The sequence below is a fragment of the Sarcophilus harrisii genome, chromosome 5 (genome assembly GCF_902635505.1).
Source record: "Sarcophilus harrisii chromosome 5, mSarHar1.11, whole genome shotgun sequence".
Taxonomy (NCBI): domain Eukaryota; kingdom Metazoa; phylum Chordata; class Mammalia; order Dasyuromorphia; family Dasyuridae; genus Sarcophilus; species Sarcophilus harrisii.
In genome coordinates, this window is record NC_045430.1 from 130,142,157 (window position 1) to 130,264,052 (window position 121,896).

Sequence of the window (121,896 nt, forward strand, 5' to 3'; positions counted from 1 at the left end):
TATTATTTTATAAATCAATCATTGCTCTTGTTCACAGTAGAGTTGAGAAGGCAAATGACTGAGAATGAAGCCATCTTCACAAGTAGGAAAAAAATCCAAACCACTGTTCTATTAGTCATCTTTTTTTCCTGCTCCATCTTCATTATACAATTACACAATAATTACAATTGTTCCTGTTGATTTCATTGATGAAGGGAGCTCCCTTGTAGGAAAACTTCCTTGGTAATTTGGCATCTTCTCTGCAACTTATGGACATAATAATTTGCCATCCAACTCAAAAGTTAAGTGGTTACTTAGAGTCAGGGTATGTTTCAGACGGGGATTTAAACACAGGTTCAAAAGAACAATTAAATAGTAATACCATTTCTAACATCAGATTACATGAATATTTTCATCTTTACTTCTTAGGGCAGGTGGTCCAGTGAATAGAATATCAGACCCAGAATCAAGAAAACCTGAATTCAAAACTGGCTTCAGACCTTTCTTAGCTGTGTGACTCTGGGCAAGTCACTCCACCTTAATCTCAGTTTCCTCATCTGTAAAATGAGTTGGAAAAGGAAATACAGTATCTTTGTCTTTCCCCTTCCCCCCAAAAAAAACTCTAAAAGGAGTGAGGAAGAGTCAGAAATGACTGAACAACAATCATACTTCTTCAGCTCTCTGATGTTCTCAATAGAAGCACATCAGGGCAGATATAGAGTGACTTGTCCATCCTTCCTGGGTATTTCTTTTCATAAAATCTTTTCATAAAACCTTTCATAAAATCTCCAGAAAGGATCCACCCAATACACTGGAGGTCTTCCCTGAGGCATGTCATTGCAGCACCCAAACTGTCCATTTGCTATGCTTTGTTTTTGCCACATGACCACTCCTCCTCCTTTCCCAATCACACATTTCCTGAATAATATCCTTTAATGTCACTTCTTGAGCACGCATCTTTCCAAGAACAAGAGGTAAGAGGTGTGGCAGGGAACTAATGGCCAGGATGATAATAGAATCTAAAAAATGACCTCACCTAGCCACACAGAGCTTCATAATGTGCTCATCTGCCTGTGTTTACCACTGGATTGTGTTTGGAAATGGAAAATTCTTTCTGGTGAGAGATGGGTGGGCTTCTGGGAAAGAATGTGAAAGAAAAACTTAATATTCAGAGTTGGGCTCTCTAGCTTGTCTAGGAAAAGGTTTTGTTTTAAGAAAGAGAAATTAAGTTATTTTCCAGTGTGGAATAGAGGAACATGCTGAGAAACAAACAGTTTTGGATTTGGAACTAAGAGGCCTGGATTGAATCCCTACTCCCCTACTTAATACCTATGTATCCTTAGATAAGTTACAATTTCTCTGGGACTCAGTTTCTTCATCAGTAAAAAAAAGAAGTTTCCTGAATGTGGTACAAAGGGAAAATACTGGCTTTAGAGTCAGAGGTTGTTATTGTAAAGTCATGTCCAACTCTTTGTGATACAATTTGGAATTTTCTTGGTAAAGACACTAGAGAAGTTTACAATTTCCATCTCCTGCTCTATTTATAGGGGAAGAACTGAGGCAAACAGGATTAAAATAATTTGTCCAGGTTCACACAGTTAGAAAGTGTGTGAGGCTGGGATTTGAACTCATAATGATGAGTTTTTCTAATTCCAAGTCCACTTCATTTTCTATTGTACTACTTAGCTGCTCTCAGAGACAGGGGACTTGGATTCAAATTGATGCTTACTGCTGGTGAACTTGGGTAAATCACTTGTTTCTTTTTTTTTTTTAATTTGAATTTTTAAATAATAATAGCTTTTTGTTTTTCAAAATACATGCAAAGATACTTTTCAACATTCACCTTTGCAAGACTTTGTGTTTCATATTTTTCTTCCTCTCTCCCTTCCTTTCCTCTCCCTTATATAGCAAGTAATCCAATATAGGTTAAACATGTACATTCTATACATATTTCCACATTTATCATGTTGCACAAAAAAAAAAAAATCAGATCAAGCCCATGGGTTGGAGAATAGCTGAATAAATTATGGTATATGAATGCTATGGAATATTATTGTTCTATAAGATGTGATCAGCAGGATGATTTCAGAGAGACCTGGAGATGCTAAGTGAAATGAGTAGAACCAAGAGAACATTGTACACAGCAACAACAAGATTATACAATGATCAATTCTGATGAATGTGACTCTTTTCAGTAATGAGGTGATTCAGGCCAGTTCCAATGGTCTTGTGATAGAGAGTTATCTGCACCTAGAGAGAGAATTGTAGATCACAACATAGTATTTTCATTTTTTGTTGTTGCTGTTTGTTTGCATTTTGTTTTCTTTCTCATTTTTTTTCTATTTTGATCTGATTTTTCTTGTTCAGCATAATAATTGTGGAAACATGTATAGAAGAATTGCAGATGTTTAACTTATATTAGATTACTTGTCATCTACAGAATGGGATTGGGGGAAAGGAGGGAGAAAAAAAATTGAAACGATTTTGCAAGGGTGAATGTTGAACACTATTCATATGCTTTGAAAAAAAAAACTTTTAAAAAAAGAAAAAAAAGAATTTTTTCTGAAAATGTTTTTAAAAATTGTTTACATGTAACGGAAAAAAAAGTAAACAACATAAAAAAAGAAGAAAAAATCAGATCAAAAAGGGAAAAAATGATAAAGAAAAAAAAAAACAAGCAACCAAACAACAACAAAAAAGGTGAAAATACTATGTTGTGATCCACATTCAGTCCCCATAATCCTCTTGGCCTGAATCGCCTCATTGTTGAAAAGAGCCAACTCCACCACAGTTGATCATCACATAATCCTCTTGTTGCTGAATCATTTAGTTTCTTTAGGTCTCACTAAAATAAAAGGGTATCCTCAGTGTAGTACCCAGGGAGAATACTAGTCTAACATCAAAAGTCCTCCATTCACCTTAGGGATATAACTTCCCTGGGACTCTATTTATTCTTTGGTAAAAGAAGAACTAGACTAAACTCTGGGGTCTGTTTTGGCTCTCAGGCTACAATCTTATGCCTAGGTAATCTCTCATCTTTTTTACCTCCAAAAACCTATGATCATTGGACTTTGGAAATAGAATTCTTGGGTTATAAACCAACTTCAGCTACCCTGTGATCTTAAGCAAATTATTTAATCTTGCATCTTCAAAATGAAGCTAATAATGCCGGCTTTACCTGCTTCACAGGGTGGTTTGAGGAAAGTGTTTTATAAACTATAATTATTAATTTCAAGTACTCCCGTTTAAAATAGTTATAAATTCATATAGAAAGCTGTTCCCCATCCCTACATGAGAGGATGATACTTGTAATTTATTAGAACTTTTTCATTTTTATGGCAGTTAGGAATATATATAAATAGGACACAAGTATGAGTTGAATATGAAGGAATAATATCTTTTTTTTTATGACGAAGTTAAGGGGTGAAAGAGGAATGTTCTGGGAGAAAGAGAAAGGGAGAAATGGAATGGTACAATTATCTGCCATAAAAAAAGAGGCAAATAAAACTTCTTACAATGAAGGGGCAGAGGGGGAAGAGAGGAAAAGTGAATGAACTTTACTTATCAGAATTGAATCAAAGAGGAAATAACATACATACCCAGTATGGGTATAGAAATTTATTTTATGCTGCAGGAAAACAGGAGGGATGAGGGAAGGGAGGGAGAGTGATAAAAAAGAGGGCATTTTGGGGGACAGAGTGGTCAGTAGCAAAATACTTTTTAGTGTCAAGGTGAAAGGAGAAAGAGAATAAATGGGAGGAAAAAACAGTAATAGTAATCGTAAAAAGAATTTTGAAGCAAGTTTCTCTAAGGTTTCATTTCCCAAATGTGGAAGGAACTGAGTCAAATTAAAAAAAAAAAAAAAAAAAAAGAGCCATGCCCCAATTGATAAATGATCAAAAGATATGATCGGTGCCCAAAGGGCTATAAATTCATGCATAACTTTTGACCTAACAACACCACTATTAGTCATGAATACTAAAAGAGATTTAAAAAAAAAAAAAGGAAAATAACTTATATGTACCAAAAATATTCATTGCAATTCTCTTCTCAGGGAATGGTTCAATAAAATGTGATATGTGTTTTTGATCAATATTATTGTTCTATGGGAAATGATAAGTAGGATGCTCTCAGAAAACAACAACAACAACAACTAGAAAGTCCTCCATGAACTCAAGCAAAATGAAATGTACTATATATAAAATAATAGCAATGTTCTGGGATGACTAGCTGTAAATGGCTTTGCTATTCTCAACAGTACAATGATCCATGACTACTCTGAAGAACTTATGATGAAAAATACTATTCATATCTGAAGAAGAAACTGATTGTGTCTGAATACAGATTGAAGCATTATCTATTTTTCTATCTCTCTCTTTTTTTAAACTTTATTTTTCTTTTAAGGGTTTTTATTTTCATTAGAGATGAACCTATGAGATCTATGGGTTTTTTTTTTTTTCACAACATGACTTTTATGGAAATGTTTAGCATAACTTCATATGTGGTTTCTTAATTGTGGATAGGAATAAGAGAGAGAACCTAGAATCAAAAAATTTAAAAACAAATGTAAAAAAATTGTTTTAAATGTAATGAGCAAATATTAAATAAATAATAAGTAAATGGAAAGAAACAAAGGGGAAAAGAGGAAGGAAGGAAGGAAGGAAGGAAGGAAGGAAGGAAGGAAGGAAGGAAGGAAGGAAGTGAGGAAGAAAAGGAGAGAGGAAGGAGGAAGGGAGGGGGGAAGGAAGGAGAAAGGGAGAGAAGAAAGGAGGGAGGGAAGGAGAAAGGGAGGGAAGAAAGAATAGAGGGCGGGAAAGAGGAAGGGGGAGGGAAAGAGGAAGGAGAAAGGGAGAGAGAGAAGGAGGAAGAGAAAGAAGGAAAGAGAAAGGGAGGAAAAGAGGAAGAAAAGAAGGGAGGGAAAGGAGGAAGGGAGGGAAGGAAAGAAGAAAGGAAGAAAGGAGAAAGGGAAGAAATGAGAGAAGGGAGGGAGGAAAAGAGGGAAAAAGGAAGGGAGGAAAGGAGGGAGGGAGGAAGCTGTTTCCAGCTCTTTTTCTCTCTTCTACCCAAATAAGAAGACTGCAATAAGGAGGAGAGGGGAAAGGTAGGAAATATTGGGGTAAACTTTTCTCTTGCCCCATTTCCTTCCCACCTCCAACTCCAGCCCTGATCTCAAAATATAATTAAATGCCAGTTTGCTTGGCCTTTTATTTTCTCCCAGGGATGTTTTGGTCTACTTTCTTTATTGAGATTAAAAGAAAAAAACACCTCTCATTATTGCAATTTCTTTACTATTTTGATTCAATTGCTTTATTAGATTAAAAAAAAATACCTTTCATTGCAATAGATTTGCTTTCACCAATGTGGCTACAATCCATTCTTAAAAGCAAGATTTCTTTTCTAGTCATGGAGTCACAGACACTTAGAGAACACATTTAATCTATTCCTCTTTCTTCAGGCAAAAATATACTTAGAAAACCATGTTAGGAAGATAAAAATCAATCCTAATTTTAGAGCTCTTTGAAGAAAACAACTTCCCATCCTCCCTCAGAGGCACATTCCAGATATTCACTTTCCTGGCTAAAGGCCATTTGAGTGAACATTGCCTAGAATACTAGTTGGCTTCGAGATCCATTTGGCTAAGTCACTTCATGTAATCAGGATAGCCATCTATGATTCTGAGTACACCCAGGTATCCTGAGAGTCAAGTGAAACCCAACCCTTTTCCTTAACTGTAAACTGAGGGGGCTAGACTAAGATGATCACTAACATTCCTGCCAACTCTAAATCCTATAATCTTACACTAAGGACATTAACATAGTCTCTGCAGGCATTTCTCAATTAAATAGAACCATGTCACAGACAGAGGAGTAGAGGCAGCCAGGTGGCCAAGTAGAGCTGTGTGGCCCTCAGAGTTTAGAAAGACTTGACTTTCAATACTCCCTTGGAAACTTCCTAACTGTGTGACCTTGGGTAAGTCCTTTAAATGCTCTCAGCCTCAGTTTCCTTATTTGTAAAATGGAGATAACACCTACCTCCCATGATTGTTGTAAGGATCAAATAAAGCAACATAAGTAACGTGCTTGTAGACATTAAAGCACCATTTAAACGCTAGCTATTATTATATAATACAAAAGCAGGTAGCTTGCTGTTTGACTTTGAAACAGTTTATGAATCTTTTTAAAATGAGACTTCTTATTAATTAGGGGAATTTGAAAGGAGAGGTATCAAGAAATGTTTATATCTTAAGTAAGCACCAATTGACAACAAAGAAATTGAGCCCAGAAGTGGGCTGGCTGAAGTAAAAATAGAATACAAAATTATCCACAGATGATCCATACAGCTATGGATTAGTGACATGTGGGCCATCAAGAGTGTAAAGATACAAATATGAGATATGACTATAAATTAAATTAATTCTGCTAGCTACACAGGCTTTATTTAATTTAACATTTAATATTAATTAAATTAATTATTATGGAGCTTTTTTTCCGTTGAAACTTCTTAGGTTTGTTTATGAGCATGGAAATCTCTGTAAAATAAATGAGAGGAGAAGAAAAGGATTGAAGCCCAAGGAGAAATAAATTTTTGAGGAGAAAAGAGAAAAAGAATGCAGGAAAAAAGGATTTTCTTTGGCAATTTTGTTGATTTTATTGATTTGCTTTATATAACTTGCCATTATGGAAGTAGATTGGATAATGGACATATGTTTTTATTAGCTTATTCTTTTTCCCTCTACAAATAAAAAATTAGATGATTACAACTCTCTAAGTCTATAAGCATTTAAGTGCCTATTATGTGGAAGGCACTAGTCTATTACTCATTGAAATGGTACAAAGGATTAAGAGTTGATCTCTGGTTCAGAAAGTCCTCTTGCCTTGATCATGTGATCCTAGGAAAATCATTAAACTTCTAGGCAATTGAGGCTATGAGTTTTAGAGTAGGCACTATCCTTCATTACAAGAGAAGATTCCCTCACTATGAATTCTCTATATTGATGAAATCAAAGATCAGATTAAAAAAAAAAAATCAGTTGCCTATTTAATCTCTTAAGAAATCACCACTAGAAAACTCCATCCACATCCAGAGAAAAAGCTATGGAGACTGAATGCAAGATTGAAGCATACTATTTTCACCTTTTTTGGTTTTTTGTTTGCTTTTTTCTTTCTTGTAGTTTTCCCCTCCTGATCTGATTTTTCTTTAACAACATGACTAACATGGATATATGCTTAAAATGATTGTACATGTTACTTGCTGTTCTGGGGAGGTGGGGAGAGAGGAGATGGGGGGGAGGGGCGCAAAACAAATTTGGAATTCAAAATCTTATAAAAATCAATTGAAAACTATTCTTACTTGTAATTAGAAAAATAAAATACTATAGAAATTTTAAAAGCTACTATTGAATATTTTTTAAATAAAATTTTAAAAAGGGAATCACCATTCACACATACCATTTCTTAATGCCATAAAAAGAATTGTTTCTAAATGCAGGTATTGTAATGGGCTGAAACTGAGCAGATGCACTGAGGTCCAAGCACTTAAGGCTAATTACCAATTGAACAATACTCTATTAGCATTTGCTTGGAAAATGGCTCGCCCCACCATTCCGTGCTGACTCAATCTGTTGGCTTGTAGAGAGATTTGGAGTGAAAAAGCCAGAGTGACTCCTGGCCAGATTCGCATAGCCATCTCACTTACTTCCTATTGCCATTCCGTCCACAAAGAATAAAGATCAAGGACTTTTGCTGATCCTGACTCTGTCTGATTCTAAACAATCCAGCGTGCTAACACGGCTTCACATTTGGCGCCCAATGTGGGGCTGCGGTTGGGGAAGCATCTTTTCCTAATATCTGCCCCATTTCAGCTAGAAAAGTTACTAGTTTAGCCCTTAACAAAGTAAGTTCCTTGTTTGTCTGTTAAAATACTCACCCTATTTCCTGGTCACCGGAGACTTCTTCAGTGAAAATAGGGTCCTTGTTCCCATGTTCAGGTGCCAAATGTGAAGACTGTGTTAACACCCTGGATACTTTAGAATCCTCAGGAATCATTGGATTCTCTGAGACATGATAAGACTGTTGTAGGACTTGAAAACCCTCAGGAATCACTGGATTCTCTGAGACATGATAACAATGTTGTAGGACTTGAAAACCCTCAGGAATCATTGGATTTTCTGAGAAATGATAAGATTATTGCAGGACTTCAAAATCTGCTGGAATCATTGTATTCCCTGTCACATGAAGCAATGGACAATAGATTGGTTTTGGACTATCTCTTGGCTGCTGAAGAAGGCATACTCCGGTGTGACTGTTGTTTACATACCCTCCTTCTAGGACTTCTGGAAATCTTTTACAATACCATGTTGATTTATATTGTTTGTTATATCACTACTTGCATGTACAATTCCTGTTTGTTACACCACATCGAGCCTGCACTGACTGTAGGGAGAGTCATCACTAATAGCCTCTGCGTTTTTGCTATGTGCTTATGTAATACCTCCCATGCCGATGGGTTTGTGCATACCTGTTTCTAATAAGACCCTTCAGCCCAGAAACCCGCTAGCAATCCCCACTTCTCTTTGGTGCTTTTCTTCTCCCTTCCTGAGATGTCGGGGGGGGGGGGGGGGGGGGGGGGGGGGGGGGGGGGGGGGGGGGGGGGGGGGGGGTAATGATCACCTCCTCTTGGAGGCTCTTACCTCCCTGAGAGGTTAGGGATGGTGTGATCACCTGTGTTCTAAAACAAAAGAAAGCATGGGATGTAATGGGCTGAAACTGAGCAGATACACTGAAGTCCAAGCATTAAGGCCAATTACCAATTGGATAGTACTCTATTAGCATTTGCTTGGAAAATGACCTGCCCCACCATTTGGTGCTGGCTCAATCTGTTGGCCTATAGAGAGATTTGGAGGAGGAAAAAAGGGTGGAGTGAAAAAGCCAGAGTGACTCCTGGCCGGATTTGTGTCGCCATCTCATTCACTTCATATTGCCATTCCATTCACGTCCACAAAGAATAAAGATCAAGGACTTTTGCTGATCCTGATTCCGTCTGATTCTAAAGTATCCAGGATGTTAACACGTTCTTCATAAGTTATGGTCAAAGTATGACAGTTATGTACAAATTCAGTTTTATATAAACCAAACCTTTTTTTTTTCTTTGAGGTAATTGGGGTTAAGTATCTTGCCCAGGGTCATATAACTAATGTATCTGAGGCCAAATTTGAACACTTCCTGATTTCAGGCTTGGTGCTCTATCCATTGATACCTCAGAAACCAAATTTTAGTTTTCATTGGACTCAAATGAGACTTTCTGGTGATTTTTTTTATTATGTTTGTTTGTAAACAATTATTTAGCAATGACACTTAGGCAATGAAATACTTTAGTTTCAAGATTTTCTAGATACCCACACCCACACACCTACTTCTCTTGCTTCAGTCAAGTAATTAGTGATTTGCAATCTAAAAAACAAGCATTGGAGGCTTCACATATTTAACATCAGACTGTTAGGAAGTCTTGTGCAAGTCACTTAGGACTGCCAAATGGGCCACAGGCATTAGTGATGTCATTGGATCACTATGAGCCCTTTGTAAATCTCACAGTGTCATAGAAATATGGTTATGATGGGGAGGATGATGTGGTAGTTAGAGAGCTAGCCTCAAAGTCAGGAACAGTCAAATCCATATTGTCATTTTGTGACCATGACAGGTCATGAAAGAAAGAAAAAGATTTCACAATGAATCCTTTTGTAAAATAAACAAACCTTTTGGAATATTAATGATTACCTGTATTCTATCAATTTTATAAATAGATTTTATAAATTGTATATAAGGTAAATGTGCCTTCACAGGAGGAAAAAAAGAATGTCTGTGGCTTTTTCTTTTTCTTTTTGTCTGTGGTTTTTTCAATGTTTTATTAGAAACCTTTTGTCTGACTCTGTCTTTATGTTATTAGGGAATTCCTGAGTCATCTCAAATGGGTAGGGTGCCTAATTTTCTTTATGACTTGAATGAATGCTGACACGCAAAAACCTAGATATACATCCTCTCTTTACTACTTAAAACTGGTGTCATCTTAGATAAGTCATTTCCCTACTGTGTCCTCATCTATAAAATGAACAGGTTAAACTAGATAATTTTCTATAATCCCTGATAGCTCTAAATTGTTGTGATTCTGGTTATGCTCTCAGTTTTATCTTGTCTCTGATATCATTTCTCAGTTCTTGGTTTCAGTCTAAGCAGCTGCCTTTCTTTTATATCTCCATATTTTGTCCTTCTAGGGATTTAAGTATAATAAGTGAAGGGACTTGAAGCTGTATAAGATCTTAGAGATCATTCTGGATGAATAAATCAATAAGCATTTATTTAGATCCTATGTTCTAGGTATTAGAGATTAGATAGATAGATAGATAGTTAGATGGATAGATGGATGGGTAAATAGATGGATGGATAGATGATAAACAATATACAAGGAGTTGGAGATACAATAATCAAAATAAGGCCCTTAATAATCTACATCACCCTCGCACACAAAACCAGTAACTTCCCATTACTATGTAAGAACACAGTCAAACTTGCTTTCTTTACTAGCCTCCTTCCATTAACCCTATTTATTCATTCAGAAGCTTAGTCTCCTCGGGCAAAGCATATACATAGTACTAGACTATGAAGATGTAAAGATTGATTAATATAGTCCCTGTCCTCAATGAGTTTATGTTCTATATTTGAGTCACTTGGTTTTATAGATTAGGAAACTTGTGCCTCTGAAAGGTAAGAGAGAGAGGGAGGGAAAAAAATAACCCTGATCATACAAGTTACAAGTAGCAGAGTTAAGAATGGTTGCTCTGATTATAAATTTCAAACTGTTTTCACTATGTGTTCACTAGGTATTTGGAACTTGGCAGAAGTGAAAAATTTAACTCTATCATGGCAAAATAGAGGTAAAAATGAGATATTCAATTTTGTGTGTATTCCAAGCCAAGTCCTAAGCTTAGCTACTGAGGGAAAGTTCAGGGATATATGTTGTGTATCTATACCTTCTATACTTTATGGTCTGCTGCTCTGAAGGTCGCACATGTTTAGCTAAATTATTAGCATCTGCACCCATTATCGCAGGGGGATTCATATGTTAACTCAATCACTAGCTAGATGGCCCAGACATTTCTGCAGTGATGTGCTGTCACTTCTTTACTCTCAGTCTTCACCTTCTGTAGGTAATCTGGTATTTCTCAAGCCCACCAACTTTCAGCCCCAACTGAGACTATTGAAAGCCCAACTGACTGGTACTGTCCCAAGCTTCTAAGTGGCTCTGTGCTTGGCCTTTGTTCTGCTGGGGATACTAGAGTAGAGCAAGAGAAGGAATGGCTTTTGGAAGCATCCCTTCTTCCCTTATCAGAAAGGAGTCCCCATTATTTTAGGCATCCTTTCCCAAAGCCCAAAGTAAAACTAAAAGCTCACTTCCTCTAAACCCAGTTTTGACCCAGATTCTCATACCATCAGTTATTCATCTATAACTGGTAAATTGAACCTAATTCCTTGACTTTCCTGGATTCTCCCATTCCCCAGCATTTAACTCTGAGCAACAATTGGTTCTGAAATATTGCCTTGTAAGGCTCTGGCTGTTCTCTGAACCTACTGTACAATTACTTCATTTTTTCTTTTCTTGTTATGAAGTGTCTCTCACTTGATGTATTATCTTGATGTAGTTAGGAGGTGCAGTGAAGAGAATGCTATAGTAGGAAGCAGGAAAACCTCAATTCAAATCCTTCTTCTGACACTTAGTAGTTCTATAACCTTGGGCCTTTCTCATCCTCATTTTCCTCATCTGGGATAAGAGCATCCACCCTACAGAGTTATTTGAAGATTAGCTCCAGAGGTTTGCTGCTGATTTTTTTTAAGTTTATTGTTATCTTTTATCTTTCCATCACAGTAATTTCTTTCTTCCTTTATTCCTTCCTTTCTTTTTCTTCCTTCCTTCCTTTCTTCCTTTCTGCAGTTGGGGTTAAATGACTTGCCTAAGGTCACACATCTAGTAAGTGTCCATTTTTGTAGTCACATTTGATCTCCGGTCCTCCAGAACCACAGGCCAGTACTCTACCCACTGCATCATCTAGCTTCCCCTCATCACAGAGATTTTTTTATTCTCATCACCTCCAGACTGAAGCACTCTCCAAGCTTAAAGCACTATGTAAATTCTAGCTATTTTTTATGTTATCTTTTTTCAGATTTTGGTTTCAGATTTTTAAGATTTGGTCATAGAAGCATTAGACAATTACTTCTACCTCTCCCATGACCCGAGTTAAGGCTGTGGCTGGCCAATAGAGCTCCATCAACTGGTATCTCAGATAAGTGATGCCTTATAATTTACTTTTAATGACCTCATTGTTATTATTACAATCATTATATATATATCTTCTCTTGGTCCTACTTATTTTGCTCTGTAGCATTTTATACAAATTTTCCTCCTTTCTGAACTTCCCATATTTTATTTTTCTACCTGCAGAAGGTGAGCCCCTATATTTTCCCCAGAGTCTTCAAATCCCAGCTCAATGGGCCTATTTGGCCATCATCCCAACTTGCTGGTATAAAGAATAAAGCCCAAGTAATTTTTCTGATGCTATTATCAACATACAGTAGAAAGACCACAATCCATATTCAGCAGGGAACACAGTTTTCCTTGAGACACCGTTCTAGATTTCTTGATTGCTACAAAAGTGAAATTACCTTCTTGAGAAGCTTTTCTCAAAATTTTTACCGCTATCAGAACTGCTCTTGGTGGGAAACAGTATGCCAAAAACTAGTCCCTCCCATTACATTGTGACTACTATCAAAGCTTTCTGGTCCTTGGTTAGACAAACATATGCAGAGCAAGGGAAGTGGTCTGTGGCAACAAGGATGTTCTTTTTATTTCCTTTCAGAGATAAAACTCCTATCTACACTAGCTTCAGAGACTTTCTGCCATTTTTTAAATAAAAAAGATTAATGATGCTTTTTGTCTATACCAGTCATTACCTACCCTATTCTGTCCAGATTGAAGTCTCCCTTGTGATAAAGAAAAACAAAGTAATAAAAGAATCTGATGAACTATTTTGACAATGAATACAATAGTTTGTCCTTGAGTAGTCTTCTTTCCTCTATGAGGACAGAGATATTCTTCATTATCTTTATTATCACTCATTATAATGATATGCTTCATTATCTGTTCTCTGGAACCTTCATTGGGCTTTGTTTGTTTGATTGGGTTTTTTTCCATTCCTCAAAGTACAACTTACTTTTAATGACTTTCATTTTTATTGTAATAATCTTTATGTATATTTTCCCAAGCATTTTTTACAGGTCTTCCATATTTCTGATGTCCTAATATTTGATTTTTCTTACTGTATGATGACCTTCCATTTTATTTATGTATTATATATAATATAGGGAATATTATATATTCCACAATGGATAGATACTCATTTTATTTCTATTTCTTTGCTTTGATTTCCTGGGAGTATATTCCCAGGAAAGGATGAGAGGATATGGATATTTCAGTCAATTTTTTTTTTTTTTACTTAATTCTTATTGAAATCCAGAACAATTGAATGATTTTGCAGGTCTACCAACATTGCATCAGTGTGACTGTTTTCCCACAGCCTACATTAATTCTTCCTATCTTTTGTCATCTTCACCAATTTGCAACTCAGAATTTTTCTAGCTTACATATCTCTTGCATCTAGTTTGCATCTGTATCTTGCCCCGGGACCCAGATAGCTCTGGAAGGGAAAATGAGGCAGGTGACCTTACACAGCCCTCCCTCAGTCAAATCCTATTCACCTATATGTCATGGTATCATCTCTCTGATGTCATGATTCTCTTCCAAAAGAAAGGACAAACAATAGCCATTAGTGATTTAGAGCATGTTATCATATGATCATTTTTAGTTTGCAATTCTTCTTTTGAAATGTTTATATCTTTTGGCCCTTGAGATGTTAGGGACTTTTGATATCACAAGGATTCATTTCAATTTCTTTGTGTTTTGGATATGAAGCTTTTTTGTGTAAAAATTGTTTTCTCTAGTGATTCTATTTTAGTTCTATCTTCATTGATTTTATTCTTGCAAAAAGTTTCTTTCTTTTTAATATTCTGTGGTCATAATTAAGAATTCTCCTTCTAGCCATAGCTTTGAAAGTTAAAAGAGCTAATTTCTTCTCATTTTTATAGTATTAATTTTAATATTAAGGTCATATAGCAATTTATTATCTTATCTTTTTACCTTCAGGTTCCCGCTCTCCTTCCCCATTGCCCCTGTGACACTAAAAATAAGAATGCTTGAGAAGCTTGCAGTTACTTCGAATGGTTTAAAACTAGCATAGTAAATTGCAATCTCCTTAGGATCAGAAGGAATAATCCAAGTCAAAGAGATGGAACTGCAGCCTTTATGAAGCTCTTCATGAAACATGCAAGTAAAACAAGAAAAAATTTTGTTTTTATTAAAGTAGCACCAGCCCTTCACATAACGTATATTTACTGAGGACATACTATGTGCAAGACATTTTTGTGAGGTGTTCTAGAGGAAAACAAAGAGGAACACAACACTTCCTGTCCTTTAGAAATATATAATATCTCAGTTAAGTCTTTGAATTATTTATTTTAAATCACCAATGTGTGTGTGCATGGGAGGAGAATTTTGCTTCTATCTTCCTCTACACATTTCCTCATATGTATAACACATGATGTCCAAAAATCTTACTCACAGTTTTAAGATTTGATAGATTAAGCTTTAATAGATTAAAAGTGCACTAAGACTTTTTCAAACTCTGTGTGTGTGTGTGTATGTGTGTGTGTGTGTGTGTGTGTGTGTAGGTGTTGAAGGAGTACTAGTATCTTTGGTGTGAAGGCATGGTGAGCCTACTTTAGGGCTGTTCATCCATTTTGGTATCCACCTGATTTATCCAATTTTCACCTGTGGCTCCAAGAAGCTATGCAGGGGTCCTCAAACTACAGCCTGCAGGCCAGATGCGGCATCTGAGATCGATTATCCCCCTCATTAAAGGCCCACAAAACAAAGTTTTGTTTTTACTATATCCGGTCCTCCAACAGTCTGAGGGACAGTGAACTGGCCCCCTATTTAAAAAGTCTGAGGACCCCTGAATAGCATGCACAATGGCCACACCCAGGTAAACCTTCTTGGCAGCTGGACCAGACAACATTGAAACAAATTTACAGGTCTCAAACTTTCAGTGACAGTGGGATGTCCACCCTAGGTAAGTGAAGACTTTCCCAACTGGAATGGGTGCATGAGTTCCAATGCCCATGAAGCTAGTTCTTCATGAACTGGCCCATGAAAGCCCATGAACAAGTCCATGAAACAGATGCCATTAACTACTTAGAGCTTGATCAGACATTGAAGAACCCAAGATCATCCACTGCATCCTAGGCTATCACAAATTGTGTTAACTTTTATCTTGATGCTGGACGTTGATGATTCTGGAAGAGAGAATGAGGCTGATAGCTTTGTGCAACTCTGCCTCATGTAATCTGATTTTCACATAAGTCAAGATATCACCCATGATGTTACTAGTGTTCTTCAAAAAGCAAAGACAAATGACATAGATATATACATAAATATACACAGACACATATGGGTATGTATATGTATATATTTATATTAGCCCAGACAGTTTCATCTTTAATAATGTTCCCACCAATCTTGTGTTTGTTTTGTCTTGTCTGAAAATTGCTTTTAATGAGAGGGTAGTGGCCCTATGCACATTAAGTTTATTTGTTTGCTTTTTAAAATGATCCTTTGATTTCAAAGCCAGACCATGTTGATGTTGCTTTTGGCATTCTCCCATGAGATTTTATGGCAGATAAGTGAACTTGGTCGGTCTATTGTATTTATCACTTTCTCAATTTGGCCACACTATCTCAGATTGGGTTTCTCTAAAGTTTAGATGCCTGAGTAAAAGATCATAGGGTTGAATGCTGGAAGGAAGCATAGAGATAATCTAATCCAACCTCCTCATTTTACAGATGAGCAAACAGAGGCCCAGAGAAATTAAGTGACTTGCCAACAATCACTTCAATTATAAACAGCAGAGCCAGCATTTGAATCCAGGTCTTCTAACTCCAAATCTTCCATTCTTATTAAAAACCAGAGATGATATGTGGAATTTCCTTCTGCAAAATAAATAAATAAATGTGATATACCTAGAACCAATGCTCTAAACAGACTTCAAGGAAGACAAATGAAAACTCTAAGGAAAAACTCTAATCTTAAAAAACTTGCATTCATCTTAGACTTCTTCCTCTCACACTTTTCCCATCCTCTTATATTTGTGGAAATATTTGTTGTTATTATTCAGTCATGTCTGACTCTCCATGATCCCATTTGGGTTTTTTGTTTTGTTTTGGCAAAGATACTGGAATAGTTTGCCATTTCCTTCTCCAGCTCATTTTACAGATGAGAAACTGAGGCAAACAGGAAGGCAGATTTGAATTCTGGTCTTCCTGATTCCCTGTGGGGTGCTTTATCCATCACACCACCTAGCTGCTCATTTGTGGGAACACAGCTTTCTTGCTCCTAGCCATCCTCTTGGTACTTGGTAAACTTTTGATTAAGTGCTCCTCCCACCACACATATTGCCCCTTCCTTGCCCCCTCATAACACACACTCTCACACACACACACACACCTTGGCTTTCCTTACACTGCACTGAGCCAGGAAGAGAAATACTTAGACTTCTGATTTTTCTAACATTTCTGCTGCCATCACTCAAAAACCTCTTTTCTGAAGTTCATTCCATCCTCTATCAACTTACCTAGATCTTTCTTGCAATCATCTGATAATTTCTATTCATTTTAATTTTTTAATTAAATTTTGTTTTCCTTAATTAAGAAGCATTTATTTTTTTCTTCTTTCCATCTATTCCTTCCTCCTTTCTCTCACTTCTGAGTAAAAGATGTGTGTTGGTGGTAAGGAATGGAAGAAAAAACAAAACTCTTGCAGTCAATATGCATAATCAAGAAAAATAAATTGTGACATTGGTCATGTTCAAAAATGTGTCTCATTTTGCATATTTATTTCAACCTTTTTGAAAAGGAGTCAGGATCCGGCTTTCAGTTTTCCTTTCATTCCTAATCCCTGCCCACACATTTGGAAACTTGAGGATACACATTAATGTTCCCAATAACATAGTCATCTTTCACCAAATCTTCAGTCATGATAACAAAAGCAGTGAGAACCCAGTGCAAGGAGGGGCCCAGCCAAAGATCTGAAACTGGGTCACAGGATCTAAGATTCAACTGCTAACTTGGATCTAATGTTTGGATCCAATCAAATATATGGTATCCCCTTTGCTTCTAACTGTCTATATATCCACAGAGCTTCCTTCTGAGGTCATGTTGTATCTTTTTAAATTATTTTCTCAGTAGATGTTAAAATAAAACCACTTCTATATCTCTGCCAAGAAAATCCCAAATAGGGACATGACTGACATAACTCAACAATATCTTTCAAACTACTTGGGTATGTGGGTTGTGAGAGTATGTAAGACCAGAACACCAACCAACCAATCAACAGAGTTTTTCACAGAATTCTATCAAAGGGAAGGGGCAGCAAGGTGATATAATGGATAGAACAACTGGACTTGAAATCAGGAAGATCGGACAATTACTAGTTGTGTGATGCTGAGCAAGTCATTTAACCTCTCTTAAAGAGGACTCGCTGGAGCAGGAAATGGCAAACTACTCCAGTATTTTTGCCAAGAAAACCCCATGTTTGGAAGTCCATGAGGTCATATAGCAGTCCACTACTGAACAACAATAAACAATGGGAAAGGTGGGAGAGGAAAGGGTGATAAATTTCATCTGCCTTTGGTGAATGAAGACAAAACTAACAGTAGAGTAGAAACAACAATAGACTGAAGTCAGGGGGCTGACTTCTAGTGCCATCGGCCTAAGCTATGTGAATTTGGACAAGTAACTTTATGACTTTGGGTCTCTGTTTCCTTATCTGTAAAATAAGATTAGGCCAAATGATTTCTAAAGTTTCTCCCATCTCTAAAATTATTTTATTCTATGTAGTAGAAAGGTGGACTTCTTCCCACAAAAGGAAAAGGATGATCTTTATTGCAACTGCAAAAGTTTGTGTTGTAGTGAGAACGAACAGCTGCATCTATTCCAGCATCGGAAAAGAATACCTACATTCAAGTCCTTCCTCTAAAATCTACTGATTGTGTGATCCTTGGCATATCACCCAATCTCTCAATGACCCAGGCATTACTCTAAGATCTTAAGTTATTGAAGAAGAACTGATTTGGAGAAAGTTTCCCATAGGGAAATCGCTTTACCAATGAAATCACAGATCCTGTCTTCCTCCCTTCTCCCAAAAAAGAAAAAGCAGAGAAATGAATATGGCACCAATATAATGTGGTCCTCAATTTGCTAATCCCAAAAGTTCAAGGGAAGCAATGAAAGGGGCTCCTGATGAGCCTTAAATATATTTAAAATTTATCTTTGGTAACTGAGGATCTCATGCCGAGGGTCTAAATAGGAAATTAGATAAATAATTTACCACATTGATTTAAAATGAAACATTCTGATAACTAGAGGTTTTCTTAAGAAAAGTGGTACAAAGAACAGACAAAGCTTTAACCCATAGCAACATCTTAGGCCTAATGGCTCCTCATTTTATTTTTTTTAGGGCAATGGCCCAGATAACTCAGTGGCCAAAAAAAGGTAATAAGACAGGCAGAAAGTTGAAACTTTGATTTAAGCAGTGAAGTTGCAAATGCAATTATATAGCTAAAGACAGGAAACCCAAAAGGAAAGCTAATACCTAGTTCATTACTGAGTTTGAATGCAAAACTACAGGCTAGCATTTTGGCTGTATGCCTCAAGGGAACCTTTGATCCTATAATCTGAAGAAGACTCATACCTCTTATTCAGCTATCATTTGAAGAGAGTTTATTAATGCTTTCCTCATGTCCTCCTTTTTTCTCATTAGAGAGGCAAAGAAGAAATTCAGCTAGGTTAAGTGAACACTTTTATTTGAACTCCTGAAAACCTGCGGGCTCAGTTCTCATTTTAAAAACAGCATAAAATTACTATCTGGAGTGTCAAACTCAAGGGAGAAGGAAAACAGCTTTTTTGACAGACAAGCTGTTCCAAAAACAGATTAGGTACAAGAGCCCATTGGGCCAAATTGTCTTGGGATCAAAACAAAAAACAAAACAAATGTATTACATGGACTAGGTGGAAGGACAAAGGTAAAAGCATTTAGGCAGGCTCTTTTCAATTTCACAAAAACACAGACAATACCATAATTACCCATCCCAATCCCAAATGCTGTCCCATTACTTCCTGGCAAGTGGAGGCTGAAGAAATGGAAGCAGTATCAGATTTTATATCCTTAGGCTCAAAGATTACTGCAGACATTGACTGCAGCCATGAAATTAAAAGATGCTTCTCCTTAAAAGAAAAGCTATGGCAAATCTGGACAGTGTACTAAAAATCAGACCTCACCTTGCTGACAAAGGTCAATGTCATGGTTTTTCCAGCAGTATGGTTGTGAGAGCTGAACTAGAAGGAAAGCTGAGTGTCACAGAACCAATACTTTTGAATTGTGGTACTAGAGAAGACGTTTTGAGAATCTCTTGTATAATCTACTGGTCATCCTGCCATCTGGGGGTGGGGGGGTAAGAGGTGAAAAATTGGAACAAGAGGTTTGGCAATTGTTAATGCTGTAAAGTTACCCATGCATATAACCTGTAAATAAAAGGCTATTAAATAAAAAAAAATTATATATATAAAAAAAGAGAATCTCTTGTATAACAAAGATAAAATCAATCAATATTTAAAGAAATTAGTTCTAACTCTTCATTGGGAAGACAAATATTGAAGATGAAACTTAAGTACCTTGACTATATCAGAGAGGATTCCCTGGAAAATATTCTGATGTGGGAAAATTTGAAGGCAAAAGGAGAAGGGGATGGCAGAGGATGAGATGGATAAATTGTGTGAGGAAATAGTGGAGGACAGAAGAGCCTAGCATGCAGTGGTCCACAGGGACATAAAGAGTCAGACACAGTTGAACGATTCAACAACAATAATACTGTGCTCTGTAAGGGATGTCAAAAAATGGCACAAAGTATCATATTTTTCATACAAATAATTCTACATAAACGAAAACATTGTGTGAATGATCAACTATGATAACCTTAGCTCTTCTTAGCAATACAATGATCCAAGACAATTCCAAAATATTCATGATGGAAAATACATCCACATCCATAGAAAGAACTATGGAGTTTGAATGCAGATCAAAGCATGCTATTTTCTCTTTTATTGTTGTTGTTTTTGTTTTTTATTATTTTTCTCTTTTGTTCTGACTTTTCTTTTACAACATCACTAATGTAGAAATAATAACTTAAAAAAAACAAATAATGCTACATACATGAGGATTTAATCCTTCTACATAAAATGAGAACTAGTAGTTATTTTGCTGCCATGGAATCAGGAAAGATGTTGTGAAAAGTGGAAGAGATACATATATACTTATCATTTTACCAGCAAATTCTTCTACGCGACATATTTACCAAAACAATGGTTGGAGAAGTGGAGGAACACTTCACTTATACAATGTCATGAGCTGAAATTTCATCAGTCTAAATATAGATGATTCTTCCATGTGTTTCATATTCTCCAGTTACAATATTTTTAATCTCTATATCCCAGCCAAGTTAATCCTCTGTTTGATGCTTAAACACATTGGGAAGCCGGGAACACTGTGTTTGTTGCAAGAGGTTTCATGGAAGTGGCTGGAGCTGAAGTTGAACCTCATTCTACTGGGAGAGGCTGATTTGTAAGGCTGCTATAGCCCCCAGTGTTAAGAATCCACCCTTTGGCAAAAGTTGTGTTTTTGTATAAGATACTTGGATTCCATTTTTTTATTTTATTTTATTTTACACCAGTTTTCTAGAGATTAACTTGTATTCTCGGCTGCTCAGACCCAAGATTCTTAAAGTCAGCAAATATAGTTCCTTCATTGTTGTTGTTTTTGGTGGTGGTGGTGGTGGTGGTTGTAGTGTTCAGGCTAGCTTTCTGGAGGACCTCAGGACCAGCCTTGGTGTTAATGCAGGAGGCAGGAGAGCCACCAGGAGGATGGTCAAAAATGGAATGTCCCTCTTCCAGTCTTTCTTAGCCCTTATATACCTTATTGTAATTCCATCATTACAGCATACTGATTATGTGTGAACTAGAGAGCCATTACATCACCATTCTAAGTACTAAGTATATATGTGAATTAAATAACCATTGTCTCATCAATTCTAAGTTAAACACCTTGTTTCAAGTATCCTTCTCCAGAGTTCCAGCCTTCTACAGGTGGTGATGGTGATGGTGATGTTCAATCATTTTTGAGTTGTATCCAATTCTTTGTGATCACATTTGGGGCTTTGTTGGTAAAGAAAGATACTGAAGTGGTTTGCCTTTTCCTTCTCCAGCTCATTTTACAGATGAGGAAACTGAGGTAAACAGGGTTAAGTGACTTGCTCAGAGTGACATAGCTAGTAAGTGTCTGAAGCTAGATTTGAATTCAGGTCTTTCTGATTCCAGACCTTGTTCTCTATCATTGGATAGAGAATATGGAAGCAGGAAGTCTAGTCTCCTTTTATAGAGGGCAGGCTCCCCAGAGTCTCATCTAAATCTCAAGCCTGGATATGGAACAAGGTACAGCATCCCGAGCAGTATGGGTCCAGCAGCAATTCCTCAAAGTTTATATATATACATATCATATATGCATGCAAATTTTTTATTTATCTAAAACACATTGCTTTATGAATCATGTTGGGAGAGAAAAAATCAGAACAAGAGGAAAAAACTATGGGAGAGGGAAAAAAAAACAGAAAAAAAGAAATGAACATAGTATGTGTTGATTTACATTCAATCCCCATAGTTCTTTTTTGGGATGCAGATGATGTTTTCTATTTTTTTTAATTTAAATATTTATTGCTGAGACAGTTGGGGTTAAGTGACTTGCCCAGGGTCACATAGTAGGAAGTGTTAAGTATCTGAGGTCAAATTTGAACTCAGGTCCTCCTGATTTCAAGGCTGGTACATCACCTAATTGCCCCCAGAGGGTGCTTTCTATCCAAAGTTTACTGGGATTGCCTTGTAATATGCATGCAAATTTAAGTATATGTCATATGTACATTAGAGAGGCAGTGTAGAATAGTGAGTAGAGAGCTGGTCCTGAAGCCATTAACAAGTTTGGATTCTGACTGTCACAAACTGGTCGTGGTCCATGTTTAAACTATATTAAATTACTTACTGTCTAGGATAGGGAAAGGAGGGGGAAGAAAGGGAGAAAAATTTGGAATACAAGGTTTTGCAAGGGTGATTGTTGAAAACTATCTTTGCATGTATTTTGAAGAAAAAAAAGGTACTATTATTTTTCTAAAAGCTGGTTGTCCTGTAGTCAACTCTCCGAAACTATAAATTGAAGAGAAGGCAACAATCTACATTGATAGGAGTTTCCTCGTTGGGATTTGCCCATAGTAATATACAATGTAAGTCTAGTCATTATCCTTATATTACATATATATATATATATACATATATGTATATATATATACACACACATACATATGTCAATGCATGCTGTATATGTGTGTATGTTGTATGTATATGTGTGTGTTTGTAATGTGTGGGCCAGGGAATGACCAGCATGAAAGGGAGAGAGGATTTGGATGGCCTTCAGTCTCTTGATGAGGAAATCTGAGGTACTAGGGGGTGCTATTCCTGACCTCTGCCTGATCCAGAGTTTAAGCCCTTTATTAAATTACTATAGATGATGTGTGGGTCTTTTGCTACTCCTGTGCCCAGATTCCTGCGAAAGCTGAGCATGTGGAGATACTCTATGTTCTATCGTTGTATTTGTTCCCCCATCCCAGTCCCACCTAATTTCTGTGATTTCAAAGCAGCATGAAGTGAACATAAAGAGTTTTTTTTTAATTGAAAAAAATATGTATTTTTGCAATAGGGGTCATATTGTGATAGATCTGTTGTTTCTGTGCCTTCCTGTTCCCATCCCAAACCCTCCCTAATTTGTACAGGAGAATAGAAAGGGTTTTGGATTTGAGAGGCTAAGGGACCTCAGTTGGAGGAAGTTTGTTGAGATAGCACCCACTAGGGTAAAAATTGCCTAGATATACTCAAGATCAAACCAGGAAGTTTAATTTGAAAAACAAATATGCCAAAGGGTACTAAGAGTGTTTTTGCTCTTTGCTCGAAATAACTTGAGTCTGGGACAGAGGAGTTCTGGTTAGAGATGAAAGTTCTCATTAGAGTCCATGCCCTCTGGGACTGAGCCTGGTATGAATTAAATGTCTGGGTTCAGAACAGAGGAGCCCTGTAGGAGAGAGAGAAGGTGAATGTTTCAACCTCTTGTGCTCCAGCAGATGTTCTCAATGTTAAACAATGAATTTGGTGTTGTTCAGTCATGGCCAACATTGAGGGTTTTCTTGGCAAAGATACTGGAGTGGTTTGGGGTTTTGGGGTTTTTTGTTTTGTTTGGGGCAATTCAGCTTAAGTGACTTGTCCAGAATCACCCAGATAATAAGTGTCTGATGCAGGTCCTCCTGACTTCAAGGCTGGTGCTATCTACTACATCACCTAGCTCCTCCTAAAGTGTTCTGTCATTTCCTTCTCCAGCTCATTTTACAGATGAGGAAACTGAGGCAAATAGGGTTAAGTGATTTACCCAGGGTGATACAGCTAGTGTCTAAAGACAGATTTGAATGCACAACAATAATTCTTCCTGAGTCCAGCACTACCATTCTTATCTACTGTGTTATTTAACTGTCCTAATCATCTAGCTTTTATTATATGCTCATTATTAGTCATTTTGTTAGGCACTGAGAATATAAATACAAAAAAAACTTGCTTTTCCAGAAACAATGATAGTGTTGATTTTATTACTCTTTCCAGAATAAATGGTGCAATGCAATGGGGTTTAGGGTGGGGATAACTTCAATGGCAGGGCAGAGGGCAAGAATTTTGGAGGGGAAGCATTGGCTGAGTCTGGTGCCATCTGGACATAATACAACTGTCATTAATCAGGACAGCACAGACCCATGGTGGAAGTTACAAAATCAAGAGTCATGGTCTCTAAATTCCTAGCTCTGAGGATTTAGCCATTTAAGTGAATGGCAGGATGGCCAGGGTGGTATATAAAATAAAAGGCATTTAAAAAAAAAAAAAACTGAATAAACTTTGCTTCTTTCCCCAGCTTAAAGCACAACACAGCAATAGGAACTCAAATGCTTGTAATTTGTGACGTTGATTTCCCCCTTTTCTCCCCACCAACAACTGTCCTTTTCTTTCCAAATTTTCCTCCAAAGAGTTTCTCCTCTATGTTTCTTTTTTTTTTTTAATAGCTTTTTATTTATAAAACATATGCATGGGTGATTTTTCAACACTGACCCTTGCAAAACCTATTCCAACTTTTCCCCTCTTTCCCCCTGCCCCATCCCCTCCCCTAAATGGCATGTCCCATAAATGTTAAATACAATATATGCATACATATTTATACAGTTATCTTGCTGCATAAGAAAAATCGGATCTAGAAAGAAAGTAAAAAAACCTGAGAAGGAAAACAAAAATGAAAGCAAAGAGTGGAAATGCTATGTTGTGGTCCACACTCATTTCCCATAGTTTTCTCTCTGGGTATAGCTTATTCTCTTATCACTGAACAATTGGAATTGGTTTGAATTATCTCATTGTTGAAAAGAATCATGTCTATCAGAATTGATCATTGTATGTTATTGTTGTTGAAGTATATAATGATCTTCTGATCCTGCTCTTTTCACTCAGCATCAGTTCGTGTAAGTCTCTCCAGATCTTCCTGAAATCATCCTGCTGGTCATTTCTTACAGAACAATAACATTCCATAATATTCATATACCATAATTTATTCAGCTATTCTCCAATTGATGTGCACCTATTCAGTTTCCAGTTTCTGGCCACTACAAAGAGGGCTGCCACAAACATTTTGGCACATACAGGTCCCTTTCCCTTCTTTAGTATCTCCTTGGGGTATAAGCCCAGTAGTAACACTGCTGGATCAAAGGATATGCACATTTGATAATTTTTTGAGTACAGTTCCAAATTGCTCTCCAGAATGGCTGAATGTATTCACAACTCCACCAACACTGCATCAGTGTCCTATTTTCCCACATCCCCTCCAACATTCATCATTATCTTTTCCTGTCATCTTAGCCAACCTGACAGATGCATATTGGTATCTCAGAGTGGTCTTAATTTGCATTTCTCTGATCAATAGTGATTTGGAGCACCTTTTCATATGACTAGAAATAGTTTTAGTTTCTTCATCTGAAAATTGTTCATATTCTTGACCATTTATCAATTGGAGCATGGCTTGATTTCTTATAAATTAGAGTCAATTCTCTATATATTTTGGAAATGAGGACTTTATCAGAACCTTTGACTGTAAAAAATGTTTTTCCAGTTTATTGCTTCCCTCCTAATCTTGTCTGCATTAGTTTTGTTTGTACAAAAACTTTTTAACTTAATATAATCAAAATTTTCTATTTTGTGATCAATAATGATCTCTAATTCTTACTTTGGTCACAAATTTCTCCCTCCCCCACAGGTCTGAGAGATAAACTATCTTATGTTCTTCTAATATGTTTATAATATCATTCTTTATGTCTAAATCATGAACCCATTTTGACCTTATCTTGGTGTATGGTGTTAAGTGGGATTCAATGCCTAATTTCTGCCATATTAATTTCCAATTTTCCCAGCAGCTTTTGTCAAATAGTAAATTCTTATCTCAAAAGCTGGGATCTTTGGGTTTGTCAAATACTATATTACTATAGGTATTTGCTTCTCTGTTTCAAAATGCAATTGGACCAACCACATTTTCTCACTCCCTCCAAAAAATCCTTCCACAGCTAGACGTTGTTTCTCACCTCTGTAATCCATTGCTAATAATGTTTTCTGGTTCTGAGAACTTTACAGCTGTTAAAAAAAAAAAAAAAAAGGAATCTTCCAAAAGCCTTGATGCTGATTGTTACAATTGGTCCACATTTTCTCATTTATCTTTCAGAAAATCTCATTTCTATGAGATAAAGATATTCCAGTGTGGGGCCTTTTAGGGAGAACTGTACAGATCCAATTCTGAGGATCCTAAGAAATCTGAGAATATAAATTTAGCTACAAGTATGGCCTCTTTTCTCTCTTTTTGTTGTTGGTTTTGTTTTGTTTTGTTTTGTTTTGTTTTGTTTTGTTTTAAGGATTCGAATTTGTTACTATCGAGCAATTTAACCTGGTTGAAGCTTTGTTTGCTAATGATGATGATCTAGTGTCCTTAGAAGTCCCTAGGCTTTCACAACCTCAGGTAGAGCTTGCCAGTCATCTCTGTCTTTACTCCCTTCCTAGAGTTAAGGAATGCAGACATCAAAAACTGGCCACAGTCCTAAAGACAGCTCCTCTGAGCTGGAGCAGCTCATGAGAAATCTATTTTAGATTTCATCACCCTTTACACAGAGTGAACAAAAAGGGCTTTAGCTTTAGCACAAGGTATATACTGAATTATTAATGGCCATTTTCTTGCACATACTGTAGGCATTCATGGAATAAAGGCCCTTTAAGGTGTTTGCACTCTGAAGAATAACACATGTTCTTTCAGACCCTTCTCAATTATCTGCTTGGGCCAACAATCCTGGGATAACACTGCTGCGATGACTATAAAGGTCACTACTCCCAACACTTTTTTTTCCTTTGGTATAGTTTGATTACTTGTCTTTTTGTTTTGTTTTGTTTTGCTTTCACTACTAAAATTATGTCTAATTCTGATAAATACACTACCACCCAATGGCCACGACTGCTACAGTATGCTTGATTCTGACTTTCATTTCCTATGATTTTCAAGCTTGATGGGAAAAACTGAGAGTGCATCTTCCTCAACAGCAGCATTACATCCTAATTCCTATAAAACAGTTAATCTCAAAGCAAGCTGATCACATGGGCCCTTAGATCAGCCCCAGCATCAAATGTTCCATCCTCTTTTGTGTTGATTTCTCTCCAAATGAAGCGGAAGATCCTTTTCTGTCTTTAAATAGTATATCTATTTATCTACTAGGAATGTCTTAAATGGAGTCCTCATGCTCCTTGAGGGCACAGACTTCTTTACAATTTTCTTTATATTTTTCTACCAAACCTAGAAAAGTACTTGCATATAATAGATACATTATAAAGAAAAGAGAAGTCCTTTCATTGCAAAGTGGGAGACTGTGAACAGGGAACGTGTTCTAAACTGTACACGAATGTCAGGATACCCTAGTTAGTTTTGATAAATTGCTTTTTATTCCTCTTTCTTTTTAAAACTAAGGGATGCAAAGAAATCTTAAAGGAGAGAAAAGGACCCACATGTGCAAAAATATTTGTGGCAGCCCTTTTTTGTAGTGGCAAGAAACTAGAAAGTGAATGGATGCCCATCAGTTGGAGAATGATTGAATAAATTGTGGTATATGAAAGTTATAGAATATTATTGTTCCGTAAGAAATGACCAGCAGGATGAATACAGAGAGGCTTGGAGAGACTTACATGAACTGATGCTAAGTGAAATGAGCAGAACCAGGAGATTATACATGGCAACAAGACCATACGATGATCAATTCTGATGGACGTGGCCCTCTTCAACAATGAGATGATTCAAACTAATTCCAATTGTTCAGTGATGAAGAGAGCCATCCACACCCAAAGAGAGGACTTCAAGAGCTGAGTGTGGACCACAACACAGCACTCTCTCTATTGTTGTTTGCTTGCATTTTGTTTTCTTTCCCATTTTCCCCCCTTTCTTGATCCATTTTTTCTTGTGCAGCAAGATAACTATATAAATATGTATACATATATTGGATTTAACACATATTTTAACATATTTAACATGTATGGGACTACCTGCCATCTAAGGGAAGAGGTGGGGAGAAAGGAAGGGATAATTTGGAAGAGAAGACTTTGCAAGGGTCAATGTTGAAAAATTACCCATGCATATGTTTTGTAAATAAAACACTTAAAAAAAAAACCCTAAGGGATGATCTTCTGCATAGAAAAAAATACACAGAGGTGTATTTGGAAATGAATCTTCCTGAATTCAAATCTAGCCTCAGACAGTTACTAGTTGTATAATTCTGAGCAAGTCACTTAACTCTTTTTTCCTCAGTTTCCTCATGTATAAAATGAGTTAGAGAAAAAAATGGCAAACCACTGCAGTATCTTTGCCTAGAAAACTCCCAAAGGGGTCATGAAGAAGAGTTGGACATGATTGAAAATGAGTGAATAACAACAGTAATATAAAAATTAAAAAAATTCATAAAAGATTTTTAAAGAATTGTCAATAAATAAATAAATAAGGAAGGGAAGAGGAGAAGGAGGAACTATCTCTAGTTCAGTTTCAGCCCTTTGCACAGCAATCTCTGCACCAAGTAGTTTCCAAGAAGTGGCCATAATGGATGTTAGTGGTGGTTGTTTTAGATTACTTTCATCTTTTTTTTTTTTTTTTTTTTTTTTGCTTTCAATGTCTTATGATTCATATATTTTGAAAATAAACAGGCAGCTACTGGTTCAGTAGAGTTAGAAGATCTGAGTTCAAATGCTATTTGAAATTAACTTTCCTGGAGGCCATTTTCTTCATTTAAATAATGAAGAGGTTGCACTACATGCCTCTGAGATTCCGTCTAGCCTCAAATCTGCAATCTCCTTCTAGCATGAGTTTACTGCTTTGTGTCTCAGATATTCTTATATCTGACTGATAGCAAATATTCCCAGGAGTTCTCTTACAGCTAGCCATACAATCCTAGCATCTTTTCTTATTCTAGGTGGCAGAATCCTCCCACTGACTCAGAATTCAGGGCTCTCACCAGTGTCTTTAATTTCTCTATCAATCGACACCTTTATTTCTTTCTTCAACTATTCACAAGTCTCTCCTCTCTTGGGGGGTAAAAAAACCTTTACTGCCCACTCTAGCAATTGTTCTATTTCTTCCCTCCCTTGCAATGCCTTCTCTAAGGATGTGCTCTCTGGCCTCTGTTTCCATTTTCTTATCACTTAATCTTTTTTTTTTTTTTTAACACTCTGTGTTGAGGCTTTGACTTCCTAAATTTTATTGAGACTGCTCTCTCAAAGGTCTCCAGAGACCTTCTAATCTGGCAGCCTCTTCTCCTTGATCTTTGTAGTATTTGACACAATTATTATCTTTGCTTTCTACCTTTGACCTTTCTTGTAACTCTCTTTTCCCTTGGCTTTTTTTAAATTTGGTGTGATGGAAAGAGAAGTAGGGGTTGTGAAATTATGATTTATTATCAGTATACCTATTATTATCAATATACCTATTTTGTATATCTATATACCTGGGATCACATAAAAATTGCTCTTGGGCGAAAAGGGGTAGCGAGTGGAAAAAATTTAAGAAGCACTATTCTATAAGGTTCGGTCATTGAGCCCCTGATCCTTTTTCTCTGTTTTTTCCTTCAGCAACAGAATATCATCAACTATGCTAATTACTCCCAAGTCTTTATCTCTTAACCCCAACTTCAGTCCCCAAAACTCCAGTTGTATTCCAAACCTTTATTTTCTCTGACTCTGTGTGTGTCTGTCTTAATCTCTGTCTTTGTGTCTGAATTTGAATTTCTTTCTGGAGCCCTGTCTCTGTGTCTCTCTGTGTCTCCTTCCCTCCCTCCTTCTCTTCCTCCCTTTCTCCTTCGCTTCCTCTTGCTTTCCCTCCCTTTTTCCCTCTCTTCCTCATCCCTCCTTCCCTCCCTCTCTCTCCCTTCTGCCCTCTTGCCTTCTCCCCTTTCCTTCTCTCTTTTTTCTCCCCCCTATCCTCCCACTTCTCTCTCTGTCTGTCTCTCTGTCTCTGTCTCTGTCTCTCTCTCTCTCTCTCTCTCTCTCTCTCTCTCTCTCTCTCTCTCTCTCTCTCTCTCTCTTCTCTCTCTCTCTCCCTCTCTCCTTTCTCTCTCTCTCTCCTCTCTCTCTCTCTGTCTCTCTCTTTGTCTCTCTCTCTCTCTCTCTCTCTCTCTCTCTCTCTGTCTCTCTCTCTCTCTCTCTCTCTCTCTCTCTCTCTCTCTCTCTCTCTCTCTCTTCTCTCTGTCTCTCTCTCTCTGTTTCTCTCTCCTCTATGTCTGTCTGTCTGTCTGTCTCTGTATGTGTTCTCTCTCTCTCTCTCTCTCTCTCTCTCTCTCTCTCTCTCTCTCTCTCTCTCTCTTCTCTCTTTCACCACACACACACACACACACACACACACACACACACACTCCTTATCTCACTCAGACTGGAAGTCCAGGGGACACTCATTAACCCAATTTCACTACTGATCAGCACAAAAGTTTTGACCTGCCCTTTACCTGATCTACTCATTGTGTCCCTCTTTAGATACTTTGGTGAGGTACCCCCCACTTTAATCCTCAGGGGTCACCATTTTGGTGCTGCACTTAGTACAGACACCAAGTTAGCTTTAATTGTATCCAGTTTACAAGATGTTAAGAAAACAGTATATAGTTTAAAACTCCTGGGCTCAAGCCACCAGCCTTAGGCTCAGTAGGAGAGATTATAAGTAGCCCAGCAGGAACAATCCTTATGTCTTAAAAGCCTTCATGTCCAGATACAATTTGCTCTTTTCTGCCTCTCTCACTATCTAGATCTGACACTATTTCCAAAGTTCATTTCAACTTGTCTCCTCTGGGAAACTTTCTTACCTCCCTACCTCAATTTGAATCATTTGAATGGCTCACTTTCTCTCAGTTACTATAATGTATCTTGTTTTTAACTCTCACATATTCCCTACATATGTCCCTTACTCTCAATATACTTGCAAACTTTAAAGCACTATAATGCTACATATGCAGCTCAATAGATAAAGCACCGGGCCTGGAGTGAGGAATATCTGAGTCCAAATCAGACCCCAGACGCTTACTAGCTGTGTGATCATGGTTATGTCACCCAACTTCTGACTGCCTCTATTTCCTAAGTGTAAAATTCTGATAATAATAGCATCTACATCCCAGGGTTATTATGAGGATAAAATGAAATAATAATTGTAAATTATTTGCAAAGCCCTTAGCACTGTATCTGACACACATCAAGTATTATATAAATGTTAGCTCTTATTATAACCATTTGGCAGAGATACAGAAGATGAATTGAATCAGGAAGAAGGAACATTGGAGAATACTAGAGGGAAGCTAGTTGAAGTAATCCAGGTCAGATTCAGAAGGTCTTTAGCATTATATTCATGATAGAAATACTACAGTAAGGACTGTGTCTCCAACAAGTGATACCTGCATAATGGCCACACTCTGGTAAAACCATCAAAAAAACCTTGGCATATGGGGTAGACCAGGTTGAGGATAACGGATGGGCCTCAAACCCATTGGTCAGTTAAGGGGATGCCCCATCCCAAGGACACAAAGACTTTCTCACTGCAGAAAAGGCAGATGAGAAGCCCCAGTGGCCATGAGGGCTGCTGAAATAGACACTGTGGAACATTTAAAGTTTGGTTAGATATCTGCATCCCAGGCCATCACCAGTAATCTTGACTTTTGTCTTGCCACTGGAGTTCAATGCCTTGAGAAGAGGGGAGTCTGACAATTTTGTGCAATTTCACCACATTTAAATCCAATTCATACATGAGTAAAAATATCACACCATGATGTCATTGGTCCCCTTCAAAAAATGAAGGATAAACAATAGCAACAGCAATGAAAATATAGAGACAAGGGTTAAACCCACAAGATAGTCTGAATCCATCTTCAATTCAACTCAGGAAGCAAGAGATTTTGCTAGTTACCTAAAATTTAAGGTATCTGACACAGCAGACAGGCCTCATGTAACCACAATGTTCCTTAATATAGTCTGAACAATATTAAAATGAAATTGGGAAATTTATCAAAATTCATAAAAAATAAAATAAAACATAGGAAATAATACTTACAATTCAACTCTCAGGGATCCTTATATATAAATTATTGTCTTCCCCTTTCCATTTGACCCCATTTCTAGAGATAACTTAACTTTCTTCCTCCCTCCCCAAAAAATTGCCTTGTATTTATTTTGTATATAGTGGTGCCTGTTGTAATTGTATCTTTGTATCTTCAGTCCCTTGCACAGATCATAGATCTAAAACTAGGAGAGATCTCAGAAATCCTCTCTATCTCCTTCATTTTATCGATGGAACTCCCCAAGGTTACCCAGCTAGCAAGTGATACTGACTGCAGAATTATCCAATCTTTCCACTGATACCCCAGGTAGAAAAGAGAATAGTAAACAGAATTCTTTCTATTCAACAATGATGATTGTGTCACTGATAATGGAAAAAAGGTGAAAAGAGGAGCTAATTGTGTATAGGGAATAGGGGATGGAAGGTAAAGCAGAATTACCAGTTTGATTTTAGATATATCTGATGACAATAGACCATCCAAGTTAAGATGGACTGAAGGCAACTGAAAATATGGGATTAGCATGCAAGTAAAAAGTCAGGGTTCTTTGTTTTAAATTTCTAAGTGAATGTTTGTACTATGAAGCTAAAATATTTTCTTCCAAAAAAAATGTGTTTGGCAACATGACAAATAAGAAATATGTTTAAAAGGATTGGATATATATTCAATCTACATCAAATTACATGCTGTCTTGGGGAGGGGAAAAGTAAGGGGGAGGAGAAAAATTTGGAACACAAGGTCTTCTTTTTATTATTTTTAAAGCTTTTTATTTTCAAAACATATGCAGATAATTTTCAACATTTATCCTTGCAAAACCTTGTATTTCAAATTGTTTTTCTTTCTCCCTCCCTTCTTCTTCCCTTGCATAGACAGCAAGTAATCCAATATAGATTAAATGTGCAATTCTTCTATATATATTTCCACAATTATCATACTGCACAAGAAAAATCAGATCAAAAAAGAAAAAAAATGACAAAGAAAACAAAATGCAAGCAAATAATAACAAAAAAGGTGAAAATACTATGTTGTGATCCACACTCAGTCCCCACAGACTTCTCTCTGAGTGTAGATGGCTCTCTTCATCATAAAATCATTGGAACTGGCCTGAATTGTTCCATTGTTGAGAAAAATCACGTCCATCAGAATTGATCATCAAATAATCTTCTTGTTGCTATGTACAATGTTCTCTTGGTTCTACTCACTTCACTTAGTATCAATTCATGTAAGTCTCTCCAGAACTTTCTGAAATGATCCTGTTGATCGTTTCTTATAGAACAATAATATTCCATTATATTAATATACCATAATTTATTGAGCCATTACCCAACTGATGGGCATCCACTCAGTTTTCAGTTACTTGCTTCTACAAAAAGTTGCCACAAACATTTTTGCATATATGTGTCCTTTTCCCTATTTTATGATCTCTTTGGGATCTAGACCCAGTAGAGACACTACTGGATCAAAGGATAAACATGTTTGATAGCTCTTTGGACACAGGAAACAAAGTCTTACAAAAATGAATATTGATGTATTGGACTGCTCTAGGGGAGGTGTTGGGGGGAAAAGAGGGAATAATTTGGAACAGAAGTTTGCAAGAGTCAGTGTTGAAAAATTACCCATGCATATATTGTGTAAATAAAAAGCTTTAATAAAATAAAAATTAAAAATAAATAAATAAAAAGAAACAACTATCCATTAAAGGGGACAATAAAATTAAATACACTATTTCTGTTCCTCTAAAAAAAATTGAATGTTGAAAACTACCTTTACATGTATTGGAAAAATAAAATCCTTTTGAGGACAAAAACAAATAGAATGCAATAAATATTGACTGATCAAAAAAGAACTGAATAAAAATTTGTCAGATGAATTAAAAAATGTTTTTGAAGTAGGTCACATAGTACTCAGAATTATTATGAAGTTGAATAAGTTAGGAATAGGATTGACTACTTAGAGATGTTTTTATTATTTCATTAGAAAACACAAGAATCCATCTGAAACTAATAATTTTTAAAGGGACATAACTAGGCAGTGCAATGACTAGAACACTGGGCTTAGAATCAAGAAGACATCTTCATGAATTAAAATCTGGCTTCAGACAGTTACTAGCCATGTTATTCTGGGCAAGTCACTTACCTCGTTTGCTTCGGTTTCCTCATCTATAAAATGAACAGGAGAAGGAAATGGCAAACCATTGCAATATCTTTACTAAGAAAACCTCATATGAGGTCACAAAGAATCAGACATGATTGGAAATGACTCAACAACAACCTCAAAAGCTGTTCCCTATATCTGGAGTTTTCTCTCTCTTCATCTCTGCCTTCTTTCTTCCCTGGTTTTCTTCAGATCTCCACTAAAATCCAGTCTTCTACAAGAAGCTTTTTTGATCCTCTTACCACTAATCTATTCCCTCTGCTTATTTTCTTCAATTTATTCTCTATATAATTGCTTATACATAATTGTTTGTATGTCTTCTCCCCAATTAGACCAGGACCTTGACAACTGTTTGCTTTTTTTTTTTTTTATGCCTAGACAATATTTGTAAAGTGTATAGCACAGTGCCTGGAACACTGATTACCTAAAGGATGAGGTTGTCCAGTAGTGAAGTTCTAAAACCTCCTAATTTTTCAGAGATGGAAATCTTGGGGCAACTGGATGGTGCAGTGGATAGGGCACCAACCCTGAAATCAGGAGTTCAATTTTAAGTTCAGACCCCTAATACTTCCTAGCTATGTGACACTGGGTAAGTCACTTAACCCCTACTGCCTCTGCAAAGAATGATAATAATAAAAAAATAAAGACACAAATCTTTAAAAGTCAGACAAATAATTGAAAAACAAAGCAATCCTAGCTGCCTTACCTCAAGTATTTTACTCCATCATCCTTCCTTCCTAAGGCCTTATCCTTAACTTCCTATCACAGAACTAAAATTGTAGAATTGATTCATTAAATCAAAGCAAGCAAAAGTGAAAAGAAATGAATGTGGGAGTGGAAAATCCCATAATATCCTACAAGTATATATCATCTTATTATTTTAATAGGAAGGAGAGTTCTCTGAACAACGTGCAAAAGCATTGTAATCTCTGTAGTAACTCAAGCATTAAGTTTATTTTATAGTCATCTTATTTTCTTACAGCCTTTCCAATGTTTGTTATTGGATTTTTTTTTGGGGGGGGGGGTGTCAACATGATGTTTGAGAGATAGAACTTCAGAATTACTTTAATATTTATTTCTCTAATTATTCGTAATTTGGAATATTTTTCCACATGCCTATTGATAGCTTATATTTCTTCCTTTGAAACCTGTTTTTGATGGAGATATTATGACTCACAAGAGCACTACAGTGGCCAGCAGATACTCAGCAGTGTAGTAACTATGTCTAGGCAGGGGAGACATATATTTGGGGTAAGCAGGTAGGACATCTGAGCAACTTAGTTGAGAAATGAAACTGGCATCCCACTGAGGTGCAATTGCTTCACAGTGCCTCCTTTGTCCTAGAACCTAATGACAAGACTATTGAGTGAGGGGTACCCTGTAAAAAAGTCAGAAGCTTTGAATCTATTCCAGTAGTGTCCTGATAAAGACACTTCCCAACAGAGTCACCATCTACAAAAAGGTCTGAAGTATCAGCTGGAGATGACTAGATGGGATTAGCACTATACATGAACCCCATGCCCAAATGAAAACAATTTTTCATAGAATAAGGGGAATGGAAGACCACAAATGTTGATTTGCTAAGAGACATGGAGGAGATAGTATTTCAGCTATTTATTTCGCCTTCAAAGATGCACTGGAACAGTTGTGCTCAAAGTGTGATTCCCTTGATGGACTCTTTCAATATATCCACAAGATCAAAATTGTTTTCTAGTAATATGAAGACATTTTTTGCCGATTAAAATACTTTTCCCTTTTCCAGCTACAAGTTGTGTGAAGCCAAATTTGTTTATACACTGCAACAAAACAATATATCACAAGAGATTGGATGCAGAAGTAGATATGAGAATCTAGCTATCTCCTTTTAAGCCAGATATTAAAGAGATTTGCAAAAACATGTAAAACACTATCATTGTTCTCAATATTTTATATTTTTTTTAAAAATGTGGCTATTTTGTAAAACATGTTATTTATGTTAACATGCAATACATTTATTAATATTTAAATGAATAAATCATATTAAAATCAATCAGTCATCATTTGTAATGTATTGTAAATATTGTAAATATTTATAGCTTATAAACCACATAAGCAAAACTCTTTGGAATTCTTGGTAATTTTTTTTAAATTTAAAGGGATCTCATAGCCAAAAAATTTGAGAAATGCAGCACTAAAAATATACACGTTTGAACAGAAAGATAAAAAGGAAGATTCAAAGCAAAGTAAAAGAAAGATCCTGAGAAGCAGGGGGAACAATGAAAATGATGAAAAAACGAAAAAAGAAGAACAGAATGATAAAGAGTTTGCTCATTGAGCTGCACAGAGAGAATGGCAGTTCAGAAATTGGATGCTTAGGGTTCAACTCCATTGACTCCATTATATAATTTGACAGAGAATTCTTTCTTCCATTTCCTACTTCTGAGAGTGTCCATATACAAGAACCTAAGAAAACTGCTCAAAATAATCCTTAAATCAGAGTTTTCTCTGAAAAAGAGCTTTTAGATCATATTTTGCTTAATCTATGTAGAAATTATGACCTTTTATCAAGGGTTATGAACTGCCATCTAATCTGCTTTTATGTGGAAGATATATATACTTCATTTTCTATCTTATGACCCAAGCTTCACATTGCCTATTATTTGGGGGCCATAGAAGCCATTGAAAGATGGAGAAGTTTGAACATCAATAGCCTGTGAAACTTCAGATGTAGCTCATTAAGAGAATGATTGAGGTATTCTGAATTCCTATCCTAATTTATCCCTATTTTCTGGGGTATTCTCCAGAAGGCTTAGGATAAAGAATGAGATTGTTGTAAATTCAGCACAGTTCTTATTTTCCCTGTTGAATTTGGGGCTTGGTCCCTATTTACTACCCCTGCTTATCAGTTTGGATCTGTTTTGAAGCTTGCATTTGCTTTATCATTAGTGGACTGCTAGGTCTCAAAATTCTATTCCCTTTCCCTTAACTGCTGTCTGTGAAAAACCAGGCTTTCTAGTATCCATAGTCTTTTCATTTTTTTCTTTGTAAAACTCACAGGCATCTCATACTTTTGGCACTTGACTTTTTTATTTAACAAATGACACATTCCAAAACTCATTTCTTCCAGGCACCACGTGGTCACTCTCTTGAGACTGCCCTTTACTAATGTGATCTTCGATCCTGACTAACTTTAGAAATGTAACATTTTCTGTCAAACTCATATTTCTTACTTTCATCTCTGAAAGACAACTTGACAGGATACTTTTAAGTGAAATATAATTGATGCTCAGGAGTTTAATTCTAGTAAAGCACTTTCCCCCTTTTGACTACTTCTAAGGTGACTTTGATTGGAACCTTCATCTTTTGTCAGTGATTAAAAAGGTGGTGGTGAATTTTAAAAAAGATTCAAGAGACAGAATTTCTGGGTAATTTAATAATTTTATTAATAAGGCCAGCAGGTTATTAATAAAAGGATCATCATTTGGCCATCTCTTTTAGACCAAAGACAATCATAGCAGCAGGTTCAGGGCTTATATGTTTTTTTTAGAACCGGGAGTGGCAATCAACCCTGATTAACACAATGGGAGGTGGGCTAACATTAAAATGAGAGGCTGGAAGTGACATCATGTCACCTTTGGACCCAGAAACTTATCTCTATACTCAAGACTACCTCAGCTTTGAAAAATCTAATCAAAGAATTAATGCCCACCCAAACCTAAGTAGAACACAATGGATTTCCCTACTTTAGATTAAATTCTTTGTAAGATTGTGTGGAATCTGACAAAGACTAAGGAGAATTGATTCTATCTTTTTATCAGTAATGTCCTTCCAGAGACTGAATTTTTAACTTTTTAAAAGCAGGACTTAGAAAAAGAAGAGAACTCTGAATCTCCTCAAATTATTGGTTATTAATAATCATCTTCTAGTCTCCACTTCCATTTTTTCCTAAGTACTTAGTCTCAGTTAAGTAGTAATTTCTGAAGACATTTGTCCCCATGGGGAATGTTTCGTGTTTTTAGCTAGAAATGAGCTCCAGCAATGACCACGTTCAGTGCTTTTGCCTAAAGAGCTACCTTGAGAATTGGGAATAAAGGTTCTATATATCTGTCCCATCAACTTTCTTCTCTAGTCAGATGCTTTCAATTTCCTCATGGGCTGTAAAATACTTATGGTAACTCCTCTCCAACACCTACTGTATTAGGGGACAAAATATAGTTTAGTATAATTTACTTGTTAATGGATTATAGGAACAACTTTGGTAATCATTTTACTTAGGGAGGAAAAAAATGATTTGTCTAAATAACTTTGTTAAAAATTGTTTTTAGACAAAGAAAGAAAACAAAATTACATGTTCATATACTATTTGACTATTTATTAGTTGGAGAATTGTTTGTTTAGGCTTCAATAGTTTTGTAATGGTTTTGGTTTTTCACAAACATCATAACAGGAAGGGAGCTTTATGATCTTTATGACATAGATCCAACACTGAGGTGTTTTGCCAGAAACACTGTCTCTGGCTGAGGATTTGGAGCTTGAAAAGATGAAGAGAATTACAAATCCTTTGATACTAATTTCTGAAGGGGGAGGGAGGGATATTTATACTGGGAAATTCTTTGGAACAACTCAGTTGGCAATGGATCACTATCCTATTTCTCCACTGCTGCATCATGATAAATCTATGGCAGTTCAAGAACCCTATGCTATCAGTCTAGTCTATTGAACCATCCATTTGCAAACACTGGCAATCCACCTCTGCAGAAACAACAGAAAAGCTTTATATTATATCCCCCTGTGTCCATGAAGGTTAGGAACTGATAGATAAAGGAATCGCTGAACTATCTATTTCTCTGTAAGCAGTGATCAATATGGAACAGATGGGCTCAGCATCTTAATACTCTAAGCTCAGGTGAAGTGTGTGACTACAGCTAACTACTTGAGAGTTTCTAGAGTTAAGCATAATTTGAATTTGGTCTATAATTCTGGTAATCTCAAAATGTTTTATGAAACATTAACTCTCTCCCTTTCTATTGTTTGGCAGGCAACCAAAATAAATTTTTCCTTAAAGAGATGTGAAATGTGAGATGTGAGATGTGTGGCTCAAAAAGACAGAGAAGTGGATGGTCAAAAAACTTACTGACAAAGTTGGAAACAGAAGCCGAGCTTCTTAAGAATCGAGAAGGTAGTGCAGTGTATGGAGCTCTGGGCCTGGAATCAGGAAGACTGAAATGCATATCTGGCTTCAGACACAGACAGGCTGGGCAAGTCAATTAACTTTTGTTTGCCTCAATTTTTTCATCTGTAAAAGGGGATAAGGATAGTATCTACTTCAGAAGGTTGTTGTGAGGAGCAAATGAAATAAATTTGTAAAGCACTTAGCATGGTACCTGGCACATAGTAGGCACTATATAAATGTTTATTCCCTTCTTCTCAACTCTTTTCATATCAATTTGACCATAGGATAAAGTTTTAAAATAGGATTGATTCAGCCTTTTAAATAAGTACTCCAAATTTACTTACATTTTGCTATCTGTCAAATTCTCCAAATATTTATCCAGGCAAAATGATTCTGCCTAAGACACTTAATAACTGCATAGGTCTAGACAAGACATTTAACTTCCCTGAATCTTGTTTCTTCTTCTAGATGAAGGGAGAAAGATTTGACTTCATAACTTCAAAGTTCACTTAAAAATCTAATTCTATGATCCTACAATCTTGTGACTCTCCAGTTTGGTTAATTTTACTTTCATCTTCTTTACTTTTTATTTTAAGAGATGGTTCTCTGGCAATGGAGATAGAGCTCTATTGGGAAATGTGGATTTGGGCAGAAAAAAAAAAAAACTATTCCAAGATTTAATATGTGATCCATAACCAAGATTTGGGTTTGGAACACTAGATCAACATTATACCAACAGTGAGAGGCTGATGGAAAGGGACCTCTTGTCAAGCCATACTACTTCAAAGTCTCCAACCCCAAAGAGATCAAAGAAAGAGGAAAAGGAAAAAGAAAAAAAAAAAAAAAAACACTTATGGTGTCTCTTTTTATAGTGTCAAAGAGCTATGGAAAAGAGAGTGCTCACCAATTGAGCCAAACAAATTATGGTAGATGAATGTAAGAAAATCCAGTTTTACCATAACATATGATAAAAGGTGATTTTAGTGGAATCTATTGAAGACTTATATGAACTAATACTCGATGAAGTGAACAGAACCAGAACAATATACACAGTAGCATCATAAAGAGATAACTTTGGAAAACAACAATTTGAATCGATTCAATGATCAACCATGATTCCAGAGCACCAGCTATGGAGTATGCTACCCACCTCCTGACACAGAGGTGAAGGACTCAAAAGTAGAATGAGACATACATTTTTGGACATGGTCAATGTAAGAATTTGCTTTGTTATACTACACATATTTTAACAAGGGTTTTGTTTTTCCTTTCTTAAATTTTTTTTTTATTTTTTCAAATACAAGCAAAAATAGTTTTCAACATTCACCTTGGCCAAACCAAATTTTTCTCCCTCTTCTCCTCTTTCTCCCCTTTCAAAGACAGCAAGGAAACCAACATAGGGTAAATGTGTATTTTTACTAAACATATTTCTATATTTATCATGCTGTGAAAAAAAAAATCCGATCAAAAGGGGAAAAAAAATAACCATAAGAAATTTCCTTTCTTATTTTAAGCTAAAGTACAAGATTATCAATTAACCAACAAGCATTTACTATGTAGCAAGCACTGTCCTAGGCACTGGGGATACAAAGAAAAAGCAAAACATTCTCCTAGCTTCTTCTATATGCTAATTTCTTACATGAGAAAAAAAAAGTTTCTTATTTATGCCCAGGGACCAGAAAGAAAAGTTTAAAGGAGAGTAGGAAAACTATATAGAAATGAAACTGAGTTTCCTTTACTCTCCTGGCTTGTGATGCCATTGCTAATCCTATTTCTAAATAAGAATTCCAGTATTTGACATGGGGCCCAAAGCAGCAAAATCAGGAAAACAGCTTTTTGGGTCCCAAGATGGAGACCATTGGCCCAGGACTGCCCTGATGAATAGGTGGTTCTCTGTGTGGTGTGATTTCAAGGGCTCCCTCTTTTTCCCCCCCCTCTTCTTTTCCTCTCTGTTTACCAAAGTCAAAAAAATTCCTTCATTTTGCTTTCATTTCTTCATATGAAATTCAAAAGGGGCTTTGTCCTCTATTAAAATGTAAATTTCCCTGGGAATTTGTTTGAGCAACACTTTAAATCATTGATTATTTCTACCTTAGTGTAAATGAGTTTCAAATCCTTTCCTTGAAAGCAGATTTTAATGAAAGCAGGGCAAAGATGAGACAAGTCTGAGAACAAGGGGCACATTGGGGAGGAGAATATTCTTTGGGATGTAAAAAAGGCACAGAAATGCTGGGCAATGTGAAGGAATTAATGCTGGATTGAGAGCAAATGCCTTGCACCTAAATCCTAGGTCTGCCACAGTGCACGTATGACTTAGAACAAGGGCTAGGTAATCTCTAAGGTCCTTTCTATCTCCAAATTTATCATCCTGAGAGATAGTCAAGGTCAGCAATGCCCTGGATCATGGAAATGCCCTCCGCAAGCTTCATTTGCCATCCAAATAGTTTCTTCCTCAGAGCCATTAATGCCACATCAAAAATTCACAGTGCCTGAGATTTCAAGGGAGAAGATGATTTATAATATAATTCAACAGGATTATATTAATCTACATGTCTAGTTGCCTCTTTTCAGTCTCTGTTCCCAGATTTTTATCTACAGCTCACCGAAACTGATCCCTCTTCTCCTCTCTTCCACTCAAAAAAGCTTGACTGTATTCAAAATTTATGAATATTGAACAGAAATATAATTATGATTAATAACTCACAATAAGCCACATTTCTATAGTATCCTTAGGTAGAAGTTTAATTATCCCCATTTTACAGATTTACTAGACCTACAGAGATAAAGATTATATAGCTACTGTCAGAGACAAACTCCACTGACTCCAGCACTCTCTCCTCTACAATTTTGTGATTGTTTAGTCGTGTCTGACTCTTCGGGATCCCATTTGAGATTTTCTTGGCAAAGATACCCAGATGGTTTGCCATTTCCTTCTCCAGCCAGCTAAGGAAACTGAGGCAAACGAGATTAAGTGACTTGCCCAGGTTCACACATTAGGAAGTGTCGGAAGCCAGATTAGAATTGGGGAAGATGAATCTTCATGACTCCAGACCTGATTCTCTGTGCATTATGGCAGCAGCTAGTGGCCCTAAGGCAGATGCTTAAGTGGGGAGCTACACTCAAATTTAGAATTCTTTGCATTCTAGGTTATATATATGTATATGATTTTTTTGTGTGTATAATCCATGGTGGTTCCTAAAGGTTCTTTGTTTCTTGTACAATTGTTTGGTTTGCATAACATGCCCTATGAGAATGAGCTGAGGACCAGTTGAGGTGGCTTAATAATCTGTGGAGAGCTAAAAATGTGATCTTTTAAGGAACTACATTATAGTTTCTTCCACAGTAGCTTTGTAAGGAAAACTAGACTGAGTTTGGGACTTAGCCCTTATTTTGACAAGGGGCTAATGGCTTCGCCAGAATGTCAAGGAGGGTCTAGGACCCCCAGAAAAGATGAAGAACTCTTGAGATCTAAAGGATAAGGCTCTGCCCATCTTGGAAATAGACACCACCAACCTGCTTCCTGGGACTCTCTGTGCCGGAGTATGAGTGGCTTCAGTGTAAAGCTGGGGTGACAAGAAGCCAGTTCCTTTCTGATAACATCCAGAGGTAGTGTAGATAACTGAGCTGAAACATTCCCAGCCAGACCAATACAGTTGAGTGCTCAGCATCAGAAAAAAGATCAGACCTGGGAGTAAAAAGATTGAGGCAGCTGGCTTCGGCTATCAGTCTCCTTGCAGAGCCCCCTTTAAGTAGAGGGGTATTTTTCATGTATTAGGGAAGGTAGACATTTGAGGGAAATAAAATAAGCTCTGGCATAAGGTTTACCTAAGTAACTTAAAAATACATTTACAATAATAGCAATTTCAGAATAAAATGAGCAGTATGCACTCAGAATAAAATCAGCAGTTGCTGAACAAAAATGAGAGAGCCTTCTAATTCTATACATTCAGAAAAAGAACTGATCGATCCAAGTATGAATAGAATAAATTTACATATGTACTTATTTGTATCTAATGGTAGCAATCTCTGGGGGAAGGAGAAAGGGAAGAAAAATGAAAAAGGAAATGTGTGCAATGAGTTTATTATATATTTGAAAGGAATAGCAAGTTGTACATAATAGATTTGCAATCATCTTTTTTAATATACTGCATTACAGAAATACTTGTTTTAGTCCATGAATTAAAAGTAAAATAATTTTTAAAAAAATTTAAAGACTGTGATACAGAAGGGTTGTTGATATGCCATGGCAGAGGTTATTTCCTTACCCAGAATTCTCAAAATCACTGGTCTAAAATAAAAATTTAAAAAAACAAACCAAACATAATGAGGTAAGGTTTCTCTCCTTGATTTGTCCACTCAACAACAATAAAAGGATTTGAATTTATCATTGAATTTCATTACTTAAAGGATTTCATTACAGAAAAGGACATAGTGACCACAAAGGGTCAGAATGGCATTATCCAAAATAGGTCTCTTTCTTTGACATAGTTTTTGACTGTGAATGCTGTAGATAGATTTAGATTGTAACTAAGCATTTAATAAAAGTCTCTTGTATTATCCTTTTTGGACAAGATGGATAAACAAGGGTTAGAATATAGTAATGTTGGGAGGATGCAGAATTGGTTAAATGATTCTTGATGATTCAGGGGTTCAAAAAAGAATAAATAAGGGCTAGAATATAGTATTTGTTGGGAGATGAAGAATTGGTTAAATGATTCTTGATGATTCAAGGGTTCATTTTGAAGTTCTCTGGTGATCCCAGGGATCGATTTATGCTTGATCCTCTGTTGCTTAACAGTTTTGTCAATGTCTTAGAAAAAAAGGCAAAGTAAGTGGTGATGGTGGTGGTAGTGGTGGTATGGAGAGGATTGGGGGGAGTTATGGGGGGGGGAGTTGTGGGTGTGTTTCAAATCTGCACATAAAGCCATGCTAGGATACAGAATTAACACAGAAGAGAGAAAGGACTCAAAATGAACAGATCTCAGACTGGGAGGAAATCTAGAGATCAGGCCCAACCTCCTCAGTTAAAAGATGACAAAACTGAATCACAAAGAAATTAATTGACTTTTCCAAGGTGAAAAAAGGTATTTTGTGGCAGAATAAATCAGGATTCAAATCCAGATTCTTTAACTCCAAGTTGAGCCAAGCCCTCTTTCCACTTTATTTCTGCCTTGTTAGAATCTTGAGCCAAATCTAATGAGGTATAAATAAATCTGATCACTAGAGCTTTATAAAAGGGTATCCTTTACCTTTTAAAATTTCAAAATAAATAGATCTCCATTGGAGAGGTTGACTTTCCTACAATCCTCTTTCATTCTATCTGACCCTCTTAACACACATTTCTGCTATACGCCCCTGGTCCCATTTGATCTTTAAATGTAAAAAATGTAGGCATGGCCAGGAACATATTTATGGGGCCCAGGGCCATCTCCATTCCCTGGTTATATGTCTTGTCTGCCATCCCCTCCCTTCCCCCCACTTTGACTTTTAAGAGAACTGGGTCATCTCTTTGTTATCTTGAAATTGCAGCCAATCAGGTTTCTTAGCCTGAGAATATGCTGCTTCAAGGAGGTAAGCTCAAATGGTCGGCCTGTGAGATAGCAAACAATGCCTCCTTGGGATAGTGATCAGAACTTCGAAGGACTGGACAGCCCACAAGCTAGTGCTGAAATGTCATCCTGGCACATGCTGATGCTCCTGTTTCAGTTACGAGATACTTTTTCATTTATTTAAAGATCACAAGGCAATGCCATCATCCAACACTTCTTTGCTGGGTAAGAACAGAGAATCAAGTTCATCTTTATTTACATACCCAGGTATAATACACATGTTTAGGACTTCAGACCCAAACTGTCTTCAAAGTTGTTTCCATCAGTTATTGCCATTTTGCCAAATATCATATTGCACCTCATTAGTTCCTTACATTACTTTTACCATCTGTGTCTAGAAGCAGTGTAGCAGATAAAAGGGCAGTCTCAGAGGGAGCGAGACCCGAGCGCACATCCTGTCTCTTACACATACTAGCTGTGTGATCATAGGCAAGCTGTTCGCATCACTGTGCCAGGAAACTCAGGATTGTAAATTGCAGAGCAGTTTATGGGATCCTAGATTTAGAAGTAGGAGCAGCTCAGTGCTCATCTTCCTGGCTTCTAATTTAACCTCAGACAAGGTGTGTGATCCTGGGCAAGTCACTTAACCCTGTTTACCTCAGTTTTCTCATCTGGAAAATGAAAGAGCAAACTATTCCAATATTTTTAGCCCCCCCCCCAAAAAAAAAAAATCAACAACCAAAAAACAAAAAACAAACATGGTCCAAGAGATACAAATGAAACAACATCAGCAAAAATAAAGATTTAAAACTAGAAAGAGCCATGGAGGCCATCTAGTCCAATCCCTTGATTTTACAGGTGAAAAAAACTGAGGCCCATAGACTGAATGACTGAATGGAGAAACTGAGACTGAATGACTTCTCCAAAGTCACAACTAGTAAATGACATTAGTGAGATTTGAATTCGAGTTCTTTGAGTTCAAATCCAGTATTATTTTCTCAGTACCATCTCCTTTTCTAATCTTTATCAGTAAAGTTTCTACATTAGTAGTTTGTTACTCATGAAATCTTAGCTCTACTCCCCCAAAAGCAATTAATAGGTAATTATTTTAGGTATTAATTAATAGGCATTCTTTTCATAGAAATCCTACATTAGTGACAAAGTGTTTGGTGAATTTGAGGAATCTTTCATTCACTTTCACTAAATTATGAAAATTTTAAATCAGGGTTCTAAACTAGGGTTCTTACCTTCCTTATCTGGTAAAATTGAAAGCAAAGTGGAGTAAGAGAGGGATTCATATTAAGTAAAATAAAGTCTAAAGTTGTACAAAAATAATTATAGTAGCAAAGAATGGAAATCTGAGGAGGTACCCATAAATTGGGGAACCAATATACAAGTCATGCATAGAAATATGATAGAATATTATTGTGCTGAACTCTTGGTAACATGATGATCAAACACGCATTTGGTGATTTTGAGAAATCTTTCATCCACCTATCACTTAATGAAGAAAATTTTAGACTAGGTAGGAACTAGGGGTCTCACCTTCCTTACCTGGTAAAATTGAATGAACCTTCCTTTTCTTTTAAATGATGTAGCATCCCACTCCCTGGCATTGTTATGAGGCAATGGAGGACCAAGGGATCACTCAGAATTTTTTACATCATATTAAATTAATAAGTCCTTTCAGCACGGGACCCCATATGCTGGAAGCAGCCAGGAAGATCATCACTCTCAGAAGGCTGAAGCTCCAAGTCACTGAAGTGTTGGAGCCCTGGGAAGTTTCCAAGGGAGTCTTGAGCATATGCTCCCTGGGATGAGCCCTTTAGCTCAATTCAACCTCCACTACATATATATTTCACAACTTTAGCACACTTTTTACAAAGACAGCCTGTTCTGTTGAGCACAGCATCAGTCTAGGAATGAGAAAAACTTGTGTTCAGTTGCCAAGTTTGTTTCTGGCTTGCTTAGCCTCGGGTGAGTCAGTTAGTGAAATATTTCTTTAGCTCCAGAGTATTTCACTTCAGTTCAGGTACGACTAAGTGCTTGGAAATAAAACTCAATGGAAATACACAAGAATGATTATGTCTATAGATAGTGAATCATGCAACAGAGATGCCTCTTATGGTTAGTTTTCATTTAGGGCTTAATCTTTCCTAGTATCACAGATGGTGGTTAATATACATCAGATTCCCTCATGGAATCATTATGGTTTATGCTCAATTGATTTATGAAAGAACTGAATATTTTAACAAATGCCTAACAATGCTTGCATTGTGTCAAGTAGGTTTTATGAAGCACTTAAGAAAAATGGCTGTATGATTTTCATCTGAAATCAGAATGGCTTTTTATATTGTTCCCAACACTTAGCTTTGGAAATGAAGCTTGTATTTTGTATTATCCCCTGTTTAACATCTCTTCAGTTCAATATACACAGATGAATAATTGGTAGCACCAGTTCTAGACTGAACAAGAATTAGGAGACTTTCATATTTCTAATATTTGTTCTATAATTTTCTAGCTCTCATCAGGATTGCATTTCTTCCCTCCCCATACTTATTCTATAATGTTATAATTTTTAATAATTTGAGAAGGAATTATTTTTGTTGTCTTTATAGAAATATTCATTCATGAAGTTCATTCTACTATGCCATATATGTAATTATGAGTGGGAAACAGTCCAGGAAATGGGCTGTATAAGGTCCACGAAATCATTTGCTAAGATAACCGCAGGTGATGATGAGCTGAAAGCTAGGTACAACAACTTCCCACTGCTTGAGTTCTATAAGTTAGTAATTTTGTTTGGCTCATGAATAATGGGTATTCAAATGACCCTTAGCAGAAAAAAGGTTCCTCACCCTTAATATATGTGTGTATTTATATATATATATATGCATATATGTGTGTATGTGTGTGTATGTATATATATATATATATGCATATATGTGTGTATGTGTGTGTATATATATATATATATATATGTATGTATATATATCATAATTATGGGCATTTAGTGTCATAGTGGTTCAAGCCCTAACCCTGTAATCAGGATGAGTTTTCAAATCCAGCCTTACATACTTCCTAGCATCTGTTTGTCTCAGTTTCCTCATCTATAAAATGAGGTAGAGAAGGAAATGGCAAACCACTCCAGGATATTTGCCAAGAAGACCCCAAAATGGGGTCATAAAAAATTGGGCACAACTAATTGGTTAAGCAACAACCACAAAGCAGGAATTGCAATGGGCTGGTTATCAAGAAATCTGGTTCTTGTGCAGAATCTCTGGGCTAATTGTGTGACCTCAAACAAATCATCTCTCAGTTCCCTATTCGTTATGTAGAGAGTACAGAAACTGGGGTACTTGCAGGATTATGATATCAAAAAAACTCTAGACTAGTTCCCTCCAGTCTTGCTAAATGATTTGGATCCCAAGTTGTATTACACAGCCAAGTGGCACAGTGAATAGAACAGGGGCTGGAGTTAGGGAGCCTCAGATGCTGATCCTGAGCAAGTCACTTACTTAACTTTTGTTTGCCTCCATTTTCTCATCTGTAAAATGGGACTAATAATGGCCTGTATCTCCCATGGTTAATGAGATAATATTTGTAAAGTACCAGGCACATAGTAGAAACTTTAGAACTGTTAGCTAATATTAGCCTGGATTTTCATAGACCCAAGTAATGACTGGACCACAACTATAATTTTAAGGATGGAGAGAAAGACAGCTGAAATAACTCCAGCAGCTATGGCTAAAAATGCTGATCTAGGTTGCATAATGCATTCATCAGAAGATCAGCAGATGGCAGTACAGAGCAGCAGAGGATCCAAAAAGAACAGCCCAGCAAGACATCAGTCAATGAAAGGACCACAAAGCACCAGTAAGCAGCAGCACAGCCAATTGATTAGCTCAATAGTACACAAAGCCACCTTGTAGCACAAGCACCCACAGCTTGATAGCATTACCAAACAAACTGGTAACTTCAGTGGCTCTGTGGGAAGGCAGCCTTGGAGAGGCGTTACAAACGAGGATGCAGATCTAGAAAAATGAATACACTGTTTTGCAAAGATGAATGTTGAAAACTCTGCAAGTATTTGGAAAAATAAAATACTGTAAGAAAAAAAGAAAAAGAAAAATGAGTAATGAATTCCTCTCTTGAACATGTTTGTTCGCCATTCTTGTTGCCTACATATATTCCCTTTTCCACCAGTGGAAATAATACCTGCAATAGTGATTCCCTATGTGTCTATGGTGAGAATGGGATGCTCCTTATTTGCCTGGGCAAGTCTGTCTGCTTCAGTTGCCTCATTTATAATAGCATCTATCAGTTGAGATGATTGTTATGAGGATAAAATGAGTTAATGTTTATAAAATGCTTTGCAAACTTAAAGCCCTATGTACATTCTAGCTATTGTTAAGATTTTTAATAAATTAGTGGAAAGCCTGTAAGTTGCATTTTTGAGTGGATGCTGACCCAAACCTTACTTTAAATCTATGGTTACTTTCAAGTAGCTCACAATGAAGTGGGAGAGTGGTCCTGAGATAGGTATAAAATGAATAGATTGAATTAAATGTCTTATATCCCTTCTGCCTCTCAAATCATTGCTTTCATGTTATAATAACAAATACAAACTTAGTTTAGATACTTAAAAGTGGAATAGGAGAGGAAAAGGAGTCAAAGTCTGTCAAAAGGCCTAAAACAAGAAGAAGGTGAGCTTTATGAGAGACAATGGACCCAAAATAGGATAACCTAAGAATGAAGATTTTTGGATAGAATGTATAGTCTTTCTTTTAGTTTTAATATATAGAGTTGACCATATGAACATATTAATATATTCAGTCATGACATTCATATATAACATATGTTGATACTTTATTATGAAGATTAAAGTAATTTTTGCAGTCCAATAAATCAGGGAAGAAAATAAGGGCTTTTAAAAAAAATCAAACTGAGTTACCAATGCAGAAATAAGATATTAAATTACCAGTGGTCACAGTTTTAAAATAGTTTATTTCTATTTGCTAAAACATAGTCATTAGTAATTCTGTTAGAAGTCTTTTAATTATGGAGCCCAATGCTCCTCATTTACAACAATAATACCCAGCCTTCTTGTGAGGGAATCTAATTTTTAGAATATCCTGCCTGGGGATCAAATTAGAAAGAGAAGAGTCATATGTAATTTGAGATAACAGAAAACTTGTTACCAAACATTTCTCCAAATCCACTAGTTAGAATGGCTTCCAAACATATATCTTTTTATAGAAATTTTCTGAATTCTGGAGGCTAAAAACCAAGGCAGAAGATTCTAGCTTCAGAAGCCATGCTGACAACAAGACCTATCACTGAATCACTGATTAACTGAGAGATCTCTGACTTTCAAAATACATCTACTAAGAATTGAAAAATATAATAGAATATAAATTACAAATGTTCTTTGGTTTACTGTATTCTTATGGGAACCATTTTTCTCTTAAGTAAGTTAGAGAGACCAATCCCTAAAAGTTTCTTAATTCCTTTTTAATTTTTTAAATTCAAAATTTTTTTTAAATTTAAAAAATTTAATCTGGCAAATGACATAGGAAATTAATTTCTTAGATTGATGCCTAGATTCCTAGACCCAGGGGGAGAAAAGGGGATACATTTGAGTATTATTAAAAATCCAAAGCCTGAATATAGGCATTCTGGTGCTATTCATAGTAAAGTATCTTGATAGCAATACAACTTAGTTGCTTGAAGAGCAAAATGGCATATCTTAATCCATAGAACAGATAATGAAACTCACTTCCCATCTCTTAGTAGAGAGGCAGAGGATTTGAATAAGCTAAATTACAAGTTGTCAGAGGGAGTAGTGTCCAACTTTCTAGGAGACCTGGGCCTTTACTTTGTTACGATTTTGAGGAACCTAAGCCTTTTATTTCTCTTTTCTTGGACATAGTTTCCCATCTGAAAATGAGCAGATTGTGCTAAGTGATTCCTTAGGTCCTCTCCAATCCTAAAATTTTATCAGTCGAGATTCTGGTCAAGAAAAGTGATAGAAAGATCCTATTGACTGACTGGCATTATCTCACTATTTGTTTTCTTCCTCCCTCTAGTGGCCACCAGCATTTATTCCAACCAGTTCTCCAAGGCAATTCTCTTCAAACAAAATACATATTTAGCTTGAAAAATTTAAGCACTTTGAGAAGTTTCATTCTTTATAGTTGTATACCTAGTACATAGAAGATGCTTAATAAAGGCTTATTGATGGATTGATTGAAAATTTACCTTACCTCATATAAATTCATGAGTGGAATTTCTAAGAAACATTTTATTGGGGAGGAGGGGGGTTGGAACATTTATAAATAACGCTTTTCAATACAGGACAACCACAAGTGGTACTAAAAAAAGTAACTATGAAGGAAGCAGTGTGCAAATCTGAAAAATTTAAAGTCAATAATTATATGATGTTTAATCAAGATACTTCTGGTTTTTTTTTTTTCTCTCCCAAGGCTACATATAGTGTTTTCAAGGAGAAAGGGTATCTCAATTTGTTATTTGTCTTTCGTTCTTGAAGAGGACGATGACATCAGGGAGATGATGCCCATGATATGGAAGTGAATTGGATTTAAGTGAGGGAGGGCTATGCAAGGTTACTTGCCTCACTTTCCCCTCCAGAGTCACCTGGGTCCAGTGGCAAGACATAGATTAAGAGGACTGGAGATGGCCCTGGATGAAATGGCCTTTTTAAGCTAAGGTCTGAGGTGGCATCCATTCAGTGATTAAGCCTAGGTAGCAACTGAGGCACAGAATCTCCTTTTTCACCTGGTCTAAAAAAAATAATAATAAATAAATGAATAAATGAATCTGGGAGGGGAAGACCCTCAGGGTTTCTGGCCAAAGCAGAAATGACACAATTTATATTCAATCTAAATCAATCAGGACCCAAACTATGACCAACTGGGGCTTGGTCCAGGACTTAGTGGGCAAATAGAGTCAGATCAGTTTGGGTTTTAGGCCTGGTCTTTAAGAAAGAAATCTAGCCAGTAAACCCTTTCCTCAATTAAACCTTCACTTTCTGGCTGTTTCTCAAGAAGCCCACTTCTCTTATCCTTTTGTAGGCTATTTTCTTCTATTTTGCCCACATTTCTCCTCCATCTTCCAACTATTCTTCAGCAGAAGGAAAGAACCACCTTGGAGAAGAGGAATACAATGTCCTTGTATTCCAGTAGGGTTAGGATCTCATTGATTTGAGTATGATTAATTTCAGCAATTCAGATGAGACTTGCCCATGCCTACCCATCATGTCCTCTCACAGGTTTACAATAAGGAATTCATTGTCTACCCAAAGTTCAGAGGGGGTGTTAGAGAGGAAAGGATGGCAGGGCCTTTCTAGCCAAAATAATAATAATTAAAACAAAAACAATTTGAAGAGTTTTTCTCAAAGCACTTTTTACCATTAAATCCATGTGTTTTTTCCTTCAGATTGAACTCCTTTAGGAGTTATTCTTTATTAAAGAATATAGGTTGTACATACTGCCATACTGTATGTGTTGAATAAATATTAAATAACATTAACCCATTACAATGTCAAATTTCTTGTAACAACATAATATGGGTCACTACTAAAGGAAGAAGAAAAAAAATTGTTGAGAAACTTAGGCCCTAAAGCTCAATGACATCATTTCAAATCCCACCTTCCACAGGAGGCCTTTGTCACTTCTTGTGCTATTGCTGCCCTCACTCCAACTCCACTTCTTATTGCCTTCCCTCTGAGATTATCTTTCATCTGTTTTGTACATACCTAGTATTTTTTTCTTTTTTTGCATCACAATGTGAGCTCCTTGAGTTCACAAATCTATTTTTGCCTTTCTTTCTATTTCTGGTTCTTCAAAAAAGCCTAGCATTCAGTAAGTGCTTGATAAATGTTTGTCCGCTGACTGATTTATCTTGGCTCTCTAATAGGATAATTTTCTCTGAGAATTGAGTCAAGTGACCAACCTCTTTGACAAGTTGTAAACTTGCCTAGTTTATTAGCATATTGAGCAGATTAAAGTATTTTGTAAACATTAATTAAAGATGCAGAGTTAGGTGAAGGCTATGTGTTATTAAATATCAGACAAAGAAGAGTAGTTTTCTTCCCTCTAATCAAGCATTTACTTCTTCCCTTGAGAGAGTTGAAAAATTAGTAAGGTTAAGACCAGAGCGCTGTGAATGACTAGACCTCTGGGAAACCAAGTACTTCCCCTTTGCCCATCTGTAAAATATGGATAAGAAAAACCTTATCATCTCACTCATAGACTACAATTCTGGGATAGAAGATTGTTCATAATAACCAGTATACGCTCAAGAATTTAATAAGAACCGATTATTAAAATGATGCTTTTCCATCCCACTAATCATCCTTTCTTTCTACTCTCCCAGCATATGAAAGTCGTTGTCATTCTCGGTCTAGCTGATCTGAGTCCAAGAATTGCTATACAACTTCTTGAGAAATTTTCATTCTTTCCATAAAATGGAAGAGCTGAAGTCACGGGGAATTTTCGTTTGTCAACCGGTGTTGTGTAAACACAGTAACACCTTTTAGATTTACATTTACATGACGTTTTACTTGAATGATCTCTAGAGCCTCAAAAAGTTTGCTGAAGTAGGACCGCTTTGTCACCGATCGATAAACTGAGTCTCAGAGAGATTTGACTGCCCGTTATCATACACTACTTACTGGTCCTGTCAGAGGTGAGATTTGAGATACTTTTTCCCTGACTCTATATCCCGCATTCTAACTTTGGGTTTCTCTCCTTGGCTCCTCATTATTCATTCCGCCTCTCCCTTTCTTTTCCTCAAGACAGAGAGTTGGATAAAAATTTTTTTAAAAGACCGTCTCCAGGTCCGTTTCAGCCTGGGACATATGCATGAGTTTCAGAGTCTGATGTGCCCAGCTTGCTTGTTTCTCAGTTACCACGTTCGCACTCCAAATGCGTGCAACCCTTGGGCCAGGGCTGTTCGCCTCCAACTATCCGGTGCCCTCCGAAAGCACTAAACTTCCCGACTTGAGAGACCCGCAAACCTCTAAGCCGGACTGGGGAGAGAGGAGGCTCGGGGCGAGGAGCTTCGGGAACTGCCCCTTTAAAATCCCTGGCTCCCAGGCCGGGCAGGTGGGAGGTGGTGGCTAAGCCGGGCGGCCAGCCCGCCCGCTTCACACTGTCATGCAATGCGCATGGGTGAGTGCTGGGCTGCTCTGCGGCAGCTGCGGCTCGGGGACAGCCAGCTAGAGAGGAGGGAGAGCTTGGCCAGCGCAGCGTCTCCGAGTGTGCCCCAGGCTAGCTCCCCGCCCAGCACCTGCTGCCCCTCTGACAGCGGGGCTTCCCCCCGGGCACCGGGCAACAGCTGGGTGAGTGAGGGCAGAGCTGACCTCCTGTCGGGGGGTGGGGGACTGGGCTGGACTAGGAGGCTGGAGTTGTCGATGGTTAGGCTCGTGTGTGTTGGGAGGTGGGAGGAGAAGGTTGTGGTTGCCCCATAAAGCTTTTCTATAAGAAACTGAATTTAGGAGTTGCATTGGGGGAACATGATCGGACCCAAAGGCTATTCTGCTCTTCCCTCCCTCCCCCTTTTCCACTTTTCCCCTTCATTGCCATTTCTCCTCGCGATCTCCCCCCTTTCGGCTGTTTCTTCTCTTGTCTACCTCTTTTCCTCCCTTTCCTCCCCCCAGAAATTCTGAGTGTGACTATCTCTTCCTCTTTTCCCCCTCCCCAATCGGGAAAGTCTGTTTGCTGAACTGTGTGAAGGGGACTGAGGTGGCATTTTCCACTCCAAACAAGGAAACTTGTTTGTCCTTTGGGATTTCTGGGGTTCGTGGCAACTAGTTGGGGACGCAGGAGGTGGGGGAGAAGGGGAGGAGAGCCTGTAACTAGGAGGTGTCTCTTACTAATCACTCCTCATCCCTGAATTAACCTACCTGTACTTGACGTAGTTGCTTCTCACCCATTATTTGCCCTCAGCACCTTAGCAATTTGCCTTACGTGCCCACCCTACAAGGGAATTCTAGATACGTCTTCCCTCCTTCCTAGTCTTCAGAACCTATCTCGGACCTCTGTTTTACCGTCAACACTTCGTGAGGGCATTGTCGATTCCCAGTTTACTTGGAAGGTAGGGCACAAGCGTTTATCACCTGTTAAACTTAACTCCAGAACTAAATGATCAGTAGTAGCTTTCCTTCTCCTCCCCCCAGCTGGTAATTGAATCATACCCAAATGTTTCGGATCTGCTATTGAGCCAGTGTGGGAAGGATTAAAAAGGGGGAAAATGTGGCTATTGTGGGATAGCTTAACAAAAGGCAATAAAATAAACTGCAGTTTTTCAGCTCACTGGTTTTTCAAACTTTCCCAGTATTGTTTGAGCCCGAATTTTTGTCTTGTTTTCCCCTCCTCTCCAAGAACCACCCTCAGAAACTTTTAACTGTTTGCCAAGAGTAGTATACAGAAACAGAAAACTAACATGAACAGAAGAAAACTTTTATCGGTGGTTGGGATTCATGTTCTACTATGGGTTCAAGTTGGTTTTAGTGACTGCCTTTCTTTCTTTATCTTATACCCTGAACTACGCCTACCCATATCTTTAATGTAGCAGGAAAGAAGGTTAGGGTAGCAGTCACACCAATACCAGAACAAAGTGTATGTATGGGGGAAACTTTTCTTAACAGGGTTGTTTTTCCCCTACTTTTTTTTTTTTTTTTTTGGCTGAAGCAATTGGGGTTAAGTGACATGCCCAGGGTCACACATCTAGGAAGTGTTAAGTGTCTAAGGTCACATTTGAACTCGAGTCTTCCTGACTTCAGGGCTGGTGCCCTTTTTCTCACTTTTAAAAGAATATAGTCACTGTATTTTGTGCCACAAATTAATAAGCAAGTTTCTCCCCTGGAAATCTGTTTACTTCTTAAATATAACTCTGTTCTCCAAGAGGAAGGGGGTCTTTTTAATTTGTGAAGTCAATGTACAAATACAAACCATTTCCCTTCTTATTTGAGATAGGGTGGAATGAATCAAAAAGATCTTCACGCCCCATGCCGGAATGGAGAGTATGATCGTTTACTACTTAAGCTAAGGCTACAATATATTAATTCCTTGATATTAAATGAGTACCTGTTAACAGCTCCACAGATGGACTTTCTTTAAAGGTTCATTAGTGGGTGTATGTTTGTTGCCCCCATTACACACATTCTATGGCCAAAATGAGTAAAGAGGTAAGAAAAAAGTAGGGAGAAGAAAACAATTTAGAGAAAACTTTGGGTATATAGGAAGAGGTGGGAGAAGTATATTAACTTTCTTATCGACAGGAATGTCTGAAATGCTGAATGCAAGAATCACATTGTCAAGGAGTACTTACTACATGTGTCTGGCCCTCTTCCATGTGAGTGTCTCTAGACAATCAGTTTGTATGCGTCAAACTCATGGAGCTTTTATCAGGTGCTGGAGGCATCTGGCACTGGCTCCTGACTCCTCACAGGCACCTATACAGTCTGAAGTTGGTACCTGATATTTTCTCTAAAGGTAGCTGATCATCTCTAAAAAAGATTAAGATGAACAGAAATGGGCAGCAATAGGAGGAAGAGAAGTCAAGGGAAAGTATTCTTGAACTGAAGGTGCAAAAGCATAATTACTAGTGAATACTTGAACTCTTACTATGTGGACAATATTGTATTATTCATTTCACAAATATCATTGTAATATCTCATTACCAAGTCCTTCAGTTACTTTAAAGGTGAAACCCTTACCTTAGGTACCCTTTCATTATTTCAAAGAGGAATATTGCTATGTTGAGATCTCTGCTAACGGCTTGAACCAGGTTTTTGAGATCCTAAGGGACTAAGTTTCATTTTTTTTTTTAAACATCAATGGAAGTTGTGGTAGTAGCTACCTTAAGTGATTGCTGCCTCCTGGAAGTGATGCAGCAGATGTACCCCATTTCCATGGCTTTTCTTCTTGGAGTCCGGGGAGCATTTCTTTGCTGCTACAGAAAATCTTCCATTATCCATAAGTATTAGATCAGACACTGGGAAGAGCAAGACCAAAGGAAGACAATCTTCGTACCTTATGTATTCTAGCCAAGAGATGGAGTTTCAAGGAAAACTGTATGTAACTGTAGTTATTAATGATGCTCTTTTAATTTTCTAGATTTACTGTTTTCATTCTAAAGATACTGTGATTCACTATGTTTCAGGAAAGTGTTGGGATTTGTAAACTGTGTGATCAAAGTTGATTCTGAGGAGCAAAATAAAAAAAAAAGAGAGAGAACAGTCTGCCATTTAGTCTTTATAAAATATCTCTAGGTTCTGTGAAAAATTGATTTTCCATTTGCACTGAATTTATTTGAAGGAGTTTTTTAAAATGCATTTTGTTTTTTACACTCTAGTCATTTCTCAATACATTCCTCTACTCACTATACCTCCTTCCATCCCACATAGAACCTTTCCCTGTAAAAGAGAAAAAATTCATCAAAACCATCATACTTGGTTTGATAACATAGACACCAGCATCCATAACCTCCCACCATGTTACTGAAAAGAGAGAAACTCATCATCATTCTTCTCTGAGGGCAGGAATTGTTAGATTTTTGTCTTCTATCACTGGCCCTAAAATGCTTATTGAATGAGTGGAAGATTAGTCATTGTATTTAATCTAAATCCAGTTACCAAATAGTAGGATTTTTTTTATTTTAGCAAAATAATTTTGTACGTTGTTCTCCTAGGAGTGTGTGTGTGTGTGTGTGTGTGTGTGTGTGTGTATTTTACTCTGTTTATATACATACTTCCTTGCACTGGATTTATATCAGCAGCTACCAAAACTTTTTTGTAAATGGAGTAAAAGTGGTTATTACTAAAAAGTGCTTTTTTTTTTATTTATGTGTTATAGTGTTACCTTTCAAATCACAACTTTAAAAATGATTATGAACTAGAAAATCATCAACAGCATAAACATTTACAGATACAAAGAAGTCCAGAAAGAAGGAGGATTATTGAATATGAAATTAGACTCAATTACAGAGAGCTTGGGTATTGGGGGTTTTTTTGTATGTGTTAATTTTAATGTATTAGAATCAATATTTACTAACTTATCTATGTCTCATTCTAAACTTCCTTCTCCTGTGTATTTTTAAAAGTTTTGCTGACACTTTTTTTTCTTTTTTTGTGTCACTATCACAAACTTCCTTTGTTTAAAAAAAAATAAGTATAGTCAATCAAAAAAAATGTATTTCTCATTCTTCACCAACAGCCAGATCATGATCACTTTACCACCAAGAGGGGAAGGCATCATCAGCATATTGATCAGTGTATTGATTATTTTTGAATCTTTCAGTGTTTTCATTTACAAGTTTGTTGGTCAGCCCACTTTTTCTCTGTCACCGACTCTTTTTACCCTCTTTCCTAGGATTTTCCCCACACATATGCACACACATATACAAAACTATTTCCCTCAGTTAAGCTATCACTTTTTAATGTGACTGTATTGTCACTTGCCTCTTCAACATCAAGGAAGGACACATATTTTATGTATTAAATGTTATGGCATTTTGACTTTTGTTGTCTAAAAGTGTTTTCTGACATAGTTGTTAGTTACTGTCTATATTATTCCTTTGCTTAATGCCTTCTTTACTTTCTATTACCATACAAGTCTTTCCGTATTCTAAATTCTTCAAATACTACCATGTGTTCAGTCATTTCCTCCCCATTGAGCACATATTTAATTTCTACATTTTTGTTATCCCAAATCTTGCTACTCTAAATGTTTTTGTACATTTATGTCTCTTCTTGTTGTCAGTTGTCAGCTTACCATAGAGTCCCAGTAATGGGATCACTGAATGAGAGTCAGCAAGCCTTTATTAAGTACCTATTATGTGCCAGGCCTAGCTCAATGTTGGGCAAGGAAAGGGGTGGGGGGAGTCTCTGTTCTCAAGGAGTTAACAGTCTAATGAGGGAGACTACATGCAAATAACTATGAGCAAACAAGATATGGTGGAGATTATCTCATAGGGAAGGCACTCAGATTAAAGAGGAATGAAAAAGGTTTTCTGCAGAAGGTGGAATTTAGGAGAAAGACTTGCAGGAAGCCAGGAGGCACAGATGAGGAGAGAGAAGATACTAAACCTGGGAGACAGCCACTGAAAATGCCTAAGGTCAGGAGATAGAGTACCTCCTGTGAGGAAGAGCAGGATGGCCAGTGTCGAAGTATCGGAGTCAATGGAAACAAGTAAAGTCTAAGAACACTGGAAAATTAGGAAAGTTTATGAAAAATTTTATATTTGATTCTACAGATATAAGGAGTCATTGAAGTTATTGTGTAGGTGAGATGATCAGGTCTGTGCTTTAGAAAGATCAGTCTGATAGCTGAGCAGAGAATAGATTGGAGTACAATGAAATCTGGGGTGGGGAGAACATCAGGCTACTCCAGTAGTCCAGATATGACCTGCATTAGATGATAGCAGTCTGAGAAGAGATATTACAAAGATCAATACACAGGATTGATGAATGATTGGATATGGGAGAGGGGAAAGAAAGAATGAAGAGTCAAGGATGATATCTAGGTTTTAAGTCTGAGTGACTAAAAGGATGGTGTTGCCCTCTATAACAATAGAGAATTTAGGAAGAAGGGAGGATTTAGAGGGAAAGATGATGAACAATTTAGCAACTTTTCTTGCATAATCCAAATTGCTTAATAGAGCAATTGGACTGAATCACAACCCCTCTAACATTACTTGTTCCTAACTTTTCCAATCTTTGAAAATTTGATGAGTGTGATGCCTCAGTTATTTTAATTTGCATTTATCTTTTTATTAGTGGTTTTTTGAAGAATTATTCAAATAGTTGTTGATAGTTCTCATTTCTTCTTTTGAAAACTTAATATCCTTTGACCACTTTATCTTAAGATTAATTCTTAGCCTTTATCCCTTTCAATATCAGACATTTATCAGGGAGACAATACAAATATGTATATTTTTTCTGACTTAAGCTACAGTGATCTTATTTCTGTATAAATCTTTATTTTATAGAATCAATTGGTCTATTTTTTCTCCTATAATTTCTTTTATTCTTGACCTGGTTGTAATTTCTTGCCCTATCAAAAGTTGTGCACTATATCACCTACCACTGTCTTCCAATTTTTGTTATGGTAACAGCTTACTTTTAGATAATGCTTTCCCAATTCTCATTTCCTGTACACTATACAGACACAAGTATTATCTCTATTTTACATTATGATATAAGACATCTAAAAGGTGTGGCTTGCCCAAGGTCATATACATAGAAACTGCTGGAACTTGTATCTGTAGGTTCTTTTTATAACACCCTATTTACTGATCTATCAAATCAAGATTTGGAGAGCTTTAAAAATTTACACTATAGAATGGGGTGGAGGTCTGGAAACTAAGGGAAAATGTACCTTTTGTCTCTTCCATAATGAATTGAGGAGAAAGTCTAGAGATCTTCAAGTAGTGTAAATATTTTTGGTGAGGTGTGAGCCAAAGGAAGGCTTCAATACAAACATTAGAAGAAAACTCCTGAGCATTTATTCAAAAGGATCACTGGTAACTGGATACAGAACTTCATTCAGACCTCTTGCTTCCTTTTCCAGGTTCATTGCTCTGTACCTCAATTTTTTGATAACCAAAGTAGGCATAATAGCATTACCTACCAACACAATAGGTCTTCAACAAATATTAGATGATGGACCTAATTTTCTATAGTACAGGCTGACCTCACTGACTAGGTAATTATAAATGGGTGCTGAATCATAATTATTTTTGTTGTTGTTGCTATTTGTTTTTACTTTCATTACATTTTTTAGTAATAGTTTCATGAAAAAGAATGGGAAAGATCTAATTTTTTTTTTAAGTTTGACGTCCACTTCAGGTGGAAAAAAAGTCTGCTTTTTGCTTTTATCATGAAACATTTAATTCTTCCGTAAAGTACTGCAAGTTTAGTCACAGGGACAATTTAATCTAATCTTAGAGACTCATTTAAAATCCTGCATTATAAGCTCCTTGAGGGTAGAGATTGGGATTTTGCTTTTCTTTGTATCTCCCAGTTAAGGGGGTTAAGGACAGAGTTTTACGATATCTACAGTTAGCCTAGGGCCCAGCATAAAGTAAGTGCTTAATAAATGCTTGTGCATGGACTGTTTTAATGCTGCATTCTGGTTTTCTTGAGTTTTTAAAAACCATATTATATGTTTGTAGTTTTAGGGCTCTTCGTATTTTGCAGATGAGGAAACTGAGGCAAAGAGAGGTTAAGTTGCCTTAAGTAGTACAATTTCAGACCTGAAAGAGCAAATCTAACTCAACAAGTACTTACTGATCATCTTTATTATATACTAAAATTATATTTAATACTATATTTTGTTTACTATATATCTTATAACATTAATGTATTGATAATATAATTGTTAATATGTCATTTTGATGCAATGTGGGAATAAGAGGGAGAGATCCCCTCTGCTTGAAGATGCAGGTCCAAATGTGAAAGAATTAGTGAGCCCCGAAATCAATAGCAAAAAGGAAGTTTTATTTTTCACTAATGAGGATGTTTGCAAAGAATGTATTAACAGAAACCTATTTTATGAGCAAATCTTGGGGGCTGGGGGCAGTTTGAGCTGATTACAGACCAAGATCTCCCAATTGAATGAAATCAATTGAACACTTTTTTTCCAAAACCTGGAAAAAAAGATCCCTGAAAGGGGATCTGGCCACCCCAAAAGATCAATGGGGGGTGATTTGCCCAAGATCTCCAATTGAATGAGGCTGTTTAGCTTAGAAAAGGCCTATCTGGAAAGTATGTCCCCTTCCAGACTATCAGGAGAGACTCCGAATCTCCCTTCTTTTACAGATCAAAGGGGACACAGTTTCAGAGTTCATCTCTGTCAATTTTATTTACTCTATTCATACTATATATTTTTTAAAGTAAATTGTAGTAAGAGAGACTCATGGTTAATCTTTTTTTCTATTCTGTTTTGTATATGGACATGTTAATTTTGGGAGGTGATAAAGTTCATTTTTTTTTTTTTTTTTTTTTGCCAAGGCAATTGGGGTTAAGTGACTTGCCAAGGGGCACACAGCCAGGAAGTGTTAAGTGTCTGAAGGCAGATTTGAACTCAGGTCCTCCTGACTTCTGGGCTGGTGCTCTATCCACTGCACCACCAAGCTGCCCCATTAAGTTGAAAATTTCAACATAGTAAAAGGGTTATTGTCCTTTTAAGTGCATTTAGTTACCGTTTAACATTTTTAAAAAAATTATCTCTGTGCAAGAAATTACTCAAGAAATCTCTCCTTTTAGGATAGCACTTTATATTTCTCTTCTACTTTCAAATTCTACCTTTAATCATGTTATTTGCCTGTTCTATCTCATCTATTCTCTACTTTATAAAGAGAGAGGGTTTGCTTTATGGGTTTTTTTTTTTTTTTTTTTTGGTCATCTCCTAGAACTCATTTCATTAAAGATGTCTTAGGAGATATCGACCTTCTTGCTCTTCTTGGAACAAATTACTCCATTCTCCCATTACTGAGTATTTTCACTGGCTGATTCCTCAAGACTAGAAGTCTCTCTTTCCTCATTCTACCTCCTTACTTCCTTCAAATTCCAGCTAAAAATGTCCTTTTGGTTCTTATTTTTGTTAACTATTTACAATTTATCTTGTCCATATCTTGTCTGTCCATGGTTGTTTGCATGTTGTCTCGCCTCTTTGAAAGCAGGGACTGTCTTTTGCCTTTCTTTGTATCTCTAACCCTTAGCACTGTACCCATCACATAGTAGGTGTCTAATGTGCTTGTTGATTTGTAAATAAATCCAGAGAAATTCTTAAGCAATGGCAATTGTTGAATTCTGCTTGGACATAGGTTTCTGTGTTGGCCAAAGGTTGAGACATACAGCTTATATACTAATGCCACTAACTTTATTAAATCTGTAAATGTCATTGCTAAGTGAGTTATGGTCTGCCTAGTTGTAGTTTTTACTGTCTCAGAGAAAAGGACTATAAAATCAAGATGGAAAATAGCTTTTTGAAGAGTCCCTTGTGTTTCTCCCAAGTAAATTTTAGTAAATGGCAAAATGAATAAGACTGAAAAGTGAATAAAATCTAAATTGCTGTGAAGAAAACACAACACAACAAAACAAAATGGTATGATTATTCCTCATCAGAATAGCTATTTTTATCTCCCTCTTGTTAATATTACTGTGGTATGAGAACAGTGTTCTTATTTTTATACTTTTTCTAAGACCAAAAAAGTCCCAAAATTTATACTGACAGATTTACCTTCCCATAAATAAGCTGCTTTGGTGTTCTAACTAGTCTATGGATTGTGTTAAATGTGTTAAATTGATAAACAATTTAAATATGTTAAAATGTGTTAAATGATAAGTTTGTTAAATGTGTTAAAATGATAAACAATGCTAAGTTGAGATGCAGACTTTGCAAAGTTTTCATGAAATTGAAATCAGAGTTCAGCACGGTTTCTATTGGTGCCCTTCACTTTGCTTTCTATTAGGTCGTGCTTTCTTATTCTTACAGGCTAATCTGAAATCCAATCTACCAATTTGGGGGATGAGGTTTAACCTCAGGAACAATAGTGTGTCTACCTCATTCTCTAAGCTGACAGTATGATCTTATAAAAAGATTTCTCCCCTATGGGTCTGTTAATAGCCCAGGCTACTTAGTTAAAGTCTTTGTACTGATCTGTTTGCATTAGGCAAATCAATTACTTTTATGTGGTGTGGTCCAAAGTAAATTACTGGCCCCACATTAACAGCTGGAGCTTTTCACAAAAGAGGGCCAGTCTAAAAGCAAACTCGTTTCTCTACATTGTTTAGAGATCTCTTTTCAGTAAACCTCTTTTTCCTCCTAAATGAAAGCTTGGTATTGTTCAGAGCCAATACATTTGCCAGTCTTTTAAAAAAACGTTTGTTCAGTACTCTGAACGAGGTTCTTACACTTCAAAGAACATTAGTTTTTACTGAAGATATTCCAAGGGGAAAATGTAAAGTCTTATGAATTTATATTGGTTCTACCAAGATTAAAAACAAACAAAAAACAACTCAGCAAAATTTTAACTTGTTTGATCCCTATAGTACTGAAAGAGTCCTGGCGTACTTAAATATTTTTGAAGATATTCTTTTCTTTTCAAAGATTATTCTTCTTGAATATAAAAAATCCAACACAAGGAATAAAAATCCAAGAGTTAGTAGTATTCTCATTTTACATAAAAATTGTTCATTTGATTCCATGTCAACTTTTAGCTTACTCTTTTGCCATTTTGATTATTTGTAATGACTTTTGTATGTAAATGCATATGATAGATGTAAAATGCACATGTCTACCCAGATATAGATACATGTATATGCACATAAACATTTAATTCAGTAAATGTTTATAGCTATATATGAAGAAGTGTGCTAAGTTATTGAAGGTCAGTGCTAGCATCATTAACTAGCACTGTGCCTGGCACACAATAAATTTGAGAGTGAATATTATTGATACAAAGATAAGTATTCATATTTATTAGATATATTTTTCAACTTAGTATCTGTCAAATTTGGCACAGTTTTGTATATATATGAATGCATGTAATACACAAGTGTAGATACATATATGCATATATTCATAGAAACCATGAAGTTGGTTTACATTATATACACACATATTTATTAGGTATTTTTCCCCATCCCTTCCATTGTTCCTTCTAGCTTAGTAAAGGCAGCTTACCACTATAGGTTTCCCATTAGACATTGAATGCTTTGGCCATAGAAACCCATGAAACTGATAAATCAAAAAAACAGAGTTAATCCGGTATGGCCCTCTTTGTTTCCTGCAGTGACAATTGTGGAATGGTAGCAAAAAGGGGAAAAGAGTGATAAGAATCACGGTTTTTAGACTATCCTTAAATTTTATCTGTTGGTACCCTAAATGGAAGATCTTTGGGACAGTAGATAGAGGGCTGAGTTTAGTCAGGACAACTCATCTTTCTGAGTCCAAATCTAGTCTTAGACACTTACTAGCTGTGTGATTCTGAGCAAGTCACTTAACCTGTTTGCTTTAGTTGCTTATTTGTAAAATGAAGGAAATGGCTCAATACTCCAATACCTTTGCCAAGAAAACCCCAAATAAGGTCATGAACAGTCAGACATGACTGAAATGGTTGAAAACAATGATAAATATGCCCGGCATTATGCTAAGCATTGAGAATACAAAAAGAGAAAACAGACAGTGTGAGCAAGTTACAGTCTCAACAGAACTGTGCAAACAAGCTATCTACATGATAAATAGAAAAGGAGTGACAGAGGAAGGGTACTAGAATTAAGTAAGGTTGTGGAACAAGACTTCTTGTAAAGAATAGAATTTTAGTTGGGGCTTAAAAGAAGCCGAGAAAACCAAAAGGGATAGTTGAAGAGGGAAAATCTTCCAGGCTTGGGAGATATCCAGGGAAATTATCAGGAGCTGAGAGATGGAATATGTTTTTGCAGTAGCCACAAGACCAATGTCACTAGATTGAAGGATATATGTGATGAGAAACACAATGTAAAATGACCTAGGGTGGGAGACATTTATAAAAGGCTTTGAATGCCAAATAGGATATTGTTTTATCCTGGGAGCAGTAGGGAATCATTAGCTTACTAAGTGGGCTAAGAGTATTCAAACTGGATTTAGGAAACTCACATTAATGGCTGGATGGTAGATTGGAATGGGGAGAAAAGTCAGGTAAGCTCACCAATAGGCTAGCAATGAGGTAATGGGGGCCTTTACCAAAGTGATAGAAGAGATTTTTCAAAGGTGAGATCAACAGGCCTTGGCAACAGATTAGATAGGCGGAGTGAGAAATAGTGAGAAATTGAGGCTGACCCCTACATTGCCAGTCTGAAGAGCTGCAAGGATGGAGTCACCTTCTTGAGCCACAGGGAAGGTAGGAAATGCGGAAGGTTTGGGGGAAAGATAATTGAATTTAGTTTTGGACATGTACAGCCCTCTGGGGCTGTTGAATTTCACCCCTGTCCTCCCCTTTCCCTGTCCTCTCCTTTCCCTTATTTGAATTGAGTTTTCTGGAGGAGTTAGAGATTTCAAAGAGTTGAGAAGAGAGACTATTCTATGCATTCAGGATAGATTAAGCAAAGGAATAGAGCTGGGAGATTGTCACATTCCAAAATGATAAGTAAACTGATTTGGGTGGAATGTAGAGTTTATAAAAGAGAATATGAAACCAATCTGGAGATACAGGTTGGAACAATGTTATGAAAGACATTTTTTTAATAAAAGTTTTTTATCTTTTATTTTCTTAGTTTCTTTCTTTTTTCTTTTCTTTTCTTTTTTTTTTTTTTTTTTTTTTTGCTGAGACAATTGGAGTTAAGTGACTTGCCCAGATTACACTATTAAGTGTCTGAGGCTAGATTTGAACTCAGGTACTCCTGACTTCAGGGTCACTGCTCTATCCATTGAACTGTCTAGCTGCCCACATTTCTTTTACCAATTGACTAACAGAAGGACATTCAAAAAAACAATATAGAGGAGCATAGCTGAAGATGGGGAGCATTATCAATTCACAAAACAAATGTGTTCTAGTTTGTCTATCTGTTCTCCCTCCTAGTTTCATCTATAAATGTTCTTGGAATGATCTCGCTTGCTTGGGTTGAGTACTATGTATTACTGTAAACTACTTTTTGTTTTGTGACTCCATATTGAATATACTCTTCAGTCATGCCCTTCTATAATGCTTTCCAAATAAACTTAGGCTCATCCAACATTAGATTGACCTGCTGTGTCTGGAAGTATGATGCAGTTTTTGTTGGCTGAGGTGTGCTCTGGCCTCCTGGGGCCTTTTATTGGGGGCATCTTTCCTTTGAGTTGAACTGTTCTTGGCTTGTTTAAATAGATCAGGGTGAATTTGTCATTTTGAAGCAGTATCTCCTCACCTCTTACCTTTTAATTTGATAGTGATTTTGACCTTTGCTTTTAGCTAGTCTGCAAACAGGGAATTCCTGCTGAAACAATTCCCACTTGCTATCTTATGTTTGCTAATATGGATAATTTCAACTTTTGTGATCAGTGTCTGCCACGCCTGGCATCTAATGATTCTTTTTAAATGTTTTATTGAAACTTAAAAAAAAAAAACAAAAAAAAAACAAACCTGTTCCTTCCCAAAGAGGATAGAATTTAAGCTCCTTAAGAGGAGGGACTATTTCATTTTTGTCATCACATCCCCAGCTCACAGAACAGTACCTGGTGGACAGTAGGCAATTAATAAATGTTTGTTGACTGATTCATTGATACACTCCCTGTAATAGTAGAAAAGGCACCAACTCTGACTTCAGAAGATGTGGATTCATGTCTTGATGTTTATTACTTATGACTCCTCAAGGAAATTCACCTTCTTGGGGCCCCAGATTCTACATTTATACAGTGAGGATTTTGGTTAGGATTGAGGTCCCTTTCAGCTCTGCATCTATGAAATAAGTACAATCAAACCAAACAAAGTCACACCCTGGCCACCCAGCTCTTCTTAAAGAAAGTGTTTATGATACACAGGATAGAGATTTCTCAGTAATCAATATTCCTTTTCTCTAATTTTTTTAAACTATATTTTCTGCCATTTTCAACCTCATTTTTAAATGCCATTTCCACTTCCTCATATTCCTCAGATACTGAGGTGTCAGAGTTCAAATATGGTATTCACTGTCATCAGCAATGGGAAGAGATCACCAGAGAAATGCTGGAAAACCTGTTCCATTTTTGCGTATATTTATTGTTGTCCTTCTGGTTTCATTTCTAAATACTCTTATGAGGATCTGGCTTTGTTGGATCCTAAGCCAAGCTTCCCATACACTTGTTTTTCTCTCCACTGCTTTTTGAAAAGGTGGGGCTGGGTTGAAAGTTACACCAATGGAGGCAGCACTTAAATCGATGAGCTCACTCATTCATTGAGAACTGGGCCAAGATAGTAAGAGGCCTCTGAGGCAGAATGTTTCCCTTAGAATAAACCTTTATATGGTGGAGTTTTAAGAGAAAGTTGCATAAATAAGATGAGACCGGAAGAAAAAAAGGAACTATTGAAGGTATTTTGTTCTTTTTGTTCTTTTGGATACTTTTCTATACATTTTGGAAAATGGAAAAAGTACCAGCTGTGACATGGCCATGATACTACAGGTAAGCTGAAATTTCAGAAAAGGTTTAGAAAATTTTCCAGTTCTATAGTCATCAAGATGTTAGTGGTTTTTCTTTTCTTGGATTGAGACAAAATTCTTCAAAAAAATGAATTGTGACAGCAGAAGTGATTTTTGTGTTTTCTTAGCTATGTCAGTTCTGTATATATGTATCAGAGAAACATGGAGTTTAGCAAATCCTGTATAAAATTAGGGAATTGGATCTTAAGTGGGAATGGAAATAGAAAAGTGTTCAAGTTCCAAATAAACTCAGTTAGGTAGGAACAACTAAAGGTAAATCTCATTCATTTTATTAAAAAAATATATATTTTCTAGAAAAAATAGAAATTGAAAATTCACCCTGAATTTTTGTGATGTTTTTCTATATTCAAATAATAGGAAATATTTAGCATGGCAATGTTTCTCCTCTCTTTTTTTAAACTAATGAATTAGGATATGCCCAAAAAGGGCTCATAAGGATAATTCATCAATTAACTTTCATTTTACAATCTCGGCATTTTTGTTGAAAGTAAAGGATCATATAGGAATTGAAAGTATCACAATTAGAACAACAAAAACATAGTTTAAGGAGTGAGAGCCCTGCCTTAAGTAAGTTCTTGTTTCACTACTACTGACTGAAGCTGTCACATGAGCAAAATTAACATTAAAGAAAATTATTTCACTATTCTCCCCCCCACCCTTATGTACTTTAAAAAGAAAATTACTAATAATAAAGAACTATAGCCATGCTGAAACTATCTTCATTGTAAAGGACTTTCACATTTAAGATAGGAGATTAAGACTTACATTGTCATGTAACTGTTATCTTTTAAAAGCTATTTTGATGGAATCCTCCAGTAATTACTAGACATTCTTTTTTTTTTTAATTTATTAAATTTATTTAAATTTAATTTTTAAATTTATTTACTTAATTTTTAATTGTTTATTTTCGGTATATATAATATAATTGTACATCTATATCAAATTGTTTGCTGTCTTGGGAAAGGAGGAGGTAATGGAGGGAGAAAAAAATTTGGAACTCAAAATCTTACAAAAATGAATGTTGAAAATTATTTTTACACATAATTGGAAAAATAAAAAATACTCATAAAATTCCTAAGTTCTTGTATGAAATCTTTCCTAAAATGCCTAAAAGGATAAAAAGAGGAAAGGATGATAAAAAAATAGACAGCAGATAAAGACAATTATAAAACTTTACAATAGAAAAGGATGTTTGAAACCTTCTCATTTGACTGAGCCCCTTACAAATGAAGAAACTGAGGCAAAAGTGACTTGCCCCAAGTAAAATGATTTAAAGGAAGGGCTAGTACTCTGAGAATGATACTACCCTGGATAATGTGCTTTTAATTACAAGCATAATCACTCAATTCCAGTTTGCTGGCCATATTTATATAATATTTTTATATTATAAAGTGGTTTCACTTTTTAAAAAAATGTCATTCTTACAAATGTGAAATAGATAGTGGGTGTTAGTATCCCCATATCTCAAGTAATAAAAGAGGAGCTCAGAAAAATTTGTCCTTGGATCAGCTACCCATCTACTAAGGGGCAGTCAGACATTGAACTTCTGATTTCAGTTCCAATGCTTTTTTCCACTGTACCACACAGCTTCTATAATTTATAGCTTGAAATGGAAAAGGGGGAACTTTTCCAGAAACTGTTCAAATTTCCATTCCTTCTTTAGTTGGTCTGTCTCTGCCTTCTCTGTCTTTAGTACAAACATTATTACTTTCTTTCTATCATGTGCCAAGACTGAGGGTATAAGGCTATGTGGCAAATGCTAGACTATGAACATCAGGGACTAAGAGTTGGAATCCCTAAACCCTGACCTGTACCAACATTTCTGAAGTTCTGTTGTGGAGAATAAACACTGGTCATGATTAAATTACACTCTTTTCTAAGTGCTAGCCTAGACACCTGGGGCCTACTTTGTTCCAAGTCACCTGGATTAAGACAAATTATCTTTTCTATCAGTCAATCCAACTAAACACTAATTTACGGGTACCATGATAGATATCTTCAAGTGTCTGAAGTATCTGTCACATGAAAGAGGGATCAGATTTGTTGTTCTTAGTTTCAAGAGGGCAGAATTAGAACAAAGGTACAAGTCTGTAAAAGACTTCATTTAAGAAGGAAAGTTCCTAATAATTAGAGCTCTCTGGAAGTGGAATTGGCTATATGGGGAGTTCCTGAGTTCCCCCTAACTAAAGATATACCAACAAAGGCCATGTGACCATATTTTTGATACAATGGGGTTCAGTTATGATACAGTATTTGTTCAGTTATGGATTGGACTAGATTCAGGGTTCTTTTTTTTTTTTTTTTTTTTTTTTAGTTTATCCCCCACCCTCACAATTACTGGCAAAGACAATTTTTAAAACTTATTTAAAAATAAATTTGAGTTTCAAATTTTCTCTCTCCCTCATCTTCCTCCCTTTCGAGATGGTAAGCAATTTGATATCGGTTATATATGCTTAATCATATAAAACATATTGCCATATTAATCATGTTATAAAAGAAGACAAAGATTCAAAGGAAAAAAACACACACAAAAAAATGAAAAATATATGTTTCAATCTGTATTTAAGCTCCATCAGTTCTTTCTTTAGAAGTAGATAACATTTTCCATCATGAGTCCTTTGGAATTGGCTTGGGTCATTGGATTGCTGAGAATAGCTAAGTCATTCATACTTGATTATCTTACAGTATTTGTATCATTGTGTACAATGTTCTCATTCTGCTTACTTCTTTTTGCATCAGTTCATATAAGTATTTCCAGGTTTTTTTAAAATCCTTCTGCTCATCATTTCTTATAGCACAGTAATGCTGCATTACAATCGTATCCCACAACTCATTCAGCCCCTTCCCAATTGATAGGCATCCCCTCAATCTCTAATTCTTTGATACTACAAAAAGAGCTGCTATAAATATTTTTGTGCAGATAAGTCCTTCCCCTTCCTCCATTTTTTTTTTTTTTTGTAGAACAGGGGTTCTTAATTGGGAGTCTATGTGCCCCCAAGATCTGTATGGATAGATTTCAAAGGGCCCATGAACTTGGATGGGAAAACAATTATATCTTCATTTTATTAACCTCTTACTAAAATATAAATAGCATTTCATGAAGTTATGAATTTAAACAACAAAGATTATTCTGAGAAGGGTTCTATAGGCTTTATCAGACTATCAAAAGGGCCTCAGATGCAGAAATGGTTAAGAATGGCTAGCATAGCTGGTGTCTAAAATTCCCTCCAGCTATGATTCTGTGAAAGTGGCTGACACTTTATTTAGCTGGTCTGTGGGTAAACTCAAGGTAGGTCTTGCTGGCTAGCAGTTTTCTCTCCATGCATAAAAACTAAGATTACAACATACATAATGAAAGCTGCTCCCTGAAAGAAAAATCTGTCTTTTCACACAAGTCTTTTTCTGGTGATGTGAGTTGAATACAAATCATAGAATGTCTAAAGAATCTGATTGTTTGAGTTGAAGGTAACTCAGTGGACAAAGGGGAGAGAGCTGTATTGTGTGGAATTAGGATAACTATTCAAAGTTATTGTTGAACCTCTCTGGCTTAATGCAAAAGAGCATCTGGATTTTAGTTAGAGGACTGAGTGTGAATCCCAGTTCTGCCATTTATTATCTCTGAGTAAATCACTTAATCTCTGTGGGTCTAATTTCCTTATCTTTGAAATTGGGGGCAGGGTGTTCCTTGCTATGTCCTAGGATCCTATCTTTTTTTTTTTTTTTTTTTTTGAGGTTTACTATATCACTTATTTTTCTCAATCAAAGCTCTCCATAGAATGCATCAAATCATGCTATACTCGGCTGAATAGGCAAAATTGTAATTCAGTGGAAATTTGCCTTCATTGTTCTTTCCTTTTAAGTTATTTACCCTGGGTACTCCCATCAGCTAAATGTGTCTTCCCTATTCTAGCTGGGCAGAATTTATAAGTGGTATGGCTTCTTCCTCCCCAGAAGCTGAAGATCCTGAGGGCTTTATCTTCAGTCAGGATCTCTGTGCCTTCCAAAGTACCAAATGGATAATCTACTAAGTAATTTTCTACCAGGCCGTTGTTGGGAAAAGTTAGGTGGCACCATAGTGCATAGAATTCCAGGCCTGGAGTCAGAAAGACTCATTTTCCTCAGACACTTTGTAGCTGTGTGACCTGGGCAAGTCATTTAACCCTGTGTGCCTCAGTTTCCTCATCTGTAAAATGAGCTGGAGAAGGAAACGGCAAAACACTCCAGTATCTCTGCCGAGAAAACCCCAAAAGGAGAATCAGATACAAGTGAACAACAATACCACGGCCTTGTATCAGTGAAAAGAAGGTTCCTCCTCCCAAACTCAGGCTCAAATGAGATATTTGAAATGCACTTATAGCACAGTGTCTAGCACAGCATTGGTCAATAATGGTCAGTAAGTACTGGTTAAGCACTACATGTGTCAGGCACTATGCCAAGCCATTGGGGACACAATATGAAAAAAAAGGAAGGCAGTCCCTCTGATCAAGGAGTATTCGGTTTCACGGAAAAAGACAATACAGAAAAGGTGGGGAAAAAGGAGAGGGGGAAGGTACCTGTGAGGAAAGGGACATGATGGAGATGTCCGTGGTGTTACAGGATAGTGCAGCTAGATAAGAACTGGATGTTCATGGTGCTAAGGTGGAGTACCAAGGAGGATCTTCCCAATAATGAGTTTCCTAGAGTGTGGTAGAGAAGTTGGAGAATCCCAGAATAATGCAGTCAGGCGAAAAATGTAAGAATATAATAGATGCTATATAAATGCTAGCTATCATTATTCTTTATTAAATTTCCTACAACAGTGACAAATCTCTTTTGGAATCTTCAAGTCTCACTCTGTGCACTCATAAAAATATTCACTTTGTCTCCTACTTAATTGAGAAGTATGAATGGGGGAAGTGCATTTAGTAGGCACTTACTATGTACCAGGCACTGATCTAAGCATTGGGGTAAAAATAAAAGCAAGCAAGGTGGTATCGGTCCTACTCCTTGTCTTTTCCCCACTCCCCACAAGTATTTACATCCTGAAATGGGCAGACTGTGCCTAGAGATGAACTCAAGGGAATAAAGGAGATTGTGGAGATGAGGGCATGATTTGGAGCTAGCCATTCTGATTCTGAGGAGAAATTACAGGAAGGAGTGAGAACTTTTATCAGTTCCCATCTTCTACACTTCCCATTTCTATTTTTCCATTTATCTTCCTATATCACAGGAAAAAATGACTATATTCCTTGCTACAGCTGACTCCTCCGGTATGCCTTTGATCCTATCCCTGACTTCCTTCTCCTTGCTTCATCAGTCACACTCAGGTTCTATGCCAAATAGTGGAGATTAAAAAAACAAAACAAAACAACAACAACCAAAAAAAAAAAAAAACCAACCAAAAAAACCAAACCAGTTCCTTCTCTCAAGAAACATTCTAATGTATTAGTTCATATATAGATTTCAGAAGATCTGTGAATTTGGAAGGAGAAGAAAGGTCATAAATACTTCTTTATTTTTACTAACCTCTAAGTGAAATTTGATTTTTTTTTCAATTATTTAAAAACATCTTGAGAAAGGATTCATAGGCTTCACAAACTGTCCATGACACAGAAAAAAAGTTGAAACTATCCTGTTCTGGTGGAAGTTCTTAGAGTATGGAATGGGATGAAAACAGCTATCGGGAAAGATACTGAAAAGCATGAGTTAAGACTTCACAATTACATAGCGAGGTAAGGGAAGGAATCTACCTTTTTGCATTTGATTGTGAGGTTTTTATGCCCTAATACATGGTCAATTTTTGTGTAGGTGCCATGTACTGCCAAGAAAAAGGTGTATTCCTTTTTGTCCCTATTCAATTTTCTCCAGAGGTCTATCATATTTAGGTTTTTTAGGATCCTATTAACCTCTCTAGTTTCTTTCCTGTTTATTTTCTGATTAGATTTGTATGATTCTGAGAGGGAAAGATTGAGGTCTTTCACTAGAATAGTTTTCCTGCCTATTTCTTCCTGTAACTGGCTTAAAAGCTTCTCTAGGTATTTGCCTGCTCTACTACTTGGTAGTAGTATTGAAGATTAGCAATGGATCTCTCTCCTGTGTGTAATTGAAATCCCTCCCATCCTCTGCCTTCCCTTGAAGTAGACATCCCCTTTGGTCCAAGGATTCCTCCCTGTTGCATCGAGTATGAGAACTACCATAGAGTTTCTAAAGCTACTCAGTTGAGGAAGGAGCATGGTTTGCATATTTTAGCTTGCCCTGAGTGGGGAGGGAAGAATATAACTCTAATTCCTTTGCCTACTTGTGAGCTGATAGTTCAAAAAGTCTCTAATAATAATGAAAGCTCACATTTATCTATGACTTTAAGGTTTGCAAATTAAACACTAAACATTTATTGAGATACTACTATGAGCCAGGCTCTGTGCTAAGTGCTGAAGGATACAAAAACAATTTTCTTGACCCCCTGTTTCACAGCAAGCTAATATTGTCCATGGGGCTTTCTTGGCAAAAATAGCAGAATTATTCGTTCATCATTTCTTAGATTGATTAAGTCAAACAGAGGCCAGACTTGAACTCAAAATGCTAAATCAGCTCAGAACTCTACCCACTGAACTAGCTGCCTCACAAAGTACTTTACATAGAGTAAATTTTTTTGATCTTCACAACCACCCTAGTAGATAGGAACAGGTAACAGAAAGGGGGTAGAACAGTGTTAGGGTACTTGCCTAGGATCACATAGAAAGCAATTTCAGCAGAATTCAAATTTAAGCCCTAAAAATTCTCTAGGCACAACTTCACACTGTCTCTGTCAAAACAGGGCTCCCATTAATGTGAAGTTTTGTTTTAGTATGTTTAGGTATGTTATTCTTGAGGTAAATTGTTCTTAAAGTGGTATAGATTTATCTGATCTCAAGAGTCTCGAAGAAGGTGTGATAGGCTACTTGGCACAGCATCATATCAACAAGTATGTGATTAACAGGATTTTCCTCATGGAACAAATACAGAGTGAATTTCTATAGAGTCATGGCCATTTTTGCCCAGTGTTTTGTTACCTCTGCTGATCTTGGGAGAGGCTTTGCTAAGGGCACTTGATTTCCTGTTGCTCAGGAGCTTAAGCCGGGCTGTCTGCCAAAATAGTCAGAAGAATACACAGGAGTAACTGAGTTTACAGGGACAACTTAGTTGCCTTGTTCCTTGAATTCCTTGTTGAAGTTCCCTACCCCCACCTCTCATATTTTGGTGCTATCCTACAGAAGCTAACATTCAGATCTCTGGAAATCTGAAATCACCTTTTGGCTGCTAAGCCTCAGTTGGCAGCTCCAAGTTCTTGCTAGCTGACAACACACAGTCCTTTGCATGAGTTTGGGCATATAAATGGACAGAGGGAGGGATTTTTCATGATGCTTCAGTGTCTGAGGCTAAGGGGAAAAAAAAGATTGCTAGTTAAATAATAGGGTATAGAAAACCTGAGACCACCATTGATTAAAACACTAGCCTTGCAATGAATATAGTCAAGAATTCCTCTTGAAGAGAATAGTAAAAAATGGCATAAATCATCATATCTGCAGAACTATTGGATTTAAAAGAAATTTTTTAAAGATTTGATCACAAAACTGGATTCTAACTTGCAGATTTAGCATTTTGAATCCTTCTACCTCTTCTGTTTTAAATTCAGTACCTCTAGTTTAGGGATTTCTCTTTTACCACCCTGAAGGATTATTAATGCTATTCTGTCTGGGATATTGTGGGTGGAATCCAACTGCTACAGAATGATGTAAGAGAAAGCAAATTCAATTCATCTTTCAAGCATTAACTCCTATTCCATGCAGAGCATTGTGCTAAAGTGATTGTGTTATCACTAGGAGAGTTTTGTTTTTTTTTTCCCCCAAAGTTTAGATAACTCCCATTCTCTGGGAGTTTAGTATTAGGAATAAGCCGACAAGATAACTATAATATATAGTGTGAATGGTTAAGTGCATTAAGGAGAGATAAAACATGGTAGTCAGCAAGATGGTACAGTGAATAGAGGGCTGAGTCTGGAATCAAGAAGACTCATTTTGAGTTAAAATTTGACCTCAGCCAGTTACTAGCTATGTGACCCTGGGAAAATCACTTAACCCTGTTTGCCTCAGTTTCCTCATCTGTAAAATGAGCTAGAGAAGGAAATGGCAAATGTTTTCTGTATATTTTCCCAGAAAAATCCAAATAGTGTCCCAGAGAGTTGGAAACAAACTGAAAACTACAAAACAAGGTGGAAAGTAATTACCAACATGGGAGTAGGGAAAGATGGAGGAATAGTGAAAGATGCAAAGATCAGATGACCTCAAGAAACAAAAGTACACTAGATTGAGAATCAGGAGACTCAGTTTTTGGACTGATTTCTGATATCAACTTATTATGTGACCTTGGATTAGATTTAACCTTTCTATTCCCGTTGGGCTCAAGTATTTTCCAGATAGAAAAATCTTTAAAATGAGATATCTTGGTTTAATAGGAAAACAATAAAGACTTTGGATGGAACTGGAAAAGCTTAGGGGAGGAACTGTCATTTTAAAGAAATGAATATTTAATTGTTATTTTTAGTTAACACAGGTACTTTTAAATGCAACTGTTCTAGAGTTAGTAATCTTTGAAATTAAAAACAGAACAGAATGGTAGGACAAGTAAAGATGATATTAGGATTGGTTCTAATCAAATTCTTATTAATAAAATAGCTTTAGAGCCAAGTATAATGCCTAAGATCTAGTTATTTATGTGTGTGGGGGGGTAAGTCCATTAATTTTTACTTTTTTTATTAACTGTATTTCAATTAATTTGTTTCCTTTGTAAGCCTCTGCATTTGATTTTATGCATTTAAAAGCATTATTCTGAGAAGGGATCCATAGTCTTCACCATGCCAAAGGAGTTGATGACACAAAAAAATTAAGAATTCTTGATTTAGAGCAACAATGAAAGAGAGGAATATATAGAAGTGTGAGAGCAGAAGAAGGTATCCAGGGTGTCCAAATTTGGTTTCACTGCATTTTCACCACTAAAAGAGCTTTCGTTCTACTTACTTAATCGGCTCCCATATGTACTTTGGGTTACTAAGTCATCATGCACATTGTTGACAGAACCAGGACTCGGGTTTCTCATTTACTTGTTTTGATATAATGGTCAACTTATTCCCGTATACTTCCTGAATAAGGTGACCTCCTGCTGGCACTTTCATTTTGTAGGTCGAAAGTTGATTTAAGATTTAGGTCATGCTTACATTGCATGTAATTTTGTTTCTTTTTTAATTTTAGAGATGATCCTCCGCTCCAGGATTCAGTGCTGGTTTCTTTGCTCATTGTGTGATCAAGCAGGCCACTGAGCTTCCTGTGGGGATGCCCAGAAATCATTTGACACCAGACTGTTTAGAAATGGACTCTGACATGTCACCCAGCTACAGGCACAGTGACTTAAGCAGAGATGGGAGTCTGGACAGCAGAAGGAGCAGTTCTCGGTCCAGAAGTTTTACCTTGGTGAGTGATGGAAATGCCTAATGTTTGCATGTATGTGTGTGAATGGGGAGGTAAATCCTCCCTAATTAAATTTTTAAAAATTAAATAGCTTTTTCTTTGGCTTTCTTAGAATCTATGGTTGGATTTTCTTGTTGAACTTTTCTCCTTTATGGGGCCCATTCCTTAGGGCAAGGGTGGAGCTGAAAAGGGGATGGTGTGAGAATTCCCTCTTGCCTGTCTGGGTCATTGGACAGGATCAGCATGTGACTGCTGCTAAGTACAAAGCCCTAAATAAAGTAGTATAGTTAACCCAGCACTGCCACCAGGTATTCACAGCTACCAGCCCTCAGAGAAGATGTAACATTCTCTGAAAAAACCCTAGCTTCTATATTAAGACCTGGGATATAAGAGAAAAAAAAATACAAAAAGGCAGAAGTCTTTGCTTTCTCAGCAAAAAGAAAAAAAAAAAGTTGGTAAAAGATACAAAACTCAATGTTTGGTATTAAGTATTAAAATTCTTTTGAGTCAAACATGATTTAACTAACCGTGAATTCATATTAAAAGATGTTTCAAACAAGGCTAAAATTATAGGAGAACTCATAGGATGTGGGTATGTGATACAGAATATGGCACATATGTATACTTGTGGAGAAGCACATAAATCCCCGAGGCCTCAGTCTGCTATTGGTTGTCTCCTTATCAGTTTTTTTCTCCCTCCCTTCAAAGGTAGTCTAATATGTCTGTTTTAGAGTATGCTTGTAAATTTCCAAAAATTATAAAAACTTTCTAACTGGCTCAGCCTTTACTCTAAAGGAAACCAGGTAAAACTCCTTTCCCATGGATTAGTTTACCCTCTCAATCTCAAACCACAAATTATAGGCTTAGTCAAAATTCAGTAATGGTCATGTAATTTATTAGAAGTATCAAATAATACAGTAAATGCTCTGCTGGGGCTCCTAGCCAGAGTCACCTCCGTGCTCTGGGAGAAGAGGGGCAAAAGTTATGGCTTGACCTTCATGTTACCAGCTGTTCCATCCACTGGTTTAGCCTGATCTCAGTTCCAGTCTCTTCCTGCCATGTCCTAGTCCCTCTCCTCTAGCTCTCTGGTCCACAGGCTGATCTTAGATCTCATTTTCACCCCTCTGCCTTCCCTTTCTGCTACACTGAAACTTAGATGAGAGCAGTTCTTGGTCAAGGTCACTGGGAGTCCCAAACAAATCGAGGTCTCCTCAGAATGGACAGTAACAAAAGAGACTGAGGATTTTCTCTCCCCCAAAGTTCTTCCAAAGCTCCTGTGAACCCTGGAAAGTTACCCAGGTTCCCTCTGCTCCTCAGTCCTCAACCTAAGCTTACACTAACAACACTGAGATAATCACTCCTTTATGCAAACAACCCCCCTTAGCCCAAACAAACTTCATGGTATTAACCAGTTCCAAATTCCCATAATGTTTTGTGTGTATCTCTTATTGCATACGCATAGACAAGGTAGAATGCAGATGTCTTCTCCCCAAGGAGCTGAGAAACTTTGAGAGAGTAGCAAGCATGAACTTATGCAGAAACAAGCACATTTAATAGCTGTTGAACTGAATTTTGCTCTGCTTGGAAGGATAAAGTTCCACATTCAGAAAATTAGCCCATAGTGTCACCAGATCTCTGAAGCCCACCCACCCTGCCTCAATCTTCCTATTTTCTTCTGATGGGAGTCCCAATTCAGTTCCCTCTTACTAAGCATTCTGAGACCTGGGTTTAACTTGTCATGCTGCAGAGCAGGTAATTGTGTATAGGAAGTCTAGAGTTCACATAGTGAGGAAATGTCACTTTGTCTCTGGTCTTCATAGAAACAGAAAAATGAACATTTCCAATAGGTCTGCTCCATTATGCTAGAACTCTTTTTTCTGTTTCCTTTTTAGACATATTTCACTAAAAATAAAGAATATTTGTTTAGTCTTGAGCAAATCTGCTTAATTCCTGGGACTCCATTTTCTTATCTTCAGTCTAAGGATTTAGCATTGCATAAGCTCCAAAACCCTTTCCATCTTATGGGCTGGAATCATGGGAAGGTTTCACTGAGTACGTGGACCCCAAGTGGCCTTTCTCAGGGATGCACAAGGCTATGCAAAGATAGAGAAGCACAGATGAGATCTTTACTTAGGGGTTTCAGCAGCAGCTAATCTGTAGAAGCTGAAGGCCATGTGGCCCAGCCAGAGAAGGTCAGGGAGGGAGTGATACTAAAGGTTTGAAAGATAAATTGGGAAAGGATTGTAAATAACAGATTTAGAAGTTTTTAGACTTTATCCTCTGGGCATTGAAATAGGAATCATTGAAATTTGGGAAGTAGTTTCATGAAAAAAAATTTTTTTAACTCTCTCTTTTTTTTTTAATTGGTCTTCCTGCCTCATCTTTCCTCACTACAATTTATTTTCCACTCAGTTTGCTACAATCATCTCCCTAAAATTTCAGGTCTGACTGTAATACAGACACACACATACACACACCCATTAAACTCCCAGAGGCTCCTAATCATTTCCAGGATCAAATAGATAATCCTCTATTTGGCTTTTAAAGCCCTTTAAAACCTGGTTCCCTCCTACTTTTCCAGTCTTCTATACCTTGGTCTCATGAAACCTACTCAGGGATTTGTGTTTTGTTGTTTTTTTTTTTCTTTCTTTCCCCCACTATATACCACCCAACTCCCTGCTGTCCTTCTTGCCTAGAATGCCTTCACCAGCTTCCTTGAAACCTCCTACTCTTGCTACTCTTTTGGCACACTTTGTCTTAGTGCCTACGGGTTACTCATTTGTAGAAGTGTTTTTGCCCTTGCTGATTGGAAAGTAAGTCCTTCTTCAAATCTTGGCCCTAATAAGAGATGATGAAAACATCTTTTCTTAGCATAAAGGTGAGATACTCTGGAAGCAGTATTGTTTACCAAGGGTCCTCAAACTAGGCCTGAGGGCCATATCTGGCAGCTGAAGATGATATCTCCCTCACGCACACAGGGCTATGAAGTTTCTTTATTTAAAGACCCACAAAACAAAGTTTTTGCTTTTACTATAGTCGTGCCCTCCAATAGTCTGAGGGACAGTGAACTGGCCCCCTATTTAAAAAGTTTGGATTCTCCCCCCCCCCCCCCATTAAACTTTGTTTTGTAGATCAGTTCTATTTAATTCTTTATTATAGGAAAGGGTCCAATAGGGGTATGTTGGGGAAATGATTAAAATTTTAAAAATCAATGCATTTTTCTTTTTTACATTAAAGAAGTAATTTATTTTGGCTTTATTGGCTGATAGGAGCTCCTAGAAGTATTGACTATATTTCTCTTTTTGGTCACTGTTGAACTTCAAGAGTTTTTACTGTTTCCCCCTCTTAACAACCCACTATCTCCTCAAATTCTTATAATCTGACTTCTGCATCAGTCAACAAGCATTCAGTAGTGAGCTTATTATGGGCCAGGCACTGTACTAAGTGCTGGTGATTCAAAGAAAGACTAAAGCCCTAAAAGCACACACATTCTAATGTGTGAAACATCATGTCAACGATTGTGTACATGTACATGATGTATACACTGCAAATGGGAGGTCAGCTCACAGGGGAAAAACTAGCAGTGGATGGAGCTAGGAAAGGTCTCTTGTACAAGGTGGGATTTGAGAAGCCTTGAAGGAACTGAGGAAGTGGAGGTGAGGTAAGAGAGCATTTCAGGAATGGGCAATAATCACTGAAAATTCACAGGGTTGGAAAATGAGGTCAATTATTGAAGGAACAGCAAAGAGACTATTGAACACAATGAAGTTTAAGAAGACTAGATAGGTAGGAAGGAGTCAACCAAAGGACTTCGTATTGAACCAGTGGAATTTATTGAGTAGAGAAGAGTTGTGGTCAGACCTGCACTTTAGAAAGCTTTGGGAAGATCACTTTGGCAACTAAAAGGAAGATGGACTAGACTAAAGAGACACTTAAAGCAAGGAAAGTAACCCTGAGGTGATCAGGTTGGTGGCTTTATGAGAAGAAAGAAAGGGAATGTAAATGAAAAATGTTGTAAAGGCAGAATTGAAAAGATTTGGCAACATTGGCTATTTGGGGTGAGTGATAATGAAGACTTAAGGATGACAAGATCTGTGAGCTTAGGTGACTGGGAGGATGGTGGTATGGTGGACAGTAATCAGGAAACTAGGAAGAGGAGAGGTTGGGGTTCTATTTTGTATAGGTTGAATTTAAGACTTTTGTACGACATCCAATTTAAAGTATATAGTAGTAAATTATAAGAGACAGAATCAGAAGAGAGGATAGCTTGGATAAGTAGACCTGAGAATTATATGCATGGAGATAATTACATTTAAGGCAAACATTTAAGGTTGGGATTTTTGGGAGGTTATCTGTTTATTGTTGTTGTTCTTAAGTTAGTAGGTATTTGCATATAACTGGATAATCTAATAAAGTTACAGAGTTTGATTTAAAATCTTGAAATTATTACTTTTCTGCCAAAGAACACAAATGCACTTCAAATATGTCTCCTACTGTGGTAGAAGCAACGTCTTAACCTCTCGCTCCATGCAAATTTTTCCTTAAAAGGTACTGAGGTGTTATATGAAAGAAATCATTGCTCCTCTTGATAAGGGTGAAAGATCCTAGTGGCCTTAATGACATATATACAAGTAAGTTGTTTGATGTACTCTGTGGCATCTGACCATGTTTTTAGATTGTGACTCAAGAAGGGGGTGGGAGTGGGAATGAGAAGATGGGGTACCAGGCAAGGATAAAATCTGAAACAAGCTCGGAGCCATAAGAAGAAAGGAATTTCTAGCATGTTGCTTTAATAATCTAGGACTCAGTTCACTGGAAGAATAAGTTGTTATAATTATACATTACACAGGTATGAAAAGTGGGACTAGGGACTGTCCTGAATGTTCTCTGCATGTGAAGGGTTCAACCGGAGGCCAATCTAAGGAAAGGCTATTTGGAGAAATTTAATTGTCATTGGGTCAGTTAGTGATCAAGATGGGATAACTTTCTCCCTCCTCTGCTCAGACTACTGACCTCTCTAGCTTCTTTTTGAAACCCAGCTAAAATCTTACCTTCTATAGAAAGCCTTCTCAAACTCTTAACTCTAGTGCTTTCCCACTTTTAATTATTTCCCATTTATCTTTTATATGGTTTGTTTTGAATCCATTTGTTTACATTTTGTCTTTCCCGTTAGATTGCAAGGTCTTTGATAGGAACTATGTTTGGCCCTTAAAAAAAAAATCCCTAGTATTTACATAGTACCTGGTATATAGTCAATGCTTAATGAATGTTGATCTATTAATTTATTGATATTTAACCTCTAGCTTTAGAACCTTAGATGCCTCATTGTGAGTTAATATTCCTGCCTAACACCCCCCTAACCCTAAGTCTTCTCCCTCTTCCCTGTTCCTGTATCTGTCCCCTGAATGGCAACTGCCTTAGAACAAAGGGCCAGGTACATGCTATGGACAGAAGGGTGTCCTTGGCCTTAATTGTTGTCAAAGGTTTCTTTCTGCTTTAATTATGCCTGAGATGGTTTTATTGAACGAATGAATGATTTTGGCCCTGTTTTGTGTTGAGTGTGCAGTTGCATATATCACCTGATTCTTTCTCTTTTTCTAACCACATGAATTGAAACCTCCTACCTAGATTTTTTAACCACGTGAATTTGTAACCTCCTGGCAAGAAATAGTCCTTTGAATAAAATCTTTATGAATCTTAAGAGGAAAAAAGGATTGAAACATTTTTTGAAACTTAAATGAGTCCTCCAAACAAAGAACTCAGACAATGTTATTTTCTGTGGTTTAACTAGTAGAGATCAGTTTGGCTGATTCAAGCAAAGGAGCTTGGCTAAGGAATCAACCTTGGGTATATTCCATGCCTATCTTTGCTGATTACTCTTCACCTACTATAGATAAGCCCAGAACAATTAACTTTTCAACAGTGGTTCTCAGACTTTTTAGTCTCAGCAACATTCTTAAAAATTGAAGACACCAGCACTTCCAATAACTTTTATTTGTGTAGGTTATATCTATTAATATTTACCATATTAAAAATTAACTCCTTTTAGTATACATATGAAAATAGTATACATTTTGAACTTGTGGACTCCCCTAAAAGGGTCTTGAGAATCTCTGGATCACACTTTGAAAACTACTATTTTACAATATTTAACATGATGGAATAGAATACAGTAACATCTGAAATCTAGAAATCTTAAATTTAGAGAGGCAGAAACTAAGGTATTTAAAGTTTAACATGATTTGTTCCAAACTCACTCAAAAGGTCATCGTAAAAGACAAAAAGAGAATGAAGTAAACCTTTCATCAATCTAATATTCAATAAACCAATGAACAGACCAACTTCTGTTATCAAATAGCTTAAAAACATCCATAGTATGATTTTTACCATTACTTTACATTTCAGCAATAAAATCTGAGATTCATAAAATTGGAAATAGATTTGCTATATCACTAGGAGCTCAATTACAGTTGTCAAATCAACTTGGTGGGCTCTTACATACACCTTGGAAACTCATCATCTCACAATTTGTAATACCATCTGTTCTCTTTTTATTTTATTTGGGAAATTTTTATTCATTTTCAGCTTAAATATGAAATGAGAAAATTTAAAACAGAACATTTCCATGTACATAGCAGAACATAAAACAAATTTCCATCTCAAAAAATCTCATATAACAAATATTATATACTGTTTTCAAAGCTACCCAGATTTTCTTTGCTTCCTTGTTGGTTTTCTTTTGTTCTCTGCTGTGTATATTTTAACTTTATTTTTCCCCTCCCTCTACCCTAAAGAAGATTATAATTCAATGCATTATATTCTCTACATCTATTTATCTATGTTCCTATCATCTATCTATCTACATATATGGTATGTACACACATTATATATATTCATATATACACATGTATACATATACATAGCTATAAACATATCTATATCTATATTTAATCTACACACATAAACACTCTTGTAAGACCATACTATGCATGTCATCTTTTTCTCTGCAGCTACAACATATTCTCATGGATACACTTGTAACCTCCAAAATTGTTTTTCCAATTGTAATCTCTCTTCTACACTCCCAGGTCAAGTAGTGTCTCTGGGCTGAGTTTCCTCCTTTCCAAAATGAAAAGTTTGGATTCAATGGCCACTATGATCCTTTTATCCTACAGTTTTGTATCTCACACTGCTTGCTGGATCCCTCTACCTGAAATCTAAATGTCAATGTGTCCAACTTCTTCCTTTCCTTAATGTGCTTTTTCTTTGTAACTTCCCTTTTTCTACTGGGGGTACTACCATTCTCCATATTTCCCAGGTTCAGAATTAGTTCCAAGTCCTATTAATTCATTCTCTATAAGTGAAGAAATGGACGCTCAAGAGAGGATAAGTTATTTGCTCACAGTCAAAGAGAGAGTCTGGTAGAAGAGATTGGATGGGGAGAGGAGGGAGCTTGACCAAAAGTGCCATTTGTCTCTCAGTCTTCCTGATTTTCTTAATTTCAACCTTTTTTTTTTCCTTCTTAGCAACAGCAATTAAGGTGAATATAAGTACCTGTTTCTTTTTAGATTTCCTCATTTTTTAAAATTACCAGTATTTGAATGTGTCTTGGAAACTACTACTAACTACATATTTTTAGTGTGTTCTGAATACATTAAAATTAAAAATCATTAAATTTTTTAAAAAAACTTCTTTTAAAATGTTTTACATTTTTGAAAGAGAGAAGGTATAATAAATAAAGGGTTGGATGTGAATTGGAAGGAAGCCAGACAGACCTATATTCATGTCCTGCCACTGAAACATACTTTTTGTATGCCCTTGGATAAGTCACTTAAATAGGCAATTTTTCTGAAACAGTAAGCTGCACAGAAAATACTAATCTATTTTGGTATAAGGAAATTCCTCATCTGAGAGTGCCCTAGATCAGTGACATTATAGATCCATTCCTAATCTCCCATTTTATAGTCAAAATATGACTTGACCTTAAGATCAGTCAGCCTTTTAGTGTGAGAATAACTTTGTGAGAATAAGAATGTTTTTGATGATTCATGAAGTCAAGTCAAGTTTCTGGTAAGATTAGAGTTGGGTTTTCCTATTAATATATTATCATAATGACTTGTGTTGCAGGCTTCCTCATTTTTCCTGGATGGCAGCTTTCCAGTTGGCCAGACCAGATAGCTGGTTCTTTGTTTATGGGTGAGCAGAGAGAGTAGAGGGAGAAAGGTCTGCCAAGGAAGCACAGACTCCACTTCACCTTATCTTAGTTTTATGCTGCTTTAAAAAAATCCCTGGGTCTGGGGTGGGATAAGTCAGAGTCTGTTGCATAAAGTGCTTTCTAAGGATTCATTTTTGTTTGTTAGCAGGTAGGCAGGGCTTTGTTCAGCCTTCAATAGGGCAGCATTCTATCTGTCATTACCAAAGAATAAATGGCCATTTCCAGTGACATAGCCTTCCTGGCAAACTGATAGCCCCCATGGGAGAAAGACCATGAAGATATGTTTCTGGGATGTGTGAGAATGCCCACCCAGATGAGCTGAGAACTTGAAATTTTGTTCTCAAAGTTCATAAGGCAAAATACCTTCTACCTTTATGATTCTCAGATTCTATCACTAACGTTATTAAGGAGCAGCAACACTTCATAAACTGTCTCTCCTAAATTTGAAGTATTCTTATATCTCTATCCCATCCCACCCCCCTATTGTTCAATACATGGACATTAGTTTCTTTGCTATTCCTTCAAGACACTGTCTCCCAACTCCAAGCATTTCCATTGGCTATCCCTGATGCTTAGAATGCTCCCACTCCTCATCTCAGGTCCCAGCTAAAATCCTACCTTCTTCAGGAACCTTTCCTAGTCTCCCTTAATTCTATTCTAGTACCTTTCTTCTGTTGATTACTTTCTATATAGAAAGGACATATAATTATTTGCATGTTGTCTCTCTCATTAAACTGAGCTCCTTGAAAACAGGGAGTTTTCATTCTTTCTTTTTTTCCTTTTTCTTCCTTCCTTCCTTCCTTCCTTCCTTCCTTCCTTCCTTCCTTCCTTCCTTCCTTCCTTCCTTCCTTCCTTCCTTCCTTCCTTCCTTCCTTCCTTCCTTCCTCTCTTTCTCTCTTTCTCTCTTTCTCTCTTTCTTTCTTCTCCAGTGTTTAGCATAGTGCCTGGCATTTAATAAATGTTTATTGACTGCAAGGCTTAGCTCCAATTTATCTTTTTTGAAAATTATTGAAGATATTCTCAAGGAAGTTTCTTTAGGAGGTGAGCTTGTTTTATTTAGTTTATTTGGGACAAACTTAGAACAAATAATGGGGCACTTTTAATACCTCAGTTTCTGCATTTCCAGATTTAAACTATATTTGCTACCTTCCTTCATATGGATGTTATAAAGGAAGAGATTATATGTGATGTCCTTTTCATTTTTTTTCATAGAAAGGTAGTAATTTCAAAGTTTGTAGTCAGATTCTGTTTTGATCATATTATCTAAGCACTTAGTAACTCTTTAGAGCAGAACCGATAAAAAAAGATAACTTCCAAAAATATCAAGGCTTTGAATAGTTGCCTTAAATACTAAAACAAGAATAGTTTTTTATACATTATAATTGGAAATGTCACTCAGAACCTTCTATGGTTTAAAAGTGTTTCACATCATTTGGTTTTCACAGCAATCCAAAAAATTAGGTACAGAATAGCTTCCTTTTACAGCTGAGGAAACTGAGCTACAGGGAAGTAAAGTGATTTGCCTAAGGTTACATGTTATTAAGAAGTGCCAGGATTTGAAGCAAGAGCTTCAGACTACAATCGAGCTCCACAACTCAGTTTTTTCTAAGGTTCCACATATCACCTGCCATCTTTTAAACTCTTTCTTTGTAGTTGTGTCCCTGATTTCTCATGACAATGATGGCAAAGGTTCAGGAGAAATTAAAAAGAATGAAAGGGATCTCTTTCAGAGAAAGTAAAAAGAGCAAGGTATAGGGAGGAGGCAGATTCGAATGAAATTCAATGTTCTGGGCACCACCCTGAAAATATATAGTTTCTATTTCCAGCCCCTGGTTAAATATGAAAATCTGTCTTTAGACCAATTTGGCACATCTTGAAGATGTTAAATTGTACATTCTTTAGGCAATATAAGAAATGTAGAGATGCACCCCAAAGACTTAAATTCTACATGTAAATATGTCCCTTGAATTTAAAAGACTGCAAAATCACAGCTTGTGTTAAAGAGAGAAGAATGTTTTGTTTTGTTTTTCCTTAACTTGTTACCAAAGATTCTGTCTTGAGGTCCAGGTGCTGTGTTTCTAGAGAAGGGTAGAGCAGCACCACTGCTAAATATCTGGCTGATCCTCCTCTTTCTCCTTTGGTGGACCCTCTTCTTGCTCTGTTCGGCTTTGCTTGGTGATCTCATCTGGTCCAATGGATTTAATTACCATTTCTATGCTCATCTACCTTTCCTGCCTCTTACTCCCTGCTGACCTCCAAGTTTCTTATCTCCACCTTTCAGAGATTTCAAAATGATTGTCCAGTATACATCTGAAATTTAATATGTCCAGAACGCCTTATCTTTTCCCCAAATCTTTACATACCCCATTATGCTAGAGGGCAGCTCCATCCTCCCAGCCCCTCAGGTTTACAATTTAGGAGTCATACTGGACTCCTTATCTCCCTCATCCCTCACCCCCTCATATCCAATCTGTTGCTGAGCTCTCTCACTCTCTCACTTTCACCTTTGCCACACCTTGAATACTCCCCCATCTCTTCTCTGATACTGCCATGTCTCAGATTATTGTAATAGCCTGCTGGTGGGACTGCTGCCTCAAGTCTCTCCCACCTCGGAGTCTTCCTTCATTGGTCCACTAATGGTATGACCATCACACACACACACACACACACATACTCACTCAACAAATTTCATTCACTCCCTGTCCCTTCCAGAATTTAATACAAAATACTCTGTTTGACAATCAAAATCCTTCATAACCTAGCCCTCTGTTACTTTTCCTGTCTTTTTATACTTTACTCTCCAACGTAGATTCTTCAGTTTGTGACACAGGCCTTCTGGCTTATTCCATGAACAAACACTCCCTCTTGGCATTTTCTCTAGCTGTCACCCATCCCTAGAATTCTCCCTCCTCTACTTTGACTCCTGATCTCTCTGACTTCCTTTAAGTCCCACCTCCTAATAGGAGCCTTTCCCCTAACCCTCTTGATTCTAGTGCCTTCCTTCTGTTACTATTTCCTATTTATCCTGTATATAGCTGGCTTTGTAGATGCTTGTTTACATGTCTCCCTTATTAAACTGTAAGTTCTTTAAGGGTAGGGATTATCTTTCCCCTTTGTTTAATCCTCAGCACTTATAGTGCCTGCTATATAGTAGGTGATTAATAAATGCTTATTGATTGAGTGTTGAAACCTGGGTTCTACCAAAGTACAAATCTTGCTAATTTTTAAAATTCAGTAAGTATTATTTTGTTTTTTCTGCTAATCATAGAAGATCCTAAAGTTTTATTGATCTCAAACAACATGCTTTTTTCCCCCCATAGATCCCTTTGACATTTATCTTTTCTTCTTTCTTTTTTGTTCATCTACAATTCTCCAGGTTGTAGCTTCTCCCTTTGAGCTATAGATTGTTTTCTTCTTCTCTCCCCATAAGTCATTCAAAGCATTTTGTTTGCCACAACCTTGTTGAATAGGTAATATGTTACACTCATTTTAGAAATGAATAAGCTAAGACTCAGGGACGATTAGCCAGTGAATCCTAGCAAACCAAAATGCAGATTTGGGTCTTCTTAATCTAACCAGTGATCTTTCTACAACTAATTTTTTATGTTGGACATCACTCTGAAGTGTGAAATAAAGTTAATAGTTTAATATGATTCCTTTTCTTAAAACTAAGGACCTTCACAGATATACTTCATACAGCTTTGCAATTGTGAAGTAAGTGAAGATCTAATGTCATTATTCTCATTTTATAAATAAATTAAATTAATAAAATAATTATCCCTTTAACTCCATAAGTCTCAGGTGCTTACTATTAAGCTATCTTGCATTTCTTGAGATTGGGTCTTTATTTAAAAGCTGTTCATTGATCAGTTCTTTGGTAGTTTAATTCATCAAACACTTATCAAGGTCTACTTTGTGCAAGGGACCATGAGACTAGTAAGAACCTTTGAAATTTAGTGCCAGATTTATGTGATTTCCTTTAGATCAGGGGGCTCTCATCTAGGGGAGAGAGTGGGGGGAAGGAAGGGAAAAGTTGGAACAGAAAGTATTTGCAATGGTCAATGCTGAAAAATTACCCATGCCTATATCTTGTAAATAAAAAGCTATAAAAAAAAAAAGAAACTTAAAAAAATTAGATCAGGGGACTCTTAAATCTTTTTGTAATATGGATTCCTTTGGCAGTCTACCAAAGTCTATGGATGCCATCTTAAAATAATATTTTTAGATGCATAAAATACAACATATAGCACAACAAAGAAAATGAATTATATTGGAATATACTTTTGAAAATATTTTAAAAATATATCTTAGAATAGGCCCATCAGCTTTACCAGACTGCTAGAGGGGTCCATGAAATTAAAAAAGTAGATAAGAATTCCTCCATTAACAGCTTGTTTGAATTGATCCTGTTAGAATTGGTTTGTTTCAACATTTATCAAATCCCTATTAGATTCAAGGTTCCAAACAAATAAGGGCCCTTAGAGACTATAAACGAAAAAATGAAACTTTCCTGCTTTCAAGTTTATTTTATTGGTAGTAAGTGGAGCAATACAACATGCATACAAATCTAATAAAAAGAAAATTGAGGTGGGAGAGATTATCTAAACTAAGAAGGATTAAGAGAAGGTTTTATGGCAATTGTGTCATTTAAAGAGCATATGATTTCTAAAAAGTAGAGATGAGATGAGAGTTTATTCCAGATCTAGCTATTAAGAATTCATCCATTTTGAGGAGACTCTTCCAATCTACCCCTTTATGGAAGCTAGAGTCCATAAGTATTACTTATTGCTCATGCTTTCAGACTTTTTCAATGTACATTAATTATATTGATTCCCCCCACCCCCACCCCTTCACTAATTTTGGTTTTTGTCTTTTAAAAATACTATTTATTGTATAAGATACCTGTTTGGATGAGATACTGGGGAAAACCATGATGACATAAGACAAAAAAGAAAAAAAACAACAATAAAAACTTACTTTAATAAAGAAAGAAAAGAAATCATCAGTAACATTTGAGAGAACAGATTCAGTAACAAGATTTGTTGGAAGCCAAACTATAAGGGGTGGAGAAGTGAGTGGGTGGTGGGGCTATTAGAGGCAGTGAGACTAGAAGATCCTTTCTAGGAGTTTGGCAGTGAAATGAGAATAGTTGTAAAAGCATGCACTGTCTTGTTCTAATCTTTGCCCTTGTAGTTTTTTTACATCGTGTTGATTGCTTTAGATCTTTGCTCTGAGTAGTTTATGGTCTGACTGAATGGATTGTTTAAAAATGACTCTCACATTAGTCCCCAGTTATTCCTTTTTTAAAGCAATCGATTTCATTTGCATGTCAATGTTCATTGTTCATTATGTATATACTTTCATACTCTCAAAAATATTTCAGATTTAGTCTAAAAGTTTTTGAGTTTTTTCTTTTCTTTCTCCTCAAGTTTTATTTCACAGCATTTTCCACCATTCTTCCTTTTGCCCTCTGTTTTATTTTTTATTTTTTTTGCTTAGGCAATTGGGGTTAAGTGACTTACCCAGGGTCACACAGCTAGGAGTGTTAAATGTCTGAAGGCAGATTGGAACTCAGGTCCTCCTGACTTCAGGGCTGGTGCTCTAATCACTGGGTCACCTAGCTGCCCCTGTTTTTGCCCTCTTAAAAGTAATTGTCTATCAAAGTATATGTTGATTCAGTTTTTTCAGTACTATGTCAATTCTAAAATCATTGGATAGAAATCTCAGATTATTATTAACATATGATTACTATTAACATAGAAAATCTAAAAACTATGATTCTTGGGACGTCTGACCTTTTTTTCCAATTACTATGTCAACATTACTGAGGAAGACAATGACCCCAAATTGGAGGTTATTTGGTATTTTTCTGTTTCTTGAGTCGCTATATCCAAAGAACATATCCAACCAGTGTTGATGAGCCCCTCTGTACTTAAAAGTAGGTTGATGCTCAGAGAGCAGAGACAGCTTATCTCTGGGATTGTATTTTAAGCAGGGCTAACTACTGCAGTGCTGGTGGTCTTGTCAGGGTCATTTCTATGTCATAATGCGTCATTAGAGAAGGACTTTTGTTGTTGGATTTCCCTCAACAAAGCTATGTAATTAATGCTAAGTAATATTTACTCCCAATGTAGGTTTTCTTTAAATCCCTTTTTGTTGACCTTGGCATCAGTCATCAGTATGAACTCATTCTGAGCTTTTAGGATTCTGACACTATTCTTAGAGGACTATCCTACATTTGTGATAAATTGTTTACTCAGTTTAGACACTTTGGTTTTCAACTTGTGCATGTTAAAATAAAATCTCTGTGGACAAATGAGTTCATGATGGATCCAGATCAGTTTCTTTGAATAGTTTCTTTCTCTTCACAATGATTTTCACTTATGTCATCAGGAATTCATCCTGAAGCATGTCATTCATTTCTTGGATTAACTTCCTTTGTATAATTTCAGTCTTTGGGAACATAACTATCCTTCTTCTGAACTCTGAAACACGCTTTCCCAGAATCTAAATATATATTCATGTTTAACATACATTGGGTTACTGGCCATCTAGGGGAGGGGAGTGGGAGAAAGGGAAGGAAAAATTGGAACACAAGGTTTTGCAAGGGTCGATGTTGAAAAATTATCCTTGCATATGTTTTGAAAATAAAAAGCTTCAATTAAAAAAAATAATAATAATAAATAAATGTCCCAGCTTTGCCAGAATTTTTTTTCCTTCTTTATCATGAGTTCTAAGGTGACGTGTTCTACTTCATCATTATCTTCCTCCACATTTTTCAGTATATGTTTTGACTCTCATCACTTCTACATATGAAAGTCCAATATCAATCAGTCAGTCAGTAAGCATTTATTAAGCAATAACTATGTGTCAGTTAAGTGCTAAGGATACAAGGAAAAATCTTAGAGGAGCTCATAATGCGAAGAAACCATTTACTATCAACTATATAAAAAACAAGCTATCTATAGGATATCTATAGAAGGGAGATACTAGAATTAAGAAATTGGGAAAGGAATAATAATAGCTAGTATTTACATAGTACTTTAAAATTTGGAAAGCACTTATCCATATTATTTATTTAATCCCCACGATAACCGGGAAGTAAATGCAATTATTATCCCCATTTTATAGATTAGGAAGCCAAGTTATGTGGCTTGCCTAGTGTTACATACTAGTGAAGTCTGAGGCTAGATGTGAGTCTTCATGGCTCCAGGATCCTCAACTCTATGTAATTCTCTATTTAGTGGCCAAATAGTTAATCTGCAAATAGGTCCACACAAGTCCCTCATCACTACTCTGCCAAGTTTGTGATCTCTTCCCTGAATTCTCTCTTAATTCTTTCTAGCCAGGTATTCTGAATTCCTGCCACACTATTGTTTCTCCTTTCATTAATCTTCACCCACATGTTCTCCATCATGACTGCACTTTCGATGGGGGGGGTGGGGGAGAAGATGGATAGGATACACTATTTTGGACACGATTGTGTTTGTGTTGCCTGTTGGATGTCTAGTTAGAAGTTGGATTGGTCAAACAGGGGAGAGACAGAGACAGTGTGTGTGGTGTGTGTGTGTGTGTGTGTGTGTGTGTGTGAGAGAGAGAGACAGACAGACAGACAGACAGAGACAGACAGACAGAGACAGAGATAGATATAGATATACAGAGACAGAGGGACACAGAGAAAGAATTAGTTGGTGATTATCTACATATAGACAATAGTTGAATCCCAAGGATCTGATGAGGTAGAAGTCCCTAAGTAGAGCATTAGGAGATGGTACTACAATGATGATTTACTATCTGCAAAAAAATGATGATTTACCATCAGTCAAGATAGATAGGGAAACCCATGTTATGACATTGGGTGTCCAAGAAGGAGACTGTTAGCAATGTCAAATGCTAAAAAGAGGCCAAGAAGTATGAAGACTGAGAAATAATAAACAAATTTGACTATTAAGAGAATAGCTTTGGAGAAAGCAGTTTCAACTGAGAGGTAAGATTGTTGCTTGCTATGTTGCAAGGAGTTGAGAAATGAGTGGGAGAAAAAGTGGCAGATTTTCCTGGAATGTGAAAAGGAGAAGAGATATGATATAATTGCTTAAAGAGATGATAGGATCTATTGAAGCTGGGTTTTTGTTTGTTTTTAAATGATAGGGAGAATTGATTGGATTTATAGGTTGCAGGCAGTATACTTGGAAAAATTGGAGATGAAGGAAGGTGATGGAAAGAGACAAGTTTCTGGAGAAGAATGGGAAGGACCAAGTTCAATGGAACAAAGAAAAATTGGAATTGATGAAGAAAAAAATCATCTCTGAATCAGGGATTACAGCAAAGAATGATGGGGGACAGGAGGTAATGTTTTGTGGGGTTTGAGGTATGAAATAGAAAAGAAAAAGCTTATGATGAGGGGAACAGTCTGAATTTTCTTATTAAATTGTTACCTAAGATCCCCTTCTGAGGAGAAAATTGTGGAATAGGAGGCTTGAGAAGAAAAGGTTTGAAATATGGCTCTTACAGAGGGCAGGAAAACAATCATTTGGGAAACAGAACAATTGCCCTGCAGCAGTGAGGGACCAGTTGAGGCAGCACCAATTTGGAGCAGACCCATTTGGCATGGTTTGTTGACTTCCTTGACTGGTATTCAGCAACATGAGAAAAGTAATCAATCAACACGCATTGCCTAAGCATTACTACTGTGTTACAGGCACTGTGGTAAAGACACAAAGAAAAACTGAAACAGTCCTCGCTGTCAAAGATCTTACATTGATCTACGGAGGTTTGGGAAGGGAAGTGGAGGAAGGGAAACACTGACATACAGAAGTTTTTTTTTTGTTTGTTTTTGTTTTAAATAAAGATTTTTGGGATTTGTGGCAGTAAAGGAGAGCCCTAACCAGGGGGAGAATCGGGAAAGTCTTTGTGATGAAGAAAATGAGAAATTCTAAGAGGTAGATGTAATGAAGGAGGAATTCATTCCAAGTCTGAGAGAAAGCCTATAAAGATTGGAGATGAAGAAACAAATATGTGAGAACAAAGATGGCGAACTTGGCTAGATCATAATATATGTGTGAGGGAGAGTACTGTAATAGGGTACATTGGAATAGTTGAGAAGGACTTTAAGCAGAGGAACTTATATTTGATATTATAGGTAATAAGGAACTACAAGAGTTAAATGAGTAGGGGACATATGATCAGATTTCATTTTAGGAAAATTGTTTTTGGCAACTATTTGGGATACAGAAGGAAGAGCCTTAGGTCAGGCAGACCAAAAATTAGGAGGACTCTGCAATAGTCCTGGTGAGAAGTGATGAGCATTTGATCTAAGGTAGCTGCTACGCATGAACTGAGAGAAAGGGAGAGGCACAGAGAAGGCAAATAAATATTGTGATGAAAGAAATGACAAATATAACTAATTCAGAGGTGCCTGGGGAGACATGTATAAACTGATGAAGAGTGAAATAAGAATAATAACAGTTTACAAAATGTGCAGGTAGGATTTATGTGCCAGGGACTATGCTAAACGCTAGAGCTTCAAATGTAAACAACAACATAAAAACAATTTTACCTTCAAGGAGTTTATATTTCTAATGGAGGAAGATAACATACAAATCTGGCCTCAGATACTTACTAGCTGTGTGACTTTGGGCAAGTCACTTAACCCTGTTTGCCTCAGTTTCCTCAACTGTAAAATGAGCAGGAAAAAGAAATGGCAAACCACTCCAGTATCTTTGCCAAGAAAACCCCAAATAGGATCAGAAGAGTCAGACAGGATGATGATTGAACCATAAAAACATTACAAAAAAGAAGACATAAGGAAAGATAGGTAAGAGGTGGGGCTCATTGACAAAGATATCTGCACTGAGGCATGGTCCTTAAGTCCAAAAAATCTAAAGTACAATCTGGAAGAGAGTGAATATGGGCTGGCCTGGGTCCTTCTAAAAATTGTTGGCCCCAGGGAAGAACTCAGCAATGGGAGAAAGATGGATTTTTTTAGGGTGAAAAAGCCCAAGGGGCATTATATTGGTTTATTTTACTTTATTGTGAGTATTTGTTACAAAAGGGAGTTTTATGGGGATGAGGGGTTAATGAGGCGTGATAAAGAAAAGGGATATAAAACCATTTTTTTCTATCATATTAGTTTAAATAAATATCAAATTAGTTAAATAAATTAGTTAAAACTTTAAAATTAAAACTTTATAACAGAGGCATACAGTTTCATACAATTTTTTTTTCTGTTCAGTGTATAGTAAAAGTTTTCAAAATGAAATGGCCATGTTTGTTAAGTTGATAATTAAAAAAAAAATGTAGGGGGAAAACCCAACCAAGATAAATGGTGGGAGTATAACCTATGATTGTGGTTTGCCAATGGAAGGATCAGCAATAGGACAAAGAGTCAAAAGATTCAAATGTGGAGAACAGTGGAAAGTTGAATGGCTTGTTTTAACTACAGGGTTGAAATTTTGAAAGGGATGAAAGAGAAGGCAAGAATGATAGAGTGGGGCAAGGGGGAGGGATGGAATGACAAGAAGTTAAAGTGAGGACAAAGATTGGAAGGGATGTGATCCTGGTATTGAAACTCTCAGGTATAGAAATAAAGGGTAGGAGATTAGGATGGAAAGGAAGACTGAGCCAGGGATTGAAGTCTTTGATGGGGCTGCAATGACTTAAAAACCTAAACCTGGATTTAGGAGGAGTTGATTACAGTGAGAGATGATGAGCATCGATTGTGCATCTGAGTCCATGAGCTCTATCACTGTTCTTCCCATTCAGGGTTTAAATCTGACTCCCAGTGTTTACAATTTGCATATGCATGGGCAAGTTTCTTCATCTCCATGGGCCTTAGTTTCCTTAATTGTACAATTGTACAATTAGGGGTTCGACTAGGTGACCTCTGAGATGCTTTCCTACTCTGAATCTGATCCTTTACTATTGTCTCCCATGACTGAGGGTGGATCACAATATAGCATTTTCACTCTTTTTTGTTGTAGTTTGCTTGAATTTTATTTTCTAATTTTTTTCCTTTTTAATCTGATTTTTCTTGTGCAGCAATATAATTGTATAAATATGTATAACTATATCAAATTTAACATATTTTTACCATGTTTAACATATATTGGATTCTTACCATCTAAGAGAGGGGGTAGGAGAAGAGAGGGAAAAATTAGAGCACAAGGTTTTGCAAGGGTTAATGCTGAGAAATTATACATGCATATGTTTTAAAAATAAAAAACTTGAATAAAAAAAAAGTTTTAAAAAAGTTAATTAGATCAACTAGAAAAAAAAAATTCTTTCCCATGAATCAGTGATCCTCTCTACTTAAATGGTTAAGTCAGCAATCTCTGGTACCTTGTTTGGTCAAATGTATTTGGGCCATTTTCTCCTCCCTTCTCCTTCTTTATGTAAGTGGTATGGCCTAGCAGCCAAAAAAAGCCAATATGATTTTAGCCTTTATTAATACTAATTTAAAATCCACCTTTTGTGTAATGCTTTATAGTTTATGAATTGTATTCATATATATTATTTCATTTGATTCTTACAACACAACAATCCTGTAAGGTCATCATGGAAATTATAATTTATGGGAAAGCCTGAGGGTTAGAGAAGTGGAATAGGAGGTAGTATGATGGAGTATGTGGGGCTGGGGGAACCCTGAACTTGCAGACAGGGGGAAAGAAGGAAGGATGGAAGAATGGACTTATTTAATGCCCAGGCTAAGTGCTTTATAACAATCTCATTTAATCTTCACCACAGTCCTGGGAGGTTGGTAGGTGCTGTTATGGTCACCGTTTTTGTGACATCTGGGACATTTTAAGTGATTTCTACTAAATGAGCCACATTTGACCTCAGGCCTAGCCCCTTCCCCTGTTTTGAGGCCCCAGTCCTTTTTCTCTGGCACTTAGAAACTTTTGTGATCTGAGACAAAATTCATCCCCTCTCTGGGTCTCTATTTGCTTGTCTAAAAAATGAGGATGCTCATTTAGAAAGCACTTTAAGACCTGCCAAGTGCTTGACAGCCACAACAATCTGTGAGGAAGGTGCTACAGTTATTATTAATCTGATTTTGCAAGTGAGAAAACAGAATCTGATGGAACTGAAAGGGCCTAGAGAGGTCAGACCAACGCCTCCATTTTGTTTGTTTGCTTTTGAGGCTGGGTCTCCCTATCTTGCCTGTGCTCGAAGTTCAGAGGCTACTCACAGGCACCTTGGATATGGCTGGCACAGGACTTTTCCCCTACTTGATTTCCAACCTGGGTCAGGTCATCCCTCCTTAAGCAACATAGTACCTTCCCTTCCTTCCCAGGGATTAACTATATTGGACAGATGGAATTTCTGAGCTCAAAGGATGCGGAAGTACAAATGCTCACCACCATACCCATCTCAACCTTTTCATTCTTACAGGTAAAATACTGGAGCCTAGGGATTAGGTTACCTACCTATATACATACCTACCTAAAGGCCCCAAAGGAGATAAATGGCAAGGATGGGATTCAAACTCAGGTCCTAGAAGTCCATTTCAGAGTTCCTTCCTTTATAAATGTCACAGGGCTTCAGATTCCAGAGCATATGCTCTACCCACTAACTTCTGCACGGTTGTTCCTGGGGGGCTCATCTGAGAGGTATGGCCTAGATGAGCCCCCTCCCAATTGTATCTCTTTGTCAAATATCTGTGGTCACAAATCATAACTTAGGTCGACTACCCAGGTGCTAAGCCTAGGTCTCATGACTACTGGCCCATTGCTTGTTTTCCCATATATTCCTATAACATTTCCTATATGTTACCTTGCCTCTCCAATAAAAATGCTCATTAAATGCTAAGAGTAAGATGTGCAAAAAGAGAGGAAACATTCAAGAAGTTCCCAATTTACTGGAGTATATTTTCTTAATACAAAGTATTAACCACCTTACTCCCCTTTTTTCAACTGTTCTATTTATTTTGAATAAGGGCTTCCCAGCAATGTGCTGGTAAATGTTTAACAAACAGGAGTTTGCAGAATTCTGAGGTGTAAATACTCACACTGAAAATTTAACAATTAGTTCTAGAGAGTGCTCTCCAGCGCAGCTTGGATATCCTCTTCCAGCACTATTTACAAGATCAAATATGCCTTTTTCTATTGAGCATCCTAGTCCATCTTTTTGTTACATATATTCTACTTGGTATATTTGCGTTTAGAAATTAAATGCTGCGTGTTTTATTGCTCTCTTGGATTATATTTCATGTGAATTTCTGGGTAGTGCTACTGATCTTTTCTATTTTAGCTACCCGTTATGGTAATTAGTTTGGTGGAGATCACAGTCAGGTTTTTTTCCCTTCTTTCTTTCTTTTTCACAGTTGTATCTCATGGAATTTCAATGAGGGTTTAACTCAGGTGAGGTCAAAGATCCCAGTTCACGAAGCATGGGCTTCTTATTCAAACTTAAAATAGTGTGGCAGAAATCAAGTTTTACCATATACCAAGATAAGTTCCAAGTATATACATACATGTGACTTAGATAAAAAAAAAATCAAATAAACAAATTAGAAATCAAAAAAGGAAATATCTATGGCAGCTGTGGAAAAGGGGAGTTAATGGTCCAGAAAATGATAAAGAGAACCACAGAAGATAAAATAGACAATTTTGGTAACATGGAATCAAAAAAATTTTATACAAAATTAATTAGGAAAGATATCATAACAAAATATGATATTCAAAAACTATACAAAAATGATTGAAATGTATAAAATCAAGAATTATTCCCCAAATGAGAAATGGTCAAAGCAAATGAACAGACAGTTCTCAAAAGAAGAAATCCACACTATCAATAGACATGAAAAACAAGGTTTGGCCAACTATAATTAGACACACTTCTGAGGTTCCACCTCATTCTCATCAAAATGACAAAGAAGACCCCCTAAAATAACAATTCTTGGAAAGTGTTCAGGGGGAGGAGAGAGAAGGCACATCAATATACTGTTGAAGCTGTGAATTGGCCCAGAAATCCTGGAATGCAATTTGAAATCACACTCAAAAAAAATCATTAAACTGTGTATATCCAGTGATAATACTATTATACTAATGAAATCAAGAGAAAAAAGACTGATTATACAAACAAAAGTATCTGCAGCAGTTTTTTCATGGTAGCAATGACCTGGAAATCAAGGGACTGTTTATCCTTCGGGCAACAGTTGGAACAAATTATGGTTTATGATTGTAATGGAATATTAAAATACCATGAAAAATGACAAAGGGGACATTTTCAGAGAAACCTTGTAAGATTTGTTTGAAATGATGCAGAATGAACTAAGTAAAGTATAGACATATATATTTGGGATAAGGCCAATCAATGTAAGGATTTGTTTTATTTGATTATGCATACTTGGTACAAAAGTTTTATTTTTCTTTTTTTTCCAATTTGGAGGAGGGAGACAGGGTTGGAGATATTGAAAGTTTATAAAGTGGGGAGAAAAGGTAAGAAAAATAAGAACAGATGGTATTTGAAGTATTTTTATGTGCACAAAAGAAAACAGAAAAAAGGTCAGTAGACAATACAAGCAGTATAGCTTAGAAAAAACATTTTTTCTATTTTTTATTTTACTTATGGAAATGCCCATTATTTGATGTTTGAGTTCAGAAGTTTTGAAAATACACAAATTTCTAGGCTTTTGAAGCATGATAATACTTCATTAGTTAATAAGTTCCTTGAGGACAGAGACATCTATTGCTTCTTTTTTAATCCTCTGCTCTTATCATGGTGCCTGGCAGAGAATAGGCACTTAATAGATATTTATTGAATAAATGAATGAATAAGTATTTTCACTCCATCTCTTGGATTTCTTTTTTTCTTTCTTATTTATTGAATAAATGAATGAATAAGTATCTCCATTCCATCTCTTGGATTTCCTTCTTCTTCTTCTTCTTCTTCCTTCTTTCTTCTTTCTTCTTTCTTCTTCTTCTTTTTTTTTTTTTGCTGAGGCAATTGGGGTTAAGTGACTTGCCCAGGGTCACACAGCCAGGAAAAGTGTCTGAGGCCACATTTGAACTCAGGTCCTCCTGACTAAAAGGCTGGTGCTCTAACTACTGCACCATCTAGCCACCCCTTCATGGATCAATTTCTTAACCTTTGATTACATATAGCATGATATAAGGTAATGTTTCAATATTCTGTCTGTGGGAATTTATTCAGGAAGAATTCTGCTTCTCATTCTATAAGTGTATTTGTCAGTTAGCTATAGTTATAGAAATATCTTGTTCAAAACTTCCACTTTACAGATGAAAAAATTGAGTTGGAAGCAGCTAGATGGTACAATGGATAGAGCGCCAGCCCTGGAATCAAGAGGGCCAACTCAACCTCAGACACTTGACCCTTACTAGTTGTCTGACTCTGAGCAAGTCACTTAATCCCAATTACCTTGCCAAAAAGAAAAAAAAGAAAAGATAAAAGAAAAGATAAAGAAAAAAACTGAGACCTAGAAAGATAATGTGACTTGCCCAGGATCATACAGCTAGTGAGGGCTGAAGTGAGATTTGAATCCAGGTCTATTTCCTCGATTAGTACAATACTTCTAGGCCCACTGGGGGAAAAAATGTAAATAATCTTCAAATATTTTTTTTCACGTAGATGCTTTACAGCCTGATGCTGCTGCTGCTGCTGCTGCTGCTGCTGCTGCTGCTGCTCATATATTTCAAGCTTATCCAGACTTTTGATAGTGGTTTTGGTATAACTTTGAATGAAGAAGTTTCATCAGTAATTATTAGCTTTTCCATTCATACTCTAGTCTTTGTATTATCTTGGCCTTCACAAATTTTTTTTCTTCAAAGCAGTGCTGAGCTTCAAAGCAGCTTTAAAACTAAAACAAAACAAAAAAAGATCTTGGTCTTTTTATTGTTCTTCCAAGCTTTGAGAAGGCTATAGTAACTTCCATGTAGAATAATCAATAACAACCATTCTACCTCCCAGATACCTCTTGTTTTTTTGTAGATTAGGCAATATTGTATAAAAATTTTGTCTATTTTGAGGAGTTGTTTTTCATTTTTGACTGCATTTTCCTTTCCTCCTTGATGTGTCAAATATTTCATATTCAGTGATCCTTGAAACACTTGATTTCACCACACAAGCAGCTATTTCTCTATTACTATCATTAAAGAATGGTATTTAGCAACTGCGAGTTTTTTATATTGTCTTGAAATACTGTCCACTTAACCACAGAATTAAAAACAACAAAATAGAGTAATGAAATATGTGTGAATAATATGAAACTCAACATTCAACTTAGAACTAACAATGGGGAAACCAGCTCAATCTAGTTTCACATGGTCAAAATAGTAAAGGCACACATGTGGTTAACATGTGATTAAATTTGTTGTATGTGTTTTACATGTTCCTTTAAGAAACTTTTAAAAAAATATCTTTAACAAAATGAAATTATAAGTATTATATATAATATGAATATAGAAATAAAATTAAAATGATAAAATTATGACTTATTCCAAATAATTCACATACTACTATATCTCATCCCTCATATATTTTTTCTTCCCCTTCCCCTCTCCAACGTCTCTCCATTGTGCCACCTAGTTCTCCCCTAAACGAACATAGTGTTCTTAAAATGATTACCAACAGTTGCTGCATTCTGCATCTTAAAGTGATTGCTATGGACTCTGAAAGTTTACATAGACATCAGGGACTAGCACAATCAGCAGTTTAGAGTATTTGTAGTCTTGTCTCAAAAGAAAGTACGCACAACTGATTTAAGGACAAGTAGCAGTGCAGCTAGGTGGTGAAATAAAGTGCCAGGTCTGAATTCAGGAAGAATTATCTTCCTATGTTCCATTCTGGCCTCAGGCACTTACTGTGTGATCCTGGGAAAGTCACTTAAACCTGAGTTTGCCTCAGTTTCCTCATCTGTAAAATGAGCTGGAGAAGGAATTGGCAAATCATTCTAGTGTCTTTGTCAAGAAAACCTCTAATGAGGTCACAAAGAGCTGAACATGACTGAACAATAAGCCTTGGAATCTTCATTCTTTTCCTTTCTTTCTTCACCTCTTCTGTAGTCATTTTTTATCTTATCACTTTGTATTGCTAAATGAACGATAGTGAAGATAAAGAAATGCTTAGCTGGCTAAGAGGTAGCATCATAGCTAATGCTACCAAATTTACCCCTAGCCAAAATAAACAAACAAACAAAAACCAGATTCTCTGTCCCATAGCACTGTGGCTGATGGATTCCACACTTTAGATTTGGAAATATTCTAAACATCACATCTGTTTCAGGATGTTATGAGGAAGAGAACTGAGTTTAAGCATATTTTCTTTGGATGAAAGCATATAGTAAAACTATTTAAACTTATCAGATAGTTGATTGTAGAATGACAGCTTGATAGTTTGTAGGTAATCATAATTGAGTGGCAGAATACTATATTTTTTAGTATATGGAGTACTTTTCATAACTTTTTCTTTAATGACAACAGCTGTCTCTCCGTGTCTTTCTAAATCTACTGATAATGATAGTAATGATGATGATGAAATAATGCAATGAATTCTTTCAGGGAAACCTGTTGGTGTAGTGGACAAAGCACCAGCCCTGAAGTCAGGAGGACCTGAGTTCAAATTTGGCTGTGTGTGACCCTGGGCAATTCACTTAACCCCAATTGCCTTGGCAAAAAAAAAAAGAAGAAGAAAGAAATTCTTTCCATAAACCTGTGCTATAGTTGTAGCAGTGTCTAAGACTGTCAACTTCACATCTTTCACTGATATAAGATCTAAAACTTAGTGAACTCCTCTGTGAGTCTGAGCTATTATGGTACTATAGATGAAATCTAGCAGTTTTGCCCAGGTATGTTTAGCTGACAATGACTGGACTGTTCTTATGTCACAGTAATTAGGAAAAATTTCGGAAACATATACTTCATTCTTTTTTAGAATGAGAATGAAGAGAGAGAGCCTGTCATTTAATGTTCCTCTTTCCTGAAGGAAAAGTTTACCCAGCATAGAACACACACACACACACACACACACCCCTACCCCTATACCAGAAGGTAATCCCATACAGATTGGAGATGTTCCAACAAGTAGGTGAGAGGGGTGTGAGCAAGTGTGGACATGTGGGAAAGACTTTATTGACTAAGTTGAGTGTGTGGTGATTTGAAACTCTCTAAAGCATTTTCTTTTGTTTGATGGCATAGATTTGTACATAAAAACCCCTATTTGTAGGAAGATAATTCAACTAAAATGAAATAGAGAACTTATTTTCTGTCATTTTTATTCATCTCCTGCAAAGCAGTCTCTATTCTGAATGAATAGGCACAGACTCTTTTTTTCTCCTCAAGTTCCATCCTGTCCTAAGAATCTTTGTAATTATATTTTTCTATTTTTATTTATTCCATCTTTGTCTTTCCGCTCTGTGTTAAAGGCCGAGTTATCCTTTCTTGTTTGGTGATTATTTAAGAGACTTCTTTCAAGAGGAACAGCAATGGGATATCACAGGTGTTCACCAAAGATTTCAGTGACTGTTCCTTAGAGGAAACAGGTTTATACAAGCCCCTTTCATACTCAGAACAGAGACCAGGTTGCTCACTCTGTCTCTCCTCCTGTCTCTGTCTCTCTTTCTCCCTTTCTATTCCACACATGCTACTGCCAGAGTTATGTTTTTGTCATTTTTTTTTAATAGTTGGAAGGAATATTAGGAATCCTTTAGTCCAACCTTCTCATTTTACAAATGAAGAAACTGAGGCTGAAGAGATGCCAAATAATAAATTCCAAAATGAGCCCATTGGCCATGAATACTACCAGGTAAAGGGATGGAGAAGGGACAGAGAGGGAATAAAGAGAGATGGTGGAAAGGCAGTAGTTCCTCAACAGTGGCCAGACTTGGTTCAAGTCTGATTCTTACCTGTGACCTACTAGACACACTAAAAACAAAGGGAAATGTATGACTCAGAAGCTTAAGTGAGCCTGAGAAGAAAAAGCAGGAAATCTTGAATGGAAACACCAGGCGTCTGTTCCATTTGTGAACCAATGACCCTAACCTTGGCTAAGAAAGGGGCTGGTGACCCATCTGCATGAGAAAACAGGAAAGCCCTAAGAGAAACTGGACATAAAACATCATTGGCATTAATCGCTGAAAGGGTCTGAAGCTCCATAAAAGCTACCATCCATCTTTCCATTCTTTCTTTTTTTTCCCCGATTTAAAATGATTTTTTTTTTTCTTCCAAGAACCAGCGTTCAAGATGAATATGCAGGTTTCTTGTCTTAGTAGTTTTCTAGATTTTAAAAAAATTACTAGCACTTTAATTTGCCTGGGACATGAGATTCAATTTGTTTTATGTGTTTTGCATGTTCCTTTAAGAAATATTTTTTTTAATTTGAAAAAATTAAAGAAATTAAATACATTACATATGGATATATGTGCGTACACAGACACACACATATTCAAAGGACACAGTATCCTTGTGGATGCCTACAAAGAAAAAGGTACTATTTTCTCTATCCATACCTGAGTGCTTCAATGTCTCTGTAAAATTCTGGCCCCTGTGCTCCCACAGGTTCCCCCATATAAAGTCTATCCCACATTCTGGAAGTTATCCTCTAGATAGCTTTGTATTTTGTAGGTGCCTGACCTTCAAGAAGCTTCCATTTACAGTATGTATAAGATACCTTGTTGGAGCAACTAGATTCTACATCTGCTGTCCTTCTCTGTTTTTTTTTTTTTTTTGTTGTTGTTGTTTTTTGTTGTTGTTGTTGTTTTTTAATACACATTGCCTTCTGAATCATGTTGGGAAAGAAAAATCAGAACAAAATGGAAAAACCATGGGAAAGAAAAAAAAAAACAGAAAAAATTCTCCACAGATCTTTTTCTGGATGCAAATGGCACTTTCTATCTGAAGTCTATTGGGATTGCCTGGGATGTCCTTTACTCTTGTTACGTGGTCAGGTTGCCTCCTTTTCTAATTGGTGACAATTATCTTACGCTATTTCTTCCTGATAGGTCAATAGCAGAAATATGTCTATGTTCTTTATTCCCACCGTCTATATCGCCATTGCCATTAAAGTTACCCACAACTTTGGTTCTCAGTAATAGTAATGTTCCAAAACTGGCCACTACGTAGCATCACCAGAAGAACCCTTATATTAAAAAGATGCAGGTTTGCTTCACAAAATGGTTTTAGATCATCAGAGGAACTGTATTTTTTTTTTTTTTTTCAAAACAATTTCACCCACTCTTCTTCTTCAACTTTGGCAGAATTCCTTGGTCATCAATGGTCTCCGTATTAGATATAAGTACTGTTGAAGTAATTTAATAGACTGGCTTTGCAACCATGCGTCCTTGTCTGGACAAGTGGCATTTTTCATCTATGCCATTTTTTCCTGTACAGATTGCTAGGCCATCTGTAGTCCTATACCATATGTAAACCAAAGTTTGGTTGGCTAAAAGATCCTTTTTTCCCCCCGACTTGGACTCTGTGTAAGACATCATTCAGATCAGGGATTGACATTTTTTCTTTTTCTTTCTTTTCTTTTCTTTTCTTTTCTTTTCTTTTCTTTTCTTTTCTTTTCTTTTCTTTTCTTTTCTTTTCTTTCTTTTCTTTCTTTCTTTCTGGTAGAAATATGTTAAATCCAATATATTTATTTATTTATAAAATTATTGTGCTACACAAGAATAAGAAAGAAGCAAAATAAAATGCAAGCAAACAACACAAAAAGAGTGAAAATGTTATGTTGTGGTCCACACTCTGTTCCCATGGTTCTCTCTCTGGTTGCAGATGGCTCTCTTCATCACTGAGCAATTGGAACTGGTTGAATCATCTCATTGTTGAAGAGAGCCATGTCCATCAGAATTGATCATCGTATAATATTGTTGCCATGTATAATGATCTGGTTCTGTTCATTGCACTCAGCATCAGTTCATGTAAGTCTCTCCAGGCCTTTCTGAAATCATCCTGCTAGTCATTTCTTAATGTATAACAATTCTATAACATTCATATACCACAATTTATTCAGCCATTCTCCAACTGATGGGCGGATATCCACTCAGTTTCCAGTTTCTGGCCGCTACAAAAGGGACTGTCACAAACATTTTTGTGCATGTGGGTCCCTTTCCCTCCCTTAAGATCTCTTTGGAATATAAGCCCAGTAGTAACACTTCTGGGTCAAAGGATATGCACAGTGTGATAACTTTTTGAGCATGGTTCCAAACTGCTCTCCAGAATGGTTTGATCCATTCACAACTCCATCAACAATGTCGAAGTGAGGGACTGACATTTTTTTCAAGGTTATATTCAGCAAATGATATGGAAAAGGTCAGGTAGGTAAAAGGAACCAGGAGAGAGTGATATCTCAAAACCAAGAGTGAAGCAAGTCCCTTGGAGGAGAGAACAATCAACAATGTCCACAACTAAAAGAGGTTAAGGAGAATAAAGATTAAGAAAAGGCTGGATGATATTTGTAAAGTGCTTTGAAAAGCTTAAATGCTAGGTAAACATTAGGTTTTTTTTTATACTGTATTATTTTGCTGCTTCTAATCATTTCTCTGCATCAATTGAATGAGTTCTTCTCTCTGTATCAATTCATATGGTTTTTTTCAATTTGCTTTGAAATTGTCCATGATATTATTTCTTGTGGCACAATATACCATAATTTTTAGCCATCCCTTAATAGATGGTTATGGTTACCTCCTTAATTTACAGGGTTTTCTGGGTTTTGTTTTTCCTACTACAAAAAAGAGCCATTGTAAACATTTTTTGTACATATAGGTCTTTTTTCTTTGATCTCTTTGGGATATAAATTAGTAGTGCTATTTCTAGATGAATGGTTTGGTAATTTTGGAGGTATATTTCCATATTGCTTTCCAGGAACAATGGACCGATTCACAGCTCCACCAACAATGCTTTAGTCTCCCTGTTTTCCAGCAGTTCATTGATCACTTTTCATTTTTGTAATCTTTGGCAATCAGATGAATATGAGGTGGAACCTCAGCGGAGCAATTCAGTTTTAACAATCTTCTATGTAAAATGAATTGATAGGTACTGGGCATGAAAGGACAACAAAGACAAAAAAAAAATGAATGAAATGTGCATTTATAGAACACCTATTATGTATCAGGTACTATACAAAGCTCTTTATAATTATTAACTCATGTAGTCCACACAATAACCCAGAGAGATAGATGCTATTATTTACATTTTACAGTTGAGGAACTGAGGCAGAGATTAGCTGACTTGTCCAAGGTTATATAGCGAGTAAGTATATGAGTTCACATTTGAACTCAGGTCTTCTTGATTTCAGATCTAGTACTCTATCCACTGTCCTACCTAACTGATTCATATGATATAAGAAGCTTACAATTTACTGGTCTTGGACAAGCATAAGACTCCTTGTTGAAACATTTCCCTCTATTTAGCAGGTTGTTTGCCACTATATATTTTAGTTTTGTTTTGTAAATCTAAAGGTACATACTTTAGCCACAATGTGGGTTAAATTGGGCTTTATGGAATCTGACCAATAGTTATACCATTTTCTCATTAAATAATTCTAATTTAATAAACATTTTTCAAGTACCTATTATGTATAAAGCTCAATGCTGGAACCTGGAGGTATAAAGATTAAATTGCTTTTCTACTCAGTGGGGGAGCAAAGGGGATTTAATATTTTTCCACACATAGCTAACTATACAAGGTAGGGTGTGACAGGCACAGAGGAGAAGTTCCTTTTAACTGAAGACATGAGACAAAGCTTTACGGAGGTGGCGTCTGACATGAATCATGAACAAGCAAGCATGACTTTGAAAGCTAGAAATGGAACTTATTCCAGGAATAGTGGTAGGATATAATATTAGATGTTATAATTTCTGACTTTGGTTATAATTTTACTCTTCACATTATTATGAAACAGTGTGTTTAAGGGAGATGTGTAAGCTCAGAGGAGAATGGCATATTAAGCTCAGGGAATAGTTAGTAGGCTAATTGACTGGAATCTACACTATATGAAGAATTATGTGATCAGAAATCATATAAAATGAAGCTAGAAAGAATAGAGGTTTAAATACCAGGTCTAGGAGTTGGTATTTTAACCTATAGACAGTGAGGAACTTCTCAGGGTTTCTGAGTGGTTAAAGTAACCTGTGCATTAGGGAGATTTTGTTATAAGGAATGGACTGAGAGGCTGGCAGGTAGGATAGGTGGCTGTTGGCAATAATGAAAGTGAGATCTCCAGACAGAGAAGCAATCAACTAAATATATGTATGATGAGATACAGTTTTGAACTTGATCAACATGGGAAATTGTTTTGCTTAACCATGTTTATTTATTATAAAAATTTTGTTGTGTTTTTGCTTTTTCCTTTTCAGTAGGGAAAAGGGGGGGGGGGGAGAAAAAATGCTTGTACGTTGAAAAAATTTTAATTGTCAAGGTGAGAGTTGATGATGATCTATGATGATCTATTTATAGAATTCCTTAGAAGCATCTATGTTGGGTTAGCATTTCAGATTGTGTTTGTATTGTCAAAGAGGGTTTACTAACATTTGGACATCTCTTAATTCAGAAGAATATTAAATCATAATTACCTGGAGAATGGAGGCTGGTAGGAAAAAAATTGCTTGAATTAAATAAAATTCTGGGGCCATCCTTAGACAAAAGAATTCATTTCTTTCTCTCTCTCTCTCTGTCTCTCTCTCTGTCTCTCTCTCTCTCTCTCACTCTCTCTCTCGGCATATGGGGTTATGACTTGCAGGTGTCTGAGGCTACATATGAATTTAGGTCCTTCTGACTTCAGAGCTGATGCTCTAGCTACTGCACCATCTAGCTGCCCTGAGAATCCATTTCTTTAATTCTTCCCCAACTTTTCTTTTAGTATCCATCTGCCCCACTTGAGTTTTAACTAGGATTGGTTTTTTTCAGATAAGTTTTGCTTCTTACTCCACCATGGCGTGCCCTCATCAGAGAGGGTTCCATGAGCAAAGCAGAATTGAATTAGCTCAGAAGAAACGCAAGATGTGCAAAGTCAGAGAAGCTTCCCCAGATGTTCATGGGGATTATCTGTGTCTGACTGTGGCAGAGCATTTGGAGCTCGTGTTGGTCTGATCGGCCACAGTCAGACACACTGTGGCTCTACTCCAATGTAGTGATGTCATTTTGGTCCGCTTCGAGAAAAAAGGACAACCACCAACCAGTTTCATGTCCCAGATCAGTGGTTCTCAAAGTATGGTCTAGAAAATCCTGGGGATCTCTGAAACCCTTTTAGAGGGTCTACAAATTCAAAAATAGTTTTTATTTCCAATGTGGTAAATTTCTATAAATATAATCCAGATAAACAAAAACACTTTGGAGAGATCCTCAATAATTTTTAGTAGGATAAAGATACTGAAAACAAAAGTTTGAGAACCACTCTCCCAGATTTTTCCTTTCTTTGTAACTTCTCATCAAAATGTCACCATTACCAAGTATCCCTCAGAGGAGTTCTAGTTAAATCTGCTGAGGAGAAGGTGCATAGCAGTAAGCAATATGATAAGCAGACTGAATTAATAATCACTCACCATCTGATTGGTCTCTAGCTGATCAGATAAAAAAAAACATTACTGTGGGGTTTTATCAGTTAATCAACAAAACATTATTAAGCACCTACTATGTGCCTGGCACTGAGGATTCAGAAAAAAAGAAAGTGAAACAAGTCCCTGCTCTTAAAGAGCTTATATTTTATTGGAGGAAACATGTTCATATAAAAATATATATAAAATCAAAATGAGGTAATAGGGTAGGGGGCACTAGCAACTAGAGGAATAAAGCTATTATAACATTAGATTTTATTATATTTGGTTTTGGCTATAATGTATCCAAGATATTATTCTGAAACGGTGTCAAAGGAGATATGTGTTTGTGTGTCCTTATACCATGACAGACCAAGGAGGAAATATTTGGGTTCACGCAGCCCTTCTGGGTGGTTCAGACCATGAGTAGCTGCCATACTAGGAGGCAGGCCCCGCCAACCTTTAATTTTAGTTTTAAAGTATGAATAATATAAGTATTTTATTATTAGAATCTCTCTTTCTCTCCCTTTCTTTTTTTTCTCTCTCTCTCCCTCCTTCCCTTTTCTATTTCCCTCTCCCTTCTTCTTTCTATCCATCCGTCCCTTCTTCCCCTTTTTTTTTTTTTTTCTGATAAAGCTTAGAGTTTACAACAATAAATATCAGAAAAATAAGATGAAAATTGATTTTTTCCCCCCAAGAAGCTAACGGGGAGTGGCTTTTTGATTCACTTTTTGGCCAACATGAACATGATTATTAGTCTCCTATAGGCCTCTGTTGGTTTTATCTGAATGGGAATATTTGTTAACAAGAAAATAAAATGGCAAGCAAATTAAGGTCATCTGGAGAATCGCTGCTGTAAACTGAATAAGAAACCTTACCTCTGTCGCGTGGGAAGGATAAGCATTGATTACTGTCCTCTTGCCAAACAAAAAGTTTCAGACAGCAGTGAACTCCTATCTCAATCTTCTTTTACAGGACTATTTCTACTTCATTAAAACCACTGTTCTGTTCTTTTTTTCTTTTCCACTCTCCTACCCTACCCAACACATAGGATGATGAAAGCCTGAAGCACCTTACCCATGAAGAGAAGGATGTCATCCTGTTTTTTGAAGAGACAATTGATTCCCTAGAAGATGACTTGGAGGAAGAAGCCCTTTATGATAGTGGTATCCACTGTCATTCTCCAAGGTCACTGGAAGAGAGTACTTCCAGTCACTCTGAGCCAGAAGATATCATTGACTTGGTGAAGCCGATACCTGAGGATCAAGAAGGGAAATGGCTTCGGCACATGGCCCAAGCAGCAGGTGATGTGCAGCATGAAATACAAACTAACAAGGCTGTTTCCAGGTTCCCCTTGACTCCCTATTGCTCAAGACACACTCAAAAAGTTTGGTTTACACACACACACACACACACACACACACACACACACACATACACACACACATACACACACACACTTTACACACACTTCACCGGTACTAGCCAGTGCAGAAACTTGTTGAGGCTTGTAAATGTGTGTTTCTGTACGGCTAGAACAAGTATGTGATAATTGGATTGTCCAGACAAACCAGCACCTTTTGCTACCCACTATGATTAGAGAGACCTTTAAGAAAGTACCTAAAAGGGCTGAAGCCACAAACAAAATAAGGAGGTGTGCAAGTGACTTTTGAAATTATAACTTTTACATGAGAGTTTCTAAATTTCTCTCAAGAATTGGCCCAAAACATTCCTACTAAATAGTGCCTTCCAAATTTATCATGAGGAACAGTAGAAAAGAAATCTAGCTAGTTTGGATGTTCTCTCTAATGTTGTCTGCTTGACTTTGAACAAATGATGTAACTTCCTTGGGCTGCATTTTTAACATCAATAAAATGAGGGATTTTTATTAGATAGCATCTGAGGTCCCTTTTAGATCTCCTGCTCCTAAGATTCTGTACTTCTTTTCCTGTTTGGTGCTGCTAATAAGATTTCATCAGCTTTCATTCAGATAGCTTATTCAAAGTTCTCTTGACTGATTGTCATGATTTTGAAAGTCACTCTTCATACTTTTTTTCTTAATGGAAATTGGAGGTTTAAGAAATATATGGTCATATGGATATCTATATATCTCTCTATATGGATAATGCCATTTTTCTTCTTTGCTGTGAGGGACAAAAAGAAGTATATAGACAGAGAACTATGTATGCCTTTTTCTTATTGGCTTGAAGAGACCATTGTCATTTTAGAGTACCAGGAAGATACTTCAATATATCCAGGATCTGCCATTTCATTGCTACTGGCATTCCCTTATAGATGCAGATCACAACTCCTCTACAACTTAGTATATGGTCTCTTAAGAGTTGAAAAGTGGGCCTTCTTTATGTTTAGCAAGATTGGTCCATGAACAACAGATGTTTATCACCACAATTGTACTCAAGATCTGTCCATCTTGGTAGGTCCTGCCAGACCATGTGCCCTTCTACCATAGCCTTAGCAAATCTGTGCCATGATGAAGCATCAGAGTGAGACGCTCCTTTCTATTCTCTCACGTTATCCCCCATCTCCTCCAGTTGTAGAACCTCAAGAATTCTGAAGAGAGTTTTAGAAAAATGGTAGCAGATAATCTCCCAAGGAGTTATTGCTTTAACTTCATGGTTATTTTTTCAAACTTTGATTTCCCACAGCATATTAAAACATAAATGGCTTTTTATGAAATATTTTTACATAAATGCTGTTGTGTTTATGTGGACATGTGATTTTTTTTTAAGCAAATGGTTTATTTCCTTACTCTGGTAATTAAGAAGGGAACATGCTGTATTTAGAGACAGAGAATAGGTGGTTTCTGTAAAACAGAGTACTCAACAGTTTTTTGATAGTAACTTGGGCCCATTATCAAGTAAGAAACCACCATCTGGGTCTTCTCAGAAATATAATTCTGACTGATGAATTGCATTGGCTCTAGATTGCAAACTACTACTGAAATCTTTAGTTAAGCAATCAAAATGACCCCATCTAGAATCTGTGTTGAACTATACAACTGAACTTGCTTTCAAATAAGCCACTGAACCTTCTAATGTCTACTTCTTCCCCCTCTGTCATTAAAAAGGCAAACATAGGTTCTGAGTCTCCTATTAAATGGTAATAAGTTAATGAATGATTCAAAACTTGATGATGTCATAGTTCCCATTTGTATGATCCAAAATTGAAATCCACAACTGAGAAAGGAGACTTGGAGAGTAATGAGGCCTTCACAGTGACTGACAAAGCCAAGACTCAAACCAAATCTTCTGACTTGAAATTCTTACCATCATTAATGTGTTGATCCTGGCTATATTCTAATAAAAACAGAAACCAAGGGAACTCGGGTAATAGAAGATGCCTCAGAAATGCTTAAAAAGTAACATCCTTCAAGACTATTTAAAATTGAATGGAAAGAAATCAGAGAATTTATTTTCAATTAGAAAAATAACCTGATGGTTTTCTCTCTTATCTCATTTTTCAGAGTCAACAAGTGTTGAGAAAGAAAAGGAACCTGTCCTGGAAGACAAAAAGGAAATAGTTGAGAGTATTTTATTGCCAGCCTCCCCCATTCCTGAAAATACCCTTCCTCCAGCCCCTCCCCTTCCAGTCTCAGCCCCACTGTCTCCCAAGAAAGAGCCTCTCTCGTCTTCTCCCCCAGCTGAGCATCCAAAACTCCTTCACTCTGTACCCACTCCACTTGTGATTGCTCAGAGAATCTCTGAGAGATGGGCAGGAAATGAGAGCTCATCCCCTACATCCACGTCAGTGGAAGGGAGGTTCAATGGATGGAAGACTAGGACCTTTGCTCCACCATCTGCTCAGAATGGAGAACACTCCCCATGGCACCGGCATGCCCTGGCTTCCCAGACTGTCCCTAAGGTCCATCGCTTCCCAAGTAACATCAGTGTAACTAACAGTGCGGGGAAGGATTTCAGCAAGACCATCTCCAAAGCGGCAGTCAACGTCCAAGAACGCAAGGCCCAGGTTCTAGCCAACATCAATGGGGTAGCCTTCCTTGCCCCAGGGGAAATGGAAGACCGGTTACAGAAGAATGAGCCAGCTGACCAAAAGAGGGACGTCCTCCCTGAGCATGCCACATGTGACGCCCTGAGCAAGTTGAGCTTGGTCAGGGAAGCTGCAGGTCCAGGAAAAGGAAGACAAATGAGCATTGATCAGTGTTCCAAGGCTGTGCAAACGGAACAATCCACAACTCTACCCAATGGCTACCAGAGCATCCACGATGCTCTGAAGAGTGAGCCCAGCCCTTTTGTCTCTACTGGCAAGACAATAACATTCCGCCCAGATTCAACTCTGACCAACAAGATCACCCGGCAGAATGCTACCAAGAGTTTCTATGAACATCGGCAGCCAGATATTAGCCAGGATGTCAGGAGACGGTCAGGCTCCCTCCCAAGAGCGGTAGGATTCCGACCCCAAGGCATAACGGTGCAATTTGCAGGCAGGGGGTCCTCAGAAGAAGCTCGGCGGGAGGCTCTGAGGAAGCTAGGGCTTCTCAAAGAAACTTTGTGATGGATAAAACAGTGAGGGATGGTAAAACAGGAGGCAGTTCTGATGGGCTAGCTCAGTATAGAACCTTGTGGTCCTAATGCTCACAATATTCCCCATCCCCTTAAAGAGCCAAGGTGAGGGGAAAAAAATGTCAGGAAGTAACCAGAGATCATTCACCTCACCGAAGATGCTGGGGAGATACTTGGTCTGTAATAAATATAAATACTTAAAAGCCAATACACCATTCCCAATCTGTGCCATTTGTGGGGATGGAGGAAACTGGTGATTAAGCTATCATTAAGCTTTGGCATTGCTATCCCACAATCCCCTATTTGAACATTGGTATCTCTACCTGTACAAGATATGCATCCTACCACACTTTTAAGCCTTCCTTTTTCCATACACAGGCAAAATCCAAGAAATGGAGAGGGAGAAGGAAATGGAAAACAAAGAATAGACCTTTTAGACCCATCTGCTTCATGGATTGTAAATGCCATAACCTTTTTTTGGGTTGTTTTTATTTGGCGTTCTTGAGCCACTCACTTCCTGGCCTCTTATAATCATCTTCTGTCCTGAAGTACCTGGCTTGAAATACCAGTTCTGACTATACCATCTGTGTTTTTCCTTCCATCTTTTTTTTTTTTTAAGTAAGGCCTTCTGTTCATATTTTTGATCTTTATTGTGCTTGGTATATCTGTTTTGGAAGGAGAGGCTTGTTTTAGCACAAAACATGTATTTATTCCCCAACTCCTGCAAATGAATGTGCAATGTGGCTTACATAAGAATTTTTTTAAAAGATTTAAGTGAAGGCTTTATAGTTGTATTACTGTAATTTCAGTTTGAAGAGTAGAGAGGGAATGGTGAGGACTTTGATAGGGATGGTGGGTTTTAAGAAAACAAGTCTGGTCAGACTGGGAACGCCTACACTCACATCTGTATGTTGCTTCCTAACTCTGATGGAATCTCCATTCAGTATCTACAGGATACAGCCTCTTCTTCCTATAATCTTGATGTACTTTTACCCATCCATCTTCTGTTGGAGTTAAATGACAGAAGAAACTCAAAGGCTACTTGAATGTATAACCTGTTTCTAATTTTGATATGTCCCATTCCTACGATACTTCTGCAGGACAAAAGTGAATCTTTCCTTCAAGCCATTTTTTTTTTTACTTCTCCTTAATTAAAATGTCCCCTTCCACAAACTCATCCCCCCCCTCCAAAAAATCAAAAGAATCTAGGTGATTTTCTTTCTTTTTTTTTTTTTTTTTTTTTTTTTTAATAAAAAAGGACATAAAGACCATTGGCTGATTATATTCCCAGAACAGTCTCCAAATATTGTTAGCAGTTATGTAACAAGAAGGGCGAGGAAAAGGAACTGACTCTTTCTCCCTGTCATGTCATGTATGCCAAGTTGTAGCCAAGAACAAGTTTATTAATACTATTCAAGGATGGAATTTTAAACCTTTAAAAATAGATTGGGAGGGACCAGACTAGAAGACCCAGGCACAGCCTTTTATTATTCTCTCTTAGCCATCATCATAGCACAGTTATTTCTTTTCCTGTAAATGTTGCTTAAATTCAAACTTTGAAATGTGCTGTGAAGGAAATTTTCCATAGTATTCAACTTGCCTCATAAATTATATAAAAAGATTGTACTGAAAACCACGAGTATTTAATACCTCACCCTACTCCACCCCCATGAATTAATCTCATTTGTTATAGAATCTGGATACTATTTAAAATAAGCATTTAACTTCACAGCCTTTTTAATAGTTTATTTTAAAGTTAACTTTGTTGGTTGGCAATGAATGTCTAAGTGATTCATCAGAGCCATATTTTTCTTAATAGAATAGATGCACTCTGTTTAATCATTCAAAAGGAAGAAGTTGAAAACTATTCCATCAGTTGAATCCAAGGGTCCTAACATTACTGAAACTTTTAAATGATCTATATTTGTAACATAACCTCTGAATGAGGTTGCTTTGCCTCTGGTTGTTTTAAATCTTTGTCATCCACTAATTTCACTGAGTTTGAGATGAGTTTTACTGTTTTATTATATCAATCTCTATGATACTTCTTTGCAAAATAAATTTGGAGATTTTCTTAAATCCAAGAGGATGTTTTTTTTTAAACCAAAACTTTGAAAGTGCCCTGCAAATAGCAGGCACTCAATACATGTTTATTATTAAAGTTAAAGCCAAGTTATTAGAGTTATTACATATTAATATAGCATATTAAAGTTAAAACCAAGTGCTATCAGATCCTCTTTTTTTCTTTTAATTTATTTATTTTGGTTTGTAATTATAGCCATTGTTACTCTGTAAGCTTGAAATCCTGCTTTTTCTTCATGTCTCAAGATGTAGCAATCAAGGCTGCATGTTATATGTCAAGTTCAAATCGTACTTTCTAATGAACCTTATTTTGTTATAGATTTTGGTTTCCAGTTATATATATATTTTTTGACATGATTAGTGATCTGACCATGTTCAAGAATCAAGTAGTTCAAACTAGAGCAAGCTAAGTGGTGAAGAAGATAGAGGGTCCTTAGGAATCAGGAGGACTTGGGTCCAAGCCCAGCCTCCAATACTTATATTGCCTATATGATCCTGAGAAAATCACTTAACTCATCTCCTTAATTGAAATTAGATGGCTTAGGACATAGAAATCAGAACTGAGTTCAAATCTGGTCTCAAAAACACAGCCTCGGGTTCTTTATCTCTAAAATGGGGATAATTCTAGCACCTACTTCCCAGGAATATTATGTGAATAAAATAAGACAAATTTATAAAGCACTTTGGAAACTTTAAAAGACTATATAGATGCTCTTTATTTTGCTATTTAAATTAAGTGTCGGGACTTCATTCCAAAGCAAAACACAAAGAAAAGGGGACACACTTAAAACACCTAGTTTTCCTGATCCAGTTCTATGTTACCTTGGAAACTGTCCCTAACAAATATCCCCCATCTAAGCCCATGACTTTTAAGCACTGAAATTTTAGGGATAGAATATATAATTTTACAAATTACAAATAGCAGAATAATCACATTCAACACATACACATCCTTATTCCTTCTCCTTTCCCTTTAACTACATTTGCCTCGGGATGAGCATACCTATACAGTTATTACAGTAACATTCTAGAATAGAAAAATTTGCTAGGCTAGAAAAAATGTCAGTTGGAAGAATAGCTAATAGTAGCTAGTTTGGCTGGATTGTTGAGTACTTGAAAGGGAATGATGTAAAATAAGTCAGGAAGCGTAGGTTAGACCAGACTGTAGCAAGCTTTCCAAGATTGGGGACTTTTTGCTCAAGGGCCTGCTTCCTTTGAGCTACCTTGAATCCACTGAAACGAGAGCAAGAAAGCATCGGGCTTTAAACCAGGTTTAGCCTTGCCTGAATCAATGGACTTTTTTTAGTAGACTGGTTGTGTGGGATCCTTCATCCTGGAACGTCCTGACAGAAAGGTTTTTGGCTTAAAATATCTAATTGAAAGTAACTCCCATGAAGAACGTGGCTGTGTTTGAGTGATGTTAGATGGAACTTAAAGGCTTGCATTTTTTAAAGAGAGAGCTCCGCCTTTTTTCCATGATTTTAAAAATAAATTCCTGACAGGAGAAATTCTTTGCCAAGAGGGCACAAAGGGGTTCAGTGTTGTGCCTATTCTCAGTTTTGGGATGGTTGGCAAGGAAAAGCAGGGGATGGGGGGTGGGAGATGGGCCAGGCCTAGGAGACACAACTTGGTGTAACTCACCCTTATCGAACCTTGTCATTCTCATGGTAATGTTTTCCTGGTAGAAGTATGATGTGTATTATTTATATAACATAGCAAGTTTAATAAACATTTCTTTTCCTAAACGACTTCTTGTATTTTTGAAATTTTGCCAAGAGCAACAGTTGTAAATTGTACCACTGGAATAGCATCAACCATTTCCTAACCTTTTTCTCTTCTCCACTGTTTGCTGTGAGTTAGTTAACAGCCCATCAGTTACCTTATACCTCATTTTTTTTCTGCCCAACTTATGACAGCTGCTTTAAACCAAAGGGATTATTTTTTTTTAACCATTCCTTTTCAAAAAGAAGACTCCCTAGAAAAAATTATATATGTTTGTCAAAATGAGAGAACTGAACAATGCTTTTCTTTTCCTTGCAAGACAACTTTCAACTCTCAAATACTTGTCTACACTACCAAAAAGAAAATAAAAATCATGGATCAAGAGTTGGGAGACTTAAAAGACTATCTATTCTGACCCCTCATTTTACAGATGAGCACCAGAGCTCAAGTGACTTGGAAAGATCACAGAGAAAAGTAGAAGAATTGGGATTTGAACTCAGAGCTTGTCCACCCCCCCCACCCCCCTCAGCACTTTTCCCCCTTCACCAGCATGTTCTCCTTAGCAGCACATGCCATAGGCAAGGTCATACAATATTCAACTTGTATTGAACAATATTCAACTTGGGCAGCAAGCCTGAGCCCATAGCCCCAGTCTTAACAGGATTCAGGTCTCACTTTTCATTGCCAATGAGAAGTGACTTGACAACTCCCAAGAATTGAATAAATGAACACTCATTGGGAACCTTTCCTGACAAAACTACCTTAATAGATGCAGTAGGTGTCTCATTCCCTTTGTGTGTCTGTGTGTCTTGTGTCGGTGTAATTTGGAGGCCCTTTTCAGCTGCATTGTCTCCATGATTTATTCCAAGTAGGAAAGGATTCATTGGCTTGGGTTTTGGAGTCACAAGCCCTAGATTCAGGTCTAGGGTCTGATAATTAGAATCACATTATTTTAGAATTGACAAGCACCAAATAAGTCTTTAAATCCAAACTTCTCACCTTGAAAGTTAAGAAACAGAAGACTTGAGAGGTGACTTGCCCAAAGTCTCATAGCATATTATTGATAGAGTAAGAAAAAAAAAAAATGCTTTGTCAAAAGGATGGGGATATAGACAGGTATTATTCAAACTTTTTTCCTCAACTGCATAACATGTGGATCGCAGTGCTAAGTGCTAGAGTAAATGCAAAGTTTAGATATGATGAATTCCCTGTCTTTGTGGAACTTATAGATTAAAAGGGGTACAATAATATCTAACATTTATATATGGGGCAGTTATGTGGCAAGTGGATACAGCCCCAGGCCTGGAGTAAGGAAGACTCATTTTTCTGAATTCAAATTTAGCCTAGACACTTATTAGTTGTGTGACTCTTGGCAAATCATTTATTTTTGCCTCAGTTTCCTTATCTGTAAAATGAACTGGAGAAGGAAATGGCAAACCACTCCAGTATCTTTGTCAAACAAACAAATAAACCTAAATAAGGTTACAGAGAGTAAGACATGTTTTAAAGTTTACAAAGAGCTTTATGTATCCTATCCCATTTAGTCCTCCCAATAACCCTCAGATATAGATGTTGTTATTTTTCCCATTTGCAGAGAAGGAAACTGAGGTTCACAGAAGTTAAGTCATTTACTCCAAGTTACTAGCTAGTAAGTGTCTGAGACAACATTTGAACTCAGGTCCTGACTCTGTCTAGCAGTCTATCCTCTACTTCCCTTGATGTTTCTATGCCTTCAAGGTTTTATATTATGGTGAAGTACATTACTAACAAAAGTATATATCCCAGGTCTGAGGAGAAAGGTGGTAGCCAACCAGAGGTATCAGGGAAGGCTTCATGGAGGAGGCATTTAAGCTAAATTATAAAATGGGCAAGACTTTGGACAAAGATTGGACAGAGGGCATCTTGGGCACAGTGTAAACAAAGACCCAAAGACTACAGGTTACTTGTCTTAGCTGGGAAACAGTCTAGATAAAGTTGGCCAAAACATAGAATACATCAAGTTTGGGAATGTATCTGGAAAGGTAAGATGCTCCAAGTAGGGAAGAAACTTGAATGTTGGGCAAAGGAATTTATATTTGGTGGCTGTGCTCATCGGTTCAGGGTCTCAAGAGACAGACACACTCTCCATAAGCTAACTGTGCTGTTTATGGAAAGAATATACTCATTTGTTCAGTGAGGGGACAACAACACAGACATTCCTTGGTCTACCTCATTTGAATGCCTCTCTTTGGCCTAGAGAAAATAATTTATCCCCAGAAGATCAACTCTGTCTAGATAATAATAACCCCAACAGGGAACTGACCATAGATCTTAGGGGCTGAGAAATTTTATCCTGATCAAGACAAGAGACCATCTCTTATGAAATCACGTGTAAATGCACAAATCTGAACAAAGCGAGATAACGCTAAACACAAAGGAAGCAATGATTAAAATTTAGTTAATATGGCTGTCTATCTTGGGATAAAAAATAAAGTGAAAATAATATGTTTCAACCTGCATTCAAACTCCATCAGTCCTTCCTCTGCTTTTCATATGCTGAGGAAGAACTGATGGAGTCTCAATACAGATCAAAGTCTGTTGTTTTCACTTTATTTTTTCTACTTTTTAAAAATCTTTGTTTTTCACGTGTCTCTTTTTCTAAGCAAACACAACACAGATTGAGCAGCCTACATCAAAAGGAATTGTTTGATCATTCATGTCTGACTCTTCATGAGCCTGGGGACCATATAATGCCAATATTGTCCCTGAGGTTTTCTTGGCAAAGATACCAGAACAGTTTCCCTATTTCCTTCTCCAGTGTATTTAGGCGAAGAAAAATTAAGTGGCTTGCCCAGTGTCCCAGAGTTTACAGGTCCAAAGCCCGAGCCATCTACTGCCTCCAAGGCAGAAGTGAAATGGCCAAAGGTCACACAGCTAAGTAGGTAAACTCAGGTCTTCCTAACTTAGGAGCAAAACTATCCACTGAACCATCTGCTGCCTCATCAAAAGCAATAGAGAGCTCCTAAAAATTTTTGATAACATGTGACGTGTCTAAAACACAAGTTAACCCAAAAGTTTTAGAGCATCTTTAAGCTTACTAACCCTTCTAAAGCTTAAAACTTGGGAGTTTTAGGACACCCTATATTTTGATATTCTAAGAATTTGTGATTTTTGTTGATACAGAGACACTTTCCACTGACAGTGTGCAATTCCACCATAACACAGCAGCCACCATCTTTGAGAATTTCTCTGGCCCTAAAATCAATCAGCCTGCAGTTAACTTGGGCACAAATCTCCCCAGATTTAGCCAGTCCTAGATGACAGATACAATTATTGGGCTTCTACTCAAAGCCTTTCCTTCATGGATCTTGGTGACCAGAACTTCTACTCT

At 36.8% G+C, this 121,896-nt stretch overlaps 1 protein-coding gene across 1 annotated transcript; it reads left to right on the forward strand.

The window, feature by feature from the left end:
• Positions 1–53,798: 53,798 nt before the first annotated feature.
• On the forward strand, positions 53,799–117,436 carry PROSER2 (proline and serine rich 2). Its single transcript, XM_012550893.3, has 4 exons — positions 53,799–54,182; positions 77,264–77,482; positions 111,233–111,485; positions 113,666–117,436. The coding sequence occupies exons 2-4, from the start codon at positions 77,345–77,347 to the stop codon at positions 114,712–114,714; spliced, it is 1,440 nt and encodes a 479-aa protein (XP_012406347.1). The 5' UTR covers positions 53,799–54,182; positions 77,264–77,344; the 3' UTR covers positions 114,715–117,436.
• The last annotated feature ends 4,460 nt before the right edge of the window (positions 117,437–121,896 follow it).

Excerpts from the sequence above, each read along its gene's own strand:
- PROSER2 (XM_012550893.3), top strand. The coding sequence starts at position 77,345 with ATGCCCAGAAATCATTTGACACCAGACTGTTTAGAAATGGACTCTGAC. Across the intron at positions 77,483-111,232 it reads GGTCCAGAAGTTTTACCTTG|GATGATGAAAGCCTGAAGCA; the intron begins GTGAGTGATGGA and ends CCCAACACATAG. Across the intron at positions 111,486-113,665 it reads GCACATGGCCCAAGCAGCAG|AGTCAACAAGTGTTGAGAAA; the intron begins GTGATGTGCAGC and ends CTCATTTTTCAG.